This window comes from Salmo salar, chromosome ssa06 (genome assembly GCF_905237065.1).
Source record: "Salmo salar chromosome ssa06, Ssal_v3.1, whole genome shotgun sequence".
Taxonomy (NCBI): Eukaryota; Metazoa; Chordata; class Actinopteri; order Salmoniformes; family Salmonidae; genus Salmo; species Salmo salar.
The window spans coordinates 43,083,668-43,209,800 of record NC_059447.1 but is presented as its reverse complement, the minus strand read 5'-3'; the positions used below and the strand labels follow the sequence as shown (position 1 = coordinate 43,209,800).

At 42.0% G+C, this 126,133-nt stretch overlaps 6 protein-coding genes and 1 pseudogene across 11 annotated transcripts; 4 read left to right on the top strand and 3 right to left on the bottom strand.

Annotated features, from left to right (window-relative positions):
• Positions 1–11,209: 11,209 nt before the first annotated feature.
• LOC106607502 (zinc finger protein 646) lies at positions 11,210–31,591 on the bottom strand. 4 transcript variants are annotated; one of them, XM_014204506.2, is made up of 6 exons: positions 31,178–31,591; positions 21,221–24,001; positions 20,602–20,676; positions 19,295–20,413; positions 17,275–18,182; positions 11,210–12,640 (listed from the first exon to the last, which is right to left on the bottom strand). In XM_014204506.2, exons 2-6 carry the CDS (start codon positions 23,803–23,805, stop codon positions 12,228–12,230), a joined length of 5,100 nt encoding a protein of 1,699 aa, XP_014059981.1. In that variant the 5' UTR covers positions 23,806–24,001; positions 31,178–31,591; the 3' UTR covers positions 11,210–12,227. The 4 variants fall into 4 exon arrangements, with proteins under 4 accessions (XP_014059981.1, XP_014059982.1, XP_045576576.1 ...); XM_045720620.1 differs by lacking the exon at positions 11,210–12,640 and adding an exon at positions 13,615–16,726 and having other exon boundaries at positions 31,178–31,589; XM_014204508.2 differs by lacking the exon at positions 11,210–12,640 and adding an exon at positions 13,615–16,258 and having other exon boundaries at positions 31,178–31,589.
• An 8,338-nt stretch (positions 31,592–39,929) lies between these two features.
• Positions 39,930–51,705, top strand: LOC106607505 (MBT domain-containing protein 1). Of its 3 annotated transcripts, none has more exons than XM_014204511.2 (17): positions 39,930–40,119; positions 41,160–41,361; positions 41,605–41,738; positions 42,668–42,782; positions 43,007–43,089; positions 44,257–44,374; positions 44,670–44,804; positions 44,957–45,045; positions 45,290–45,524; positions 45,743–45,798; positions 45,902–46,006; positions 46,129–46,276; positions 46,452–46,534; positions 46,935–47,169; positions 47,421–47,492; positions 48,061–48,255; positions 48,499–51,705. In XM_014204511.2, exons 1-17 carry the CDS (start codon positions 40,099–40,101, stop codon positions 48,621–48,623), a joined length of 2,151 nt encoding a protein of 716 aa, XP_014059986.1. In that variant the 5' UTR covers positions 39,930–40,098; the 3' UTR covers positions 48,624–51,705. The 3 variants fall into 3 exon arrangements, with proteins under 3 accessions (XP_014059986.1, XP_014059988.1, XP_014059987.1); XM_014204512.2 differs by lacking the exon at positions 39,930–40,119 and adding an exon at positions 40,643–40,749; XM_014204513.2 differs by lacking the exon at positions 48,499–51,705 and having other exon boundaries at positions 47,602–48,255.
• A 1,297-nt stretch (positions 51,706–53,002) lies between these two features.
• Positions 53,003–55,586, bottom strand: ndka (Nucleoside diphosphate kinase A). Its single transcript, NM_001141244.1, has 5 exons — positions 55,529–55,586; positions 53,989–54,118; positions 53,781–53,882; positions 53,485–53,597; positions 53,003–53,254 (listed from the first exon to the last, which is right to left on the bottom strand). The coding sequence occupies exons 2-5, from the start codon at positions 54,112–54,114 to the stop codon at positions 53,137–53,139; spliced, it is 459 nt and encodes a 152-aa protein (NP_001134716.1). The 5' UTR covers positions 54,115–54,118; positions 55,529–55,586; the 3' UTR covers positions 53,003–53,136.
• A 3,396-nt stretch (positions 55,587–58,982) lies between these two features.
• Positions 58,983–63,966, top strand: LOC106607507 (uncharacterized). The gene is made up of 4 exons (XM_014204514.2): positions 58,983–61,465; positions 61,666–61,928; positions 62,052–62,139; positions 62,673–63,966. The coding sequence occupies exons 1-4, from the start codon at positions 59,476–59,478 to the stop codon at positions 62,834–62,836; spliced, it is 2,505 nt and encodes an 834-aa protein (XP_014059989.2). The 5' UTR covers positions 58,983–59,475; the 3' UTR covers positions 62,837–63,966.
• Positions 63,967–64,323: 357 nt separating this feature from the next.
• On the top strand, positions 64,324–80,075 carry utp18 (UTP18 small subunit processome component). The gene is given in 13 exon segments (NM_001139910.1): positions 64,324–64,670; positions 65,086–65,222; positions 67,577–67,672; positions 67,760–67,830; positions 68,379–68,473; positions 68,694–68,819; positions 69,096–69,270; positions 76,084–76,184; positions 76,322–76,412; positions 77,823–77,946; positions 79,107–79,281; positions 79,487–79,629; positions 79,736–80,075. Coding segments are annotated over 13 exon segments (1,566 nt in total). The 5' UTR covers positions 64,324–64,463; the 3' UTR covers positions 79,761–80,075.
• An 8,127-nt stretch (positions 80,076–88,202) lies between these two features.
• LOC106607417 (E3 ubiquitin/ISG15 ligase TRIM25-like) lies at positions 88,203–101,281 on the top strand (annotated as a pseudogene).
• A 312-nt stretch (positions 101,282–101,593) lies between these two features.
• Positions 101,594–113,008, bottom strand: ubc12 (NEDD8-conjugating enzyme Ubc12). The gene is given in 6 exon segments (NM_001173918.1): positions 101,594–103,280; positions 104,834–104,897; positions 105,024–105,127; positions 110,591–110,629; positions 110,933–111,027; positions 112,754–113,008. Coding segments are annotated over 6 exon segments (558 nt in total). The 5' UTR covers positions 112,869–113,008; the 3' UTR covers positions 101,594–103,139.
• Between the last annotated feature and the right edge of the window lie 13,125 nt (positions 113,009–126,133).

The window sequence follows — 126,133 nt, the reverse complement described above, 5'->3', positions numbered from 1 at the left end:
AAATCGTTCTGACTGTTTGGGGTCACCTTCATGGAATAGTGTCCCAGTGTAGTTCATATGACAAGGCCTTACCCCATGTGATCTAGATTGGACATGGACCTAATCAGAATGTCGAATATACTCTACGATCAATAGATATTGAAAAAGCAACAACTTTATTGATGGTGTATTGATTTGATTTGATTATAGCCAATTTAAAGAGTAACCCAATTATCCTTTGACGTTAGCTTCCTATATGTAGGAACTTCATAGGATATAAGTTGTAACCTAGTGGTTAAGAGCGTTGGGCCAGTAACTGAAAGGTTGCTGGTTCGAATACCTGAGCTGACTAGGTGAACAATCTGTTTATGTGCCCTTGAGTAAGGCACTTAACCCTAATTGCTCCTGTACTACCCTCTGGATAAGAGCGTCTGCTAAATGACTTAAATGTAAGTCAGAAGTTGTATTTTTCTTCATTTCAAGTGCCCAAACAGACTATGCTAGCCACCGCAAGATGAAACTGTGTTTTCTTGTAATTGATACTTTGACTGTATATGTAATAATTGTAAGGAAAAAACAATATGTTGTCAAATGTTTTCTTAAAATACTAATTTTGTGTTGAATATGTCCTTAATATTGTATATTCAAAGGGAGGAGCCAGCTCTCAGTATTCTGAACTTGGATTTTAAGAGTGCTATGGAAATGTAGCTAAATTCAACATTTCCAAATGCCAAAAGTGACTCTGTTCAGTGTAAAACCAAAGGCAGATGATTTTACTTCACGGGTGCCCCAACACAGAGAATCACGTTAGATTAGCCTTCTGACACAGAATAGTCGATTAATGCAAACCTCACAGGACATTGGATAGGATATTTCAGAGTTAGACCTAATTCATCTTACCTATTGGCTGCTACAAAATCAATACACACCCACTCACCCTTCACAGTCATTCCCCTGTCATTGTCATCAGCAAGGAACGTTATTTTCAAAGTCGTCGGTTTCTTGGTGAATTTCTAAGTCAAGTGGCCCTATGATGGTCATCCCTGACTGACTGTCATTGAACTGTCTCTGTTGTTGTCCAAACTTTAAACTATAGTAACTAAATTAAAGTTATGTTCCACTTTCAGCTCAGCGGCCAACCAAATCATGTCCCTTTCAAGTGATAAGTAGTAGTTAGCTGAGGCTTTTTGCTAAGGTCTGCCATATCATCATAAGGACAATACTTGCAATAAATAGGAAGCTGAAACCTTCGATGAAAGGTTCAGTCGTTTCACATATCCATGCAAAAGGCTCTTTGGTTCTGAGTGTGAAACAGTGGCCTTTGATAGTGGGCTGTCCTTACAGAATGGGAGTTTGCGTTGCTGACTTTTTCCATGAACAACCACATAACATTGGGAGTTTGGCACTCACTTTACACCTTGGAACACATTGAGCGAGAAACAACAAAAAATGGCCTCTATTTAAACAGTTAAACATGATTTAACTTCAGGACTAACCCATGTCACTGTTTTCTACGTGCCGGTAACCACTTTTGAGTTCTGTACAATCTCCATCACCACATGAGACGTGATATTTCAGTCCCACCATGACTTAAAGGCGCTTATATTACTTTGGTGAGCCTCTGAAGTCCAATTTGTATCTTTCCATGGCAAGAACGTCTTTCTGCAGCAAGAGCTATTGAGGGCATAGGAATGGCAAACGGGAAATGTAGGTTCATTCGACCAACATCTCCACCCACAGATCCAGGAGGGAATCTGACTGTAGTCCTCAAGTCATTCCAGCACTGGCCAGCATGTTATTTTTTAAAGCTTCTGTGTATTTAATGTGTCCAACCACTTACATGTACAGTTAAAATGGGGTTATATTGATGTCGTTGTTGTTTTTTAAAAGGAATATGGCTAGGGAGCCCTTATTCTTTAAGGCATGCAACTTTCGGCTTTGTGAGTTTGCATGGTGATTTCTGCTCTCGATCATGTGCGCACTTTACACTCTTTAAGAAAACACTGTCTATCACGTTCACGGTTTAATTTATCGATCGATTATTTATATTTACTCACAGGGGACGGGGTGAGGGGTTATAGTAATATCACTGCTGGTGTCTGTTTTATTGCAAGTCTACAGAGACACCATATTTACAGCGGTACGTCCAGAGAGGTGATCTACGTATGTACGAGTGTGTGTAAACCTCTGGGTACTGTTTGGTGCAAAATGTCGTCCCACCCTTCCTCCAGAGTACTGTACTGTGCGGTTTCCCCCCACCATGGCAGAACCCCTAGTAGTAATTCTGATACATTCCATTCTGTACCCCTCTTTCTCTCCCATGGCATCTATCCCACTTTGCTTCGTGTGCTTCTATGGTGGCGTATGCGTCCTTTGTGAGGAAACGTTAATCGTGAGTCTTTAAGCTGCGACTGCAACTTGTGAGCTCCTAGGCCTTGTGTGCATGCCCCTCGTCCCTGGCAACAAAAAAAGATGGTGCGTGTGTGTGTTTGTGTGTGAGCATGAACGTTTGTTTGTGTACAGTATGTGTGTGCACGTCTGTGATCGACGCAGACCAGTTGCATCACACTCTGAGCACGCGACTAGGCGTAAGGGCTGTTTGGGTTTAGCAGGTCCATGGGTTGTAGCTGTTGAGTTCCAGTTTTATGTTGAAAACAGAACAACAAAAATACACTATTTATATATGTTACCAAATTCAAACCAAAGCATTTTGCCCCACGTGTTCTCAGTCACCTGATCAAAGAGCACAAAGAAAGTCAAGTTTACAACAAAAAAAATGCTTATAATATAATAATAGGAATCTAGAGTTATCATCCCAATTATTTTCCCCCCTTCAAATCATTGTACATTGTTCTGTCAGCTAATTGATTCAAACGTTTGAAATGACTTGTTGAATGGACTTCACAAATTGTCCTTTAATCATTCGTAGTTTGTAGTCTTCATGGTTGCAATAGTGAGAAGAGATGCATAATCATATGATGTACATGCAGTCCTCTTACACTTGAGTCCAAAGGAGACAACAGTGACTATTATTATTTCTGTATAGTCTATACACCTATCTTTATGCACACAATATCTACATGTTTTTTGTTATGGCTTCTTTACCACCCATTTCAATGCTCACTTGCTTTGCTTTCTGTGTGCTGGCAACACACCTGAATGGAGTGTACCCAGATCATCTTTGGTGAATATAAGGGCACTGACCTGGATGAACCAAAGTATTCTATGTTTTTATTCCTGTATTGTTTTGAAATAAATAGATGTATCGGGTGTGCGGTACATCGGAATGACCTCCAAACGTAGTGAGCATAGAGAAAGCATTCTGTAAATGAGTGGAGAATGAATGACGGTAATGACCTTGCCATCTAGCTTCTGTCAGTACAAAGCCTTGTCAGTGCAGTCAATGGCAAGAAAAACCTCTTCTGGAAAGCATTTGAATATGGTCTTGAACTGCAAATATAACCAGTTAGATCTTTCAAAACTAAATATCTGTTTTATATTATCATGGTTCATTTTTGGAGTTTCGCTGGCTATATATGGGCACCCATACATATTTGCTTGTTGTAGCCACAAGAAATCCAAGGCCCTATGCAATGGCCACTGGCTTTATCCTCACCGTTATGTCAATATTCAAACTGTTTTCACAGAAGAGGTTGTTCTTGAAATTAAATCATTTCCTTTGTATCAGTGTTCTAATTGGGAGGGGGGTTGGCGGTGTAGGAACGGTGCCCCGAAATTGTGACTTCAGAAAGTTGATCATTATCTGAATGGCTAACAGTAGGTTAACAGAAAACTGAATAGATATGAATTATATTATTATAATGGAATGAAAATGCAGTAACATGTGCAAACTGAGGGAGAAAGAATGGCAAAATGATCAAATGCTAAACTAAAAAAGTGAGTGATTATATTATAGCAATGATTTAAAGAAATAAAGGAGTTATGTTAACAAAAATAATAGTAGTAATATTGAATGCTCGCAATTTTGTCAAACTGAACTGGATCTTTGTGTCTTGTAATTATTGTAAATACTTCAAAGAGATAAAAAAAATGACTTGCATGTCCATGTATAAAACTACTGAGAAACTTGTTCCTGTCAAAGTTGTGAAGTGGTTCGATCTCTGCCCTATACCCACTGTCCCCCCTCTTTGGACTGACTGTCCGTACATATATGTTCTTTCAGTTTTAATGCGTGTTTGGAGTGTTTGGACAAAAGAAAGAATAATTTGTGTGACCAACCATATCAGTCAAAAACCCATCAGTTTAATTTCGTTCAGAGGCATCCGTCTCTGATGAATAGTGCTTCCCTCCATCCGTAGTAAGAAGGGAGTGGCAACGTACATGTTGCCATGTTGTCTCGGTTTCCTGCTTCCAGGACAAATATGAACTCAAACACTCTCTTTGTCTCCAATTATTAGCCGGTAGTCAGCCAAAAACAGACCTGTCATTATGATTGGTATTGTCTTGTATAATGACAATGTCAACCTTGTCACTTGGCTTTGGACTTCTTCTCATAGGTCCAGGGTTTCTCATCGCTGTGGAAAGTATACTGTGGTGAAAAAAATAAGTCCTTCTCTTAATTGAACCCGTCATTACGTAGTGGTCATGACATTTAAAGTAGTTAAGCACTCATTTGTGTGATCTTTAATGTCTGGCAAGTGTTGCAACTCTCCTATGTTCATGGGAGAGAAATAGGAGAGAAAATTATTTCCACTGTCAAAATTGTAAGAAGAATTTCAATTTTTGAAATGAGTTAGGCTCTGCGTTGAGTTTTGTCCTCTTTTGTACCGATATCTTAGCGCGTCAACTGAATCACCTTCTTAGGAGTTTGAGAGGATTTTGTCCCAATTGTGAGAGCAACCCAAGGAGGTCTGATCATCCTCAAAGGGAAAGTTGTGGATCATTCTCAAAGATTGGCCTGTGACAATATAGAAATCCACTTTTATGTGCAATACAAAAAAAAGGGCTTTCTCTAACATGCAGAAGTGAGACAAAATTATTCCAGACCTCGATCGACCACACAGTTTTGGTTGCAGATCGAAAGCCACAGTTGGTGGAAGTGATTTGAAATGTGTAACAACACAGGTAGAAGAGAACAACTCCATCTTGTTCAGTGAAAGTCAGTTAGAGGGGGTTGTCAGGGTGGAAGAGATCGAGCGAAACAAGAAAATTATACTGAGAGAGACTGAAAAAAAGAGGACAGTTGGATCGTTTGCTGCAACTTTGACTGGAAATGCAACTTGTGTCCCGTTTTTTTTGTGTGTGTGTATGTGTGCGTACCGTAATGTAAAAAACTATCTGTCCCTCTCTCTCCCTCTCTTGTACTGCTGTTTGCTGTTCTGTTTAGTTAGTGTGATGTGCCAGTATTTCCCCTCCCCACCCTTCGCTATCTCCCCTCTTGCTCTCTCTCTCCCTTTTCTCCATGGATCTTTAAGATGACAACTCTATGCAGATGCTGTCTTTTATAAGTGTGTCAAATTTTAATTTAAAATAAAAATGATAAAAAAAACTTACCCGACAGACATATTGAAATGATAACAAAAAATGAATAAAGAAAAGGATTGTTCAGTGTACCCTCGCAGTGGTTGGTCTTCATTACTGTTGTCAGTCTCGTTCGCTATAGTACACATTGGCTCAAATTCAATTGTAATATTTGTAAATGATGTTCTTAGATCATAATCTACCAAACATATGGCAATGTAATGTTATTTCATGTTATTTTGATTCAGGAATATGGGATATTAGTTTGTGTTAAGCATCCTCATGTTATCCTATCAACACCTTGTCATGAAGCATCGAGTGTGTCTGAAGTCCCTGGGGCCAATTCATTGAGTTTTGGATGAAGTCACAGTGAGTATCTCTGTAGACCCTGATCGCCCTCCACTGGGTTAGCAACATCTCAGACAACTCTCCACTGTGATATGCGAGACTTGGCAAGCATTCTGACTCAATAATGGCTGCTGTGCGTCACTCAGGTAAGTCAAGTGTTACAAATTGGTAGTGGGTGAGGTGACAGAGTTCACTCCTTACAATTTAACATATTTTGACACCTCGTGAAACGAACAATATAAATGTAATCCATCATTATTGTATTATGTCAATGTTCTTCCTTGAAAGGACCCACTGCCATCCAGTGTGTTTTTAAAGATGGACTAGGCCATATTGAAGAAGCATCTCAGGGCAGCAGTGCGGATCTATGATCCGGCCCTGTCCATATATTATTCATTAATATCCAATAGACAAAACTGGTCCTATATCAGCACTCCTACTCAGACAGTTTGAACAAAGGGCTTTGAACAGCTGCTCAGCCATACTGTGTGGGTTAGCTCCTCCAGCACACTGCCCGTCAGGTTCCCAGCCTCCCAAAAGGACCATTATGAATCCATAACTCACGGTCCAGTCTGCACATTATGACCTCATCATTAAGGCATGCAAGACATCCCCACTTTGATAACTCACCCTGGTGCAAATTCTATCTCCATCCCCTCATTATGGCTACTTACCATTGAGGTTTTATGATTGTTTTGTACAGTACACTGCTGTTCATTTGTCCTCTACTATGTGCTGATTCTAATTAGTTAGTATGGGCATTTGTTAAATGACACAGCACATATTTTAACATTTGAATGTACAATACTTTACACAAGGTTTCGGTGAAAGACACACAAAACCACAATGAAATGACCTGAATGGGGAATCTGGAGAAGTAGGAAATTCAAGATGGAGATAAAAGGAAATGCAAATAAAAAGGCATGTTTTTGATTAACTGAACCATTCCCATGTGTCAGCCATACTAATCTAGCTCCACCAATCAACAAAGGAAAGCGCAAACAACCAATTTGAACATTTCGGAAAAAACACCGAAATAAATACAGTACTCCATTTTGCGCAGTGATTCAATAGTCTGTTACCTCCACATCCACATGCTGTACTCCCCCGCTACCCCCTCATGGCTGCACACCCAGACTCTGTCTATATCCCAAATGGCACCCTATTCCCTACACACTGGGCAAAATCTGGTTGAATCAATGTTGTTTCCACATCATTGAATTCACAACTCAACCAAATGTCAATCAAAACTGGATGTTGAACTGATGTCTGTGCCCAGTGGGATGGACCCTCATCGAAAGTAGTGCACTGTAGGGAGTAGAGTGCCATTTGGGAATACATAGTGCCCTAGTCACTGTCCCCTCATGGCATCAACAGAACACCAGGGTCACAAGGCCCCAGACAGTGATGAATGGCTTCCTCTTACTGGACTCTCAGGACAGTCACAGTCCTTGGCCCCAGGGGATTTGCCTTGATGCTAGACTCCTCTGCTCTCCCATGGTACATGGGGCTTAGGTCACATTCATCATTCCGAATGGACATGGACATTGGGAAACGGAAGTGGGATAACTGTAGACCGCTCAGGTAAACTGTCTGATTGAGCACAAATGAGCAAAGCCTTAGTGATCATGATGGTGAATATATTTGTTCTTTTTTCTATGACAGGCCTTCCTGACTGAAGGGAATGCACTGTCATAGAAAAGAGCCCCCAAAACAGGCCTACTTTAACCCTGCTTTAAACAGTTCATGACTATAGCAATGAAATACTATAGGAGTCCTGGAAATATTGAAGTAACCTTCAAATAAATTGTGACTGTTATAAAAAATGTAAATACATACAAAGTGTGAGGAGCTGAAGGACAATTGTGATTCACAACACATTTTTCCAGCTATTTATTTTCAGTACTCCACATTAGGGGTTATAATATGGACAAGTTTTGTTAAGAAATGTATAATCAAAACATAGTTTATAAAAGTGTATAGTAAGCATTACATATATACTACAAAAAGTAAGAACTTGAAATTAAAACTTGTTCAAAGCAATTATTTCTAAACTAGCTGTAATGAAGGTTCAAGTGTCCATTTTGTATACTTTTTTATGTTAAACTAAAATATACAGTTGTCCTCTGGTCTAGTTTTATCACAACACTCCTAAATCAATTCAGTGACTTTATATTTCACTTACTAGCAGTACTCCCAGTAAAATACGTTCATACAGAGCTTTGAATAGTTGAATATAACACAATTGTATATGGAAATTTTAACATTCGCAGAGTACGACCCTGCCTCACACAGGAAGCGGCGCAGGTCCTAATCCAGGCACTTGTCATCTCCCGTCTGGATTACTGCAACTCGCTGTTGGCTGGGCTCCCTGCCTGTGCCATTAAACCCCTACAACTCATCCAGAACGCCGCAGCCCGTCTGGTGTTCAACCTTCCCAAGTTCTCTTACGTCACCCCGCTCCTCCGCTCTCTCCACTGGCTTCCAGTTGAAGCTCGCATCCGCTACAAGACCATGGTGATTGCCTACGGAGCTGTGAAGGGAACGGCACCTCCATACCTTCAGGCTCTGATCAGGCCCTACACCCAAACAAGGGCACTGCGTTCATCCACCACTGGCCTGCTGGCCCCCCTACCTCTGAGGAAGCACAGTTCCCGCTCAGCCCAGTCAAAACTGTTCGCTGCTCTGGCACCCCAATGGTGGAACAAGCTCCCTCACGACGCCAGGACAGCGGAGTCAATCACCACCTTCCGGAGACACCTGAAACCCCACCTCTTTAAGGAATACCTAGGATAGGATAAAGTAATCCTTCTAACCCCCCCCCCTTAAAAGATTTAGATGCACTATTGTAAAGTGGTTGTTCCACTGGATATCATAAGGTGAATGCACCATTTTGTAAGTCGCTCTGGATAAGAGCGTCTGCTAAATGACTTAAATGTAATGTAATGTAATGTAATGGAAATACTAGCTAATGAATGAATATAAAGGTTACAATACAAAAGTAACAAACTTAACATAATAAAAGCACAAAACTTTAACAAAGTTATCCGTTTGTAAGTGTTTTGCTTTTGTGTGTGTGAAACAGAAGTGTCCAGTCTGAGTTGAGGGAAGACAGACACATCACTCAAATGGCAGCAATAATCCTTAATCTTCCTTAAACTTCATACTGCAATCAAAACACACATAGCAGCTCCCTGTTTATTGTACAAGGGAAACTTAAGGAAGTACAGTCAATTTAAAGTGTCAAAGACTCCTTCATCCTTGACTCCATATCAATTATACATACAGTTGAAGTCGGAAGTTTACATACACCTTAGCCAAATACATTTAAACTCAGTTTTTTACAATTCCTGACATTTCATCCTAGTAAAAATTCCCTGTTTTAGGTCAGTTAGGATCATCACTTTATTTTATGAATGTGAATTGTCAGAATAATAGTAGAGAGAATTATTTATTTCAGCTTTTATTTCTTTCATCACATTCCCAGTGGGTTAGAAGTTTACATACACTCAATTAGTATTTGGCAGCATTGTCTTTAAATTGTTTAACTTGGGTCAAACGTTTCAGGTATCCTTCCACAACCTTCCCACAATAAGTTGGGTGAATTTTGGCCCATTCCTCCTGACAGAGCTGGTGTAACTGAGTCAGGTTTGTAGGCATCCTTGCTCGCACACGCTTTTTCAGTTCTACCCACAAATATTCTATAGGATTGAGGTCAGGGCTTTGTTATGGCCACTCCAATACCTTGACTTTGTTGTCCTTAAGCCATTTTGCCACAACTTTGGAAGTATGCTTGGGGTCATTGTCCATTTGAAAGACCCATTCGCGACCAAGCTTTAACTTCCTGACTGATGTCTTGAGATGTTGCTTCAATATATCCACGTAATTTTCCTACCTCATGATGCTATCTATTTTGTGAAGTGCACCAGTCCCTCCTGCAACAAAGCACCCCCACAACATGATGCTACCACCCCCGTGCTTCACGGTTGGGATTGTGTTCTTTGGTTTGCAAGCCTCCCCCTTTTTCCTCCAAACATAATGATGGTCATTATGGCCAAACAGTTATATTTTTGTTTCATCAGACCAGAGGACATTTCTCCAATAAGTACGATCTTTGTCCCTATGTGCAGTTGCAAACCATAGTCTGGATTTTTTATGCCGGTTTTGGAGCAGTGGCTTCTTCCTTGCTGAGCAACCTTTCGATATAGGACTCGTTTTACAGTGGATATAGATACTTTTGTACCCGTTTCCTCCAGCATCTTCACAAGGTCCTTTGCTGTTGTTCTGGGATTGATTTGCACTTTTCGCACCAAAGTACGTTCATCTCTAGGAGACAGAACGTGTCTCCTTCCTGAGCAGTATGACAGCTGTGTGGTCCCATGGTGTTTATACGTGCATACTATTGTTTGTATAGATGAACGTGGTACCTTCAGGTGTTTGGAAATTGCTCCCAAAGATGAACCAGACTTGTGGAGGTCTCCAATTTGTTTTCTGAGGTCTTGGCTGATTTCTTTAGATTTTCCCATGATGTCAAGCAAACAGGCACTGAGTTTGGTAGGCCTTGAAATACATCCACAGGTACACCTCCAATTGACTCAAATGATTTCAACTATCAGAAGCTTCTAAAGCCATGGTATAATTTTCTGGAATTTTCCAAGCTGTCTAAAGGGAGAGTCAACTTAGTGTATGTAAACTTCTGACCCACTGGAATTGTGATACAGTGAATTATAAGTGAAATAATCTGTCTGTAAAAGATTGTTGGAAAAATGACTTGTGTCATGCACAAAGTAGATGTCCTAACCGACTTGCCAAAACTATAGTTTGTTAACAAGAAATTTGTGGAGTGGTTGAAAAATGAGTTTTAATGACTCCAACCTAAGTGTATGTAAACTTCCGACTTCAACTGTACATGATGAACGGTCTGCGGTAAGTGTAAGGACAAGGGGTGGTTACAACACAGCTCCTAAACTGAGAGATCCTAAAGCATACTATAATGATTTATAAAAGCCATACTGTTAGTAATACAGTCAGATGTATAATTATGATACATGTTAAAACCAAATGCAGGCACCGGCCTAACAATATACATTTCTTCATTTTTATCCATGTTTCTTTTCATCATCTATACATGCTTGCTGGCTAGGCGCAGTGCTAAAAATATTGGGGCCAAGAGCCATTTTGAAATAATGGGAGGAATACAAAAATGTTATCTCAGACAGTAGCAACCCATTAAGAGCATTGTCGTCATCTGCAGAATAATAAGGTTTGAAGCTCATCTTCGTGCTGCAAGAAACGCACAAGTTAGAAAACGATTAGAACCTCACAAGAGAGCAATACACCCTCAGGTCAGTTCTATATTACTACATTCACCGTTAAAACTCAATCTTTACAATGTAAAATGTCAAAGTACATCACAACTCTTTAATCCAACATATTGCGCATATGTTTAAAATCCATGAGTTACTCTTCAATATCTTTTATACTGTATGACACAACAAAAGCCGCAAGCAAAGGCTTCACTGAAGATTAACAGATGGGATGTTATGATGTGTAGCAGTCTAAATGGAACAATCCCAAAACCTTAATATTGACTTTTTTACCAGTAATCCTGGTGTACCATTGCAGGCGGAAGGGTTTTTGTACCCTAGCAAAGGCCATCGAGTGAATGCAGTAAGCACAGCTAACTGATTGGGTGAGATGAAGGCAGATGGGTGAAGATTTTGAAACCTGTATCCTAACCAGTATAGATAGTGTCCATGTCAAGTCCACTTTTTCCCCTTGTCTGGGGTCGCATGCAGGGCCTTGAGTGTCTAGACCACATAACCTGCTCTATGAAAATCACAGTCTATAACAAAGGGGGGATGGTGGTGAATGAGAAGGAGGGTGAAGAAGAGTTTTGGCACCTCCAGAACCTTGGCATTTCGATGCTTCCCCTTTCCTCACCCCCACCCATACTTTGTATAGATATGGGTCTGAGGCAGAGCCAAGAGGGTGGCACAGGTTGGACTTACTGGAGAAGCGCTTGTCGCACTGCTGGCAGGAGAAGGGTTTCTCCTTGGTGTGGATGCGCCGGTGGATTATGAGCTGGGTGGACACACGGAAGGACTTTCCGCACTCCGGGCACTCGTAGCGTTTGGTCTCCGTATGGAGGCGCCGGTGGTTCTTGAGGGCGTTCAGATTGTGAAACTCCTTTTGACAGGAGGTGCAGAAATAAACACCTGTCTTGTGGATGGTCTTGTGGTTGAGGAGGGAGCTAGCGTGACGGTAAGCACGGCCACACTGGTCACAGATGTGCGATTTGGCCCCCACACCAATTACCGGTTTACCTGAAAATGTAAACTTTGAACTTGTATTATACCAAACCTCCAGAAACCTTGGCTTTTCAATGTATATCACAGCAGCACTTTCCCTTTGCCCACCTATAGAAATGGGCCTGAGCGCATACCCAGGAAATTGGAAGGCGCTGAGCCGCTCCAGTGCAACTTCATGTGGTGGCGTAGGTTGGACTTGCTGGAGAAGCGTTTGGTGCATTGCTGGCAGGAGAAGGGCTTCTCCTGGGTGTGAATGCGCTGGTGGACGATGAGTTGGCTAGGTGCACGAAAGGCCTTTCCACAATCTGAGCACCGGTGGCGTTTGACCTCAGTGTGGATGCGCCGATGGGTCTTGAGAGCCATCAGGTTGGAGAACTCCTTCTGACAAGAGCTGCAGAAATAGGCACCTGTCTTGTGGACGTTCTTGTGGTTCTGGAGGGATCCGGCATGGCGGTAACCACGGCCGCACTGGTTGCAGACATGCGACTTGGGTGGTCTCCCTGCGCCAATTGGTGGATGACCTGAAAATGTAAAATGTAGGAATTGTGTCATGCCATAATTCTGATATTTCGTTTGTATACACATTAATGCTGGCTTCACATACTTGTGGAAAATGGGGAAACTGGAAAGTCATAAGCCCGACATGGTTGTGTTCAAGTGCTTTTGAAGTTGGAACAATTCTTAATGAAGTAAGCTAGCTTGCTTAACATCAACAATATGGTCAGACTAGCTACATTATACATACTGATAAGGGTGTAATTATCAAAAACAGATTTGTTGTCAAAGGTAAAAGGTCAGTGGTGAAACGTCACAATTTGGGTAACAAAAATGTCTCTGTACTTGTAATTTCGACTTGGACAGTTCTTCAAGTGAAATTTCCCACTGGGAACTAAAAGCTTCTGATAACTCCAATAGCATGTGAAAGCTGCATTAGAAACAGCTTCATCAATAATTCTTCAACAATTAAAGGTGCATTCTTTAACATTTCCACATGTCAGAGTGGCACATCATGGCTACCCTCAGTTTATACAAAATGCAGCATCTTCTTGATTCAATATTGGTTCTAGTTTTCAGAAGTTGAAAGCCCAACAATAGTGTCTACAAAATAATATTTTGGACTTATAAGATGTCATATTCTTCAAAATCAGAGAGGGAGTCAAAAATATTACTGAAATGTTAAAGATGGCACCTTCAACAATAAATAGTTTTTCGGGCAATTCACCTGAGCCTTTTCAATATGTCAATCAAACCATTGGGCAAATCAAATCGGCCTTCCCTACACTGATGGCGTACTGAGCCTTGAGTCAAACGGTAAGTCTACATGTGTTGTAAATGTCACTCTCCCACTGTACACTGCAGGTATATGGGTTTATTATGCATTTCCACTAGCTACCAGTATTTAATTTGGTCGTTTACATAGCTTTGTAACTGTACCTTGAATTTGGTAGAAGAATCTGATGTCTCAATTTGGGAACAAATGTATAGCTACAGTTAATTATATTCAACACGGATGGATCTTTATTAAGCACAAACTATCATGCATATATAAAAGACGAAATGTACATGAAAACAAAACAAATATGGAATAGGTCAGTTACATGTGAAAGATTAAGGGTTAGAGATTTGTATCTTCAATATCTGGGCTAGTTTCATATTCATGGTGACAAATACACAAAAATCGGGAGACAGCAATATTGCAATGTTGATTCTACAACCCTTAGGACAATTTACTCAAAAAACTATTTCCTTTGGTTTCTCCCAATACTTGAGCATTTCTTAATCAACCCAGACAAAAATATTTCATTTAGTTATTTTGAGCAGCCACTTGTTAGTTTACCATACTAATCTAAGAGCTTATAGGAAGCAATTGAACAAAAGTGGACATCCAAAAACAGACTTCACCACCACGCAGACACTCCATCCAACGTGTATAGTGACCACACTCTTGAACAACATATTATAATAGAAATGCCATTGTGGTTGCTAGACGTTGGCATCAGCTCAACAGATTCCATATGAACACTGGTGTTAGCGTGCTAAGCTAACTAGCGGCAAATATGCACTCTCAAACTTGACCGGGTTGATAAAAAAAAAAAAAAAAAAGCCTACGTGGAAAAATGAGGTTGGGCGAAATATCAGCGAAGTGGAAAAACTAAAGAAAGGAGTTTTGGGAGGATATTCTTCTTCTTCCAAGGATGAAAGAACTCCAAACCCATTTGGTTGGTTATAAAATGAAAAGGTATATTTTCAACAACCACATTGTAAACTCAATATTATTGGGAATTTTATGTGTTGCATTAAAACAAATAAATATTCTAGCATCAAGATAATGGAATGCATTCAAACATTGTACCTTAAAGATTACATATAGATGCATTAGTGTCCATTTTTTTTATTTTTTATTGTTTGCACTAAACTTGAGTAAAGGACTGAAAATGGCAGGTCAAATCATCTAGGGCTGTGTTTATACAGGGAGCCTTATGCCAATCTTTTTCTCCACTAATTGCCATTATAACTAATTCGATCAGCTCTGAATAAGATCTGATGTGATTGATCAAAATAACATTTAGTGAAAAAAATATCAGCAATGGGCTGTCTGTGTACACAGCCTAGGTGTATGATGAGGGCACCACTAGAGGCAACAAGGTAAATAACATTATCAAACTTCATCCTCAGTCTGCATCATTTGCTTAAAGATCTGCAATTGTATACCCCCCTTCCTTACATATCCTCAAACAGGTCAATTATTTGGCCCCTCAACTAGACGCATTTTAATTTGACCAATTCACTGAAGTGAAAATGTTCACGCCAAGTCTTTAACAAGGTTGAGTTAACCCAGGTTGATTTCACCTTCACAGGTTAAAAATTGCCTGTGTGAAAACATGTTGATTAAAACACTTTCAAAAGTGTGGCGTTAAAGGACAATTGATTCACCACAATGTTCTTCACTTGTTTTCCAGCTATTTATTTTCAGTACTCAGCATTAGGGGTTATAATATGGACAGGTTTTGTTAAGAAATGAATTATCAAAACAGTTTATAAAAAGTGTATAGTAGGCATTACATACATGTATGAAACAAAAAAGTTAGAACTGAAAATGATTCATTATAGTTGTTCAAACCAATCCTTTCTAATCTAACCGTAATGATGGTTGGAAGTGTCCACTTTTAACCAATTCTGGAGAAAACGCAAGAGTTCAATTAAAATATAGTTAGTTGTCCTGTGGTCTAGTCATCACAATACTCCTAAATCACTTCACTGTCACTTTATATTTCACGTACTAGCACCAGCGCTCCCAGTAAAAAGGTGTTCACACAGAGCTTTGAATAGTCAAAACGCAATTAAATAAAAGAAATACTAATAAATACAAGGGTTACGATAAGGTGTAACAAAAACTTAGAGAATGAGGACTGAACGCACAAACAATTCACAAAGTCATCCCTTTGAGTGTGAGCTTTTTGTGAAACAGAAGGAAGTCCAGTCTGACTTGAGGGGAGACAGTCACAACGTCACTTCAGAAATAATTCCTTAATCTTTGTACTGCAATCAAAAAACACACATTATACAAGTTCCCTGTTTATTGTACAAGGGACTTTTTTTTGTTTGTTTTTTAAACCATAACAAATTGAGACAACATGGAGGAGTACTGTAACAAGTGTTCTTTGGGAGTCCTTCATACTTGACTCCATGTCACTTATACATATAGTCAGGGGTAAGTGTAAGGAAAGGGGGTGGTTACAACACAGCTCCTAAACAGAGATCCTAAGACTAGCGTTTTCCATTACAAGTGTTAATATAAATAAATGCATTCTACAATGATTTGTTTTATAAAAGTCGAACTGTAAATAATACAGTCAGAAATACGATTACGATACAGGATAAAACCAAATGCCGGCATGGGCCTAACAATATACATTTTCTTTACTTTCTTTTTTTATTTATTTTTTATTTTTTAAACCACAACTTATTGTCTATACATGTTAACTAGTTAGGCGCAGTGTTTAAAATAAGGGTGCCCAGAAACATTTTTTTTTTTGAAATATTAGGAGGAACACACAAATGTGATGCCAGAAAGAAGCAACCGATAAAGAGCATTGCTGTCATCTGCAGAATAATAAGGTTTGAAGCTCATCTTCGTGCTGCAAGAAACACACAAGTTAGAAAACGATTAGAACCTCACAAGAGAGCAATACACCCTCAGGTCAGTTCTATATTACAGAAATGTGACATATCCAACCACTGCATTAATTGACCGTTAAAACTACATTTTTACAATGCCAAAGTACATCTCAACTCTTTGCTCCAACATATTGCTCACTTCAGAGATACTGTTTGAAATAAAAATGTTCTTACTGGTTAAGATGTTTTGTAGAACATGACAAAGGCCGCATGCAAAGGCTTTATCCAAAATCGACAGATATGGAATGGGATGTCATGATGTGCAATGCATTCAAACTGCAAAGATGCCACAAAAAAAACCCTTATCATTGGTCAAATTCATCAATGTGGTTGACTTGGTGAGCTTCACGCCACACTCTCGGCACGGCATAAGGATGTTCTTCCCATTGTGCCCCGTTTGCTGTAACTTCTTTGACACTGGGGCTTAACTGTCAATAAAACACCGAGAAATCTACAATCATCTACTGTGTAACATGCAACAGGGAGCTATGACAACAGTATATCATTAAGGTTTCTAAAGGGCCGAACAGAGAAGTCTAGCACACATCCTACACTGAGTGAGCAGTAATCCTTGCGTACCAATACAGGTGAATGGGTTCTCGTCCCCTAGCAAAGGCCATCGAGTGAATGCAAGCAAGAGTAGGCATGCTGGTTGGGATGAAGCGGATGGGGGAAGCTTTTGCAACCAGACTGTCTTAACCAGTGTAGATGTCGTCCATGCCAAGTCAGTCCTCTCCCCCTCCCCCCTCCCTTGTCTCAGGTTGCATGCAGGGCCTGTGTGTCTAAAACACATAATCTGCTCTGTGATCATCTACAGATATAAACCTCACACTCTACAACAAGAGGGAGATGGTGGTGAATGAGAAGGAAGGGGACTAAGAGTTTTGGCACCTCTAAAACCTTGGCATTTCAATGCATCTCACACTAGCACCCCCACCCCCCACCCATACTTATAGAAATGGGCCTGAGGGCATACCCAAGAAGCTGGCAGCGCCCATGGCCATTGTAGGGGGCGCTGAGCTGCTCCAGTGCACCTTCTGGTGGTGGCGCAGGTTGGACTTGCTGGAGAAGCGCTTGTCGCATTGCTGGCAGGAAAAGGGCTTTTCCTTGGTGTGGATGCGCCGGTGGCAGATGAGCTGGGTGGACACACGGAAGGACTTTCCGCAGTCGGGGCACTGGAAACGTTTGGGCTCAGTGTGAATGCGCCGGTGGTTCTTGAGGGACATCAGGTTGGGAAACTCCTTCTGACAGGAGTTACAGAAGTAGGCGCCTGTTTTGTGACTGTTTTTGTGGTTGAGGAGGGAGCTGGCGTGGAGGTAGCCACGGCCGCACTGGTTGCAGACGTGCGACTTGGTCCCCGTCGCCCCACGGCTCCTGCTGCCACTGGGGCCTTGGAAGGACAGGGAGTTCATTTTTGGTAGTCCATTGGGGACCAGTCCTTGGGCCTGCAACAGCGTGAGATCCAGGCCGGAGTCCCAGTTAAGGCCTGAGCTCCCGCCCCCGGATGTGCACCCAGAGGCTCCCCCAGCCCTGGCCTGTTTCTGCTGGGGGGGCCTGGGGGCTTGGCCGTGGGAGATCTCCTGATGGAGCCGGAAGCTGGCCTGGCTGGGGAAGCTGCGCTGGCAGGGGACACAAGTTAGCTCCCTCTCCTTTAGGTGGACGCGACGGTGGCTGTTAAGCTGGGAGGAGACACGGAAAGCCTTGCCGCATTCTGGGCAGCGGTGACGCCGTATCTCTGAATGGATGCGCCGGTGGTTCTTGAGGGCCAGGAGGTTGGAATAGGTCTTGAGGCACACAGCACAGTGGTAAATGCCGACGGTGTGGGTGTTTTTGTGGTTGAGGAGGGAGCTGGCATGGGCGTAGGAGCGGCCACACTGGTCACATCTGTGGAGAGACAAAAGAGAAGAAGAAATTAGTAACTGCTTGCGGTCCATTTTTTACTAATCTATCAAAACTAATTGGCTGGTTACCACTTTTCCATTAGATTAAATTTATATATCTCAAAATAATTTGTACAGGTATATGATCTGGAATCCGGCTTAAAGCTTTGGAGATGACTATAAGTGGTTTACCATGTCCTGCAAGAAGAAATAGTCAATTTATACACATAGTAAAAGAGGGGGACACATTTTTGGTGGAAACAAGGGGGGAAAATATGGATCGTCATTAAATTAGCTTTCAATTCTTTGATTGAGTCTTAGAAGGTATGTGTGGCTCCCTGCACTGCACATTTGGATACAACAATTCCATCACACTTTCAAAGTTATTGAAATGATTCTGACTTTCTAATTGGCCGCAACTGTGGTGAAATATGGTGGCTTAGTGCAGATTACCCCACCCCCATAAAATAACTAAATTACAACAAAGCATGTGCAGTGTAGCAAGCTCCAAATACTTACTGTGGATCTAAGGATAGGCTTATGCTCTTTATCAATGTATCAGCAACAACAAAAAAACATACAAGAACCTTTTCACTTGTATGGTCTTTTACCATTTTAACCAGCTTTTGTGCCTTGACTTTGTCAAACAAAGAAGCCCACTAAACTAGGTTTACACTACCAACAACCTAAAATGTACAATGTACCTATAAAAGAGACAGGGAAGCACAAACAAAGGAGCACTACAATTCATAACAAGTACAAGGAACACACAAATCATAAATCTTACTTATTATACTGTCAGCTAGTTTGAATTGATATCAATTAATGGCAGTATTCTTTGTAAAAGCAGAAAATAAAACATCCAACTGAACAATGAAATCAAGTCTGATTCATAGTAGCCTAGGAAACGGATGAATATCTAACTGAAAGCAAACAGGGTGACTTATCTGGTCTCCACTAATCAATCTGTCCAAACTTCAGAAATATCCGAATTCCGGTGCACGTATGGTCCCAAGGAAGCCGGATTGGAGATCATATACCTGTAATAGACATGTAGAAACCTATGATCTTCACTATTTTCACTTCAAGAATCACAAACAACAGACGAAAACTCACGTGTACCGGCACTCTTCTCCCCCTGTCGTGCTTGCAGTGGCCATCCTCCTGCCCTCCTTGCCTACCTGGTTCTCCCCGCAGCGGTGCCTCGCCAGGCCTGACCTCCCCTGGAAGCTCTTCCCGCAGCTGGTGCAGCCAAAGCGTGTGTGGCCCTCCTCATGGACCTTCTGGTGATTGCGGAGGAATCTGGCTAGCCGGAATGCTTTCCCACAGTGGTGGCAGATGTGCCTCTTCTTCTGCGTGTGGATGCGCATGTGGTTGCGCAGCGCCATGTAGTTGGAGTACGGCTTGTCGCAGTAGGTGCAAGTAAAGGTGCCCGTCTTGTGTGTGTGCTTGTGGTTCAGCAGGCTGCTGGCATGTTTGTAAGAGCAGTTGCAGATGTCACAGCTGTAGGGGCGTTCATCTGGCACAAGGTCAGCCCCATCGATGCTGAGGCTTGAGCTGTTGAGGGAGGCCGAGGACGAAGGGAGCTGCTGAGCAGGGCAGTCATGTGCAGCCAGCTGGTCTGCAGTAGCGAAACCCTCGCAGCACCCATCACACTCATAATCCATTTGAGCAACAGCTCCTGCAGCCCCCTTGCAGAGCTGTGCAGAGTGGTGGGTGGTCAGCTGCTTTTGGGTACGGAATCCTTTGCCACATTCCTGGCAAGTGTGCTTCTTGAGGGCAAAATGAAGACGCAGATGGTTTTTCATGGCCAGGCGGTTCGGGTAAGTGGAGTTGCAGACATTGCAGTGATACTCGCCAATTTTGTGAAGATTCTTGTGATTGGCCAAGCTTCCTGCATGACGATAGCTCCGTCCGCACTCATCACAGGCGAAGGGTCGTCGTCCCCCTTCTTGTAGATCAAAATTCTGAGCCCTCGAAGTGCCAGCCTCTGAGTAAGGTTGCTTGAAGCCTTGTTGTTGTTGTCCATACTTGACTTCCCCCATGCCAGGGTTCTGGGATTTGGACGATTCTCCTCTCATGGCCTGCATGCCAGAGGGTCCTCCTTGATACCTCCCATTGCCTAGTTTTGCAAGCTGGGCGTGAGCCTTTGCTCGGTGTTCTTCATGGAGCCGAAGGTGGTTTTCTAGCTGCTTCTGGATCTTGAAGGCCTTCCCACACTCCTCACACTTGTGCCTGCAAAAGAAAGTGAGGACCAAATTAAAGATGGGTTAGTTACTGGTAAACACTCCTTTTCCCTATTCCACGATCTGCCAGCCATTCAACTCGCTCCTAACATAATGAGTGGACAAGCCTACTCGCTGAATGGGCACTAGCTACGTTTAGTAATGATGATAAAAGCACATTTGGGGAAGGTTATTTACCATTCAAGTAAAGCCATCGTTTCGGAATCGGGTGCCACTTGGGGACCGCTTCTCCCTGTGCCAGCGGCAGCCTTGCTGTAGCAAGCCAATAAAGGGAAATCACCAGTCAGAAATACATTTTACGTTTAGAATGGATTCAAAAATGTCATGGCCTGGCCATTTCTTGGGTTCCTCAGGGTTGCTTAAGGGGTGTTTTGTTTTTAAATTAGCTTTACAGATTGGACTGTAGCACAGAGTAGACTCTTACATTAAAATGACAATGTTGTTAGTTTTTCAGCTGTGCCGCTGTACAGTGAGGGAAAAGCGGTGTGTTTTCTTCAACAAATCGAATGCCTATTTTTTTTTACATCAATGCGGAGGCCCTCGATAGGCAAATTGATTATTCTTACTCATATCTAGTATTATTACAATGAAAAATACCACATGTCATTATTTCAGAGAAAATAAAGACCAATCGATGGAAGAGATACTGTACAATCCAGACTTTAGTGTAAACTGTCCTATTGATGACAATTAGAAATTTGGACCAAATTCAGCTATGCAAACAGATCTTATGTTATTAATAGGCCCACAAAGACAAACAAGTCTCAATGGGGAAAAGCATCAAACAAAAGCTTACCTTTTTAAATCAAAGTGGGTCCTCTGGTGGTTCTTGAGGGCCAGCAGGTTGTAGTAGCGCTTCTGGCAGACAAGGCATCTGAAGACTCCGGTCTTGTGAGATTTCTTGTGGTTGAGCAGGGAGCAAGGGTGCCTGTAGCCCCTTCCACACTGGTCACATTTGTGGGGTCGATCCTCCGAATCTGGCATCTGTTGTCTACGGTCCTGTCCTCCCATATCACGACTGCCTCCAGGTCCTCCAACTCCGCCGCCACTAACTCCATCTCCGCCAGTCATCCCTTTAGCGCCATTCAATCCTTCTTTGCTCAGCACTCCTCCTCTTCCCTTTCCAGGACACAGGTGAGTGATCAGGTGATGGCGATCAGCGAAGAACATGCCACAGTCAACGCAAATGTGATTCCTCCCATCACCATCCATTTTGCCATTAGTATTGGTGGGATCGGCCCCCATGCTCTGCGCTGCTGCATCTGACCTTTGTGGCCCATGAATCAGTTGGTGGTTTAACAGGTCTTGCTTTCTGGAGAAGCTCTGGCCACAGGTGCTGCAGATAATCCTCCAGTCTGCCTCACCGTTAGGAGAAAGTGCCGAAGTCCCAGGCCCTGTGGGATTGTTAGCATGGCTGCGCAGATGGCTTCTCAGAGCTCTGAGGCTGGCATAATGGTTTCCACACACCGAGCACTGGTACACTTCACCATCATCGTCATCTTCTTTATTCATCCTTTTCCCCCCTACTTGGGCATGGGACTGAGAACCATACTGAGAGCGCTGTCCATTGCTCTCTTTCACATTTCCTCCACCTGAAGGGAGAGCAGCGCCTCCAGGACTGTTGTAGCCACTCATGTTTCCCATGAATCCATTTGACATCCCCTGGTTCTGTCGCCGTTGGGGGCACATGTGAGACTTGATGCCAGAGATGTCCCCATACATTTCTCCACAGTCAGTGCACATGTGTCTATCAGCCTGGCGGTGGTTCTGGGGAAGAGGGGAGTGCCCAGAGTTGCTCTGGGCAAGGGAGCCATCAAATCGATCATGGAACTCCAGTGAATCCAAACCACTGCTGTGGCCACCATCAGGTACAAAGTGAGCAGCGTCACCAAGATTTCCCGGTAGGGAGATGGGGGTGGTTGCGCCGCTCCCCTCCTGCACATAACTATTCTGAGAGTCAAGTGTCAGGGGTTCAGAGGAGAGCCAGTCGCCTTCAGTGTTGAGGGATGATTGGTTGGATGTTCTTCCCTTATGGCTGCGGAGGTGGCTATGCAACGCTGCCAAGTGCGGATACTGCTTGCAGCAGATGGTGCACTGGTAGAGGCCAGTCTGGTGGGAGCGCTTGTGGTTAACCAGGCTTCCAGCATGGCGGTAGCTTTTCCCACAATCCTGACACTTGAAACGACGTTCGCCATCATCAGAAGAATGCACTCTCTCTCCAGATGGTGATGGGTTAGAGTTAGAGCCAATCCCATCAGTGTTCAGGATACCATCCTGACCATGGGAGCCTGGGTGGGGGTCATGGGTCAGGTAATGAACTTTGAGGCTCTCCAGATCAGGATGCCCAGCCCCACAGTATGCACAAGTGTAAATGGGGTTATTGACAGGAGGTCCAAGCATTGGGTCAAAGGGGCCACGTTTATCATTTGGCAAAGGAGGAAGCGGCAGAGGGTCACCCAAGGCAGGTGTGTATGCTGGGGAGCGGACAGCGCTGAGATTGTGCGCCATTATCCCAGGGAAACTACGGGAAAGACCCAGTGAAGAAGAGGCTGCATTATGCAACAGGATGTGCTCCTGGAAGTCACTCTTGTTGGGCAAAGCTACCTGGCACAGGTGGCAGAAGCAGTTAGCCGCATCATCGGTTTGGGGCGCAGACGAACGCTGATCAGTCACAGAATCATGTATGTTGTTAACCATCGATGCTCCAGGAGTCTTAAACTTTGAGTGGGTTCGCTCATGACCATTGAGAGCAGCCAGGTTGTTGAACTGCTTGTAACAGACGGTGCACTTGAACGCCCCTTCCTGGTGACATTTCTTGTGATTAACCAGGCTCCCATGGTGGCGGTAGGTCCTATCACACTGATCGCATTTGAATGGACGATCCCAGGCATCATCGGTTACAGGTGACTTCTTATGATCATCTGGGTCATGTGACATCACACCATGACCCATTCCACTGTTGTTCAGGTGACTGCGGGCAAAGCCATCAGACAGGTCTTGTGCAAGACCATAGTTCCTCTCATCATGTCCGTCTTCAGCGCCTTCGTCACCGCCGTCTTCCTCTGCCTGGGCACTGCTTGGGGATAGGGTGTGGATACGGAGGTGGTTTTTCAGAGCCACAGCATTGGGCAGGGTTCTGGTGCAGACTGGGCACTGAAAGGAACCCACTTCATGGGATTTCTTATGGTTGGCCAGGCTGCCAGCATGCTTATAGATGCGGCCACATTGCTCACACTCAAACCTGCCATTTTCTTCTTGCTGGTAGTGAGCCTTCATGTGTTCTAATAGACTAGGTGTACTGGGGCAAACCATATCACACTCTTTACAGGGGAAACCCTTGACACGGCTCATATCATGCATTGCCATAGTAGGCGTATACATTTAAGGAAGGGGTATTCAAGTCTCAAGATAATAAACAAAGTAGACAAGGGTAAAATAGAGTCTTAGCTCTTGGATTCTGTGGTGTCAGCCATTTTATTCCCAGAGCTGAAGAAAGCCTTCTCTTTCAGCCATTCAATACCACCCCGTCAGGGCAGCACCGGAAGGATCTGGACACGGAGCAGGCACTGGAAGAGCACTGTTGAAATAGGAAAAACATAAAAGGAGGCATTAAATCATTTCGAAGAGAAGAGACTCAAACCAAAAACGATTATACAGACTGAACGTCTAGCCATTTGCACTGTCAATGTGGAAAGGTTATCTATTCTATACTGCAAGAAATATGACAAAGAACACCTTCATTGGAATAGTAATGGTCTGGCAAAAGCAAACCGGTTAAAAATCCACCACATCAGACATTCAGACCAATAAAATGTTTCCAACATTGAAACTCTACCTATCAAGGGTGCTGGGCAGGGTAAATCAAGCACACCTACATGTAAGAGCAGGAACACACACAGGATTGTTTACCATACGCCAGCCAAGAGTAATTTGCACTTCTGAACAGAGTGTCGGCAGTAAATCTCGTGTTCACACAGCAAAGACCTTGAAGTCATCAGTCACAAAGCCTTAAAATACTACAAACCAGAAGAAGGCAGTAGCGTAGTTAGGCAATGCATGTCTGTATGTTTTGCTTAGTTTATGGTCTAGATTCCAACGTTAGCTAGCTAGCTGCGCTGATGTTGCCATTTTGTAGAATGGCCAGTATCAACTAGATAACTACCTAACAAGATGATCAAGAAACAATTAAATTCACTCTACATAATCCCAGTGCTAGCACATAGCAAAATGTTTAGCACAACATAGCTAGCTAGCTAAGGACACTGCATTAGCTCGGCAGCTAACACAGGAAGCTGTTTCATGGAAACTAATCCATTGTGATTTAATTAGAACATCAATACTAGCTATAGTGGTTAGCTAGCTTGGAGGAAGTATTTAGTATTGCGTCTGTGCCCTTAGCTAGCTACCATCCCATAGCCTACATTTCATATGAAGTGTGACCGGCTCATCCGTGGATGTAGAGAAAATGCATTTTTTGTCACTCGTTGGTTCCCCTAATTGGGGGTTTGTGCTCTCCGATTGGCTCAAAGCCAAGACAAATTTTATTGGTCACATACACGTGTTTAGCAGATGTTATTGCAGGTGTAGCGAAACGCTTGTGCTTCTAGTTCCAACAGTGCACCAATATCTAACAAGTAATATCTAACAATTTCACAACAAATACACAATATACACAAATCTAAGTAAAGGAATGGAATTAAGACTATATAAATATATGGACGAACAATGTCAGAGTGGCATAGACAGATACAGTAGAATAGTATAGAATACTGTGTATACATGAGATGAGTAATGCAAGATATGTAAACATTATTAAAAGTGACTAGTGTTTCATTTATTAAAGTGGCCAATGATTTCAAGTAAGTGTATATAGGCAGCAGCCTCTCTATGTTAGTGATGGCTATTTAACAGTCTGATGACCTTGAGATTGAAGCTGTTTTCAGTCTCTCGGTCCCAGCTTTGATGCACCTGTACTGACCTCACCTTCTGGATGATAGCAGGGTGAACAGGCAGTGGCTCTGGTGGTTGTTGTCCTTGATGATCATTTTGGCCTTCCAGTGACATGCTGTAGGTGTCCTGGAGGACAGGTAGTCTGCCCACGGTGATGCGTTGTGCAGACCGCACCACCCTCTGGAGAGCCCAGAGGTTGTGCAGTTGCCATACCAGGCGGTGATACGCCCCGACAGGATGCTCTCAATTGTGCATCTGTAAAAGTTTGAAGGTTTAAGGTGACGAGACAAATTTCTTTAGCCTCCTGAGGTTGAAGAGGCGCTGTTGCGCCTTCACCACACTGTCTGTGTGGGTGGACCATTTCAGTTTGTCAGTGATGTGTACGCCGAGGAACTTAACGTCCCAACTTCTCCATTGCAGTCCCGTCGATGTGGATAGGGGGTGCTTCCTCTGCTGTTTCCTGAAGTCCACGATCATCTCCTTTGTTTTGTTGACGTTGAGTGAGAGGTCATCTTCCTGGCACCACTCCGAGCCCTCACCTCCTCCCTGTAGGCTGTCGCGTCGTTGTTGGTAATCAAGCCTACTACTATTGTTTGTCTGCAAACTTGATGATTGAATTGGAGACGTGCTTGGCCACGCAGTCATGGGTAGAGGGAGTAAAGGAGAGGGCTGAGCACACACCTTTGTGGGGCCCCAGTATTGAGGATCAGCGAAGTAGAGGTGTTGTTTCCTACCTTCACCACCTGGGGGCGGCCCGACAGGAAGTTCAGGACCCTATTGCACAGGGCTTATTGATGAGCATGGAGGGTACTATGGTGTTGAATGCTGAGCTATAGTCAATGACCAGCATTCTTAAATAGGTATTAATTCCTCTTGTCCATATGATAGGGAAGTGTGATGGCGATTGCATCGTCTGTGGACTTATTGGGGCGGTAAGCAAATTGAAGCAGGTAAGGTGGAGGTGATATGATCCTAGACTAGTCTCTCAAAGCACTTCATGATGACAGAAGTGAGTGCTACGGGGCGATAGTCATTTAGATCAGTTACCTTTGCATTCTTGGGCACAGGAACAATGGTGGCCATCTTGAAGCATGTGGGGCCAGCAGATTGTGACAGGGAGAGATTGAATATGTCTGTAAACAGACCAGTCAGCTGGTATCCGCATCCTCTGATGACGCAGCTAGAGATGCAGTCTGGGCAGGCAGCCTTGCAAGGGTTAACAAGTTTAAAATGTCTTACTCACGTCAGCCACAGAGAAGGAGAGCCCACAGTCCTTAGTAGCGGGCCGCGCCGGTGGCACTGCGTTATCCTCAAAGCAGGCAAAGAACGTGTTTAGCTTGTCTGGAAGCAAGACGTCGGTGACCGCAAAGTGGCTGGTTTTTCTTTTGTAGTCTGTGATTATCTGTAGACCCTGCCACATACAGTACGTCTGAGCCGTTGAATTACGACTCACTTTGTCTCTATACTGACGTTTTGCCTGTTTGATTGCCTTGCAGAGGGAATGACTATTCAGCTTTTATTCTGCCATATTCCCAGTCACCTTGCCATGGTTAAATGCAGTGGTTCGCGCTTTCAGTTTTGCGCGAATGTTGCCATCTATCCACGGTTTCTGGTTAGGGTAGGTTTTAAAGTTGTTGGCCACTGACGAGCATTACCATTCTACTAGTAGAAACGGCAGGTCCATCGCTACTGGGTCGGCACGCAGCAGGTACCGCTTTTGTTCTAGCAAGAGAAGGAACGGCCTCCCACTGTGATAAGTACCTATCAGCAGTCTGATTCTCAGTGTTTCATGCGTAATGGTCCTGAAATGTAGGCGCTGTCCAGAAACAAAGGCCCAATCCCAAATCGGCCCCTATACACTTATGGAGATCTGATAGGTGTACTTTAAGTAACATCGCAATAGCTCCACCTTGCCCTCTGATAGGCCAGGGAGAAGTTTCACCATATTGCTTATACCAATCAAATCCTCTCAGATCTCCAGAAGTGCATTGGGTGAAGGGTTTAAGGTTAAATTTGGGATTGGGCCAACCCCTAGCCCCATATCCCCTAGACCAGGGGTACTCAACTCTGACCATACGACAGGGTTTCCCAAACTCGGTCCTCTGGACCCCAAGGGGTGCACATTTTGGTTTTTGCCCTAGCACTAGAGCTGATTCGAATAATCAACTAATCATCAAGCGTTGATCATTTTAATCAGCTGTGTAGTGGTAGGGCAAAACCAAAACGTACTTCCCTTGGGTGCCCTAGGACAGAGTTTGGGAAATGCTGCCCTACAGGGTCTGGAGGCTGCTAGTACTTAATTTATTACACTCACCTGGTGTCCCAGGTCAAAAATCAGTCCCTGATTAGAGGGGAACAATGAAAAAATTATGTGGAACTGGCTTTGAAGGTCCAGAGCTTAGTTTGAGTGCCCTAGACCCAGTAGTGCTGCTTTTTAAAATTATTCCCCTCTAATCAGGGACTGATTTAGACCTGGTACACCATGTGGGTGCAATTAATTATCAGGTCGAATAGAAAACCAGCAGTAGTCCTGACCTCGTAGGGTAAAACTATTATATCTCTGCCCTAGACACTTGGAGATCTAAGAGGCAATATAGTAAAAGCTTTACCTTTATTTAAAATTATTATGATCCGGCCCCCCGACAATCAGCTCCGCCAAAAACCCTCCAGCTGAATCTAGTTGCCTACCCCTGGTAAGAAGAACAGGCGAAGCGAGGCTCCACTCCTGTCAGTTTGTCCACATGAGAATACAGTAATAAGCAGACCAAGTGGGCAGATCAAATAGAAGTTTCATAAAGTTTAGGTTGTTACGAATTTAGTGATAAGTGAATGAAATTGTATATAGTTGTTTGTTTTGAACACGTGTATCTGCCCTCTCGTTGGCTAGAATGTTCCCACCTGATCTTCCCCCTCCCGCCTGCCTTTCCGACAACTCCCACTGTTAGGGCAGACACAAATCGGAAGATTTTTACCTACACAGCCCTGAAAGGCTGGTCTAGAGCCCATCCACATCAGATGAACTGTCATTGGTCTATTATACTCAGATCACATTGTGACGTCATTTTGTGGGCCAAAAGTTCCATCCAACCTGAACAGGCTGAAATTCCAGCATTAAAAAAAAATAACAGCTCTTACACAAAAGGGGCGTTATCATAATTTTCACAATTTCAGTATGTTATTTTGACCTATGTGGAAATGTGAAGAAAAAAAATCTAATTTTGAACTGCACTGCCCTTTTAACATTCAACACTTGTGCTTTATTGTGGGGGGAAGAAACACGATATCAGTTCACAACCTCTTTGGACACCATAAAGGTTACTTTGGAGTCATTACAACAGTGAATATGCATCGACAAACTTAAAAAAATACACGTTGTCTTACATTTATAGAATTCATTGCTTTATGTTTTGCCAATGTTTGATGAATAGGACATTTGTTCAAATGAGTCTATATTTTATTCGTACATATGATTTATCATCTGACAGTTGTCAGTGTGGATTCAAAGTCTTACTGATTGTATTTAGGCACATGTGCTAACTAAAGACTTGTGTTGTGAGAACTTTTAGACATGGCTTTTGTTTTATTAGATGTGGCACATTTACAGCTTGTGTTCGCTTCCGCCAGGCTGACCAATGTGTCGTGTGCCAAGTTCTTCCTGAAGGATCTTGGGAACCACACCTATAGTTTGCACATTTAAAGCACAAAAGACAATACACAAAGGTTTGTGGAATGCCTAATTTCACGTTGTGAAAAATCGATGTAAATTCTGTGATAATTTGAGATGTTGGCCTAAAATATAAGCTAATGCAAGATTGATATTGTAGCTGTACACACAATTCTAATTTTAAAAAATGGGACAAATGCCACATTGGTCATTTTAGTAGTCTAATAGTCAAATATAGGCTCAATCCACTATTCTAGAGCTTTCCATAATTCCCCCCCCAACCTATATTTGAATAAGGCATCCTATTCCAGAATGGCTTATTGACATAGGCCTACCAGTATTTTTTCCTGCAGTCAACACCTCAACAGATTACACTTTATACCCTGCATGGGTTAGTCTTACAGCTCTCATGTGAAAGTGAAAGCCCCATAACCTCTGGGAAGGTACCCTGACCCAGGGCTCTGACACCAGGCCATCTGGATGTGCTAGGCTCATCAAGTCAATCAAGATCTGTATAGCGAAATACCAGATGGGTCTAACGTCACAAAAAGCACTTTGTCTTCAGTTTGGGTTGTCTGTCATTTGTTGTTTACACTTTGAAGCATATTCATTGCTGAGCTGAGCCCAGGTTGGAATAAAAGGCATATGTCTATTCAAATGATAACAAAATAATCCCAATGAGCCCATGGTGTAAAAAGTGAACTGATTTAAATCTCTGGCCTGCAGAAGCCAGGGTTTCTGTTCTCTTTGGGGAGGAAAATGTAATGTGAATGTTCCCACTTCAGCTCGATTGGCCATTATCAAACGTGGTGTGAATGATGCAAGTAGCAGAATTATTAAAACGTAAGAAATGGGGAGGTGAAGCATAAACAACTTTGGAATAATGACCACTGACTAATTCATATTTGCAACTAAATGCAAACAAAAAAATAGATATTTACAATGTCTAAGAACTGTCAAATACAAATGATGTAACTAGTTAGCCTAGAAAACAAGCTAAACTAATTTGATAGCAGAAGAAACTATTTTAAACAGTGAAATCACAACCATCTTTACCTTTAACGCGCAAATAGTTGTACATACACCGTTTACCTTTGCTAATATCTTTACATTTACTTTCGGAATGACTCGATGTTTACACTGGCATTGTTTTGGTTGAGAACTCGGACGACTTGGGTCTGGAGCTACATTTCAACAAATAAAATGTATTTCTTTCCTAATAAGGAGGCCCAAGAAACTGTAATTCGAAATAATTTTTTATAAAGTATAATCTGGATTTGTGGTGGGCAGCGATTCTAACGCGCTCCATGACCTTGGCTTGTCTTTTCTACTGAGTTCACCCAGCGTAAATTTCTCAGGACAAAAGCAGGACATCTTTACCGCCGATCCGCGAGACATTCCGTGCTCTTTTCCATCGGACGACTCCCCAAATTAGGCAACATCAAGGCCGGAGGACCGAGAAAACATAAATTATTACATTTTGCTCATAAATGCATAGTTAACTGAAACGAGTTATTAAATGTTGAAATATGTGATTTCGCTTTACACAAAAATCTAAAAAGAACGACTAAATTTCCATCAAATTGCTTTCTAAGAAGCTATTTGCAACTAGCTAGTACGCTAGCCGCATTTTAGCTAAGTTAGCTGTGCAAACATTAGCCTGTTAGCTAGGTCAAGTTGTGATAATACATTACTTCGGATCATATAAATGCATATTATGTTATTTTAATACAAGTGTAGCTAAATGTGAGCCATTACTTCACCTTAAAGAGCAATTAACCTGGCAAACTAATGTAATAATGTGCACCGACCCGACTAACTAGCTAGCGCGGCCGCCTAGCTAAGTACCCCCCACGATGCTAAATAAATACAAGGAAAACGGAAGTCGTTAACTCTACATTTTGCAAGCTCAAATAAATATAAGATGCACATTCTGCATAAATGTATGTATATTCCCTTGTTATCTGCACAGAACATATTATTTCCATTAATGCCTTAGCAAACCAAATAACCGTGGCACGCAAAAGTTAGCTTGCTGGCTAACGTGCGCTAGCCTAGAGCCAACAAAGATCTCGACAAATACACTCTGGCCCATTGATGGAATCATCTTTTTTTATACGTTTTACGCACTCGACTTACCCGTTTAATGACGTTCTTTGCACCAGAGCGAATGATGCCGAATCTGAAAAACGCAGCATTTGCGTTCTCATTTAGGAGACTTGTTATTTTTTCAGATCAACAACCGACTTTGGTTCTTCGGTCATTTTTTTCCTCCACGGATTCAACATACTTCCTGCTAGCTAGCCGTGTGAAGCGGAGACACACGTACTTTTGCGCGTCATCATGCGCAGAATAACATTTTAGTCTGCATCAAACACGTATATTTTTAATAACAGATTACATTTTTGCATGCTGTACTGTTATTTTTCTCTACAGAAACTGTAACGTGTCCATTTTGCTGATGCGCGCTCAATCATGTTGTTAATCCAAATCAGACAAACATCCACAGTTGCTGCAGGCGCTGCTCATAATAGATTCTCGTGAAAACAGCCTTTGCTTCGTGGATCATGAAGGAAATGACATTCTGAGGTCACTATGTCTGTTTATGGTATTGTAAATTACTGTCATTGTTTCTTTCATGGTTTGGGAGTGATAGTATAATACTCCAAAAGTATTTAGTTTATTAGATTGCAACACGAAATGACATTCTGAGGTCACTATGTCTGTCTATGGTATTGTAAATTACAGTCATTGTTTCTTTCATGGTTTGGGAGTGATAGTATAATACTCCAAAATGATTTAGTTTATTAGATTGCAACACTTGGTAACCTATAGTTGATTTTCTCAGGCTGTCCAATGTGCTTCACTGTGTTCTAATCTGTTTTGTATTAGCCTATTCCCAATTTAGTTTGAAGTGATCCACATGCAAAAATATTGCTTGTGAAATAGAAATCAAGTGTATCAGTTGACAATTCACAGCCATCAAATACATTTTATGCCATTGTGTTTGTTAATCTATTAGTATTTCTAAGGCATATATGTTTCTTGGCCCACAGATGTAGCCTTCCTAACCGTCATTCAAAGCTATTGCAATCATTTGATTGTTCAATAAGTGACATTTCCATTTGATCCATGAGATTTCTGTTTTTGCTTTGAAAATCTATAGTTACCTAGGAGCCTGGAGGTAGTCACCTAAGCCTGATTATAGGACACTGCATTTTAGTAAAATATTTATTATCATTTGTTTTCTTCTTATTGTATATCATTATCAGTATGAATATTGAATAATCTAATCCAGTTATTTTATATACAGTACCAGTAAAAAGTTTGGACACCCCTACTCATTCAATGGTTATTTTGTGGTTTTTTACTATTTTCTAAAATAATTGTTAATAGTGAAGACATCAAAACTATGAAATAACACATTTGGAATCGTGTAGTAACCAAAAAAGTATTAAACAAATCAAAATAGATTTTAGATTCTTCAAAGTAGCCACCCTTTGCCTTGATGACAGCTTTGGCATTCTCTCAATCAGCATCATGAGGTAGTCACCTGGAATGCATTTCAATTAACAGTGTGCCTTGTTAAAAGTGAATGCGTTTGAGCCAATCAGTTGTGTTGTGACAACGTTGGGGTGGTATACGGAAGATAGCCCTAATTGGTAAAATACCAAGTCCATATTATGGCAAGAACAGCTCAAATAATCAAAGGGAAACAACAGTCCATCATTACTTTAGGACATGAAGGTCAGTCAATCTGGAAAATGTGTGCAGTTGCAAAAACTATCAAGTGCTATGTTGAAACTGGTTCTCATGAGGACCACCACAGGAAAGGAAGACCCAGAGTCACCTCTGCTGCAGAGGATAAGTTCATTAGAGTTACCCGCCTCAGAAATTGCATCCCAAATAAATGCTTCACAGAGTTCAAGTAACAGACACATCTCAACATCAACTGTTCAGAGGAGAGTGAATCAGGCCTTCATGGTCAAATTGCTGTGAAGAAACCACTACTAAAGGACACCAATCAGAAGAAGAGACTTGCTTGGGCCAAGAAACACAAGCAATGGACATTAGACCGGTGGAAATCTGTCCTTTGGTCTGGAGTCCAAATTTGAGATTTTTGGTTCAACCGCCGTGTCTTTGTGAGACGCAGAGTAGGTGAATGGATGATATATTTAGAATTCAAGGCACACTTAACCAGCATGTCTTCCACAGCATTCTGCAGCAATACACTATCCCATCTGGTTTGTGCTTAGTGGGACTATCATTTGTTTTTCAACAGGACAATGACCCAACACACCTCTAGGCTGTGTAAGGGCTATTTGACCAAGGAGAGTGATGGAGCATTGCATAAAATAAATAATTGTAATATTGAAAAAATAGCGTATATATATATATATATATATATATATACAATTGTAATGATTACAAATGTGCTAGCAACAATGTGTATATACACAGTGCATTCAGAAAGAATACAATACCCCTTGACCTTTTCCACGTTTTGTTACCTTAGCCTTATTAAAAAAAAATGTTTAGGCCCTCAATCTGCACACAATACCCCATAATGACAAAGCAAAAACATGTTTAGAATTTTTTTTTGCTAATGTATACCCCCCCCAGAAACACCATATTTACATAAGTATTCACAGCCTTTCCTATGAGACTCAATTGACCTCAGGTGCGTCCTGTTTCCATTGATCATCCTTGAGATGTTTCTATGACTTGATACGAGTCCACCTGCAGTAAATTCAATTGAATGGACATGATTTGTAAAAGCACACACCTGTCTATATAATGTCCCATAGTTTACAGTGCATGTCAGAGCAAAAACCAAGCCATGATGCTGCAGACATTTTTTGGTACCCTCCCCCAGCTCTGTGCCTCGACACAATCCGGTCTTGGAGCTCTACGGACAATTCCTTCAACCTCATGGCTTGGGTTTTTTCTGACATGCATTGTCAACTGTGGGACTTTATATAGACAGATGTGTTCCTTTACAAATCATGTCCAATCAGTTTAATTTACCACAGGTGGACTCCAATCAAGTTGTAGAAACATCTCAAGGATGATCAATGGAAACAGGATGCACCTGAGCTCAATTTCGAGTCTCATAGCAAAGGGTCTAAATACTTATGAGTTATATGTTATTTCTGTATTTAAAAAAAAAAATACATTTTCTGCCTTTTCTAAAAACCTGTTTTCGCTTTGTCATTATGGGGTATTGTTTGTAGATTGATGAGGGAAAACATTTATTTAAACAATTTTAGAAAAAGACTAACGTAACACAATGGGAAAAGTCAAGGGGTCTGAATACTTTCCGAATGCACTGTAAGCTAATTTGCAGTTTGTGAGTAGCCTAATTTTATAATGGCCCGGGACATTGTTTATTTATCAATTGCTTCCTGCGAATTCGCGACAGAAAAACCCCACCCAATATAGCTCCAGTAAAATGGATAATATCCTTTGAACGGTTTGGGCTAGGGATACACGGTTTTCAGTAAAGTAATGGTGAAACCATGACAGTCACGAAGCTGTGCTCAGTTTTCCGTTATGGCATACTACTTAGTGTGTAAGTGATACACCGTTTTGGGAACTAATTTCAGACATACAGCCTGAAATTGTGCAATTCTTAGACCATCAGAAGGTTTCGGGGCTGGATCAAAAACATTTGGGGCTGTATCGCTGGAAGCCCAGGCCTAATGATGCCATTGTCCACGATAAAGCTCCACATCCATTTAAACACCCATTAGTTTCACTGTAAATGTAGAGGCTATCAGACAGACAATAATGGGTCAATTACTTAATGTATAGCTTTACATTTGAATAATTGGGAATGTTTTATTCTGAATTGCAACCTCATATGATGACCTATATGTTATGGCCAGATTTGGGCCACTTGGTATAACATACAAGGGGATATTTTCTGTGTGCAGAATAATGTGAATCGGGAGGAATACAGCTATATAGTCTTGCATTGCCAGGATGAGTACTGTGTAGTATCTTCCCACTGGTCACACACTGGTTGAATCAATGTTGTTTACAAGTCATTTCAATGAAATTACCTTGAACCAAAGTGGAATAGACATTGAATTGACATCTGTGTCAAGTGGGTTAATTCACATGGCTACTGGAACAATCAAACAATGTGAGAAAGACAGAAATCAATGTATCCCTTACCTGTGATCAGGTCATAATGAGGAGGCTATAGCAGGGTCTCGCTGTGCACAGTCTCGCAGCTGTGTAGGGTCTCGCAGCTGTACTCACATAGCCAGAGTGCCAGTCTTTTTCTGCTCTGTCGTTGTCATGATGAATAAGACAAAAACAGAATTACACCCAGGCTAGTACTCATGCATAGATCAGACATTTCCACTAGAACACACCCCTCCCTTAAGTAAATAGTGCCCAAATTACAAGTCAGGAAGCTGCAGACACTATTTTGGAATGACCAACAGAAACATGGGTCTTCAGATATTGATAGGTGACCCTGCCAAATGGGTTCAAATCAAATGTCATTTGTCACATGCTTCGTAAACAACAGGTATAGACTAACAGTGAAATGCTTACTTACATGCCCTTCCCAACAATGCAGAGAGAAAATAGAGAAATAATTTAAAAATAATAAATGGGGAATAAATACACAAGTAACGATAACTTGGCTATATACCAGTGGTGTAAAGTGCTTAAGTAAAAATACTTTAAAGTACTATTTAAGTAGTTTTTTGGGGTATCTGTACTTTAATATTTTGGACGACTTTTACTTTTACTTCACAACATTCCTGAAGAAAGTAATGTACTTTTTACTCCATACATTTTCCCTTACACCCAAAAGTACTCGTTACATTTTGAATGCTTAGCAGGACAGGAAAATGGTTGAATTAACGCACTTAAAGTGAAAATACCTGGTCATCCCTACTGCATCTGATCTGGCGGACTCACTAAACACAAATGCTTTGTTGTTTGTAAACCAGAATGCACAATTTTCTTGTTTTTTAACTTTACGGATAGCCAGGGCCACACTTCAACACTCAGACATAATTATTAAATATACTTTTACTTTTGGTACTTAAGTATATTTAAAACCAAAAACGTTTTAACTTTTACTCAAGTAGGATTTTACTGGGTGACTTTCACTTTTACTTTAGTCATTTTCTTTTAAGGTATCTGTATTCCTACTCAAGTATGACAATTGGGTACTTTTTCCACCACTGTAATTTACACAGGGTATCAGTACCGAGTCGATGTGCAGGGGTACAAGGTCATTGGGGTAGATATGTACATATAGGTAGGGATAACATGACTATGCAACAGGATAGATAATAAAAAGTAACAGCAGCGTATGTGATGAGTCAAAAGAGTTGCAAAAAGGATAAATGCAGATAGTCCTGATAGCTATTGGTTAACTATTTAGTAGTTTTATGGCTTGGGGGTAGAAGGTGTTCAGGGTCCTGTTGGTTCCAGACTTGGTGCATAGGTACCGCTTGCCGTGCGATAGTAGAGAGAACAGTCTATTCCCAAGATAAAAACTGTAATATATACTTTTTGACATTATTTTTGAAGTTCTAGCATTAGTGTGGCTTCGGGCATTTGCTTGTGTATTCATCCAGCAAGGTCAAAGGTAATCTTCTCTACAGTGGTAGGTTTTCCACTGTCTGGCTAAAGCTGGTTAGATAGGCCTATAGGTTTTCCAGTTCTTTGCTGCATCAAGCACTTCTTTATTACTTCACTACTCTGTTGCAAACTAAATGGAAGGTTTTGGCCACTGGGTGTTGAGCCATGCACCTCAGTGATGCTGGCCTGATCTACTGTGTCTAGGATGATAGACCATCCACTGCTTAATTCTTGACTGTTCTCAAAGGGATACTTAAAGTCTTCAACTTTTTCATACCCCTCTCCCAATCTCTGCCTTTTTTCTTTATGAATCGATTTATAGGATACACAGGGTAATCATTCAGAAATATATTGCATTTCATATAATTACCTAAATTTCCATACTAGTACAGACATACACTATATACAGTCGTGGCCAAAAGTTTTGAGAATGACACAAATATTAATTTTCACAAAGTTTGCTGCTTCAGTGTCTTTTGAGTATAATTACAAGCATTACATAAGTGTCAAAGGCTTTTATTGACAATTACATGAAGTTGATGCAAAAAGTCAATATTTGCAGTGTTGACCCTTCTTTTTCAAGACCTCTGCAATCCGCCCTGGCATGCTGTCAATTAACTTCTGGGCCATATCCTGACTGATGGCAGCCCATTCTTGCATAATCAATGCTTGGAGTTTGTCAGAATTTGTGGGTTTTTGTTTGTCCACCCACCTCTTGAGGATTGACCACAAGTTCTCAATGGAATTAAGGTCTGGGGAGTTTCCTGGCCATGGACCCAAAATATCGATGTTTTGTTCCCCGAGCCACTTAGTTATCACTTTTGCCTTATGGCAAGGAAAAGGCATTGAAAAGGCATTGTTCATCACCAAACTGTTCCTGGATGGTTGGGAGAAGTTGCTCTCGGAGGATGTGTTGGTACCATTCTTTTTTCATGGCTGTGTTCTTAGGCAAAATTGTGAGTGAGCCCACTCCCTTGGCTGAGAAGCAACCCCACACATGAATGGTCTCAGGATGCTTTACTGTTGGCATGACACAGGACTGATGGTAGCGCTCCCCTTGTCTTCTCCATACAACCTTTTTTCCGGATGCCCAAACAATCGGAAAAAGGATTCATCAGAGAAAATGACTTTACCCCAGTCCTCAGCAGTCCAATCCCTGTACCTTTTGCACAATATCAGTCTGTCCCTGATGTTTTTCCTGGAGAGAAGTGGAATCTTTGCTGCCCTTCTTGACACCAGGCCATCCTCCAAAAGTCTTCGCCGCACTGTGCGTGCAGATGCACTCACACCTGCCTGCTGCCATTCCTGAGCAAGCTCTGTACTGGTGGTGCCCCGATCCTGCAGCTGAATCAACTTTAGGAGACGGTCCTGGCACTTGCTGGACTTTCTTGGGTGCCCTGAAGCCTTCTTCACAAAAATTGAACCGCTCTCCTTGAAGTTCTTGATGATCCGATAAATTATTGATTTAGGTGCAATCTTACTGGCAGCAATATCCTTGCCTGTGAAGCCATTTTTGTGCAAAGCAATGATGACGGCACGTGTTTCCTTGCAGGTAACCATGGTTGACAGAGAAAGAACAATGATTCCAAGCAACACCCTCCTTTTGAAGCTTCCAGTCTGTTATTCAAACTCAATCAGCATGACAGAGTGATCTCCAGCCTTTTCCTTGTCAACATTCACACCTGTGTTAACGAGAGAATCACTGACATGATGTCAGCTGGTCCTTTTGTGGCAGGGCTGAAATGCAGTGGAAATGTTTTTTGGGGATTCAGTTCATTTGCATGGCAAAGAGGGACTTTGCAATTAATTGCAATTCATCTGATCACTTTTCATAACATTCTGGAGTATATGCAAATTGCCATCATACAAACTGAGGCAGCAGAAAGTGAAAATTAATATTTGTGTCATTCTCAAAACTTTTGGCCACGACTGTATACAAAAGTATGTGGACACCCCTTCAAATTAGTTGATTCGGCTATTTCAGCCACACTTGTTCCTGACAGGGGTATAAAATAGAGCACACCGCCATGCAATCTCCATAGACAAACATTGGCAGTAGAATGGCCCATACTGAAGAGTTCAGTGACTTTCAACATGGCCCTGTCATAAAATGGCACCTTTCCACCAAGTCAGTTTGTCAAATGTCTGCTTTGCTAGAGCTGCCCCGTTCAACTGTAAGTGCTGTTATTGTGAAGTGGAAACGTCTAGGAGCAACAACGGCTCAGCCAAAAAGTGGTAGGCTACACAAGCTCACAGATCGGGACCGCCGAGTGCTGAAGTGTGCAGCACATAAAAATCGTCTGTCCTTGGTTACAACACTCACTACCGAGTTCCAAACTGCCTCTGGAAGCAACGTCATCACAACTGTTCATTGGGAGCTTCATGAAATAGATTTCCATGGCCGAGCAGCCGCACACAAGCCCAAGATCACCATGCACAATGCCAAGCCTCGGCTGGAGTGGTGTAAAACTCGCCGCTATTGGACTCTGGAGCAGTGGAAACGCATTTTCTGGAGTGATGAATCACGCTTCAACATCTGTCAGTCCGACAGATTAATCTGTGTTTAGCGGATTCCAGGAGAACGCTACCTGCCAAATGCATAGTGCCGACTATAAAGTTTGGTGGAGGAGGAATAATGGTCTGGGGCTGTTTTTCAATGTTTGGGCTAGGCCCCTTAGTTCCACTGAAGGGAAATCTTAACGCTACAGCATACTATGACATTCTAGATGATTCTGTGCTTCCAATTTTGTGGCAACAATTTGGGGAAGGCCCTTTCCTGTTTCAGCATGGCAATGCCCCCATGCACAAAGTGAGGTCCATACAGAAATGGTTTGTCGGGATCGGTTTGGAAGAACTTGACTGGCCAGCACAGAGCCCTGACCTCAACCCCATAGAAAACTTTTGTGATGAATTGGAACGCAGGCTGCGAGCCAGGCCTAATCGCCCAAAATCAGTGCCCAACCTCACTAATGCGCTTGTGGCTAAGTGGAAGCAAGTCCCTGCAGCTGTGTTCCAACATCTAGTGGAAAGCCTTCCCAGAAGAGTGGTGGCTGTTATAGCAGCAAATGGGGGACCAACTCCATATTAATGCCCATAATTTTGGAATGAGATGTTCGACGAGCAGGTGTCGACATACTTTCAGCCATGTAGTGTATTTACTTTGATGCATTTTACTGTACGTATGTGCATACAGTACAGTAGATGGCGGTAAAGTAATTTCACTTGGCTAAACCTGCATGCTAAATAGATGAAGAAGAATTTCTTGCCCAATTGGCAAAAATCGTCTGTACTCCGCGCGTGCGTGTTTGAAATATGATAATGTTGTTGATATGCTATGCTAGCTAGCTAGTGGAGTTGTTTTTGCATATTAGGTTACCATTAACTTTACTCTCTTCACTGTCTCGCCACTGTATCAAGATAAACCAGAAAACGCTCCGCATGAAGGGCTGATGGAAAACGCAAGAGATTCGGTGAGCGCTATTATTGTGTTCTGTGTAAATTTCTGGTGTAATCTTATTTCCCCTTTCTTTGTTGTGGTTGTCAGACTGCAGCAGCTAGTTTAGCTAGCAAGGCTAGGCATTAGTAGTGCCAGATAGTTACTGTAGCTGCAGAAAATAAAACAGACAGCTTTATTCCAGCATTGCCTGCTTTTCAATTGTTTTATCAAGCTAGCCGTTGTTGTTGGCATGCTGTTGTGCTGCTTCTTCAACGATCCTCCAACATTCTAGGGCAGCTTCTCCGCTTGAATAACGGGCTAGATCCAGCAGCTACCATTAACGTTACGTTAGCTGGCTAGCAAATAATTGCAAGAAGGCAGGCCCGTCATATTAAATAGACCGCACTGCAGTGATTTTTGCGGCTGTATTGGGGTCTCTTGCAGACTTTAATTCCTGGGGATATCAGGTCATGGGCCAGTGCGTGCAGCTGTCATTTCAATGTTGTGCTTTGGCAACAGAGGTTCTGAATAGAAAGGGGGCGGTGCACCATCGATGACATTAGCTATCTGTTACTGCAGTGCAAAGTGTTTGTCATGTAGCTTGCTTGCTGTATGTTGTCGCTGTTTTGATCACTGAGAACAGACTTGTTTTAGTGTGAAAATGGTAAGTGAGCTACCACCAGATATGTGGTTGTGGGTGTCACGGTTATAATTGGTTAACATGTTGAGCTCTGAGCAATTTCCATGTTGGTTCAATGCAGTGCTATTCATAGATTAATTAATTGGTATGTTGCTATTGAATTGACATGTTGTACTTTCAAAGTCTCCTTCACTCTTCATTCTGTCCGTGTTGCATGGAAACATTGCACATAGGTTACATATTCTCTTGGGCCTCTATATGTAGGCTTATCTAACAAGGTTTATGGATGCAGTGATTGCTTTGCCTTTATCAGAAAAAATGATCAGCAGTAGGTTATCATGCAAAGCAACCACCTGTTGTGGCATGCGGGTAAGTGAGACTGCATTGACTGCGCTGTGCTAGCTCTAACTGACACAATCCTCTCTCTCCTACAGGCTGAACGGACTGTTCGTTCAGAAAGGAAGAGGCGGGACTCGTTTGGGATGTTCGATGGCTATGACAGCTGCAGTGAGGATTCCAGCAGTAGCTCGAGCTCAGAGGACAGTGATGAAGAGGTGCCCTCCCTCCCTGCCAGCCTGCCCATCATCAAGACCAACGGCCAGGTCTACACCTACCCCGATGGGAAGGCAGGAATGGGTTAGTAGTACTGTGGCTGCCTCTGCCTATTGAACATAGCCGCTGATGGTGTTATTACAGGGTTGAATTGAGATTTTAGCATTGTAGTATATGGCCATCTCTTCGACTGAACAGTACTCGCACCTTGGTATCCCTCCGTGTGTGTGTGTGTGTGTGTGTGTGTGTGTGTGTGTGTGTGTGTGTGTGTGTGTGTGTGTGTGTGTGTGTGTGTGTGTGTGTGTGTGTGTGTTTCACTCTCCTCAGCCACCTGTGAGATGTGTGGGATGGTTGGAGTGAGAGATGCTTTCTACTCCAAAACCAAGCGCTTCTGCAGTGTATCCTGTTCAAGGAGTTACTCATCCAACTCTAAAAAAGCCAGCATACTGGCCAGACTGCAGGTAACAGCAAACTGCACTAAGTCTACTTCTATTGTCCTTGTATGTTCCTCTATAACCACCATTTTAAGTTGAATTGACATTGAAAAGGTGTGAAAACAGGCTGTATTTATTTCATTAGAATTCCTTCCTCTGTGTATCATCCTCTGTGTATCTATAAGTAGCTATGTTTCCATTAACTGGTCCAGTGATTTTTGTTGGTGTTGTTGACATTTAGAAAGTATAGAACATTTTTCCGTATAGAAAATAGATGCAACAGTTGCCTGCTACAGTTTCCATTTAACTATCTTGTCGATTTAAAAATGTCTGGACGTACTGACGTTACACCAAAAAAAGAATACAAATGCAGTGGTTAAAGTGTTTACATGAACCTTTTAGGCAAATTGAGCATTAATAAATTGCTGACAGCTTGTATACCCTCCCAGCTATGCGTTTCATGTCTCAGGTAGCCCGCGAAAGCCAGCATGGATATACTGCAATAATTTACTAATATTTGTCATATTCTAATAATTATCATGTTCCAACGTATTGCAACGGTGAAAAAATAGAATTTGTCAGCAATGGGTATTTAGAATTAAATGTTGAGTGGATCGTTTTTGTTAGGGCTACGTGACGACATCATGTGCCCCACGAACATTCAAAATTATTTGGCAATCCTCTTTTCAAAAAACAGTTTCCATCATAATTTGTCGCAATAAAGAAAGTTAGACAGAAAAAAAATCCATCCCAGTCGAACTGATACAAATGGTGTTTGATTGATTTGATTGATTTGTTGATCTTTAGAAAATGTATTCTATAATCTGCCGTTTCCTTTACACACGTCGCAATGATTTATTTTGTCGAATAAACCTGGGACAAAGGAAACCTGCCTGGCTTGTATGCTTCTTCTTCTATCTCTCTCAATATTCATTCCTTTATTATTATTTTCAAAGGGTAAACCACCAACGAAAAAGGCTAAAGTATTACAGAAGCAGCCTCTCATGGCGAAGTTGGCTGCCTATGCCCAGTACCAAGCCAACCAACAGAATCAAGTCAAGTCAAAAACAGGTAAGTTCCATGTAAAAGTTCATGACATGTGAAATGCATTTATTACCAATTACAAATGACAACAATTACAATGACTACAGTATAGGTGCAACAGTCTTCAAGGATGATTCTACTAGGACTAGATTGAGATGATGTCTTTCTCACTGTAAATAAAGAAGGTGACGATAATAAGGTAGTCGACTTTTGTTATCTACCTCTCATGACGATACTTGTGGTGGTTGCAGTGATTCCTGTGAAAGGCTTTGATTGGGGACGCTACATAGGCACCGGCGACATTAACGGGGCACCCGTCGGCTGTTTCAAACATGTAAGCAACGCTCAGCTCAAACACTCCAAAGGGTTGCTGATGAAAAGGGACAGTGTATGGAAGTCAGAACATGTAGACACAGCCAATATGGTATATCTTAACTGACATTATACTTTTAAAGTAGAGATCACGCTCAGTGGATGAATGATGCAAGCATCTATGGTTGCCTCTCATGATGAGTGCTTATTAAGGGACTAATATTACAATAAATACGAAGTAATTGAATTTCAGCTTGCGCCTTTCTTGTTTTGTTATAAAGAAGTAGATTCTTCTAGATATTAGAATGTGTTGATTTGTAACCCTGTAAGACTTTTTATGCTCCAGTACAACGAAACTCAACAGAGCAAGTATGTTAGAATATACACTGCCATTCCAAAGTTTGGGGTCTCTTAGAAATGTCCTTGTTTTTGAAAGAAAAGCACATTTTTTTTGTCCATTAAAATAACATCAAATTCATCAGAAATACAGTGTAGACATTGTTTATGTTGTGAATGACTATTGTAGCTGGAAACGGCAGATAAAAAAAAAAAACATTTTAATGGAATATCTACATAGGCGTACAGAGGCCCATTATTAGCAACCATCACTCCTGTGTTCCAATGCCACGTTGTGTTAGCTAATCCAAGTTTATCATTTTAAAAGACTAATTGACGCTGCCTAATGATCAATTAGCCTTTTTAAAATGATAAACTTGGATTAGCTAACACAACGTGCCATTGGAACACAGGAGTGATGGTTGCTGATAAATGGGCCTCTGTACGCCTATGTAGATATTCCATTAAAAATCAGCAGTTTCCAGCTACAATAGTCATTTACAACATTAACAATGTCTACACTGTATTTCTGATCAATTTGATGTTATTTTAATGGACAAAAAAATTGCTTTTCTTTAAAAATCAAGGACATTTCTAAGTGACCCCAAACTTTTGAATGGTAGTGTACCTCATCTCCATTGACCCATCAAACAGTGTGATGAAAACATCGTTTTTGTTGTTTTTTACATTATTGAAGCTGCACTAATTGTGAGGATATGTGACAATGAAGAATATTAGCTTGCCATGATGAGTTTGGTTGTTTTAATTAACAGCTGTCCTTTTTGAGTGGACATATTTGTATTGTGATGATGTCATTCTCTGTGTTCAGCATGTGTTGTCTTCTCTGCCTTAGGTTCCCATGGGAACTTCTTGGGGTGACCTTGCAGAAGGGGTGAGGGTAGAGGTGCCCAATACAGACAGCGGCCTGCCAATGAAAGTGTACTGGATAGCAGGAGTTATCAAATTAGCAGGTAACAAAGCAGCCCCAGAGAATCCTCTTCACTCTAAAATGCACCTGGTTGGCCTCCTAGATGACGGTGTACTTTCTCTGCATTCATTGTTTTCATCAAACTCTGTTTACACATAGACATGTTACACTTAGATGTAGCCTACACACAATGCTTGGAAACATAGATACATCTCTCATCCACAATACTCCTATGATTAGATTTTTAATGGTATTTCAGGAAAAAAAGAATCTGAAAATCACAAATAAGGTTCAGTGGTTTTCCTAATTTTAAAACATTATTGTGTTTCTCTCCACAGGCTTTAAGGCACTGCTACGGTACGAGGGGTTTGATGGTGACTCTGGCAGGGATTTCTGGTGTAACATCTGTGTCCCTGACATCCACCCGGTGGGGTGGTGTGCAGCAGGAGGAAAGCCTCTGGTTCCTCCCAAGTGTAAGACTAACAGAGGGAATAGTACTGTACTTTGTTTTGCCAAGATAAGGATATAGGCTGTGCTACAAGTGTTCAGTCATTTATCATTTCTGACCGGTTTGAGAGAATCATTTCTAATCTTTGCCAAACGTTGTCTGACTGTTTCACCTTAGCCATTCAGCACAAGTGCACCAACTGGAAAGCGTTTCTTGTGAAATGCCTAACAGGAGCAAAGACTCTACCTATTGATTTCTCCACCAAGGTGAGCTACAACTCTACATCACAAGACACTCCAACACCTCACTCATAGTCCAAACATGCATCAAATATCAATGTGAGAAGATGAATATGCTTGTATTATTTCCACAAATGCAACACTAATAACCTTATGGCACTACCAGTACAAACATGCATTGCATGTATTATTGTAGAGTGACATATTCTATAATGCCTAACAGGATTGTCAAGTAACCTTGTAGAATCTTCACCTCCTCACCCTTCCACAGGTGCAGCAGAGCATGCAGTTCCCCTTTAAGAAACTGATGCGTGTGGAGGTGGTGGATAAGACTCATCTGTGCCGGACGCGGGTGGCCCTGGTAGAGCAGGTGATCGGAGGTCGGCTTCGGCTCGTCTACGAGGAGTGCGAGGACGGCTCGGACGACTTCTGGTGCCACATGTACAGCCCACTGATACACAGCATCGGCTGGTCCCGCGGCATTGGACACCGCTTCAAGAGATCTGGTCAGTGACATAGTGGGGAGGGCACGCGGGACTAGGCACGCGGGTCTTACACATAAGTGTAAAGATTTGCTTAAGGTTTAAGGATCCTGAAAAGTTCAACATGGATGAAACACTTACAGGCACTTTAAGATTCTAGTTGTTTCCGTATGATTTATATTTGATTCGAAGGCTCTTCCTTTATTTTGGTGTTTCAAATGTTCATGATATTATTGTTTCAGATGTTTCAAAGAAACTTGATGGCCAAGTAGATGCCCCAGGACAGCTTTTTGCGAAAGTGAGTTAAAATAAATGGTTCAATCTGCCACTTGACTCAGTTGATTCGAAGATTTTTCTGGTCTCTTGACATTTTGTTTGATACGTGGCACAATCTCTCTCAGGTGAAGGATGTTGACCAGAGTGGGGAGTGGTTTAAAGATGGCATGAAGCTGGAGGCTATTGACCCTCTGAATCTATCAGCTATTTGTGTTGCTACTGTCAGAAAGGTAAGCCTTATAATGGTGATGAGAAATATGACTGACAGAGAAATGAGGGAAATAAAGACAAATGAACTTGCACATGTAACAGATTTGTGCACATTCACACTCCCTGCCTTCTCTTCCTCCAGGTCTTGGCGGATGGATACCTCATGATCGGAATTGATGGTTCCGAGGCGGCTGATGGTTCTGACTGGTTCTGCTATCACTCCACCTCTCCCTCTATCTTTCCTGCTGGATTCTGTGAAATCAACACAATTGAACTCACCCCTCCACGTGGTACATACTGAATTGCATTACATTGTGTGGTAAAAGCATCATCACAATTGTCTATTTGAGTTTATTTGTAGTACCAAGAGAGTGCACACCACTGATTCTCACCTCACAGTGGCTATTTAAATTGGCCAGCCAGTTGCTGTTACTTGTAGCCTCAATAAGTAAGTCTTTTCTGCAGGGTACACAAAACTCCCATTCAGATGGTTTGACTACCTCAGGGAAACGGGTTCAGTGGCAGCTCCGGTGAAGCTCTTTAACAAGGTAACCTTGTTCAGCTTTTGGTCTGCTAGCTATTTTGCCTGTTAGCTCGTTTTGGCTCTTTACTTTTGTTCTCAGTCTGTTAGTTGGACTGAATTTGTTGTCAAAACCAACTACTTGCTTGTCTGAGTAACCCTTTTTACATTTTTCACCTGTTGGATTTCATCTATTTGAAGTTGGATTGTTTTTGCACTTTGGCTTTTTCAAATTGCTTGATTTCTCTCAGTAGTGTAGTCGTTACAGGATATTAGTCCAAATAAGGATGACCAAGCGCATCTGAGTGCAGTGAAGTTAAGACTAGTAGCCCACCAATGTACAACGTCGTATGCTTGTATTTGTAGTGTTATGACAAATTCCCTGAGTCCACCTGCTGAATGTCCCCTTCTCTTTCTTGACTCTGAAGGAAGTTCCAAACCATGGGTTCCGCCCTGGCATGAAGCTGGAGGCTGTGGACCTGATGGAGCCCCGGCTGGTGTGTGTTGCCACAGTGACACGTATTGTACATAGACTGCTGCGCATCCATTTTGACGGCTGGGAGGACGAGTATGATCAGTGGGTGGACTGTGAATCACCTGACCTCTACCCTGTGGGCTGGTGTCAGCTGACTGGCTACCAGCTACAGCCACCAGCTGTGCTCGGTGAGTTTTATTGGGATTTTTCAGCATTTATTCACAAACAAAAACAACCAAGAGAAACAGTCAAAACACAGAAACCTTCAGATAACCAAAACACTGCGACTTTAACACCAAACCTTTAATCTGAAACGAATCCTAGTAATGTAGGAAAAATGAGCTAAAGCATTGGCTTTTTTTTGAATGAGTTGAGACGAGCTGTGCTGCACGAATGTATGAATGAATGAGTTGTTCTCTGGTTTGTGCTTTTTTTCCAGCGTCTAGAGAGTTCCCTCCGAGTGTGACAAAGCAGAAGAAGAAATCCCAGCAGTACAAAGGCCAAAAGAAAAGTAGGTCATCCGCCCCCTCCCCCTGCACCCTCCCCCTCTCGTTACTGCCCCTGTGCCTCCACCTCCTCCAATGCACACTCCCCTTTCCCTCTTTCTTTCTCTATTTAAGGGCAAAGCTGCACTCGCCACGGCTCTTCACGATTCTTACTCTGCGGGCATCTCTATTCACACCAAAACAGAGCATTGAAACCAAGTCAAAACTCTCCTACACCGGATACATTTTTGTACCAGTGTGAAGCTGTTATTAGAGGATTAGACCTCAGGCTAAAGAAAATTCTCCAATGCCTGCAATAAAAGACCAATTATTTGATTATGTAGATATTTTTATAGTATGCTTGGTTTCTATATGTTCATTCGGTCTTTGTTAGTCATGCCGGACATTACGTCAAGCTTTTCCTGAATAACTTAGATTTCTAAGACATATTTACCTAGATAGATTTGAATTTGACCTTATTGATGATTAATAACACTTAAGTAGTCACACGTCAAAAGAGCAAAGGCATAAAAAAAACATGAGAAGGTAACAGAAGAGCTGATCAACCATTTTACCTTTTGTCTTGGTTTTTAGAGAGGAAGATCCCCATTGGTAAGAGACCAGTGAGTTTGTCGGGGGTGGTATTGAGTGGAGTGCCCCAGAGGAACCTTTCTGGAGACGAGAACATGACCCCGCCAGACTACTCATCTCCTCCCACGCCAGCATCTGCCCCTGGGACTGCACAGCCTTCCTCGGCAGCCCAGGAACTCAGCCCCAATGGAAAGCCAGGTAACCTAAACCAACCTGCTAACTGAACTCAAATTAGAAACCCATGTTAAGCCTGGTAGTTGGGTAGGGATGTCCTCTACTGAAAGAGAATGGTGTAGTAGGTCAAGTACTCTACCCCATCTCAACATCAACAATCTTGAACAAGGCAACTTATTTGCTCCATTATCTCCTGAGTTTTATAATTCATCCTCTCCTTCCTATTTATTTTCATACTTCTATACTGGCCCTCTTTCCTTTCCCAAGGGGTGACGCTGCAGCTGAAGGAGGAGGTTCAGGAGGCAGACGAGTTCACCTTCCCGCAGGGCACAGCCTCCGACCTGGAGAGCAACGGCTCCGGCGGAAGCTACTACATCAAGCAGGAGACCTGAGCCTCCATGGGGCACTGCTGCACCCACCAACGGAGGGCCAGCCTGGGGGCAAGAAGGAGCCAGTCCCCTCCCTCTCCCTCCACAGCACCAGAGACCATGGGCCCTGGGTGGCATCCCCACAACATTAACATGGAAGGTCACCAGGGGGCTCCAAGCTGTGCCCATAGAGACTTGGGACAGAGTGACTCAAAGACTAGTTCCAAACAGACAGCGCAAACGGGGAGAGGAGTGTAGAGAATAAAGGGAAAAAGAGAGGTGCGTGAACGACAATAACTTTACGTTTCAGTTCAGTTTTTTGTACTTCAACAAAAAAAAGAAGTTTTTATACGATTTTTTTCTAATCCGATATCTTTTTGTGCATCTCTCGTATTCGTTACTTTGAGGTAGGGTAATCTTTTGATGGATAAACTGTGATGTTTGTGAGTATACATAATCCAATTTTCCAAAAAACAGGGTGTATGTATGTAGGTATTGAATGGACTAAACCTTACTGGTATAAAACAATCACTCAGATATAAAGTAGCAACACCACCAATCAGCTTCATACCAGTTCTGCACATTCTACTAAGATTTGAGCAGCTTACCACATTCTCTGGATCTTGCGTTCCATTTGTGTGATAGCCAATAATGATTTACAGCTATCACTGGGACATTACCAAGGAGAATGTGGGAGAGCCCCAAATCTCTAGTTGACCCTTTTCTATCACTATATTTACCATGCCTTATTTAAAATATGTTTACAAATATTACTCCTTTTGGCCATCTGATTGCAGGCAACAACAAAAAATCTAATCTAAACAATTCTACTCTATGAAAAACAGGTGATCCACTGTGATAATATTTAGTTTTATCACGGTTTACTACACAATGATATGCAAACCTTGACTCTTGTGTCAAGTAATAGAGATCTATGTGAAATGTTTTATATCTAATGTATAGCATTATTCTACATGAATTATGTCATAACTCAGAGCGACACTATAAATATGAGTAGAGGAAATATTCAAGTCACTGTAATAGTCGGGCTGTGTTTCATCACTACCATCAACAACATGAGAACCGTTTTATCTAAATAGAGAATTTACTGTCTTTGTAAAAGATAAACTTAATAATAATGCCTTTTGCTCTACCTCTTTTAGAACTTTAATGTAATCTCCCGTTGCAAGGTTTTCAGATTCTGGTCAAACCACACGTAAAGGTGATTTTTCATTACAATTTAATTCACTTTGACAGCTATGTGTGCATATTTCCTAGTAAGTGATTGGTAGGCCTGGGCTAAATTGTCACACTCACTGACTCATGATCATACATTTTCTTCATAGGCCATCCTTTCATTGGGAGATATTAAATGAATGTCAATATTGATTTGTAAAAGAAAATATCACGTTAAATGTGTATTTATGAACAAAGCATGCAGTATATAACAGAGCCAATTTACAAACATGATATGGTGATTTATTTTGTGCCATATAAGAAATTAAAGAGGGATTATAATTTACATACTATATAAACTAACGACTGCACTCCGTTGTCTCACTTTATATACCAGTAAGGTTGACAATTTACTCTCAGGAAATCTTAGCGTATTGTATTATAGGCTTCTTCTTCCTTGTTAAGGTTATTGAGAAAGGTGTTGTCATTGGCTGTTGGCATGCTGAAATTAGACTTCAGAGATTGATGTGGTCAACAGTATTAACAAAATGTGTCAGTCCAAGATCGGTCTTAAAGTAAATGTGTCGCTTGGTAAACCATCTCACTAATGTAGAGACCTATCTGATTGTGATACACGGTCCCATTTTAAGTGGATTTGTCATATTCTGTCTCTAGAGGTAGGATTACCCTTCTGTATGTCACTGTTTGATAATGTGTCGGTGTTTGTTTTGAACTTTTCTTTTTTTGCAAAAATGTTCAGTTAAATGTTAGCTCTGTCGATTTTGTCTTACTGTATGTTTCAATGTCTGGTCCTGAGTGAAACTCAAACTAGTATTACAGTCTCAATGAAAATGTACATTTTACGCGCTGGCTGGTGTAAACCAGCTCAGGTGACCATGGTGATGCCAAAGGTCACTGTCAAGCAATAACGTCTTATCACAGTACTCTCCTAACGTTACATTTTACCCTAAATGTTATAATAATGAACAAGGTTTGACAGGCACACAGTAGCTAAATATATGGTAAAGAGGCATATATGTTGCAAATGCCCCTCAATTTCACCCTACATTAGGTTTGGGAGACAGTGAGATCATAAGCTTTTAGCTGTACTTTCACTCAAACTTCAGACTGTGCATCAAAGACCGAATGGTGGAAATATACATGACATTATGTTAATATATGGCATGACTGTTTTAAGGCGACAAACATTGTCTCCGTCGTCCTTGTAACACAAATGTTAGACACGAGAATCCATGGTATTTGAATGAAGAAAAAAATAAACGCACAAATGGACTCAATATAGGGCTACACTATTCTGATCATGACGTTTATTGATTTGAAATGCATTTCATCAATATTATAATCAATATAAAAGAACAAGACTATAGGGTGTGTTTGTTAAAACCAAAATATGTGCATGCAGCAGTGTGAACATCCTGTCCTCTTGTGCTTAACTAGTTGGTCTTGGTTTATGTGTAACTGTTGGTCTTTGCACTAACACAGGTCTGTGTGCTTGTTTCTATTGTTAAACCCCTTCATCATATTGTCTTTGTATTCTGGTGCTATATATATATATATATTTGATAAAGTCATAACCTTTTAAGAATGAAATGATTTTCAGAAACTGTTACCATAGTGGAGAAAGAGTTCTCTTCTTGTATTTTGGATACAACTATAATGAAAGATTTGTAATGAATTAACTGTCAAAACACAAAAAATCTGCATCCAAGTATATAGTTTTTGTTCCTTGGTTTCCATGGTAAATGTGCTGTGAACATGAAGTTTACTAAGCTATAGTGTATCAACTACAAAAGTTAAGATGTATTTGAAGATTTAGATGTTTACTTTCATTTAATATTTTTAATGAATCTTGCAGCATGTTTGTGGAAAAAGCATTAATGTAAAATAAATTATTCAAAACTTTTTTTTACACTGCATAAAAGTACAGTATTGAGAAGCTAGTGTCCATTGTTTCGTTAACCACACCATTAAATGGATACTTTGGGATTGATGTCCTTTATCTACTTCCCCAGAGTCAGGTGAACTCCTGGATACCATTTTTGTGTGTCCAGTAGGAAGGAAGTTACAGGTAGTTTCATGAGCCAGCACTGACTGGAAATCCATGGGATCTGCTAGCATGCCATGACTGGATGCTTTAATCAAGTCTAGGTCCAAGAGGCTTCTAATCAGCTTCTACCCTCAAGCCATAAGACTCCTGAACATCAAATGGCTACTCAGACTATTTGCATTGCCCACTTATTTTTAGGTATTTTCTTAACTGCACTGTTGGTTATGGGCTTGTAAGCATTTCACTACCTGTTGTATTTGGCGCATGTGACAAATTAAATTTGGATGTCTATGGGTATCTGCTAGCATGCTATGACTGGAAGTCTATGGTGTCTGCTAGCAGACCTATAGACTTCATTGCGCTAAAGTTTCCTGAGCCAATGCCAACTTACTCCATACTGGACAGAACACTTAATACGAGTTCATCCAACACTGGGGGAAGAAGTCAGAATGGCCTCCCAAAATGACTGTCAAGAAGCTGTTCACAATGAATCATGCAAGTAATCTGGATTTAAATGTTGGCGTGCCCTCAAACCCAACTTGTGCCTCTAATCAGGTTTACACCTGGGACTCCAGGTGGGTGCAATTAAGGTTGAACACAACCAGCAAGCTCCAAACCTCAGGGTAAGTGTTGAATACCCCTGCTGTAGAGAATGTTACCAAGTTCAGCCAATGTAGCATATAGGGCAACAGCCAGCTTTGACAACTGGTGTATTGTCAAGTAACATCCAGAATGTTGCAGTTAACTTCCCATTTCAAGGCAAATATTTACTGCACTGTTGACCAAATAGGCCCATGTTTATTGCTACCAAAAACTCCCATATTGACTGACGCTTTCCAAACTTCCTACACTATGGTGGAATTGGCTTGACACAAGCTAACCCACTGCCCACTTTTAGATGCCCCCAATCACAGGTGTACTCAGAAAAGCTATAGAGGGCAATGCCTTAAATGGCATGTACATAACATCTTGCAAATATTTATTGAAATAATTCAGTAGCATGCCTTGCCATTGGTTTTGAATATATTGAAGCCCCTTCACTAGAGGCCCACATGCACTGAACAGAAGCTACTACCAATTAATGCTTACAAACTTTCCCAGTCCCCTACTAACAAAGCCCCTGAACAGTTTCAAAGTAAACTAGGAAGCCTCATGTATTCTACTCCATGATTTTTATTGACATTATTTTTAAGTGCTCTGAAGTCACAAAGTACATAAACACGTTCCAGATCAACAGCATTCAGAATTGGTTTGATGGGGTGTGAGATGAAAACTATTCCAGTTCAATTTTATTTACTCATACAGGAATCCATTTTGGCAGCTCTTGTACTCGACCATCTCCTCTGGCTTGAACCACAAGGCGATCTCCTTGTTGGCACTGTCGAGGGAGTCGCTGCCATGGATGATGTTCCTTTAACAGCAAAAGGAAACAAAATCAGCAACTCTGCATCATGGGCTTGAGGTTTATTGGAACTACAGTCAGCAGGGTATATTATATATGCCAGTTTGATTGTAGGAAATGCATTACAGCTTGATTGCATCAGATTCCTGTGCAATGATTCCTACACTTTCAGGTTGCACCTCTTGGTTGAACACTTACCAAATCAGATTCTGTATAAACAGGCATCAGTGGACACATACCTGCCAAGCGTGATGCAGAAGTCTCCGCGGATGCTGCCGGGCTTGGAGTCAGCAGGGTTGGTCTCTCCCAGCATCAATCTACCGTTCTTCACAACGTTCAGGCCTTCCCAGATCTGAAAGCAAAGGAAGATAAAATGACGCATTGAGAGCAGAATGATTAATTTTGTCACAACCACTGATCAAGAATATCAGATGTATTACGTTTGTGGCTTTACCAGTGAAACACTATGCATCTAGCAATGAGCAAGCACTTTCAAAGGGGCTGTGCGTAGTGCACGTGTTGGAAGGATAGTTACCATGGCAACAACGGGACCGGAGTGCATAAAGGCGCAAAGGCCGCCATAGAAGGGCATGTCCTTCAGGTCAATGTAGTGCTGCTTGACGAGATCCTCAGATGCCTGCAATCCACCCCAAAAAATTATTCAATGTCTCAAAATCAAGATTAGCAGTTAAATGCTGTTGAAACCTACTAGAAGCACCGCTGAATAGACAATGTTCCCATACCTGGATCATCTTCATGGCCACAAGCCTGAAGCCCCTCTGCTCAAAGCGCTTAATGATATCTCCCACAAGCCCCCTCTGGACACCATCGGGCTTGATGGCAATGAAGGTACGTTCGGTGTTGGACATGGTGCTGCAACATGAGGATATTAGAAATTAAGTGACTAAAAATGGCAGTGGGCCATCAGTGAAACACGTTAACAAAGGACAAATTGCCTAGTTTGTCTTGGAGATTCAAACTGAAATTGCTGAATTAGCTGGAGTAAGCCAGGCCACTGCACAACCCCTCAACCTTTGATCAATGTACAGCGCTTCAATGTCAACTAGAATGCTATGGAGTGAAGAGATGTACTGTAGCTAGTGAATGTGGCCAAGGACAGTACAAATCTATTCTCATCACCCACCGGAAAGTATTCCCACATGCCCATTCCATGCCTATGGGGTATTTGGTATGAACAATTTGCTTTCGTTGCCAAAGTGTTACTCATGTTACATACATGGGCAAACGAGGAGTTTGTTTCACTGGCATTGTAGCGTAGTTCTTGTCGCACAAAGTGACCTCATGCTTTAGTTTTGTTAGGTTGAAATCTATTAAAAGTAGGGTTCACTAGCCAACTGCAAACAGATGCTGCAGCAGTGTGACAGTGCAGTGATGAACTGTCCGTTGCAAACGTGACTTCGAAGGCTAATTTAAAAAAAAATGGTAATTCATAAGCCTTAACCTGTATTAAACAGTCATCTAAGATCACAACCACACCCTGCGGAATCAGACGAATTGTGTAGTTAGTTTAATTACTACATCGCGATGGACTGAATGTTGAATAGGCCTAGGCAGCAAACGAAAAGTAGCAAGTTAATGTGCTACGTCCAGATTTAATACAGATCTGTGTGTTTGACGGCATTAATATAACTTTCAAAGCGAGCTAAGGACGTTAGCAGCGCCATGAACTTGAGCACATTTCATTGTTGAAAGCGGCCATATTTGGTACAGATGCCATGCCACATGGCCCGGCATTCCACTGTCGTTTAACGAAATACATTCCAAGTAGATTAAAGTCCGGCTTAATTGTAAAGTACTTCTCACCTAACACTGAGTTTATAGTAACAGATAATTGGATTATGGTAACCTGTAAGGCTAAGCTAATTAGCCATGTAAATAAGCAAATTTCACCCCGCAAATCAGTAACGTTGGGTGAAACTGAAATGCACAGCCCCGGTGGTGTTATCTAACGCGTTACATTTTCAATTAACTAGTTATAAACTACTGCAAGTCATTGGTTTACTATTAGGATGGGACTTAACTGTCACCCAATGCATGTCAATTATCTGGTTAACTTAGTTGGGTAGAAACGGGCGAAGAACCACGCCGTTGCGTGGCATGCTAGCTAGCTAGTCGATGCGAAAAGCAGAACACAAGCGACATCCACCAACTTCCTAAAAACATGAAAGGAATAGAACCGCAACGATAGAGAAACGTAAAACACAACGCTGTGAGTAAATGCAAAATGAAGGGCGTTGTGGCCCCACCAGTCAAGCAGCATACCTTTAAAGTTGATGTGTTGAGACTGACAGAAGACCCGTGAGACAACCGTTCTTGGAAGGGGAACAATCAGTGAGGACGAGAAGATGTTGAGAGCTAGTTTATAAAGGCTGCCGAGTGAATGGGTGGGGCTTGGATGAGGTCAAAAATTGATTGACATGTTGCGTGCCTTTTAATCATCCATGTTCTTCTGGGCGTTCTAGCGCAACACAACAGTTAATGGTTGCGTGATATCCACATGTGCTGTCACATATTCGAGTCTAGACAATGGTTGATATCAGCACACTAACCAAAACGGTATCTGTTGCAAGGGGTGGGTGGGTTTTGAAATGGGTGGACATGTTTTATTTTTTATCAAAGAAACAGGTGTAGGTGTAAATATATCAGAGCCTCACATTTTACAAACACACTATGAAACTATTTTCCTTTACATATTTTGGATGAGGTCTACTTGTGGTGGCCGAAACATGTTTTATGAGGCAGAATTGATTTGGCTGGAATAGTGTCTAGTCTGGTATCTGTTGATGTCATTTAAGCAATAATTCCTGAGAACCCGGGAATTATTGTGTGACAACTCACGACAAGGGCTGTTTTCATTCTTGATTTTGCCGCCACCTGCTGATTGTTGCAGTTACCGCACAATGACGTCTGTGATGTATATCTATTACGTCATACGGGATCATGTTTGAAACAGATCAGATGACATTTGACCATTCGTTCAGTCATCAGGTTGGTTTCGTTGGTGGTCGAAAATGTATTGTCCCGCATTTTATTGCAATGTATTTTTTTATTTTTTTATTTAATTGTATCATCATTTTTTTAAAGCATTCATTTGTGATACAACTGGAGAGAATATGGAGAAGAAATAAGTTGAGGTAGGCATTGTTTTTTTATAGAGATGTATTTTTTTTATATTAAACATTTTGAAAGGCAAGATAAGTCTTGCCATCTGCCAAAGTCAGAAATAGTGAGTAATTGGGTAGTGATCGCCAAGGTGACACTGTGCATAGAGGACTTTCTGATGACATTCCGGGGTCAGAGGTCAAAGGTTATATAACCTTTTGATAAATAATGTAGGCTAATTAATGAGTTTGGGAAAGGTGATATGTAAAATCTCAGTCCCAGGAGACTGAAGCAGAGACAGAGATGCAGGAGGCTGATCCAGAGTCAGCCGGCCCATCTCAGTCAGAGGAGACTGAAGCAGAGAGAGAGATGCAGGAGGCTGATCCAGAGTCAGTCGGCCCATCTCAGTCAGAAGAGACTGAAGCAGAGAGAGAGAAGCAGGAGGCTGATCCAGAGTCAGCCGGCCCGTCACAGTCACAGGAGACTGAAGCAGAGAGAGAGATGGAGGAGGCTGATCCAGAATCAGCCGGCCCATCTCAGTCACAAGAGACTGAAGCAGAGAGAGAGATGCAGGAGGCTGATCAGGACTTAGCCGGCCCATCTAACACATGGGAGCCACAGCAGACTTCTCATTACAACCTGTCCTTGGCCCGGAGAAGCTCCTCCTCAGAAATCGAAATCTTAGGGGAGGAGATGACTGAGAAGTAGGTTGCTCTTTGTCTTCCCCATACTTACCTCCTATTCTCTATGCTGTATGTTCTACAACTGACCAAAGAACAAATCAGAGGGTGTGTTTGTGGTACATGTATATAGGCTAGTCCTGTAGAGGTCAAGGGTTAGATAGTTTTAATAATTAACAGTACTCATCTATTTACCCCTTTTGCAGGCAATGGATTCTCTTGACTGATAATATGCATGAAAGGGTGAGTTAGTGTTAGCTCTGGAATTTCTAACATCAGGAAGACGGTAAAATACACTCTGGGTACATACCAAATGGTGGCATTTTCCATATATAGTGCCCTACTTTTGACCAGAACCCTATGGGCCCTGGTCAAAAACAGGGCGCTATTTAAGGAGTAGGGTGCCATTTGGGACACAATCTAGATCAGTAAATAATAAAAATAGGAACTCAGTTGGGGTCTCAACTTATTGTTGAGAGTTCGAATAGTAGAATACACAATGTGCAATTTTAAAAAAATGGTTTTGCATCAGCGGTTTTTCTCTTTCTATGTCAGTCACTGATAGTCACTCAATTAGCCCATGTCATTTAAAACTCTTTTGGTGGGGTAAGTTAGTCTAACGGGCAAGCTATCGAAACTTGAAGTAGTCATGGTCGAATTACCGACTGGGCGTGGGGGTCATTGATTTTGTTAGTCACGCTCACTCAGATATCATATTTTTCTCTCTGTCCGATGGCAAAATTAGTAGAATTTAATGAAAGTAGTTAGAAAATGAAAAGATGTTCTCTATGCCCCATGGCAAAATGCGTAGTATTGCAGCAAACTTGCTTTAAAATGGCAACATTTTCTCTACTCCCCATAGCAAAATGTGTAGAATTGCAGGAAGGAACTCGAAAACTTCTCTCCACTGTCAAAAGGGGTTCCGCTAAAATCATTTGCTCGCAAAGTGGGGGGCAGGCCCAAACAAAATTTTACTTAGGGCCCCCAAAACGCAAGGGCCAACTCTGACTGCATGTGTGGGTTTGGATGTGGGTATGCAGACCCCGCGAGCCACTGCAGCACCTCATGATGATTTCAGATTTTTTGTGGCCCCCACCCCCATAAAAGTTGCCAATCCCTGGCCTAGATATTCTATTACAATACTACAGTAAATGTACCAGGAGCTGGCGAATCAGCGCTTTGAGTCTAGAGAATGGGAACCTGGTGAGCAGGCTTTATATCTCAAAAACAAGGTGGGAGGAAGTTGAATAGAATAGAATAACTTTATTTAATAAATTCAGTTGTGGCATTCGGATTAGGTAATAAAGACATAGACCAGACACAATGAAGACAGACTTAAGTGTATGTTAGATCTTGTTAGATTTTAAAACAACCTTTCCCGGCTGTTCTTTTACATTACAGTTCACCGTAGTTGAGGCTTATGCTAAGTGCAAGAACATTGTGTCATGGGTGAAGGAGGCCTCTTCAACAGTGGTGGTCCCTGCCCTTGATCTCAGCATGGATTTGTGCTTGACACCATCATCATCAACTTCCTCCTCCTGGTCTTCCGTCGTAATCAATGTAGCAGATCTGAAAGCAGCCTCCACATGCCGCAGTGTCAGATTCAGCCTTGGGCCAAGTCATGGGCCAAGCGAGGTCACTAGCCATAGAACTGGTGCCAGCACACGGAACCCAACTCCCTTCCCCTCCCCACTTTCGTATGTACCCCCAGAAGCTTATATCTCCCCATAATGGTTGAAACAGTTATTTTCTTCACTGTGTATAAATAATGACTTCTCTAAAATGTTTTATTTACACTGAATACAGATGTAGGATCTTAAGTTTGCTAGAGCAGGAAAACAATCCTGCAGCAACAGGAAATGTAAATTATTATCTGGATTATAATTAATAGACAGTTTTGTAGGGGTTGATACTTTTTTCGTAAGGGAAAATCAAGTCAGAAATTTCAGTGGAAATTACAAACTTCAGAAGCCTTTTTAAACCGCAAATACACTACAAGTTTTACATGTCCTACATTGCAGGAAGGTTCTCATGCAACAGGGTGATGAAATTAAGATCCTACATCTGTATGACTTTAGTTGGATTTTTTATTAATTTATACAATTCCTTTGCTTCTTTTAAAAAACGTTTTAAAGCAGTGTTTGTGTCCATAAATGTTTGTTATTGTCGTTGTTACCATATCTCTGTTGTGGGGCCCTCTTCAGCTCAGAGGAGTCTTTGGGAAATGAGGAAGAGGATGACAACCCAAGAAGATATTGTTCCGCGTCTGAGGACGGAGATAGAGAGGATTGGGACAGACCCCGCTCAGACCCCCTGAGGTCTGTGTTCGGACTGTCTCACAGCTTCATCTTCAGTCAGGTTCACAGAGAATCCCACAGGTCCCTGAGTGAGGTCATACTGCCATCCATCCAGAGGAGACCGAAGAAGATGAGGCCTAATATTCTGTCTGCGGACACCAGGCTGATCATGGCCATTGTGGAGATCATTATCAAACAGATCAACGCCAGACTAGCCCAGCTCATGCTGAAAGGAGGTGCCAGTCAGGGAGCCGAAGCTCCTTCGACCAGCATCAGCTCACCGAGCAGTCAGTTTGCTGAACAGATGCTGCGGACAATCACAACCACAATGAATGGCCATACCATGGGACAGATGGCGCTCACTCGGCTGTCTGGAAAGTCCCCTCTGGAGATTGAGAGCAGGCTTGAGACAGAGTTAGGACCACTGGCAGGTCAGGTCATTGTTGCAACCATCAGCAGCATCCAGAGGGCGAAGAGCAACGCTCAGACAAGACATGAGGTTCAGGTGTCCTCCCCTTGCACCTACTTCCTGTCAGCGGTGTCGGCCGAGGTGCAGAGTCTGGTGGTCCAGAGATCAGGGATTAGGATGTCGGCCAGACAGTCAGGCAGCGACCACCTGCTGAACCTGTCTCGGGCGAAGATCACCAGGGCCGTCGAGCTGAAAATGGCTGAAATGTACGGCGGATCCCTGTGGGATTGGTCCCTGACAGAACAGAATATCCAGCCACGTCATGACAGAATCACTGCCATGTCCAGTGATTTGGTGGATTTGGTGGTCGATGATACCCTGGATGCCCTTGGATATCTAGAGAACCAGGCATTATCCGGGCCCCAGACCGCTGGATCCCTGACAGGGATTGAAGGCCTCGACATTGATGGTGTGGCAAGGGACATGGTCCGGAAAGCTGCACCCAAACTCAAAGCCTCCATGTCTGAGTTTGAGCTGGAGGGGGGATCCAGATCCTCACAGGGCAGCAGTGGTCCCTCAAACCACTCACCTCTGCCTCGCTCCCACTCCGACCTAAGGATGCTCTGTGTCCGGTCAGCAGTGGCAGTCAGAACTGCCCTGCAAGTGATAAAAACAGAGCTTGACAGCAACTCAGAGGAGTCCTTTGATCCGTGCCAGATGGCTAGAAACCTTCTAGCGCGTCTAGTGTCGAGTGTCGAGAGCATCGACGATCTGGAAATTGGTGAGATGCTCCAGGGCCCCTCAGCAATCATGGAGCCAGAGGCTATAAGAGAACACCCAGACATATCTTCCACTGCCATCTACCACTCCCTGCTCATTGATTGTCCATTCCCACCATCAGAGAGGGTTCAGGAAACAATTATCCTAAGCCATCCACTCACTGCACAGGATGTGACCACACGGGGAGAAAAGCAGCATCCTGCTGACCTTCAGACCGACAGCCTAATGGCAGAATACCTTGCCAAGGCACAACAGGTAGGGACTCAGGTCATAAGAGATGCTTCTTTGACCATGGACATCCTGTCAGCCCACATCTCTTCAAGGAACATTGCTGAGGCCTCAACTCGCATTCTTGAGTCCCTTCTAGTGGACTTAAACGAGGCAGTTGAGGTGAGTAGGGCAGGGGGGAGCAAGTTCTGGGAACAGGTCCAGTTATCCTCCCAGAAACTTTACAGCACAGCTGTGGACAAGCTGAAGAGTTTGTACACTGGTTGCCACCTCACCAACGAGCGAGACCACCAGGATACCCATGTAACCGCTGACAAAATTCAGGACATGGAAGTGTCTACCAACAATGACCTCAAAGACCCAACAGTTGCAGTCAGCCAGGAGTCAGTCAGACGCAGTGCCAAGAAGATCCTCACAAAGGTTCTGAATGTGATCAAGGCCGGAGTAGCTGGCTCAGAGCACTCATCTCTGGGCGAGCAGATGACCGAAAAGTGCCAACTGGCCACGGAGATGTTGGACTCCATTCTGAACAGACTAGAAGATGATGAGCCTGATGTGGGTGAAGAGGATCATCTTCATGTGATGTCTGTCCGTGATGTCTACCAGGATGTCTCATCTAAAACCTCTCAGGTTTGTATGATGGTGAGTAGCCAGGCGATGGACCCGCTGACCGATGATGTGTCTGCCGCGACCTCTGTGCATGGTAAGTGAAATGAACACTTTTCATTTATTTTATTTTGTAGTATGCACTAAATTGATTAACTCCTGTCATGTAGGATTCACTCATTTTGAGCTTAATCATTTTAATGCAATTTTGTTCATTGGATTTTCAAGATTGTGTATTATTGTAAAATATACACAACATAATCCTGAGCTTAATTATTTTATCTCTTCTGCCCCCAGATATTGTGCCCAGGTCAGAGAGATGTCTCTCTCAGGCCACAAGTACACACAGGTCCGGTACAAGCCAGGCCTCCAGTGACTTTGTTGTTGAGGACATGTCTGAGCTCCATTCCAACCGCACTGACACTGAATTGCCTGTGAGGTGCACTTCTACAGCTGTTGCCGATACAGAGACTCGTCACGTCCCCTCTGCCAGAGTGAAGAAGAAGAGCCAGGGCCAGAGGTTCAGTTGCTGCCCAAAGTTGCCAACGGTCAGGATCAAGGTATGGAGATCCATGTTTGGGGGTTTTGCCCTTCATTACGGCTGAAATAGAATCCAAAGCTAATGGGGTCAGAGTGAGACATTGTGGGGCGTCTAATGGAAGGATGAATTTACCCGGCAACAGGTGTTCAAGAGCAGAGTGGAACCAGAGAGCCACCTCACTCAAAAGGAGCTGCCTTCGCAGCGTTTCAGCACCTCTCGAGTTGCGCTGGGTAAGCGACACACAATGATGATCCTTTTCTTTTGATGCATTGCTAAGATGTAGCCAGTGGTCAGAGTGACTGCAGCTTTACTGAGTTTAATGCTGAGTTTTATTAACCTCTGGTCCCATAATGTTTTCTCTGATCAAGGCCACTGAGTTTGACGAGCTGTCAGGCAAACATTGTAGCAACTCTTACATTTCCCAAGGTCAAAATCATTGATGCTGTCATTTTGATGTATTACCGTTTGTCTGGTTGGTTTAGACTGTGGTCGGAGAGAATGAAAGTACATTTGCCATGTTCAATTTACATTTTAGTCATTTAGCAGACGCTCTTATCCAGAGCGACTTACAGTAGTGAATGCATGCATTTCATTTAATGCATTTTTATTTATTTATTTTTATATTTTCTGTACTGGCCCCCCGTGGGAATCAAACCCACAACCCTGGCGTTGCACACACCATGCTGGCGTTGCAAACACCATGCTCTACCAACTGAGCCACAGGGAAGGTCAATTCTAATCCTGCAATGTTCTCTTATCACAGATGATGATCATGTTGTCCCATTCATTCCCCAACTTGAGGACGACCTGCCACCAGCACCTGCACAGGAGTCCCATAAACGTCCCCTGTTGGTCAGGGTGTTCCGGGCCATTTCCAGAGCCATCTCAAAACCATTCAAGGGCTGTGCTTGTTGTAGGAAGAATTAGGAAAGGGTTAGCCATCAACATCTAATAAACATCATTGTGTCTGCAGTCAAATTGAATAGACTCTCTTGACATGGATATTTTAGTAGACACTTATCCAGAGCAACTAGGGTTAAGTGCCTTGCTCAAGTGCACATCAACAGATTTTTCATTTCGTCAGCTTGGAGATTCAAACTAGTGCCCTTTTGGTTATTGAGCCAGCACTCTTAACCACTAGGCTACCTACCATCGCATTGGTTCTACCATATTGCTTATTCTTTTTTGATTCCTTCCTATCTGCAAACACTGAAGTGATAAGGGGTTGGTCAAACTGAACATTTCACACCAGATTTGTTCCATTTACTGTGTTAAGAACATGATTTCAATATTTGTAATATACTTGCAAACTGAGAAGGCATTTCAAACTAGCTTTGTTTGTATTGACCTTGGTGAAAATGTGTTTAAATTACATTGAAACACAAAATTAATACAATGAGTGGCTTTTTCAACACATTTAGATGCATTTTTCCAGTGGGGGAAGGGGTATGGTTTGTGGCCCATCATATTCTATACAGCTCTTCGGGAGAGGTTGCCAAGGTCAAAGTGGAGCTATTATAATCCTGCTGATCATACAGTCTTTGTAATGAATAAGGGTCCATTAATAGGGGCTAGGGTCAGCCTGAGAGGTATCTGTTGGTTGGAGGCCAAGGGTGGGCTTGAAAATGGGTCATTGACAGTTGCTATTTAGAGCTTCTGCATTCCCTTGCTCCTTCTGTCAATGTATATAATCCCCCTGTCTCTCTTGCACCCCTTTGATAGTTTGATTTATGATCACCTCTCTAAACCTGTAGTATTTTTAAATAATAATTATCTTAACTATGGCCTATAGATGGAGGGGTACCAGGAGGGAAATGTAAGAGAATACAGATTTGTGTATGTGAAAATATAGGAAAGTTCCCATTCCCAATACTGTATATTAAGATGATCTTTTTCCATTATGCATGACTGTTATGCATTTTCTATGCATAGTCTTTTATCTTTATTTTGTATCATTGTATCTTGCCTGTTTTTCATATACTTTCACAAATACCCAATGATTACACTGATATGTACACTCTCAAAGAAGACATCAATAAATAAAGATTTATGAAATAGTTAGGAGCATTAAATTCAACATAGATTTCCCCAAAACGTTTCATCAATGACAAATGCAAAATCTGAAGATCATTTTACAACATGGCGCAAGTATCTTTGCCATAACGTTTGTGTGTAAAGAGAGAGAAAAAAAACAATTTATTCCGAGTTCAGGGGTCAAGAAAACGGAAACACGTGATAGGGAATTTTGCGCGGAACTAGCGCCCAACCGCTGATTAATAAAACATGTACACTGTTGGGGCGTTACGTGGGCCATGAGTTCTTCTCTGTGCACATATTTTGCAACTTTATGAAATAGTGCAGCCGCACGTTGACTTTGCTCAAAACTAGCACAGCGTTGCAGCCAACCCCATGTGGAAAACATTTGGTGCATGAGGTATGTTATTGTAAAAGACTAGCTAGCACATTTATGAGTCTACAGAATCTTGTTAAATTCTAGCGTATACCCTGAGACAACTTACAATTCGTTTCATATGCTAAGGTTTAAACGATAAACATGGACAAAGTCGGTATACACTCTAGAAAGGGGAGAGAGACGAAGAAGAGAGTCTCTGAGCCAGAGCCTGACTACGAGGAAGAAGTGTTAAAAAAACACAAAAACGCCCAGGCAGTGACTGTTTTGGGCGAAGAAGATGCATCTGTAAAACTTCTTGAAGAGCTTGTTTTTGGTGCTGAAGATGATCTTGTGGAAAGGCTCGTGGAGGTAGGAATTCATTAGTTACATATGTGGTGTATTCATTACGCCTATTCTGTAGCAAAACGTTTCGTCTGTTACAAAACGTTTTGCAACAACTCCAAACGCTCTTCAACGTGACGTAAAATCTGTTGTGTTCTTAAACGGAAGTTGTAGTTCATTTTTTGCGGTTGCCATTCCAATCTGAAAAATCGGCGTAATGAATACACCTCTGATTCCATACAGAATGATGCTGCCTGCCAGATGCTCAGTGGATTATGTTGCCACATTGTCAGCATGTCATAGATATAAATTCAATATTGATTGATAGTTAGTTACAACCAGGTAATAGACTAATAATCTCCAGTGTCATATCCCTCAGTCACATCATTTACTTTTAGTTTCATTGCAGTCAGTTTTTAGCAAATCAATTTCTTGTCAACAGGACAGAGAGGATGGAGGTGCCACACTTCTGGATGATGACGATTCCAGCGATTCCGATGTAGAGAATGAAGCACAGCTGAAGGTTCAGCCAACAAGGACAGCAGTATGGAAGGATGAGGATGATGATCTGGAGGAAGAGTTAGTACCTGGGACTGCAGCAATGTCTTATTGTGTCTTCTCAGCATTAATGTCATCATGTACAATGCTTCACACTTCATGTAACTACATTAGTTGTAGTCATGTAACCCTAATGTCAATTACATGGATATGTGAATCAAACATTGCTTGTATGGGCAGTTACTAGTGATGTGCATCTTTCCCTTTTGAAGACGAATCTATACGTATCTACCGTAATTTCCGGACCATTGAGCGCACCTGAATATAAGCCGCACCCACTGAATTAAAAAAAAATATATACATATATTTTGAACATAAATAAGCCGCACATAAGCCGCAGGTGCCTACCGGTACATTGAAACAAATGAACTTAACACAGGCTTTAACGAAACACGGCTTGTAACAAAAATAAATAGGCTTTAACGAAACACGGCTTGTAACAAAAATAAATAGGCTTTAACGAAACACGGCTTGTAACAAAAATAAATAGGCTTTAATTAACGAAGCACGGCTTGTAACAAAAAATAGAAAAATTGTAGTAAACAGTAGCCTACCAAGAAAGTCATTGGTCACTATCTTCCTCGTCCTGTGCACTGAAACCACTGAAGTCATCTCCTTCGGTGTCGGAGTTGAATAGCCTCAGAATTGCTTCATCCGATATTGGATCGTTTTCATTGTCGCTCTCGTCACTGTTTGACCTTAACCCGTTCGGCAATTTCATTGGTCTAATGAAAGCTTCATGTCTCAAAAAAACTGAGCACGACACAGAATGTGTTTTTTTGGAGAAAAAAAATTGAAAGCGGGAAAAATCCATATATTAGCCGCATCATTGTTTAAGCCGCGAGGTTCAAAGCGTGGGAAAAAAGTTGCGGCTCATAGTCCGGAATTTACGGTAGATACATGGGCTCCAGTATGATATAGAAACCAGTGCTTGACCTGGACTGAAATAGCTTCCGGTACTCATTTTGGGTTCCGGAACTGTTTATATTTAGGTGCAGGAGCTCCCACAATACTTTTGAGCTAATATTCTATAAGATGAAGAGGAGCTCAAGCAGTAGAACATTTGAGGTGCTGGTACTCGGCTCCGGTGAGCTCCTACCCAAGTCAAGCACTGACAGGAATGATACGTTTTAGTTTGCAACGATTTGGTTTGATGAGAGGAACAAATCGATACGATTTGGTTTGATGTGATAATATTCGATGCTACAACATTTGCTACATAAACACATTCATTTTCCATTCTAAATTCAAATCTGCTGATGATGGAGCTCATGGGCTGGGCCTCTGAGCTGGATCTGTTTGAGCTGATGTGTGTCTGTGTGTGAATGTCTATGGTGTATGTAGTCACCTGAGCTGAGCCATAAGGGAGACTAGTGGGCATCTATCACCCACTATTAGATTGGGGGGGTGCTTTTTGCGTAGACATCTTGACAGAAATGGTAGCAGAAGGTGAATGTTGAACTTTTGTAAAGCCTCGATCACACCTACAGAGTCATTGTGCAAAATGGTACGCAGCATCATCTGAATGTGTGCAACCAAAGTTCAACATTCACCTTCTGGTGTACCAAAATGCAATGACGCTATCGGTGTGATCGAGGCATTATTGGTCAGCGTGCGAAGCAGCGCTCAGTTTTAGTAGGCTACTGATATTCCCTGGGGTTGTCCAGCATGCAAAATTACTTGTAGATCCATTAAAAAAAATATATATATATTAAATGGATCTACAAGTAATTTTGCATGCTGGGTATGTTTGGCAGCATGAGTGAAGGAGGCTTTGTTGCGAAATAGGAGGCCGATTCTAGATTTCATTTTGGACTGGAGATGCTTAATGTGAGTCTGGAAGGAGAGTTTACAGTCTAACCAGACACCTAGAATATGTGAACAACTACAAAAAATTATTTCAGAACCGTCCAGAGTAGTGATGCTGGGCGGGTGGGTGCGGGCAGCAATCGGTTGAAGAGCATGCATTTAGTTTTACTAGCATTTAAGAGCAGTTGGAGGCCACGGAAGGAGTGTTGTATGGTATTGAAATGCGTTTGGAGGTTTGTTAACACAGTGTCCAAAATCAATGACTGTCAACACAGTTAAATGCTTAGTTTGACAATGAAGGAGAGGAAGCATCAGTTTTCACAACAGATCAGAGGTATTTTCGGAAGGTAGAAAGAAAGTAACATGAGCAAAACCTTTTTAGTGAACTGACGATTCATAACGTTTGAGTCGATTTTCTAACCGATGCATGGTACATTTAGATCGATTTGTTTCTTAAACATTTGAACCAGGGACTGATGCGTTTTCGGTGAACCATTACATCCTTAGCAGTTACGCAACTGTTTTTTTTATTCATTCATCCATGATCTTTCCCTCCTGTTTCCTAGAGTGGACATGACACACCGGTTCCGTAGAGACCTGGCCAAGAGTGATGCAGAGGCCAAGATGTCCAAACAGAAGTTACAGCAGAGGATGAAAGAACAGTAAGTGGATATTAGTAACACAGCCATGGAGTAAATACCGCTGGGATCTGGTGGTTCAAACTCACACTTCCAACTCATTTTTGCCAGGTTCCAAAAAGCAATGGGTGGAATGCCGTCCTGGGCAGAGACAAAAGTAAAGAAAAAGAATAAGAAAAAAGGTAAACTCCCACATTTTGGTTATAAACATCTTCATGATCCATGTAATATGTTATGAGAGATGCCCCTCACTGATGATTACCTACTAAATAATGGTGGTATAGTCTATACAGCAGGGTTCCCCCAACTGACCGCGGGCTGAATTTTGGTGATTTTTATTTGGCCCTCCCAAGTTTTCTGAAGTAATTTTTTTTATTTTTGGACATAAAACACTGTAAAAACACCAACAAATAATTTCTAAGTGATTTTAATTTTGGAAATCTGTTCCAAAGTATTCCCACACATAATAGAGAGATACACACTGAGTCTACAAAACATTATGAACACCTGCTCTTTTCATGATATAGACAGTTTGAAATTGTTTTAATGAAATTGTATATTTGTTTGGGCTTCTTGCAGACAATTTGCAGTTTACAAATTATTTGTAATTATGTTCTGACCGTCGGCTCAAGAAAAAAATTGGCATGCGGCTGAATCTAGTTTGAGCCCTGGTATATAGTATACATTTGTGTCATTTCAATAAAAGATGTCTATTTTCCAAAAACTAAAGATGACTCTGATGAAGACTCTGATGGAGACGACCTGATGAGGAAGACGGGCAACTTTGTGGGCTCATCCGACAGCCTTCCCAAAGGAATCATACGGGTGAGTTCTGTTCTCCCATCATCTCACCACTACTACATTTGAGGTTAAGTTAGAGTAAAACAACCAGGTCTCTCTCTGACAGCAAATGGGGACTCTAAACCAGAGTACTTTAAAGGTTTGGGAGTTACAAAACCATTACGTTTTCCAGTATTAGATCGTGTGGTTTTGTTTACATGTGATGCTAGTACATTTATTATGGATATATTTAACTCTCTTGCAGATGAAGAAGTGCCTACACGCCAACAACGATCGGCCGTCTGAGGACAGACTGACCACGGTGCAGTTCCACCCCTCTGCCCAGGTTGTCATGACAGCAGGGCTCGACCAGTCCATCTCTCTGTTCCAGGTATTCATTTTACTCATCAGCTGCAGTCTTTTCTCAGGTATTCTTGTGGCTGTCATCATGAGACATGGTATAGGGAACGTCATATACCCTTAATATCCTCCAGACCTTTTTTTGACCATATAAGCAAAAAAAAATACAAACTCTGAACGGACCACCAAACATCCTTACGGATGATTATTTTATGGTTATTTTGTGAATCTGTGACACTAACAGACAAGTTTGTACTTATATTAATTACCATCCACCTCACTCTAAATGTCCCTCCTTCCTCTCCAGGTTGATGGGAAGACCAACCCTAAGATCCAGAGTATTCACCTGGAGAAGTTCCCGGTGCACAAGGCCCAGTTCAGCGTGAATGGGGAGCAGGTGGTGGCCACCAGTTTCAGGAACAAGCTGTTCTACATCTACGACATGATGGAGGGCAAGGTCATCCCTGTCCACACTGTCAGAGGTGAGGAGGAGGAAGCCTAAGGCTGCTCGGTAGTAATCTAACCAGTTGGCTGTTAGGTAGTGATATAGCCTAGTAATAAAAGGCTTGGGCGGTATCGAGATTGTCAAACCTTCATACCGACCTTGTGTCCATCCCAGGATATCCGGTAATATGGAATGGAACACAAACCCCGCTGAGACTTTGTAAACCGAAGGTTAGCAATGCTAACAAGTACATGTAAAATCTCAGTGCGAACATTTTATACAGTCTCTGATCCAAATGATTTGCAGGACAGACATCCCAACTCAGTTATACAAATAACAAAAAATACTACAGTTTGCTGCACACACAAAACAAATATTAGACGGCAAGGCTCTTGATCCAGGAGGGGATTCTCTGCTGTTACTAAGAGAAGCTTGTTTTTTGCAAGAAGCTATATAACTACTGTAAGTTAGCAAACCAAATGCACAACTGCAGAGTATTTAGCACATTTTAGACAGTTAACTTAATAGTTATAAGATATCTTTGAATGGCATTTAACCTCTCTGGGATATGTGGGACGCTAGCGACCTCGACAACAGCCAGTGAAATTGCAGGGCGCCAAATTCAAAACAACAGAAATCTCATAATTAAAATTCCTCAAACATACAAGTATTATACACCATTTTTAAAGATAAACTTCTTGTTAATCCAGCCACAGTATCTGATTTCAAAAAGGCTTTACGGTGAAAGCATACCATACGATTATGTTAGGTCAGCGCCTAGTCACAAAAAAACATGCAGCCATTTTCCAGCCAAAGAGAGGAGTCACAAAAAGCAGAAATAGAGAGAAAATGAATCACTAACCTTTGATGATCTTCATCAGATGGCACTCATAGGACTTCATGTTACACAATACATGTATGTTTTGTTCGATAAAGTTCATATTTATATCCAAAAATCGCAGTTTACATTGGCACGTTATGTTCAGTAATGTTTTGCCTACAAAACATCCAGTCATTTTGCAGAGAGCCACATCAATTTACAGAAATACTCATCATAAACTTTGATGAAAGATAAGTGTTATGCATAGGATTATATATACACTTCTCCTTAATGCAACCGCTGTGTCAGATTTCAAAAAAGCTTTACGGTGACAGCACACCATGCAATAATCTGAGTATAGCGCTTAGCCACCAAAACAAGCCATACAGATACCCGCCATGTTGTGGAGTCAACAAAAGTCAGAAATAGTGTTATAAATATTCACTTACCTTTGATCTTCATCGGAATACAGTCCCAGGAATCCCAGTTCCACAATAAATGTTTGTTTTGTTTGATAAAGTTAATCTTTATGTCCAAATACCTCCTTTTTGTTTGCGCGTTTAGTTCACTATTCCAAATGCACAAGGCGCAGGCACTAAGTCTAGACTAAGACAAAGTTCCATTACAGTTTGTAGAAACGTCAAACGATGTATAGAATCAATCTTTAGGATGTTTTTATCATAAATCTTCAATAATATTCCAACCGGACAATTCCTTTGTCTTTAGAAATGAAAGGGAACGGAGCTCGTGCTAACGGCTGCGCACGTAACTTAACTAAAGGCTTTCAACCAGACCACTGGTTCCAACAACTCTTATTCGCTCCCCTTTTACAATAGAAGCCTGAAACAACGTTCTAAAGACTGCACTTCCAAAGGCTTCCACTAGATGTTAACAATCTGACCAAATTTACACTGTATATTGGATAGGCAATCACTTGAAAAACTACAAACCTCAGATTTTCCACTTCCTGGTTGGATTTTTCTCAGGTTTTTGCCTGCCATATGAGTTCTGTTATACTCAGACATTATTCAAACAGTTTTAGAAACTTCTATCCAAATCTACTAATATGCATATATTCGCTTCTGGGCCTGAGTAGCAGGCAGTTTACTCTGGGCACCTTATTCATCCAAGCTACTCAATACTGCCCCCCCGTTCCCAAAGAAGTTAATGGCGCCGGATATATATTTTATATTTGAGATAATTCGAAATAGCCACTGCCTTGATGACAGCTTTGCATACTCTTGGCATTCTCTCAACCAGGTAGTCACCTGAAATGCATTTCAATTAACAGGTGTGCCTTTTTAATTTGTGGAATTTCTTTCTTTAATGCATTTGAGCCAGTCAGTTGTGTTGTGACAAGGTAGGGGTTGTATACAGAAGATAGCCCTATTTGGTGAAAGACCAAGTCCATATTATGGCAAGGACAGCTAGAATAATCAAAGAAATGACAGTCCATCATTACTTTAAGACATGAAGGTCAGTCAATCCAGAAAATTTCAAGAACTTTCAAAGTTTCTTCAAGTGCAATCGCAAAAACCATCAAGCACTATGATGAAACTGGCTCTCATGAGGACCCCCACAGGAAAGGAAGACCCAGGGTTACCTCTGCTGCAGAGGATAAGTTCATTAGAGTAAACTGCACCTCAGAAATTGCAGCCCAAATAAATGCTTCACCGAGTTCAAGTAACAGACACATCTCAACATCAACTGTTCAGAGGAGACTGCGTGAATCAGGACTTCATGGTCGAATTGCTGCAAAGAAACCACTACTAAAGGACACAAATAAGAAGAGACTTGCTTGGGCCAAGAAACATGAGCAATGGACTTTAGACCAGTGTAAATCTGTCCTTTGGTCTGATGAGTCAAAATTTTAGATGATTGGTTCCAACTGCTGTGTCTTTGTGTCACAGAGTAGGTGAACGGATGATCTCCGCATGTGTGGTTCCCACTGTGAAGCATGGAGGAGGTGGTGTGGGGGTGCTTTGCTGGTGACACTGTCTGTGATTTATTTAGAATTCAAGGCATACTTAACCAGCATGGCTACCAAAGCATTCTGCAGCGACACACCATCCCATCTGTTTTGGGCTTAGTGGGACTATCATTTCTTTTGTAATAGGACAATGACCCAGGACAATGACTCAACACACCTTCAGGCTGTGTAAGTGTTATTTGACCAAGAAGGAGAGTGATGGAGTGCTGCATCAGATGACCTGTCCTCCACAATCACCCAACCTCAACCCAATTGAGATGGTTTGGGATGAGTTGAACTGCAGAGTGGAGGAAAAGCAGCCAACAAGTGCTCAGCATATGTGGGAACTCCTTCAAGACTGTTGGAAAAGCATTCCAGGTGAAGCTGGTTGATAGAATACAAAGTGTGTGCAAAGCTGTCAAGGCAAAGGGTGGCAACTTTGAAGAATCTAAAACATATTTTGATTTGTTTTAACATTTTTCTTTGGTTCCTACATGATTCCATATGTTATTTCATAGTTTTGATGTCTTCTCTATTATTCTACTATGGTACTGTAGGTTGGGGTGCCTTGTAAGAATCTGACCGCGAGTGGATAACCTGCCTCTACCATCAGTCCTATTTGCTAACGTGCAATCATTGGATAATAAACTGGATGAGCTCCGATCAAGACTATCCTACCAACGGGACATTAGAAACTGTAATAACTTATGTTTAACCGAGTCGTGGCTGAACGACGACATGGATAACATACAGCTGGCTGGGTTTTCCGTGCATCGGCAAGATGAAACAGCTGCCTCCAGTAAGACAAGGGGTTGCGGTCTGTGTCTATTTGTCAATAACAGCTGGTGCAAGAAATCTGATATTAATGAACTCTTAAGGTTTTGCTCGCCTGAGGTAGAGTATCTCATAAGCTGTAGACCACACTATTTACCAAGGGAGTTTATCTATATTTTTCGTAGCTGTCTATTTACCACTACAACCCGATGCTGGCACTATGACCGCACTCAACAAACTATATAAGGCCATAAGCAAACAAGAAAATGCACATCCAGAGGCAGCGCTCCTAGTGGCCAGGGACTTCAATGCAGGGAAACTTAAATCCTCTTACCTAATTTCTACCAGCATGTGCAACCAGAGGCAAAAAAAACTCTAGACCACCTTTACTCCACACACAGGTGTGTACAAAGGTCTCCCTCGCCCTCCATTTGGCAAATCTGACCATAACTCTATCCTCCTGATTCTTGCTTACAAGCAAAAACTAAAGCAGGAAGTACCAGTGACTAGCTCAATACGGAAGTGGTCAGATGATGCAGATTCTAAGCTACAGGACTGTTTTGCTAGCACAGACTGGAATATGTTCTGGGATTCTTCCGATGACATTGAGGAGTACGCCACATCCGTCACTGGCTTCATCAATAAGTGCCTTGATGCCATCCACACAGTAACCGTATGTACATACCCCAACCAGAAGCCATGGATTACAGGCAACATCCAGACTGAGCTAAAGGGTAGAGATGTCAATTTCAAGGAGCGGGACTCTACCCGGACACTTATAAGAAATCCAGCTATGCCCGCCGAATAACCATCAAACAGGCGACGCGTCAATACAGGACTAAGATTGAATCTTACTACACCGGCTCCGACGCTTATCGGATGTGGCAGGGCTTGCAAACTATTACAGACTACAAAGGGAAGCACAGCCACGAGGTTCCCAGTGACATGAGCAAACCAGATGAGCTAAATGACTTCTATGCACGCTTCGAGGCAAGAAACACTGAAACATGCATGAGAGCACCAGCTGTTCCGGACGACTGTGTGATCACGCTCTCCGTAGCCGGTGTGAGTAAGACCTTTTTAAGTCAACATTCACAAGGCCGCAGGGCCAGACGGATTACGAGGATGTGTACTGCGAGCGTGCACTGACCAACTGGCAAGTGTCTGCACTGACATTTTCAACCTGTGCCTGACCGAGTCTGTAATACCAACATGTTTCAAGCAGACCACCATAGCCCCTGTGTCCAAGAACACTAAAGTAACCTGCCTAAATGACTACGGTGAAAGGCTGGTTATCAACACCATTATCCCAGAAACCCTAGACCCGCTACAATTTGCATACTGCCCCAACAGATCTACAGATGATGCAATCTCTGCACTCCTCACTGCCCTTTCCCACCTGGACAAAAGGAACGTGAGAATGCTATTCATTGACTAGCGTTCAACACCATAGTGCCCTCAAAGCTCACCACTAAGCTAAGGACCCTGGGATTAAACATCTCCCTCTGCAACTGTATCCTGGACTTCCTGACGAGGCGCCCCCAGATGGTAAGGTTCGGTAACAACAGATCTGCCACACTGATCCTCAACACGGGGGCCCCTCAGGGGTGTGTGCTCAGTCCCCTTGTGTACTCCCTGTTCACCCATGACTGCATGGCCAAGCACGACTCCAACACCATACGTGTTTGCAGACGACACAACAGTGGTAGGCCTGATCCCCGACAACGATGAGACAGGCTATAGGGAGGAGGTCAGAGACCTGGCAGTGTGGTGCCAGGATAAAAACCTCTCCCTCAATGTGATCAAGACAAAGGAGATGATCGTGGACTACAAGAAAAGGAGGGCTGAGCTCGCCCCCATTCTCATCGACGGGGCTGTAGTGGAGCAGGTTGAGAGCTTCAAATTCCTTGGCGTCCACATCACCAACGAACTGTCATGGTCCAAACACACCAAGACAGTCGTGAAGAGGGCACGACAATGCCTATTCCCCCTCAGGAAACTAAAAAGATTTGGCATCGGTCCTCAGATCCTCAAAGTTCTACAGCCACATCATCGAGAACATCCTGACTGGTTGCATCACCGCCTGGTATAGCAACTGCTCGGCCTCCGATCGCAAGGCACTACAGAGGGTAGTGCGTAGTACGTTACTTGAGCCAAGCTTCCTGCCATCCAGGACCTCACCTAGGAGCATGAGCAGCAGTGTGCTGCATTTCCCTTTCTGTTTTCCATGACTCCAGCACCTGCAGAAAGTACTTGGATGTGCGTATGTTCTTCAGCTTTTGTACATATTATCTCAATTACCTCGACTTACCTATGCCCCCGCACATTGTATATAGCCTCGTTACTGTTATTTTATCGTTCCTCTTTGATTATTTTTTTATTTGTATTTTTACTTGTTTATTTTAGTAAATACTTTTGTTAACACTTAATTTTTCTTAACTGCATTGTTGGTTATGGGCTTGTAAGTAAGCATTTCACTGTAAGGTCTAGATCTGTTGTATTTGTTGCATGTGACAAATAAAATTTGATTTGATATCTAGCTGGCAAACATTTAGTTGTGTAACTAGGGGAAAGGGGGATACCTAGTCAGTTGTACAACTGAATGTATTCAACTGAAATGTGTCTAATGCATTTAACCCAACCACTTTGAGTCAGAGAGGTGCTGGGTGCTGCCTTAATCGTTATCCACGTCAACGGCGCCCAGGGAACAGTGGGTTAACTGCCTTGCTCAAGGGCAGAATGACAGATTTTTTTCGCCTTGTCAGCTCGGGAATTCAATCCAGCAATCTTTCGTTTACTGGCCTAACTCTCCTAACTGCCAGGCTACCTACCGCCCCTAGATCACCTGGCACGTGGTGCAAAACATTGAGTGATTCACAAGGCTCCAGTCTCTCTAGTTGTTGTGTGCTTGTAAACCAAACACCATGTGACTGGGAACTACCGGTAAGCTTTATAATGAAATATTATGTGACCGGTGAAATTAAGAATGGAAACGGCTTTATCTCCTAACGTATTGCACAAATTGACTGCAGGTATTTACTTAAAGTTGCTACAAATATTCAAATGTCTAGAAAAGAAAGTTTCATCTGTATTGACGGTGTTGAAAACCATCCCATGGCTATTTCCAAATACCCTGTTTTACGGTATACCACCCAAGCCTAGTTATTACTGCGCAAATTATTGTGTTCTGTGATTGGTTTGAAGATAAAATCGCTGTATATTTTATATAGTGGGTAAGTGACTGGTTGTGTGATTTGAGTGCAGTAACAATTATGATTGTCCCCCAGGTCTGAGGGAACAGAGGGTGAAAGAGTTTGAAGTCTCCCCTGATGGAGAATCCCTCCTTCTCACTGGCACCTCCGGATACCTCCATGTGTTAACAATGAAGGTAAGTGATTGTAGATGGCAAATACCTGGTATACCACACATCCAAAATGGATCAAAATGTAGACTCCATTTTGGATCAGGCGCATACATGCATTGCATAAATGTCTGTATTTTCTCACTGTTGTTTTTTTTTTTCAGACAAAGGAGGTAGTGAAAAGCATGAAGATCAACGGAAACATTGCGGGAGTGGCTTTTTCCCACGACGGCAGCAAAGTCTTCACCAATTCTGGTGGGTTTTACCCTGGTCTAAGACACACAGCCACAGCCTAACACCACAATCACATCCTAAAGCCTTTTTTAGACTTTAGTTAACGCTTCAAAATGTGACTTTTTGGGCGTCCTGACCAAATTCACATAGAAATATGAGTTATAGATCTGTCATTCTCTTTGAAAGCAATTCTAAGAAGCAGTAGATTTGTTCTGTGTGTGCTACTTCTATGCTTCACATTCTTAAGTTAGTTTTTGTGTCTTTTTACTTTTGGCTTTGTTCACCAGCTTCAAACAATATTTTTGTTTATGGAACATATATTTAACAGAGATGGTACAATGATTATCTACACCAGTGGTCCTAGTTGGTCACCAAACATTTGTGTAAAAAAAAACAACAACGATAAATCCTCGTGTTCCGATTTTTGTATTTGTTTCGTGCTGTTGGTGGTAGGTGCACTTGATTCAGCAGCCCTAGCACTGGGAAGGCAAAGTGTTCCCATTTTGAAAAATGTCATGTGTCTGAAGGTAGAACTCCACTTTACCTGGCAGGCCCAGAGAGCAAATCAAGTGCACCTTTAGACCTACCGCTGGCCAATCAGATAGCTCAGCTCAAGCCATAGACTGTAAAAAGAAGCCTCGAGCGCACAGCAAAGTTGAGACTGAGATTTAAAAACTTTTAAAACCATGACTAGAGACTCAGCGGAATATAGCTGAGTGTTTTTATGAATAAGTTCATGTTGAAATTCAGCACTGTCAATGCGCATTCTCCCTACATCCACTCACACTGCAAGCAGTATAGCAAAGTGTTATTAGCGGCGTTTTTTTAATATATAGTAATATTTCACTTTAACTGGCCATCATCCGATTTAACAACATGAATTGGTGCAGGAGGCAGAAATAATGCAGTGTGACTTGAGTTTCGCCATCGGCTGGAAGCCTCACCGCTGCTCTCTCCTTCAGACTGACCATCAGATGCAGGCTATCAGTCCAGTAAAATAAAAGCAAATGATTATGCTCACTCAGCTGTATACCTATACCTACAATTTTGAAATATAATTTCAAAATGATCTGAGAAGAACAACATTGGCAGGGCAATTCAAGCATAACCAATATGCAGTGATAATGTATTGGGTGTTTTTCCTACTACTAAACCTCATTGCTACAGAACAGTTTTTAAATGGGTTAATATTTCATTCTTTGTCATGTTTAAAAATAATAACATAAAAAAATCGGAGCGGTAGTTCTTGGTTTGTATTTTGACTCAGTGACCCCTGCCATGGTGACCACTGCTTGTTTTGTCACAAACTGAAATTAGGCGAACTATTAGCATTTTAGCAGAAAGAAAATGGCGGAGTGATTTCTGCATATTGCACCTTTTTAAAGCTGTACATGGGTACCTGTATGCACCAAACTTGTTTTGATGTTGCAGAGGAGGGTGAGGTGTACATATGGGACATGAGGAGCAGTAAATGCCTGAACAGGTTCACAGATGATGGCTGTGTGAGTGGGACCTCCATGGCTGCATCCAAGAACGGACAGTATCTGGCCTGCGGGTGAGTCAGCCATTTTGTTTTTAATATTTTCCATGTCGTTTTGGGATATAAGGTTGTTGGTGTGTAGCTTTATTCATTTATTTATTAATTCATCCGTTTCCTTGCTGATGTGATTCAGCAGGGATAGTCCCTGTCGGTTTGTGATCAAACCATTGCAATATTTGTATTGTCCTGTTTGTCTTGCTTCAGATGTCTTTTTTTTGTTTTTATGCATGATTCTGCCACAAAACCTTCAGGATAATTGGGTTGTTCCACCAATTAGGTGCCTTTTTTAAGAAGTGTAACAAATATTAACATTGTCATAAAGAGCACGTTCAACTTAATAAAAAAAACATGTTATCCCACTTTAAGCGATTTAAATAAAACATTTATAGTAAGTGCCTATTATGTGCCAAATAAAGTTAACAGGGTTGACGATTTCATCTTTAATCAGCCATACATTTCCTCGTGACAGGGGGAATGGAATCTTGTTTTGTGCAACAGGAAGTGTTAATTAAATGCAAGCTTCACAAAAAAATGTAGGCTAGAAATGTTTTAACTGTCTATCCATGGGTAACAGGGTTGGTTGACATGTTATGCTCGACCCGCTCAGTTTTCCACCAGCTCACCTGCTTTTACTCTATCATTTGACTATTTGATGTTCTATGTTTTTTAGGACAAAAACTATTTTAAAAGGAATAGTTTCACGATATTAAAACCAGAGTTCAGTTCAAGTAACATGGTTGATCTTAAAATGAAGGAAACATGTAAATTAATCACATTAAATAAATTATCTTCATACATGACTTTGTCAAAGCAACAAAATAACTAGGCCTGTACAATGATGGTGAAACTTGGAGAAATGTTGGGGTTAAGCGAGTTAAAATCTTCCTAGAGGTGGACACATTGTTGAAGGAGGGACATGTCAAAACGCTGAATTTTTGACACTTTATTCATATAAAAAAAAAACAGATTTATTGAATTCTCCATGTGGTCTACATTTAAAGGGCACTTAATTTAACATAAAAGGCTTTTCAATTGTAATATTTGTGCACATTTTCTACTTAAAATATCAACGGGATGCCAAAGGCACCCATTTCATGGAATAACCCAATTATATTTTTTCATATAGCTGTAGCACAGAAGTTCACATTATTTTTCTACCATTTCTATTATCTCAGGTCAGCGGCAGGTGTGGTGAACGTGTACTCCCAGGAGGAGTGTATGCGGCAGAACAACCCCAAGCCTCTGAAGACCATCATGAACCTGGTGACCTCTGCCACCTCTCTCCGCTTCAACCCCACCTCCGAGATCCTGGCCATTGCCTCCAGGGCTGACGACGAGGCTGCCCGATTGGTCAGTCTCTTTCTCACACACACACCTAATGTTGTCTTTGTCATCATAACAGATACAGCTGGTCTCTTGTAAATATTAGGTTTTATTGCAGCATGACTTGGATAGTAATAAAGTTTGAGTTGATTTAAAAGGAATTAAAACCATGTCTCTCTTTCACTGTCATCAAGTCTCTCCAAGTGCCATGTGTCTACCCTTCTCATTTCAGGTTCATATCCCCAGCTTCACAGTGTTCTCCAACTTCCCCATGTTCCAGAGGAAAACCATATACAGGGCCCACCGCCTGGACTTCTCCCCAAACAGCGGCTTCTTCTCTCTGGCCAACAACAAGGGCCATGCCCCTCTCTTCAGGTGAGTTTTGTTTTTTTCAGACAGCAGAAAATAAAAAAACATAAACACTATGGGTGACTTTTGATACAAATAAATATATTAGAATAATAATTTGGTTTATTTTCAGGTTGTTGCATTACAAAGACTTTTGATGAAGAGCATCACAAGCAGGCTCGTAATCAACATCAAGACACCATGCGCCCTCAATACAACTACCATTGTCTTCAAGAAGACATTTTACAATGAAAAGGACTTCAATTGTGAAATCGGTTATGGTAATTTCATCTATGAAAGTGTCACAGCAAGATACCATGTCTTTGTTATCCTGTTTTTTTCCCCTTCAAATTTGAGTGATAACATTTTTTAAGTGTTCTGTTTTCAAAATGCATGCCCTGTATATTTCTTTGTCTACTTTAGGGTTTGACAAATGTTTGTATAATGGATAAAATACAACTTCATTTCCTTGATACTTGGTTGTTATTATTATAGTTTCTTCTGTTTCTAGATATCTCCGGAGAACAATAACATTATAGATTGACTATAATGCTTAAACAAGTATAGAAAAGCTGTCAAACTTGTATGCACTATAGCCCCGTTAGTCTACTCCACGTTGACCTGAAAATCTGTTGCTACCAGCCACAATAATGGACTAGAACAATTCACTGTGAATTCCATTTTGACCAAAGTGCTCCTCCAAGACTGATAGTGTTTAAAGTTGATCATTTTCACACAACTTTGGATTTAATACTTAACGTACAGTGCCTTCAGAAAGTATTCATACCCCTTGACTTATTCCGCATTGTGTTGTTACACCCTATATTCTAAATTGATAAAATATTTTTTTGCAAATGTATTAAATTAAATGCAGCAATATCTCATTTACATAAGTATTCACACACCTTTGCTGTGACACTCCCAATTGCGCTCGGGTGCATCCAATTTAATTTGATCATCCTTGAGCCGTTGCCACAACTTTGGCTAATTCAATAGTTTTTACATGATTTTGAAATAAACACATGTCTATATAAGGTCCCACAGTTGACAGTGCATGTCAGAGCAGAGACTATACCAAGTCCATGGAACTGGCCATAGAGAGCTGAGGTAGAATTGTGACAAGGCATATCTGGGTATAAGGGTATAAAACCATTTCTAGAGTGTTGAACGTTTCCAAGAGCACAGTGGTCTCCATCATTGGGAAATTGAAAAAATATGGGAGTACCCAGACTCTCCCTAGAGCTGGACCTCTGACCAAACTGCAGAGAAAAAAAATCAAGTCAAGGGGTATGAATACTTTCTGAAGGCACAGCATATCTGACCCAGTTTATCAGCAGAACAAGACCCAGGCCAGAAGGGCACATCAGAAAGCGAAGCTAATATAAACCCTTACTTTGCATTCATGCTCCCATTATGGCTCATAGAACAGTTTGATGGTGCCATTCGCACTGTGAAATTGACTCCGCTTTATTTTTTTACTGCACGAAAGGGACCTCCCTGCTGAGCCACAGCTTTGAGAGAAACGCACACCTACAGACATCCAGATGAATGACGGTCACAGCACCATGTGTTACATACATTAGATCCTCCTTTAGGACGTCAGTCAGGATAGTTAGCATTCCAACACCTACATTTCTCCTCATTAGTGAAAGATGAAGCACTGTGTCCTCCCTAAGGCGTCGTAGTCGTTTGTATCTGCATTCAGACAAATAATTTCTCTTCCCCTCGTGTGTCAGTGCATCTTCATCACATTTATTGTTTTGGTCTGTCCTGAGGTGCTCCTGTAATATAATAGGCTGGAGAAATGTCTTTATGATAAATGAACCTTAACACCAAACAAACAAGAGTTTTCCCCTGTAGTCCCCCCTAATGCAGAAACCAACAAACTATTAACGGGTGGGAAGTACAGAAACAAATAATGAGCCTCATCAGCATTTTACTTGGTTTTTGTTCTCATGGTCTTGAGAGTCGGAAATTAATATATTTGCCTTGCAGATCAGACATGGAAAAATAGCTGCAGTTGTGAAATTAATGGTAATTTGTGTAAATATAGGTTTAGGATAAACACAGATTCTATCTATTCTCTGGTCTGACTAATTTACAGATTTGCGATTTCAGCAGCAGGTTGCAGCAGTGTAGTTGGTGAACCTCAAAATATTCACAAACTCCTTAATCTATCTCTTATGAATATATGTGTTAGTAACAAAATGATCTACACTAATTAGCAATATCTTTTTACACAGTATGTCTCTTTTTCACACACATGTTAAAGGAGAAATACAGTGCCTTTAAAAAAGTATTCACACACCTTTACTTTTTTCACGTTTTGTTGTGTTACAAAGTGGGATTAAAATGGATTTGTCATTTTTTGTCACTGATTACACAAAATACAATTTTTTTGTATTTAATGGAAAATAAAATACTAATATATTTTGATTAGATAAGTATTCAACCCCCTGAGTCAATGCATGTTAGAATCAACTTTGGCAGTCTTTCTGGGTAAGTCACTAAGCGCTTTGCAAACCAGGATTGTACAATATTTGCCCGTTAATCTTTAAAATAAAACTCAGTATTAGAAAAGGTGCTCTTAATGTGTTGGATTTGCCACAAATATAATGCTTTGTATTCAGGACAAAAAGTTATCTTTGCAGTATTACTTTAACGCTTTATTGCAAACAGAATGCATGTTTTGGAATATTTGTATTCTGTACAGGCTTCCTTCTTTTCACTTTGTCATTTAGGTTAGTATTGTGGAGTAACTACGATGTTTTCTCTAATCACAGCCATTAAACTCTAACTGTTTTAAAGTCACCATTGGCCTCATGGTGAAATCCCTGAACGGTTTCTTTCCTCTCCGGCAACTGAGTTAGGAAGGACGCCTTTGTAGTGACTGGGTGTATTGGTACACCATCCAAAGTGTAATTAATAACTTCACCATGCTCAAAGGGATATTTGATGTCTTATTTTTTTACCCATCTACCAATAGGTGCCTTTCTTTGCGAGGCATTGGAAAACCTCCCTGGTTTTTTTCGTTGAATTTGTGCTTGAAATTCACTGCTCGACTGAGATACCTTACAGATAAATTGTATGTGTGGGGTACAGAGATGGGGCTGTGATTAAAAAATCATGTTAAACACGATTATTCCACACAGGTAGTCCATGCAACTTATCCAACTTGTTAAGCAAATTTTTACTCCTGAAGTTATTTAGGCTTGCCATAACAAAGGGGTTGAATACTTATTGACTCATGACATTTCACCTTTACATTTTTAGTAGTTTGTAAACATTTCTAAAAACATAATTCCACTTTGACATTATGGAGTATTGCGTTCAGTGACACAATCGAAATGTAATGCATTTTAAATTCAGCCTGTAACAACAAAATGTGAAAAAAGTCAAGGGGTGTGAGTACTTTGAGGGCACTGCAGTTGTTTCACCAACTCACCTGACTACTGTGCAAGCTGCTGTCAACTCCCCATCACAACACATACCCACACACAATCAAACATATACCTGACTAGCTGGAAGAACCTTCTTTGGCAGTGATGACAGCAGCTTTGCAGGACAGTCACAGACTTATTTCATTATTTCAACTCCATTGCAGAAGAAAACACCCAGAAGAAAGATAGATATAAGGTAAGTTTGTGTGCCAACAATTTTTGTAACAGGATCAAGAGTAGCCTATAGCAATTTTTTATAAATATTATCTGTATGTGAAATATGCCTATGTATTGTATTATAATTACACCAATTGCTCATACAATGTTTTTTTGTGTAGCAATATTAACTGCTGTACAGTTAGTACTATAAGTACTCTATGAGAGCAACGATTCTTATGTTTTCATTCCAACCAATCTTCTGTCTGTTGATGTGGGTCAGGTACATTTCAAAATGAAACACAACTATATAGTGACATTATCATCTGAACCTATAACAGTGAGCATCCCAGTTTGGCAGATACCATTCTTCCTTGATTGACAATGGTATAATCACTGAGAAGTTTCCAGGTAGACCTCAGTACAGGACATTCATTGACTGTAATTTCTGTTCCATTCGTAAACAGCCATTAACATAAACTCAGCAAAAAAACAAACGTCCTCACTGTCAACTGCGTGTATTTTCAGCAAACTTAACGTGTAAATATTTTTATTAACATTAGATTCAACAACTGAGACATAAACTGAACAAGTTCCACAGACGTGACTAACAGAAATGGAATAATGTGTCCCTGAACAAATGGGGGGTCAAAATCAAAAGTAACAGTCAGTATCTGGTGTGGCCACCAGCTTCATTACGTACTGCAGTGCATCTCCTCCTCATGGACTGCACCAGATTTGCCAATTCTTGCTGTGAGATGTTACCCCACTCTTCCACCAAGGCACCTGCAAGTTCCCGGACATTTCTGGGGGGAATGGCCCTAGCTCTCACCCTCCATTCCAACAGGGCCCAGATGTGCTCAATGGGATTGAGATCCAGGCTCTTCGCTGGCCATGGCAGAACACTGGCATTCCTGTATTGCAGGAAATCACGCACAGAACGAGCAGTATGGCTGGTGGCATTGTCATGCTGGAGGGTCATGTCAGGATGAGCCTGCAGGAAGGGTACCACATGAGGGAGGAGGATGTCTTCCCTGTAACGCACAGCGTTGAGATTGCCTGCAATGACAACAAGCTCAGTCCGATGATGCTGTGACACACCGCCCCAGACCATGACGGACCCTTCACCTCCAAATCGATCCCGCTCCAGAGTACAGAACTCGGTGTAACGCTCATTCCTTAGACGATAAACGCGAATCCGACCATCACCCATGGTGAGACAAAACCGCGACTCGTCAGTGAAGAGCACTTTTTGCCAGTCCTGTCTGGTCCAGCGACGGTGGGTTTGTGCTCATAGGCAATGTTGTTGCCGGTGATGTCTGGTGAGGACCTGCCTTACAACAGGCCTACAAGCCCTCAGTCCAGCCTCTCTCAGCCTATTGCGGACAGTCTGAGAACTGATGGAGGGATTGTGCGTTCCTGGTGTAACTCGGGCAGTTGTTGTTGCCATCCTGTACCTGTCCCGCAAGTGGGATGTTCAGATGTACCGATCCTGTGCAGGTGTTGTTACACGTGGTCTGCCACTGCGAGGATGATCAGCTGTCCGTCGTGTCTCCCTGTAGCGCTGTCTTACGCATCTCACAGTATGGACATTTCATTTTATTGCCCTGGCCACATCTGCAGTCCTCATGCCTCCTTGCAGCTTGCCTAAGGCACGTTCACGCAGATGAGCGGGGACCCTGGGCATCTTTCTTTTGGTGTTTTTCAGAGTCAGTAAAAAGGCCTCTTTAGTGTCCTGAGTTTTCATAACTGTGACCTTAATTGCCTACCGTCTGTAAGCTGTTAGTGTCTTAACGACCGTTCCACAGGTGCATGTTCATTAATTGTTTATGGTTCATTGAACAAGCATGGGAAACAGTGTTTAAACCCTTTACAATGAAGATCTGTGAAGTTATTTTGATTTTTACGAATTTTCTTTGAAAGACAGGGTCCTGAAAAAGGAAAGTTTATTTTTTTGCTGAGTTTAGTCTTGGTTACATATGAACCTCACCGCAACTTGTTGGTGAACAGGTTTGACAAGCTAGCACCAATCATGTAAAGTATAAAATCTAGTAGCACAATGCATGTGTCATGTTATTTTGGATGGTGACATTGGTGCGACTGGATACAGTAAATTAAACCTGGGCTTTCGACAGCCGTTTAGCTTTGGGCCAAACTGAGAGAGGCCGCATGAATGGGAGTTGTCAGTAGTAGATTAGAGTAGACAAAACCTGGGATATTGTTTGCCTGACTGGCAGGGAAGCTTGAAAGTATGTCCCCATGTTTTTGAGGTTGTATAACTTATTTGTTGGATTCATGGATCACTTTCCAAATAATACATTTTTAAAGGTCTTAGGGTTGTGTAAGGTCACGTAAATTCAAATCTGGTATTAGAACAAATTATTTGGCAAAGAGTAACTCAAGTTTTCTTTGTTCTTTAATTATTGCAAACACGTGTATGGTAAATAAGTTGTTCGTATATATATACGGTCTCGCTGTGACACCACGCAGGGCAGACAGAGAAGAGAACATCACATCCTATTGTTCTCTCTTATATACTCTGACAGAGATAGTTCCCGCTCAATGCTGGCCTGTCAGAGGGAGGAGGAGCGTGGTTTAAACTTGCTCCTCCTATCGTCGGCGTGCAGGCTGGTCCCAGCCTCGTGACGCACTTCCTGTCGCCGGTTGTAGTTCTTGTCTTCAGCAGTTGACTTATCCGTAGTTTATATACTTAATAATGTAGCATAGCTTCCCCGGTATATTATATAGGTTATGCAAACAAATATCCAGTTTAACCCTAACAGTTGAAAGAGTCATTTACTGCATCACAAAGAGGCCATTGTTGTTTTTATTGAGGGAGATGGAGCATTGGAGTTCACATGCATTGACAGCATGTATGGTATGACATCCACATTCACTCATGTCTGAGACAATCTAAGCCACACACAACAAAACGGACTATAGTCTACAGAGCATACAGAGATGCACCTGTTATTTTCCATTGGTTCAGATGTGAAGCTCTGTGGCATCACAGTGTCCTAATCATTTCTCAGGTCACCAAGAGGAAAATCACTTGCACGCCACACAGGTAGATTAATGGTTGGACAAGGGAGTCTTCTTTTGGGACAAACTACAAAATAAGTCATGAGGAACCTGACAGATTGTATGTTAAATTGGGTTGGAAAGCATCGGAAGTATGGAGTCCTCCGCCTCGAAGCAGAGAATGATATTATGGCAATGTTGGAAATTCAATGTCAGCCTGTCTGTCTGAAAATGTACCTGTGGTCAGAGACCTGTGTTCAAATGATAATGGAAGTACTGAAATCAGAGACTATTCTTCAGTGACTATTCGATTCTTAAAACATGGTGGGATAAAAGCCATGAGCTCACACATCAGTCTAAATTGCATGGATGACGTTTGTCTGTCTGTCAGTATCATGGCAGAATAATGATTTCGACCTCTCTTGCATTTGTGTGCTCCCATTAGGCCTATGTGGGGTGGAATTGTCTATTGTTGTGCTTTCAGGAGGAATTATGAGAGCACACAAGGTGCACTGTAGGAATTCTGTTGAGAAATCACTCACACACACACACACACACACACACACACACACACACACACACACACACACACACACACACACACACACACACACACACACACACACCATAGGAGTGAGAGAGTCTTTAGAAAATGTCATGGAATGCTATAGGACCAGAAATATCAATGGACTAGAATAGAGAGTCTTCTGAAAAACCAGACACAGACTTCTGCATCATCATCGCATTTTCCACAGTTTATTTGTTTACCGTTGTTTGTTTTGGGAGTCAATAAAATTCCTTGCTGTGGTACGTGACTTGCATGAGTTCATGGTGTACATTTCCCTCTTTACACCCATGTAAAAAAAAAATTACACCCATGTAAAAAATGTAAGACTACCCCATTCATAGACAGTAATTGCGTTAGCGCCTATTGGCGATAGTATCTTCTGACTGTGGGATTTTTGTTAAGAGCCCCGATGCTTGCTCAAAAAAGGAACATGCATTGCTTGCGGTTCGGTTTTGCAAACATAAGGAACATTGGAGCATTGGAGTTCACATGCATTGACAGTATGTATGGTATGACATCCCCATTCACTCATGTCTGAAACAATCTAAGCCACACGAAACAAAACTGACTATAGTCCACATTCACTCATGTCTGAGACAATCTAAGCCACACACAACAAAACTTTCATATTAGCAAGAAATACTTAACTTTTTTTTTTTAAGTACATTTACTACACACCGGTATAGGCTTAATGTTCCCACACAGCCATATTTCCGTTGCAGCGATTGTTTACTGAAAACAGGCGGAAGACAGAGTGGATTACATGGGCTAATTAGCCCTCTGCATCTCTGAACACCCGTATGTAAATGGAAGATGGACGCCACAAACATGTTGTCACTGAAAAATACTGTCTGCTGCAACTGTGTAAAAACAGTGTTTATTTTGCAGTTGTGAAATCATTTTGATGTGATATGAAAGTAGAGGGATTTATGTTTCTAGAAACGTACGGCAAATGAGAATCAATTGACGTTTAAATTGAGTATTTGCCTGTTTTGGCTTCCAGAGACAATTTGCTTTTAAACAGAGCATGTAAGGAAGGTCCTTGGACTATAAGGAGTAACATTAGGCTGATCATGGGTAACAAGTATTATAAGATTCCCAAATTCTTTCTTTAACGCAAATGTGCCTCTGGGTTAATCTCAATAGTCTAAAGTGGCTTCCTTTCAATATCTCCTTTTCTGCAGCTGCACTGATCTGGAAGACCTGGATTGATGAGGGTCATTCCTTGGATCAGCGCAGATGAAAGAGAGGAAGAGAGGCGAGGTCGTCATTTTAGACTATTGTGATAAACCCTTGGCGTGAATCAGCACTAATCGTAAACAGGTGTTAGGCCAATCCCAGTGGAGGTGGCCCACAATGCACCTGTGCACATCAGTGATAGTTTGTCCACTGTCAGACACACCTCTTGTCCCTAATCTACAACAAGTCTGAAATCAGGTTAAAAATACTTCTCTGGGATCGGTTAAGGTGTGTTCAGCGAGTGCAAAAATATTCACCTAGACAGGGTCAAGTTTAGGTATGTTATAGAATGCTTAGTCAAAATGCTTGATAAAAACAGGAATTACTATTTGTGACGCAACCCTTACTGTAATAGACACATTTTGTACTAAGTTGTTTATCAGTACTTGTATTTTGTGACCATTTGTTTGCCTTTTAAGGGACAATAGGCCTTGGCCCATTCTAAAACTATCCAGTTGTGATTTTTCAAAGCGGTTCCTGTTGGTGAGATTCTTCCTAACCTCTTCTCTGCATAGGCCTAGTTCAATATTTGTGACCTATGGGCCTAGTTCAATGTTTTAGTGTGACTGAGTATGTTGTCTCACCCGTGGGGCTTCGGGTAGGAGAAAATGATGGTTGAGGCAGGCGTCCTGGAGATGTTTTCGGAGTAGGAGCTGACCTGCTCCATCTGCTTGGACCTGTTCAACGACCCAGTGTCGACACCCTTTGGACACAACTTCTGCCAGGGTTGCATCGGAGGCTACTTTGCCTCCAGCTGCACCTGCCCGCTCTGCAAGCATCAGTTCCCCGAGCGGCCTCAGATCAACATCAACCGAGTCTTCGCCCATATCGCTGAGAAATTCAAAGAAGCTCGCTACGGCACGGGAAAGCCGCATATGTTGGACATGAAGACACCGGGAGCCATGGCCAACAGCAACCCCTTTCTGGAGGAGATGATCAAATGTGACGTGTGGACAGGGAAAAAACAAGTGGCGATCAGCTCGTGTTTGACCTGCACGGCATCCTACTGCGAAGCCCATGTGCAGCCTCACCTGAACACGCCCTTCTACGTCAACCACCACCTCCTGGAGCCCCGGGAAGCGCTTCGCGGCCGCACCTGCCCACTGCACCACCGGCTTCTGGAGGTATACTGCCGCACGGACCAGATCTGTATCTGTGTGCTGGAGGAGCACCGCACACACCGCACCGTGTCCGTGCAGACAGAGAGAGTCAGCGAACAGGTGAGAAGGCAAAGCAGCTTTCACATCAGGCTCTTGGAGCACACACCCATTCAGAACGTCAGTGGCCCACGCAGCTCAAAGATGCTTTTTGTGCCAAGGCTACAGTCTGAAGGTTACTTAAGGGTGTGGTGTGTTTTTGGGGGGGTTGGACGTGTTCCTTATAGAAGTATAATTTCATTCTAGTTCTGTGGTTGGTGTTTTATTTAGATGACTGTTTTATATTACAACTTGCATTTTGATTGAACCTTTGAAAGACTGAGTATTGGCCACTAGTTTGTAAGTCATAGGGGACTCTCAGCTTCTTGCAATGCAGATGACATAGATAACACCTTTTGTAAACAAGCCATTAAAATCCCTTTTTCAATGCAGATTTTACTCTAAAGATTGTCTGAGATGGGAGTTGATTATGTTCTTGTCTAAGCTGCATCCACATTTCTAATGTAAACAACTTGCATAGAAACAGTGGCTGGGTATTTATCTGGTTCGCTTTCAGATAACTGTAAATTCCTGAACCAAGAGGGTGAAAAAGTGATTGGGAACTGTGGAACATTACAAATTTAGCAACCCATTTCCATTCAATGACTGTATCACAATTTGACAGCTCCCGGTTGCACTGTATTTTAATAGTCATTAAATATAACATATGATCCTCATTTCACACTGAGCATAAAACAAAGGAACAACTCATCGCATAAATGTATCTGAGAAAATGGGCAGCTCCATTGAGACCATCTCTATTTTGAAGTACTCAGTTCTCTACTATTTCTGAATTGACAAACGACGGGTGTGACCTGGAATGTGTTGTATAAAGCCAAGGTTTAATTTACTGCCACCTGCAGTTATGTAATGTTTGCTCATGAGTAGCAATCATTGGCTGATTCCTCTTGATGACACGGATGGAATATTAGAATTGTATTTAACCTTTATTTAACTTGGCAAGTCAGTTAAGAACAAACTCTTACTTACAATGATGGCCAAACCCAGACGACGCTGGGCAAATCGTGCGCCGCTCTATGGGGACTCCCAATCACGGCAGGTTGTGATACATTCTGGATTCGAACAAGGGTGTCTGTAATGAAGCCTCTAGCACTGAGATGCAGTGCCTTCTATCGCTGCGCCACTCAGGAGCCCAAAATTATGTGATCCTTCCTTAACCTATAGGCAGACACACAGGTATTATGACTCATACTGTGGTCAAAGTCCTCAATGGTGCTAAAATGAGCTTTTGGGCACCAGAGTCCTCAAAGGGTCAGGCATCTGACCAAACACATGAGCAATTTTACATGATTTAAGTCTAATCTTGTGGATGATGGGTTTGACTCAAGGCAAATTAATAAAATGTATGATTTTTTTTGTTTGTTGTTGAATGTACTTCATTATGTTATCGTGTGTGTGTTTCAATTGCAATCTTTCTATTTGCATCTAAAAATGTATATATTTTTTTGCACTTCACAAAGCACATTTTACTAAAGTGTTCCCTAAGAGCCTGTTTAAGCAGCAGCAGGCCAGCAGAATTGTCTAGTTAGGACAAGTAGTGAACAGGCATGATGCCAAATCTACTCTCAATGACACTGCATTCACATAATTGGTCTCTTTGTCTCTCATCCTCAATCTCTTTACTGTCCTTTGTCTGTCACACAGAAACTCATTGGGAAGACTGAACAGGAGATTCTGAACAGGATTGAGGGGAAGCGCCTCCGTCTGAATGACATCGAGCCGACTGGAGACCATCAGGGTAGGCAGGTGATTCACAGGCCCCAACGTTGTATCAACATTGTGTTAGATCTATTTGACCCCTTCACTAGACCCCTCAACATGTCGGGCTTCATATTCATCAGATCACGCTACCACTCCCTCTAGTGTTAGGAGAACGTACCAACAACCATTACTCCCACTGCAGTGGCTATTAGCAGGTCAAGACAGTCTGTTTAGTCAACCGAAAGGATGTTTGCCATACCCCTGTTATGATACATTACAGAAAATACTCAATTAAAATGTAAAAAAAAAAAACACATTTTAGGTTTGATGAATCACACATTTTTCAGTTGGCAGAATGTTTTTTCTTTGACCTGTGATCACAATGTCCACAACTGGAGAGAAAGAAACTGACCTTAAATCAGTGTCAAGGAGCAACTTAATCCTACAGGTTTTTCTAGAACTATGCACAGGGTGAGGTGGAGCAGTTGCTGGGGGAGCTGAGTCGCTCGGTGGACAGGATCCGTGAACAGCTGGTGGGCGGGATGGAAGAGAAGCAGGCGTCTGTGGAAACAAGGGGGAAGGGGCTAGTGACACGTTTGGAAGTGGAGCTTAGCCAGCTGTAGGTGACCACCTTTGAAGACCACATTTGCTTCCTCCAGGTATGGAGGGAATGTGTTTTAGCTGAGGCACCTTTTATCATTTGTGGGTGTCTGTTGTAACAATTGGGTGGGGTTCACACTTTGAGGGCAATGGGACCGGGTGTGCCACGTATACGTTCCAATGGCCTCTAAGTGCAAGCTATCAGAGATATTACCAGAGTCCATTCCACTCACGTTAAACTCTGAACTAAGTCTTTCAATTGAACATATCTGTCAATGCCTGCCTTCAAACCACTTTGAGTTTTGAGGCGAGTGCCCCCCCCCCTACAGGCAGACTCTGACACCCAGGAGTTGGATGCTGAGGCAGAGGTGTTGCTGCATTTCTCTCTGGGGGAGGTGAAGGTGGTTCTGGGGGAATTGAAGAAGAGTGTGGCTAAAATCCACATAGGGGAAGTGCACTCATCACTTTCATTGTTTAAAACAATCTCCTAATCTCCATAGTCATCATTATATATTATCCTTTTCAAATGAACATCAGTTACCAAATATTCATAATGGTAATTTCTTTTTGTTTTTTTCCTCCTTATGATCATCTCCAACATTTTTTTCTTTTGTAAAGTCATAAGTTGTTCCCCTACTGTGGTTTTCGGGTGAAGTTTCTCATAAATGACTGAGTTGATGATAAATATTGAGACGGGTATTCTGCTGACTCACTCTGAAAGTCAGCCTAGTCTGTAAGCAGTCAAAATACCATTCCAACTGTGGGGTTATTTTTCGGTTTTATGCTTCTGCAGATATTGAATGTGCAACTATAATTATGGTTTATAGTACATCAGAACTTAAACAGGACAGCAAAATGGGTAGACAAAGAGAACATTGTGTAACAAGGTGTAGGCAGCTGACTTAGTGATAGGAGGTTGTGAAATCAATCACAAGGGGAGTATGTGAGGAACAGAGAGTGGAGAAACAACTGTATGAGTGAATAACAGGCAACTGAGTGGTTGCTGACTCTTGAGTATACACTAAGAAGATAAGATCCAACGCCTGGCAACATGTGATGCGCCAGAAGGCTGGGACCAGCCTGTGCGCCTACGATAGGCTGAGTAAGTCTAAACCACACTCAGCCTCTACTCTGACAGGCCCGCTCTGAGCGGGAACTATCTCTGTCAGAGTATTAAAGAAGAATTTTGTGCTTAAACAGTTAGTTCTCTGTTTTGCCCTGCGAGGTGTTACAGTGAACCCGTATATACGAAAATTGCATTTACCATTTATTATGCTTGACTAAATTCTATTAATAAACAGCTGAAAATATATTCAGTAGCCTAGTGTTAAATTCTGTTCTGATACCAGATTCGATTGAAGCAACCGAACACAACTCATACCTCATGCCAATAGAACTCATTCCTTCTGTCATCCATTACTGTGTTGCAACATCGGTCTGGTAAAGAATGAGTCATTGACAAAAGGGGGTTGTAAAAATACCAGAAGGAACATGAACACATAAGAAAGGAAACACAACCTATCACATCTAGCCTGATAAAGTATAATGCACTGTATGTTGTGGACTGACCTATTTGTCTTTTAATATAACACAGTGTGTTAGTTACTTCCCTACGGGAGAGCGACAGTATGACCAGTGTACAGACACTATGGACCACTAAGAGTCAGTGGTCTCTACGAGGTGGGTCAATTTAAATTGCGTCATATATACACACACACAGTACCAGTCAAATGTTTGGACAAACCTACTCATTCAAGGGTTTTTATTTTTACTACTTTCTAGATTGTAGAATAACAGCTTTGCACACTCTTGGCATTCTCTCAATCAGCTTCATGAGGTATTCACCTGGAATGCATGTCAATTAACAGGTGTACCTTAAGTTAATTTGTGGAATTTCTTTCCTTAATGTGTTTGAGCCAATCAGTTATGTTGTGACAAGGAAGGGGCGGTATACAGAAGATGGCCCTATTTGGTAAAAGACCAAGTCCCTATTATGGCAAGAACAGCTCAAATAAGCGAAGAGAAACAACAGTCCATTACTTTAAGACGGTCAGTCAATCCAGAAAATTTCAAGAACTTTTAAAGTTTTTTCAAGTGCAGTATGAAAAACCAGCAAGAACTATGAAACTGGCTATCAGGAGGACCGCCACAGGAAAGGAAGACCCAGAGTTACCTCTGCTGCAGAGGATAAGTTCATTAGAGTTACCAGCCTCAGAAATTGCAGCCCAAATAAATGCTTCACAGAGTTCAAGTAACAGACACATCTCAACACCAACTGTTCAGAGGAGAGTGAATCAGGCCTTCATGGTCAAATTTCTGCAAAGAAACCACTACTAAAGGACACAAATAAGAAGACTTGCTTGGGCCAAGAAACACGAGCAATGGACATTAGACCTGTGGAAATCTGTCCTTTGCTCTGAGTCCAAATTGAGATTTTTGGTTCCAACCCCTGCGTCTTTGTGAGACGCAGAGTAGGTGAATGGATGATCACCGCATGTGTGGTTCCAACGTGAAGCATGGAGGAGGTGTGATGGTGGCTCTGTCTGATTTATTTAGAATTCAAGACACACTTAACCAGCATGGCTACCAAAGCATTCTGCAGCAGTACGCCATCTCATCTGGTTTGGGCTTAGTGGGGCTATCATTTGTTTTTCAACAGGACAATGACCCAAAACACACCTCTAGGCTGTGTAAGGGCTATTTGACCAAGAAGGAGAGTGATGGAGTGCTGCATCAGGTGACATGGCCTCCACAATCACCCAACCTCAACCAAATTGAGATGGTTTGGGTTGAGTCAGCGCACAGAGTGAAGGGAAAAGCAGCCAACAAGTGCTCAGCATTTGTGGGAACGCCTTCAAGACTGTTGGAAAAACATTCCTCATGAAGCTGGTTGAGAGAATGCCAAGAGTGTACAAAGCGGTCATCAATTGTGAAGATGGCTGCTGTTTTATGGGGTCTTAACTAACCGTGCTATTTAAAAAAAAATCACATTGTTTGCAACTTATTTTGTACATATTGTTGCTTCTACCCTCTCTTATGACCGAGAAGAGGTTCTAGACATCAGAACAGCGATTACTCACCTTGAACTGGACAAATAATTTTTCTTTAATGAGTTGGTTGAGAGGGATTTACTCCAGACACCCGAACATGCACTCATTCACAGGAGAAAGAGACGACGGTTTCGCGGAAGGAGATCGGGGTGCCTTGTGAGGATCCGCGAATGAGTGGCTAATCTGCCTTTGCCATCGGTACTATTGGCCAACGTACAATCGCTGGATAATAAAGTGGACGAACTACAAGCACGTATATCCTACCAAAGGGACATTAACTGTAATATCTTATGTTTCACGAGTTGTGGCTGAACGACGACATGAATAACATACAGCTGGCAGGTTATACTGTATCGGCAGGATATAAGAGCCTCTGGTAAGACAAGGGGTGGCGGTCTATGTATATTTGTAAACATCTGGTGCACGATATCTGAGGAAGTCTCGAGGTTTTGCTCTCCTGAGGTAGAGTATCTCATGATAAACTCTCAAGCTGTAGACCACTATCTACCTAATCGGTATTTTTCGTAGCTGTCTACATACCCCCACAGACCGACGCTGGCTCTAAAACCGCACTCAATGAGTTGTATACGGCCATAAGCGAACAGAAACTCGAATCCAGAGGTGGCGCTCCTAGCGGCCAGGGACTTTAATGCAGGGAAACTTAAATCAGTTTTACCAAATTTCTCTCATGTTAAATGTGCTACCAGAATGAGAAATTCTAGACCACCTTTACTCCACACACAGATGTGTACAAAGCTCCCCCTTGCCCTCCATTTGACAAATCTGACTAATTCTATCCTACTGATTCCTGCTTACAAGCAAAAATTAAAGCAGGAAGCACCAATGACTTGGTCAATAAAACATTTCAAAAAGTGCTCATACGAAGCAGATGCTAGGGTAAAGGACTGTTTTGCTAGCACAGACTGGAATAAGTTCCGGAATTCTTCCAATGGTTTTGAGGAGTACACCACATCAGTCACTGGCTTCATCAATGACGCTGTCCCCACAGTGACTGTACGTACATACCCCAACCATTCGCACTGAGCTAAAGGGTAGAGCTGCTGCTTTCAAGGAGCAGGACTCTAACCCGGACGCTTATAAGAAATCCCGCTATGCCCTCCAACGGACCGTCACAGGCAAAGTGTCAATACAGGACTAGGATCAACTTGTACTACACTGGCTCCGACGCTCGTCGGATGTGGCAGGGCTTGTAAACCATTAGACTACAAAGGGAAGCACAGCTAGCTACCCAGTGACACGAGCCTACCAGATGAGCTAAATTACTTCTATGCTCGCTTCGAGACAAGTAACACTGAAACATGCATGAGAGCATCAGCTGTTCCGGACGACTGTGATCACACTCTCCGCAGCCGATATGAGTAAGACCTTTAAACAGGTCAACATTCACAAGGACGCAGGGCCAGACTGATTACTAGGATGTGTACTCTGAGCATGCACTGACCAACTGGCAAGTGTCTTCACTGACATCTTCAACCTCTCCTTGTCTAAGTCTGTAATAGCAACATTGTCCATGTGCCCAAGAACACTAAGGTAACCTGCCTAAAATGACTACCGACCCATAGCACTCATGTCTGTAGGTATGAAGTGCTTTGAAAGGCTGGTCATGGTTCACATCAACACCATTATCCCAGAAACGCTAGACCCACTCCAATTTGCATACCGCCCCAACAGATCCACAGATGATGCAGTCTCTATTGCACTCCACACTGCCCTTTCCCACCTGGACAAAAGGAACACCTATGTGAGAATGCTATTCATCGACTACAGCTCAGCATTCAACACCATAGTGCCCTCAAAGCTCATCGCTAAGGACCCTGGGACTAAATACCTCCCTCTGCAGCTTGAACCTGGACCTCCTGACGGGCCGCCCGGGGTGGTAAGGGTAGGTAACAACACATCCGCCCTGCTGGTCCTCAACATGGGGGCCCCTCATGGGTGTGTGCTCAGTACTCCCTGTTCACTCCAACACCATTAAGTTTGCTGATGACAACAGTGGTAGGCCTGATCAATGACGAGACAGCCTATAGGGAGGAGGTCAGGCACCCTACTGTGTGGCGCAAGGACAACAACTTCTCCCTCACCGTGATCAAGACAAAGGAGATGATCGTGGACTACAAAAAAAGGAGGGCCGAGCTCGCCCCCATTCTCCTCAACGGGGCTGTAGTGGAGCAGGTTGAGAGCTTCAAGTTCCTTAGCTTCCACATCACCAACAAACTAACATGGTCCAAGCACACCGACAGTCGTGAAGAGGGCACGACAAAACCTATTCACCCTCAGGAGACTGAAAAGATTTGGTATGGGTCCTCAGATCCTCAATGTTCTACAGCTGCACCATTGAGAGCATCGTGACAGGTTGCATAACTGCCTGTTATGGCAACTGCTCGGCCTCCGACCGCAAGGCACTACAGAGGGTAGTGCGTATGGCCCAGTACACCGAGGCCAAGCTTCCTGTCATCCAGGACCTCTATACCAGGTGGTGTCAGGAAGGCCCTAAATATTGTCAATGACTCCAGCCACCCTAGTCATAGACTGTTCTCTCTGCTACTGCGGCAAGCGATACTGGAGCGCCAAGTCTAGGTCCAAGATAGTTTCTACCCCCAATCCTTAAGACTCTTCAACATCTAATCAAATGGCTACCCAGACTATTTGCATTGCCCCCCCCTCCCCCCTCACTTAACTCTACATGTACATATTACCTTGACTAACCGGTGCCCCCGCACATTGACGTTGACCGGTACCCGCTGTATACAGCCTCGCTATTGTTATTTTACTGCTGCTCTTTAAATATTTGCTACTTTTATATATTTGTAGGTATTTTTCTTACCTGCATTGTTGGTTAATTGTTACCCAGAAATGATTTCATATTGAGAAGTCCAATGCAGCCATTTTTTACTTTTATTATTTTTATTCTGTACTCACACACACTTCCATTTTAAACAACATGTCTTGTTTCTTCTCCCCTCAGATCTAAAAAAAAAAGATAAAATCAGGTATGTCTGTCTGCACTCTTGGAGCTCTTCACACCAAAGATTATTTTTGATTAAGGTCTCGAACCCATGTGAATTAACTATTGGGTAATGAGATGTTTTAGCTCAAAGGAAATGTTGGACAAAAGTAAAGTTTCTCTTAAAGAAAATAGCTTACAAACATATGAGTTCAACTTACTTCAAATATTTTTTATTATTCTTTTTTAAATTTAGAATGGTGATTCACGATGCCCCTTTTGAGGTGGTTTTAAAATAATTAATTTGATGTAGGCCTCATTGTCTTTTCACTTCATAGTTCGACAATGTATGCTCTTCTTAAACACCCCCCCCCCCCACCCACCTTCACAATGGTTCACTAATAGTTAAAGGCCCAGTGCAGTCTTTTTATCAATGTACAACAGCTGATGCATACGAACACTGTAAAAAATGTTGATCACTAGCCACGTTTAAATCCATAGTTTTATGCAAGTAAGGTCCTACAGTATGAAGGAACAAAAATCACGAAAGCTGTGATGGAAACAGGAAGTTTTGGTACAATTTGTAAAACGCTAACAGAATTTGTTCGTTAGACATGGTTGGTTATTTTTGTCAGTAAAATTAATTAGGCAAGAAATGGTGTCGGAAACGCCTTTTTATGCAGAAATATTGGTATAATAACCATCATTCAAGTTAATTTCGAGTAACGTGACGATATTGTGTGTGGGTGGTCCTCTTGCTATGACTCATTTAACATTTAACATTTAAGTCATTTAGCAGACGCTCTTATCCAGAGCGACTTACAAATTGGAATAAACTATGCAATTTATTACGCTACAGATAAATTATGAACTTCACAGGGTGGTGAAAGTGCACAGTGATCGTGATGCTCCTTTCCAATAAATATTGAGGGTCTTATTCTGGTGACATGATGATCGATGCTTGACTACCCTCTGACCAATATCCATAATAATCATGTAGCGTTGCCTACCCGCACAGTTTTAGGCACATTTGCTATTTAACGCAGCAGTTTTTGACCACTATCTGTAGAGTTGAAAATGGGATGGAAACACTTTGAACTTTAGATTTGTTCGGTACCTGAGAATTTAAGTGAAAGTAAATTGTGTGCACTGTCATCACGTAATGATTTGTATCCACAAGTCAGTTTGGTGGAAACACACCACTGGTGGGAAATGCATATTTTCATTATGCAGATTCTCGAATATTTGCATGGAAAATATGGTGCTAATTGGATGGAAACCTAGCTAGTGTTAATTCATGATAGTTACTGGTTGAAATTAATCTACACAGGACCTTCTAATCAACCTGTTTGCATGGGTGGGCGTTTTGCCTTGCCTGGTGACATCCCGAGGTGGTAAATTGGATTAATAAACCAATAAAAAAGAGTTAACTTCTCTGCCAATAACAGCTAGTTTTAAGTTTTCCCCTCCCCACTCAGACCACTCCCAGACAGTCCTAGCGAAATCCTTCCCTGAACAAGTTTTTTACTAAAAAGCAATTTTGTCAATTTTAATGGAACACTACAACAGTAAGGTACTTAATTGTTAGCCAGAAATGATTTCATATTGATAAATAGCTGCATTGTTTAACTTATCAAACCAATGGTAGTTTATATGTATTGGAAAAGAGACTCATCAAATAACTTTTTTTTTTGTACAGGGCTGAAGAAGGTCCAGTCTTATTTAGGTGAGTTGTTCTGATCTTAAGACCAGGATACGATGATTTTCAGAATTATCTCTACCAATGCTCTTACTGTACTACTAGATGTAGTGATGGACTGTTTTACAATAAAACACCCCAAATAATTGTCTGTTTTACACAAGATGCCATCTTACTGTCATCACTGTCTTTTTGGCCATGATTCCTAACATTATTCGACTGTGGCATTCACACCAGAGCCTTGACCTTTTTGTGTTCCTTCTCATTCACAGAGGATGTGACGCTAAACCCGGTGACGGCATACCCCTTCCTCATCGTCTCTGATGATTGGAAGCAGGTGAAGAGAGGAGAAATGTTGCAGTTCTACAGGAACAGTGCGCAACGCTTCGATGTCTGGTCTTGCGTGCTGGCCAAAGAGGGCTTCACCTCTTTAATCTATTTAAGCGTTTGTTAGAAAAGTGTAGGACATGCAATCTAGGAGAGTAAATCACTTAGGATTCACCCTTGCATGCGCGTCCCCACCGAAACTTTTGTCAGTATCACTTTATCTTTGTTTCTTTCTGTCTTTTCATCTCAGGTGAACGTGGGTGAGAATAAAGACTGGAAGATGGGTGTGGTGCAGGAGTCAGCCCAGAGGAAAGGGCTGTTTGACATGAGCCCTACTAGCGGTTACTATGCCCCGTGGTGGGGGGGCACCCACCTGCACGCCCTCACCACCCTGGCCCTCACCAAGGTTAAGGCATCGGTGTGCCTCCGCAGAGTGGGCGTCTTCCTGGACTGTGAGGATGGTCAGGTGACCTTCTACAACATCAAGACTGGCTTGGAGGTGTACCGCTTCAGCGTGGCTGAGTTCTCTGAGAGGATGTTTTCTCTGCTGGGCACTGGGGACAGGGAGCTGTCCCTGGCTCTCAAGATCACACAGTGTGCCTGAGTGAGAGGATAGGGTGAGGTGTGTGTGTGAGAGATTATGAAAGTAAAAATGTGTTTTAGGGTGAATTTGCTTGATTAAAGTGTGGTTAGCTTGGATGAGTCATAGTGAGGAAGTTTGATTAGGTGATGTATTAAATATTTTAAGGTGAATGTGGTTGAAGATGACAGTGATGCAATTTAATAGTGGGAGTGAAAGTGTGGGACTGTAAGAAGGTATGTGAGACTGATGAAGGGAGGGGACAAAGAGAAATGGAGGTGTATGGGGTGAAAATAAGTTGAAGAGAAGTCTTCTCTTCATTTTGCCTGCAACCTAAAATTAAACTGTTGGTATTATGTCCTGTACCTATTGCACACACTAGTTCACAATGCACTGAAAGGGAGGTGATGGGGCAAAACACGTGTGGAATCTTGGAATTACTTCATGGTCAGGAATCAGTAAGTCATGAAATCACAATGGTACACTTCTTTGTCACAATTTTCTAATATTTGTGTCAAAATGGTTTAGTCTGAAGTTCTTATTTATATTGGGGGATAGGTCCTGTTGAGGATATCTTGCATTGTTCAAGGTTGTTTCACACAACCTCAGGGGTGCAAGTTTAGTTTTTTCTTAGTATGCACTACACAGCTGATTCAAATCAACTAATCAAGCTTTGATCATGTGCTACAGCTGTGTGGTGGTAGGGGAAATGCTGCACAAACTACTTTTGTTCTATATCTGGAGTTGAATTTTGTCCTGTTTGCAGCATTGTGTAATGCATACGTGTTACCGTTGTCAGAGAATAATGGTAGATGATGATCATCGACATTTGATGAATACCAATCCTTACACAATTCAAGTAGAAGGCTGTGAAAGATGCCAATATCTTGTGTGGCTATTTACAGCCCTTGACAGTGGGTTGCTTATTTATTAAGTGGCAATATTGCTTGTTATTGTCTGTCATTCAGTCCCAATATGTATATTTTTAACAATAAAAATGTATTGGGGGGGGGTTGCCTCAGTTATTGATATAAATGCCTCATGTTTTACACTTGGTCATTGGAACCTTCCCATTATTGCAGAGGTCTCACAGTCCCTGGTTCGTATCCAGGCTGAATCACATCCGACTGTGATTGTGAGTCCCAGAGGGCGTTGCACAATTGGCCCAGTGTTGGCTGGGCTAGGCCCATCATTGTAAATAAGAATTTGTTCTTAACTGACTTGCCTAGTCAAATAAAAAACATCACTACAGCTGCAAAAGGTGCTGTTGATTCCAGCCACAAGAGGGTACTGGAGTACAAGAACAGCCTTTTCCTCATCCCTGCTCTTGGACAGCCATTATGTACAGGCACAAACTCAAACCCAGCATTTCATGAGTCGTATCATGCACCAAACTCCCAACATTGACAAATGCGAAAAGAGCAAGTATTTTTTTTAAACATTTATTTAACTAGGCAAGCCAGTTAAGAACAAATTCTTATTTTCAATGACAGCCTAGGAACAATGGGTTAACTGCCTTGTTCAGGGGCAGAACAACAGATTTGTATCTTGTCAGCTCGGGGATTTGAACTTGCAACCTTTCAGTTACTAGTCCAACGCTCTAACCACTAGGCTACGCTGCCACCCTGTATCACCATGGCTCAATTATAATGGCAAGCGTTATATAAACCTGCATTACATTGTCTCGGTCCATGGCAATGAACAATGCATCTTTGTTCAGCTGATCTCAGATTTTTCAAAGGATCCTGTCAGTTGGATCCTAGCAACTAAAGTGAGTACGCATAGTTCATTTGAAAGGGTTAATTAATTTCAATGAGCTTAATCACCACTGGCAGCCTGAGATGATTAAATTACAAAACCATAAACAGAGCCTTGACTGGTTAAATGGGCCTGTGAGTGAACTGTATCACTGTTTTATGGGAATAACCCATTATGGCCTCAACATTTCTGAACACAGCCAAACTGAATGCATCTTGATGAATTCATAAAGTACAATTAAATATTACATTGGCTGTATAACTCAGGGTAGAGTTCGGTTATAAAATAAACCTTAAATTCAATAAAGCCCCATTGACATAAGTTGTAGTTTGTATAGATGTTACAATAATTATCATTCAAGTTCATATTTTATTTAACATAATTCATATTGCAGTCATTGTGAACAGCTGGGATTTCAATATACACAATAGAATTGTAACATTGTAAGCCTCCACCCCCCCTCCCAATGAAATCTAACGCCCACCCCACCCAGAAAACCATAACAAAACTAAAAAGATCTCCCAATCCCACAACAGCCCTGCCTGCATTACTGATCCTGTCAATCTATGTCTGCGTCAGTCCTCTGCCAGTGTGTCTATGGCCTGTATTATGCATCTGGGTTGGTATGGGTACCTGTCTGAAACACGTGTGCGCATGTGATAGCATATGCCTTGCGTGTCAGTAGGCATGTTGTTGAGGCGTGTGTGTGTGTATATATATATATATATATATATATATATATATATATATATATATATATATATGATAAGTTTCGCCACCAAGCATGGGTGCGATCCGTCAGGTTCAGAGCTCTCGTAATCGAGAGGTCTCGCATAGTGTTCAAAACATACAACGCGATCCTTTAGTAAAAGGGAGGTGTCTAAGTGCGTATCTCGGTTGTGTGTTTTTGTCCTTGTCCGCGAGTGGGAGGATCAGTTGGCATGTCTATCTCCGCAAAATAACAACTGTGGGCATCAGCGTAGTGGCAATATACCGATTCTCTGAGCGACATTCACTGACCATCCAAACCTGTCATCTTTACCTTCGGACCCCCTCCCTTCCCCCGAGTGAACCCCACCCCCCAATACTTTCCCCTTCCGGCTCCATCGACCCCCTCCCTCCCCGACCGCTCAAGTTTGTGTATCAGTCAGTGTCTCAGCGTGTGTAAACGGTAATGCGTCTTGGGGGGGGGAAGAAAAGCGACACGGGCAAGGAGCTATTTGAGACAACGCTCAAAATACGTGGCGCCAACATAGCCCCCCCGCAGCGACCGCTGGACATTCTGCTCAAAGAGCCGTCGGTTCGTCTGCAGGACCTCCGCCGCCTCTTTGTTCAAGGGGTCCTCTGGATTTGGCTCCTGAGGAGGAGTAGAAGGGCGTGGTTATTTGCCTGCTCCAACCAGTCGATCAATCTTTCAGAATCTGAAAGTCATAGCCTTTATACAGTGCATTCGGAAAGTATTCAGACCCTTTGACTTTATCCACATTTTGCTACGTTACAGTCTTGTTTGAAAATTGTTAAATAGTTTTTTCCCCCCTTCATCAATCTATACACAATACCTCATAATGACAAAGCAAAAACAGGTTTCTGGAGGAGAAAAAAAATCAAATTTATATTAAAAGAAAAATATGGAAATATCACATTTACATAAGTATTCTGACCATTAACTCTGTACTTTGTTGACACCTTTGGCAGCGATTACAGCCTTGAGTCTAATTGGGTATGACCCTACAAGCTTGGCACACATGTATTTGGGGAGTTTCTCCCATTCCCCTCTGCAGATCCTCTCAAGATCTGTCAGGTTAGACGGGGGAACGTCGCTGCACAGCTATTTTCAGGTCTCTCCAGAGATGTTCGATCTGGATCAAGTCCGGGCTCTGGCTGGGCCACTCAAGGATATGCAGAGACTTGTCCCAAAGCCACTCCTGAGTTGTCTTGGCTGTGTGCATAGCGTTGTTGTCCTGTTGGAAGGTGAACCTTCGCCCCAGTCTCAGGTTCTGAATGCTCTGGAGCAGATTTTCATCAAGGATCTCACTGTACTTTACTTCGTTCATCTTTCCCTCGATCCTGACTAGTCTCCCAATCCCTATTGCTGAAAAACAACCCCACAGCATGATGCTGCCACCATGCTTCAACATAGGGATGGTGTCAGGTTTCCTCCAGACGTGACGCTTGACATTCAGGCCAAAGAGTTCAATCTTGTTTGTCATGGTCGGAGAGTCCTTTAGGTGCCTTTTGGAAAACTCCAAGCAGGCTTTCACGTGCCTTTTACTGAGTGGCTTCAGTCTGGGCACTCTACCATAAAGGCCTGATTGGTGGAGTGCTGCAGAGATGGTTGTCCTTCTGGAAGGTTCTCCCATCTCCACAGAGGAACTCTGGAGCTCTGTCAGAGTGACCATTAGGTTCTGACCAAGGTCCTTCTCCCCCGATTGCTCAGTTTGTGCCTTGACACAATCCTGTCTCAGAGCTTGACAGACAATTCCTTCGACCTCATGGCTTGGTTTTTGCTCCGACATCCACAGGTGTGTGCACCTTTCCAAATCATGTCCAATCAATCAAATTGTAGAAACATCAAGGATGATCAATGGAAACAGGATGCACCTGAACTCAATGTCTTGTCTCATACCAAAGGGTCTGAATACTTGTGTAAATAAGGTATTTGTATTTTCAATACATTTGCAAAAATGTCTAAAAACCTGTTTTCGCTTTGTCATTAAGGGGTATTGTGTGTAGATTGATGAGGAAAAAACTATTTAATACATTTTAGAATAAGGCTATGACATAACAATGTGGAAAAAGTCAAGGGGTCTCTGTACATCCTGCTACATTCCTGATTCTAAGCATGGTGAACAAGGAAGAGTAATCAAACTTGGCTAGGCAAAATTGGAAATAGAATATCCCTGTACTCACTAGAAATAGATACTGTAGTCCATATATGATGGAGTTTACGGTCAACACAGGCTTCCAGTCCTCTCTGTAAGAGAAACATAATGTTAAAAGACACTGCTCAGTATAATAGTAAAAATTTGGAATTCTGTAGTCATTCTGAATTATCAAATGAGACAACGAAAACAAAGTGACCACAGTGCAGGTGGTGTACCTCAAGATATTTAGGCAGACATTGCCCTCCAGGTCAATGTTTGGGTGGTACACCATTGTCTCACACTTGACCTTCGGGGGGTCATGAGGGTAGCCCTGTCCTACCTGGAAAACAGAGCAGTCACAAGAAGTCAAAGGAGGATAATCTCTGACCTTATATCCACTCACTTTCTTTCGACTTACAACCGTGTTATTAACAACATGCTTACCATCAAGATTGTTAAAGACATGGTCGGGAACTTTGGCGACTACTAAGTATTTTTTAAACCTCCCGCTTTGGCCTGAATGTGTAGTTCATACATGCATAATCTATGATCTGAATTACTGTCTTACCTCAATTAGCCACGAAATCCCTAGTTTGAAAGTGACTGTTTTTCTGGAAGCCGTATTCTATCATTTCCCCCCACGTGAGCCAGCCCCTAGCAATTTGAGATCAAGCCAATGAACTTCAGCCCTCGCCATTTAAGTGAGAGCTAGCAAGATACACACACAGCCGAGCCAGAGAGAGAGCAATGACGTGGTGCAAATATCTTCATTTACCCTGAGTGTACAAAACACTATGGACACCTGCTCTTTCCATGGCTTAGACGGACCAGGTGAATCCATGTAAAAGCTATGATCCCTTATTGATGTCACTTGTTAAATCCACTTCTATCAGTGTAGATGAAGGAGAGGAGACAGGGAAAATAATGGTTTTTAAGCCGAGAGACAATTGAGACATGGATTGTGTATGTGTGCCATTGGAGGTTGAATGGGCAAGAAAAGACTTACAGTTGCCTTCAGAAAGTATTCATACCCAACTTATTGCACATTTTGTTGTGTTACAGCCTGAATTCAGAAGAGTAAAAAAAAAAAAAATGTGCATAAGTATTCACACCCCTGAGTCAGTACATGTTAGAATCACCTGGAAGTGATTACAGTTGTGTCTAAGAGCTTTGCACACCTGATTTGCATAATATTTATCCATTATTATTTTCTAAATTCTTAAAGCGCTGTCAAAATTGGTCATTGCTAGACAACCATTTTCAAGTCTTGTCATAGATTTTCAAGCAGATTAAGTCAAAACTGTAATTCGGCCACTCAGGAACATTCACGGTCTTCATGGTAAAGCAACTCCAGTGTAGATTTGGACTTGTGTTTTAGGTTATTGTCCTGCTGTAAGGTGAATTCATCTCCCAGTGTCTGGTGGAAAGAAGACTGAACCAGACTTTCCTCTAGGATTTTGCCTGTGCTTAGCTCCATTCCTTTATTTTTTATCCTGAAAAACTCCTTAGTCCTTAATGATTACAAGCATACCCAAAACATGATGCCGCCACCACTATGCTTGAGAATATTTTAGAGTGGTACTCAGTAATGTCTTGTATTGAATTGGCCCCAAACATAACACTTCGTATTCCGGACAAAAAGTTATTTGCTATGCCACATTTTTTTATTTTTAAGTATTACTTTAGTGCCTTGTTGCAAACAGGATGCATGTTTGTTATTATGTACGGACTTCCTTCTTTACACTGTCAATTACATTAGTATTGTGGAGTAACTACAATATTGTTGATCCATCCACAATTTTCTATCACAGCTTTTAAACTCAGCAACTGTTTTAAAGTCACCATTGGCCTCATCGTGAAATCCCTGAGTGGCTTCCTTCCTCTCCGGCAACTGAGTTAGCAAGGACAGCTGTATCAGTGTAATGACTGGGTGTATTGAAACACCGTCCGAAGTGTAATAAATAACTTCACCATGCTCAAAGGGATATTCAATGTCTGCAAATATTATTTTTTTAACCCATTTACCAATAGGTGCACTTTTTTGTGAGGCACTGGAAAACTTCCCTGGTCTTTGAGGTTGAATCTGTGTTTGAAATGCACTGCTCGACTGAGTGACCTTACAGATAATTGTATGTGTGGGGTACAGAGATGAGGTAGTCATTCAAAAAGCATATTAAAACACTATTATTGCACACTGTCAGTCCATACAACTTGTGGCTTGTTAAGCACATTTTTTACACCTGAACTCGCTTGCCATAAGAAAGGGGTTGAATACTTGACTCTAGCCATTGCAAATTCATAAAAAATGAAAAGCTGAAATCATTTCAAAAAACATAATTCCATTTTGACATTACGGGGTATTGTGTGTAGGCCAGTGACAAATAAAATCTCACTGTAATCCATTTAAAATTCTGTAACATAACTAAATGTGGAAAAAGTCAAGGGATGTGAATACTTTTCTAAACGGGGTGCCAGGTGCACCGGTTTGTGCCAAGAACTGCAACACTGCTGGGTTTTTCACGCTCAGTCAGTTTCCTGTGTGTATCAAGAATGGTCCACCACCCAAAGAACATCCAGCCAACTTCACACAATTGTGGGAAGCATTGGTGTAAACATGGGCCAGCATCCTTGTGAAACGCATTCGACACCTTGTAGAGTCCATGCCCCGACAAATTGAGGGGGGTAGGTGCAACTAAATATTAGAAAGGTGCTCTTAATGTTTTGTAACAGCGTATTTGATTTAGTGCACAATTTTCAGAGGTCACTTTTTCCTGTGAGCTCTACTTTTCAGAACTACTGGCTAAAAAGTATACACAAGTACTGGAGAATCTCTTTAAGGCATTTAGAATCAGAAAAACCAAAAAGAGAACAGCTTTATTCTAAAAACATGCAGCAGCACAACTTTTGTTAATGGTCCAGTGCAGCCATTTTTATCTCAATATAAAATAATTTCTGGGTAACAAATAAGTACCTTACTGAGATTGTTTTCAATTAAAATGGTAAACAAGAAGCCAAAACAGCTTCCCTAGCAAAGAACAGTTTCTCAAGCAAGAATTATTCTAGGACTCTTCTGATTGGAGAGGGGAAAATGAAAAACTAGCCGTTATTGGAATTAAGGTTTGGAAATCCCTTTCTCAATAGTCTATTAACCAATGTCCACCTAGTGATATCACCAGGCAGGCCAAAACTCAGGCTGTCTTTTCAAATCAGCTCTTACATTAAAAAGGGCATTATAGCTTTCACAGTATTATTCCATCACCATAGTGTTGCCTATTTATTAGGCACACCACCCCGTTCATGAAAATGGTTTGCTCCTACAGACAGTGAGTCACGTGGCCTGCTATATAAAGCAGGCAGACAGGCATCGGGGCATTCTGTTACTGTTTGATTGAGCGTAAGAATGGGCTAAGAGTGACCTAATTGACTGAGCGTGGTATGATCGTAAGTGCTAGGAGCGCCGGTTCCAGTATCTCAGAAATGGCTGGCCTTTCACGCACGATAGTGTCTAAGGTTTACCGAGAATGGTGCAGACAAACAAAAAACATCCAGTCAGCGGCAGCCATGTGGGTGAAAAGTGCTCGTTGAAGGGAGGTCAAAGGAGAATGGCAAGAATCGTGCAAACTAACAGGCGGGCCACCAACGGCGCAGTACAACAGTGGTGTGCAGAACGTCTTCTCGGAACTCACAACTCGTCGGACCTTGTCACGGATGGGCTACTGCAGCAGACGACCACACCGGGTTCCACTCCTATCAGCTATAAAAAAACAAGAAGCGCCTCCAGTGGGCACGTGATCACCACTGGACAATTGAGGAGTGGAAAAACATCACCTGGTCCGACAAATCCAGGTTCCTGTTGTGTCATACTGATGGCAGAGTCAGGATTTGGCGTAAGCTGCATGAGTCCAAGGCCTCATCCTGCCTGGTGTCAACGGTACAGGCTGGTGGCGGTGGTGCAATGGTGTGGGAACTGTTTTCCTGGCACACATTAGGTCCCTTGATACCAACTGAGCAACGTTTGAACACCACACCTTGTAGAATCCATACCACAAAGAATTCAGGCTGTTCTGCAGGCAAATGGGGGTACGACCCAGTAGTAGATGGGTGTACCTAATAAAACCTGGCCACCAAGTATAAACTCAGCAAAAAAAGAAACGTCCTCTCACTGTCAACTGTGTTTATTTTCAGCAAACTTAACATGTGTAAATATTTGTATGAAAATAACAAGATTCAAAAACTTACACATAAATCAAACAAGTTCCACAGACATGTGACTAACAGAAATGGAATAACGTGTCCCTGAACAAAGGCAGGGTCAAAATCAAAAGTAACAGTCAGTATCTGGTCTGGCCACCAGCTGCATTAAGTACTGCAGTGCATCTCCTCCTCATGGACTGCACCAGATTTGCCAGTTCTTGCTGAGATGTTACCCCACTCTTCCACCAAGGCACCTGCAAGTTCCTGGACATTTCTGGGGGTAATGGCCCTAGCCCTCACCCTCCATTCCAACAGGGCCCAGACGTGCTCAATGGGATTGAGATCCGGGCTCTTCGCTGGCCATGGCAGAACACTGACATTCCTGTCTTGCAGGAAATCACGCACAGAACGAGCAGTATGGCTGGTGGATTTGTCATGCTGGAGGATCATGGCAGGATGAGCCTGCAAGAAGTGTACCACATGAGGGAGGAGGATGTCTTCCCTGTAATGCAAAGCGTTGAGATTGCCTGCAATGACAACAAGCTCAGTCCGATGATGCTGTGACACACCGCCCCAGACCATGACGGACCTTCCAACTCGATCCCGCTCCAGAGTACAGGCCTCTGTGTAACGCTCATTCCTTCGACGATAAATGCAAATCCGACCATCATCCCTGGTGAGACAGAACCGCGACTCGTCAGTGAAGAGAACTTTTTGCCAGTCCTGTCTGGTCCAGCGACGGTGGGTTTGTGCCGGTGATGTCTGGAGAGGACCTGCCTTACAACAGGCCTACAAGCCCTCAGTCCAGTCTATTGCGGACAGTCTGAGCACTGATGGAGGGATTGTGCGTTCCTGTTGTAATTCAGGTATTTGTTGTTGCCATCCTGTACCTGTCCCGCAGGTGTGATGTTCAGCTGTACCGATCCTGTGCAGGTGTTGTTACATGTGGTCTGCCACTGCGAGGACGATCAGCTGTGCGTCCTGTCTCCCTGTAGCTCCGTCTTAGGCGTCTCACAGTACGGACATTGCAATTTATTGCCCTAGCCACATCTGCAGTCGTCATGCCTCCTTGCAGCATGCCTAAGGCACGTTCACACAGATGATCAGGGACCCTGGGCATCTTTCTTTCGGTGTTTTTCAGTCAGTAGAAAAGCCTCTTTGGTGTCCTAAGTTTTCATAACTGTGACCTTAATTGCCTACCGTTTAAACTGTTAGGGTCTTAACGACCGTTCCACAGGTGCATGTTCATTAATTGATCATGGTTCATTGAACAAGCATGGGAAACAGTGTTAAAACCATTTACAATGAAGATCTGTGAAGTTATTTGGATTTTTATGAATTTTCTTTGAAAGACAAAGGAAAGTTTCTTTTTTTGCTGAGTTTATATATAAAACACAAGGAAATCACGTTTCTGACTGCACTGGGCCTTTAACCATTCAAAACTGACATTAAAAACGTTGGATACCAAATTGTGACCCTAAAAACATCACAAAACAATAGCTATCAAGCAGGTGTAATGCCATTAACAACAGTTGTGTGTGACAGTAAAGCAAGGGTGTAGTGACTCATGTCATCCCGATATCTGTCCACCCACATTAAGCCCCCTTACCTTAAAGCTGAAGACAAACTTTCCCCCTTTGTAAAAGCCCTAAAAAGAGAGAAAATAACCTGAGAATGTGTTTACATAAGGGTTTCTATGAATGCTGCTCATAGCCTGTTTGGTGGGTTGGCATAACATGATGTGAATGTACAGTGCTAAATAATACATTGTGTACAAAGTATTTATCTTTGGATATTAGTTGATAAGCCACCACATTAGCATTAGAACCCATTCATTAGTTGCAACTGTACAAGTTTGAGTACAATAGTTAAATGTTTAATAAACACATATGACATATGGAGGATTCTCTCTGACAAGTAGCTACAGATTGTTTCAGGAAAGAGTGAAGACCTCGTCTGGTGAGATGATGAGTTTGAAGTTGAGCAGATCATCTTGGTCGGGGAAGACGATCTCGCACGTCTTTGGGAGGTTCAGCTCATTGATGTCTGCGAGGGGAAAATGTATATGTCTCAATGAACAGCAGTCGTTTGCATCGATTTCCCTTCAGTTGCATGCATGAAACCTGCCTGGCAGAAATATGAAAACTAAAGTCTTGTTATCCGCTTTTTTGTTGTTGTTGTTTTAAAGGACAAAAAGTGGCGTGTAAATGGTATTGAAGAAGGCACCTAAGCAGCGCAGTCCAATGAACACAGTCCAATGATTCCTTCTGAAGTGCTGGGGTGATCCCACACCTGTGGTGGTATTTTCCCTCTCACTCTGAGGTCTTTCAAACTGTAATTGTTGCCCCGCAGTATTTTCTATATTCTGCTTTGAATAACAACTCTGATCTTTTTCTACAAGTTTAATATGCGAACAGAGTCAGTTCACTTCAAATGGAGGAAAACCAATTTGTGACTATGTTGTGGTCCTCTAGCCTAAAAGCTAAACAACATTCTTTAGGCATATAGGTTCCGTTGGTTTTAGGCGGCCTTCATCCACTATGAAATGGAGATTAGCTTAGTCTTTCAAAATCATGGCTTGAGTCAAAAGCCAACTGGATATCTTATATGGGGTCCGTGGTGTTACAAGGTTCATGAACCAAACAACTGAGCCATTGGAACAAAACCACCACACTCATCACAGGGGTGGTTTGAATTTCTTTATCCAAGTATCTGGGGAAAACATTTGTTTACATGGTTGTGGGGGGCTTTTCAAAACATGGTGCATTTGTTTTTTCACAGCATTTCCTCATTTTGGATAGCTGGAAATGTCACATACACTTTGAATCAATGTTATTAGCTAAAGACCTGGCTTAACAATTCTGTAACTACTTTATAAGGCTGAGATTCTAAAACAATATTCATATTTCTTGCCCAGTCAGTCTTGTCACGTGTTCTGTCAAGAAAAGTATGACATGTTTAAAATGTCTCACATGTATTGATAACATTAAATAGCCTATCTACATGTCGTACACAGTTACTTTGTGACAAACAGTGAAATCCAGCACACTGGCCAGAAACTGTCTGTAACCTAGGTAAGCGTGGCAAACATCCTGGCTAGTGATAGCTACTTCAAGTCAGTACAGCTAACTAGCAATGTATAAGTTGCTGACTAATGAAAATCAACGGTTACTTTTACGTTACTCAATAACATCAATAGTGATATCCACAACAGTGGATACACATTTGTGATACTTTGTTGAATAATGAACAACTACATCCACGTTTTTGAGCTAGTTAGCATCAGACAGAAGTAGCAAGCTAACTAACTTCATCTGTTTAATAGGCATAGCTACTGGTAGCTTGTGTTTTCTCTTTTGCACAAACTGCTTAGTGGCACATCTAAATTGAAACATTGATAACTTGGCTAACTACTGAACAAATAACGTTATACAGTAAGTTAGCTAGCTATCTAAGTCACTTAACTAACAGGGCAAATTAACTAACTAATAAGGGTGCTAACTAACAAGAAGCGCTGTAAATATGAGTTGACTCCCTGGCTTCACCATCTTCTGGCTGCGACGTTTGAGTTTTGTTTTCATAATAGCTAGCTGACGTTAGCCAGATGGCTAGCTAACTAGTTAGCCAACTAGCTAGCTCAGCCTCCTATGGCAAAACACCCTCGTTTTAGTTGTCTTTCTTTATTAACCATGTGGACAGACACGTTAATTAAAGAAACATCTCCATGGTTTAAAAATAAACCATCTGATTTGAAAGAAGCCAGTTAGCCTACCTTTCTGTATTCGAAGCTGGGCCGCGCTTGCTTTTTTACCCCCGGCTCCTGTTCTGTTTCCTCCAGCAGATTCCTCGTCTTTCTTCTGCTGCTTCAGAGAAAAGAGCTTAATCATCTTCAATTAGTTTATTGAAGATCTATATTTCAGGTCCTTCAATTAGAAACAGCTCCTTGTCTTAAATTTATGGTGAGAGTTATGACTCAGTACAGCACCGTAATATTGTTGGAGCCGGTGCGTCTCAGCTACAATATCGGAAGACAAGCTGATAGCCTAGCTCAGTAGCACTGCTGCGTGAGACAGTAACGTTACGATGCCAAGGTAGCGAGTGAAGGAAGGGGGGAGTTCAGAAAGAACAGTGGAGGTACACAAACTGGACCAGTTTGTTTTTGTTGATATGAAATCATAGGATATTGCCTAGTTGGGCTATTCATATTCATAAGCTTTATTTAACTTACACTCATATTGGAGGGTTAGAGACTGCACATGTTCATGCACATGTTCATATTTTCTGGTTGCGGAACAGCACCCTGAAGTATACAAGGACAAAGCAAAACAGAAACTATTTGATTCAGATGTACAATGTTAAATCAGTGTTGTACATAGCTTACACAAAATAATAATGCACATATGTATTTGCAGCACCACACCAGACAGTATTTTGTCTCTCAGGCAAGAACAAAATGCTTGGAAAATTATTTTTATAAATCCCACATTTAATTATTACTAGCTCAGTATAGAGTACCATAGTATGAGTCATAATAACTTTTCCACCATTCATTTTTCCCATAGGGGAAACAAGGGCTGTGTTTCGTGTAGGCTTACCCTGGAGTGACATTTTGATAACTGTAATTCACTTTAGGACAAGGAGACTTATAAATATATTTGCCTGTATTTACCAGCCAAAAAATGAAATGCTAATTAGCTGATATTGTAACTATTAAAGAACTACAAATGCCATGATGATCTGGACGAGGCTGCCAACTCAATGCAAATGTAAGAATCTCTGGATTAACTATCTAATGTTAGCTAAATTTAGCAATGAATAAATTGGCTACATTTCTTTAAATTGACAATTCTGTTAACTGTCTTGTGCACGTTTTAAGCTGACACAATACCTGTTACCAAAGGTGTCAGCAAGCGATGACATGCAGGAGCATGCAGGGATTTGTAGTCTTGCATGATGTCTACTTTGATATTAATTAGCATTTTTTTATCTGAGTAATAGAGACAAAAATATTGTTAAGTCACCTTGTCCGACAGAGATTTACATGCTAATCAAAATATCATGCCAGGGTAAGCTTACACGAAACACAGCCCTTATTAAGTGTTTATAAAATTCCCTGTGGAAAAAAGAAATGGTGGAAAATCAATTGGAACCATTTCCCTGTTACCGCTAGGTTTTATGGGTATTATGACACCTCGACTGTGGGGCTCTATAACTGATGTGTGTGTGTGTGTGTGTGTGTGTGTGTGTGTGTGTGTGTGTGTGTGTGTGTGTGTGTGTGTGTGTGTGTGTGTGTGTGTGTGTGTGTGTGTGTGTGTGTGTGTGTGTGTGTGTGTGTGTGTGTGTGTGTGTGTGTTCCCACTTCTCCCGAGTGGCGCAGCGGTCTAAGGTACTGTATCCCAGTGCTTGAAGCATCACTACAGACACTGGTTTGATTCCAGGCTGTATCACAACCGGCCGTGATTGGGAGTCCCATAGGGCGGCGCACAATTGGCCCAGCGTCGTCCGGGTTAGGCCATCATTTTAAATAAGAATTTGTTCTTAACTGACTTGCCTAGTTAAATAAAGGTTAAATAAATCAAAAATAATAAAGAGAAGGAACCCAGACTTCATCAAAGAAATTGGAAACACAGACATTTACATTTACATTTAAGTCATTTAGCAGACGCTCTTATCCAGAGCGACTTACAAATTGGTGCATTCACCTTATAATATCCAGTGGAACAACCACTTTACAATAGTGCATCTAAATCTTTTAAGGGGGGGTTAGAAGGATTACTTTATCCTATCCCAGGTATTCCTTAAAGCGGTGGGGTTTCAGGTGTCTCCGGAAGGTGGTGATTGACTCCGCTGTCCAGGCGTCGTGAGGGAGCTTGTTCCACCATTGGGGTGCCAGAGCAGCGAACAGTTTTGACTGGGCTGAGCGGGAACTGTGCTTCCTCAGAGGTAGGGAGGCGAGCAGGCCAGAGGTGGATGAACGCAGTGCCCAGACATTGTCATCCTACAAGAAACATGGTATAGAGGAGACAGACTCACTGGTTGCCCTCTAAGTTACAGAGAGCTGGTAGTCCCATCCACCGAACTACCAGGTGTGAAACAGAGAAGAGACTCAGGGTGTTATGCTCATTTGTTATAGAGCAGACCTAACCCACTCTTAAATTAGTCAAAACAGGAACATTTTACATCTGGCTAGAAATGTAATAAGGAAATGATCTCAACAGAGAAATGTCCTCATGTGTGCTACCTATATCCCACCAATAGAATCCCCATACATTAACGATGACAGCTTCTCCATCCTAGAGGGAGAGATCAACCATTTCCAGGCCCAGGGACATGTACTAGTCTGTGGCGACCTAAATGCCAGAACTGGACAAGAACCTGACACTCTCAGCCCACAGGGGGACAAACACCTACCTAGAGGTGACAGTATTCCCTCCCAAATATGCCCCCCTAGACACAACTATGACAAAACAACCAACAAAATGGGTCCCAACTCCTGCAGCTTGGTCGTATGCTGGGTCTGTACATAGTCAATGTTAGGCTTCGAGGAGACTCCTATGGTAGGTACACCTACAGCACATCCCTTGGCAGTAGTGCTGTAGATTACTTTATCACTTAACTCTCTGAATCTCTCAGAGCGTTCAGTCAGCCGACTAACACCCCTATCAAATCACAGCAAAATCACAGTCTACCTGAACAGAGCAATACTCAATCATGATGAGCCAAAGGAACTGCACAATATTAAGAAATAACTAAGGAAAGTAGTGTAGAAACCTACCAAAAAAACATTAGGCAACAACAAATTCAATCCCCTTTAGATACCTTCCTGGACAAAAGGTTAGAAGGCAAGAAGACTGGGAATATGGAAGAATACAAACAGTGTAGTTATTCCGCCCGCAAAGCAGTCAAGCAGGCTAAACGTCGGTGTAGTTGAGTCCCAGTTCAACGACTCAGACACGATACGTATATGGCAGGGTCTACAGACAATCATGGATTATAAAAGGAAAACCAGTCACGCCGCAGACACCGACGTCTTGCTTCCAGACAGGCTGAACACCTTCGCTCGCATTGAGGATAATACAGTGACACCGACGCGGCCCGCTATCAAAACTGTGGGCTCTCCTTCTCCGTGGCCAACGTGAGTAAGACATTTAAGTGTGTTAACCCTCACAAGGCTGCCGGCCCAGATATCCCTAGCCGTGTCCTCAGAGCATGTGCAGACCAGCTGGCCGGTGTGTTTACAGATATATTCAATCTCTCCCTATCCCAGTCTGTTGTCCCCACATGCTTCAAGATGGCCATCATTGTCCCTGTACCTAAGAATGCAAAGGTTATTTAACTAAATGACTATCGCCCCGTAGCACTCACCTCTGTCATCATGAAGTGCTTTGAGAGACTAGTCAAGGATCATATCACCTCCACCTTACCTGCCACCCTAGACACACTTCAATTTGCTTACCGCCCCAATAGATCCACAGACGATGCAATCGCCACCACACTGCCCTGTCCCATCTGGACAAGAGGCATACCTATGTAAGAATGCTGGTCATTGACAAGCTCAGCATTCAACACCATAGTACTCTCCAAGCTCATCATCAAGCTCGAGGCCCTGGGTCTGAACCCCGCCCAGGGCAACTGGGTCCTGGACTTCCTAACGGGTCGCCCCCAGGTGGTGAAGGTAGGAAACAACACCTCTTTGCTGATCCTCAACACTGGGGGCCCCACAAGGGTGCGTGCTCAGCCCCCTCCTGTACTCCCTGTTCACCCATGACTGCGTGACCATGCAGAAGGTGGAAAGCTTCAAGTTCCTCGGTGTACACATCATTGGCAATCTGAAATGGTCCACCCACACAGACAGTGTGGTGAAGAAGGCGCAACAGCGCCTCTTCAACCTCAGGAGGCTAAAGAAATTTGGCTTAACACCTAAAACCCTCACAAACTTTTACAGATGCTCAATTGAGAGCATCCTGTCGGGCTGTATCACCGCCTGGTACGGCAACTGCACCACCCTTCCGCAAAGCTCTTCAGAGGGTGGTGCGGTCTGCCCAACGCATTACCGGGGGCAAACTTCTCGCCCTCATGAACACCTACAGCACCCGATGCCATAGGAAGGCCAAAAATATAATCAACAACATCAACCACCGGAGCCACTGCCTGTTCACCCCACTATCATCCAGAAGGCGAGGACAGTACAGGTGCATCAAAGCTGGGACCGAGAGATAAAAACTGTTTTTCAATCTCAAGGCGATCAGACTGCTAAACAGCCATCACTAGCACATCAGAGGTGGCTGCCTACAGACATAGATTAGGAATCACTGGCCACTTTTAGAAATGGATCTCTAGCCACTTTAATAATGTCTCCGTCTCTAGCATAATCTCATATGTATAAACTGCAATCCACACTATTCTACAGTATCTTAGTCACTTTTAAATTGTGTTTACATATTGCATCAGCCATTTCATATGCATATACTGTATTGCATTCTATAATAAACCACTGACTGTTAAACAGCCATCTCCAGCACATCAGAGGCTCCTGCCTATAGACAGATTAGGAATCACTGGCCACTTTAAGGAAATGAAACACTAGCCACTTTAATAATGTCTCCGTATCTTGCATTACTCATCTCATATGTATAAACTGTTCTCTATACTATTCTATGGTATCTTAGTCACTTTAATTGTGTGTAAATATTGCATCACCCATCTCGTATGTATATACTGTATTTTATACTATGCCACTGTGCTTAGTCCAATGCCGCTCTGACATATACAGTTGAAGTCGTTTTTCAACCATTTAAACTCGTTTTAATGGTCATTAAAACTCGTTTTTCAACCACTCCACAAATTTCTTGTTAACAAACTATAGTTTTGGCAAGTCGGTTAGGGCATCTACTTTGTGCATGACACAAGTAATTTTTCCAACAATTGTTTACAGACAGATTATTTCACTTATAATTCACTGTATCACAATTCCAGTGGGTCAGAAGTTTACATACACTAAGTTGACTGTGTCTTTAAACAGCTTGGAAAATTCCAGAACATGATGTCATGGCTTTAGAAGCTTCTGATGGGATAATTTACATAATTTGAGTCAATTGGAGGTGTACCTGTGGATGTATTTCAAGGCCTACCTTCAAACGCAGTGCCTGTTTGCTTGACATCATGGGAAAATTTAAAAAAATCAACCAAGGCATCAGGAAAAAAATTGTAAACCTCCACAAGTCTGGTTCATCCTTGGGAGCAATTTCCAAACGCCTGAAGGTACCACGTTCATCTGTACAACAATAGTACACAAGTATAAACACCATGTGACCACGTAGACGTCATACCGCTCAGGAAGGAGACACGTTCTGTTTCCTAGAGATGAACGTACTTTGGTGTGAAAAGTGCAAATCAATCCCAGAACAACAGCAAAGGACCTTGTGAAGATGCTGGAGGAAACAGGTACAAAAGTATCTATATCCACAGTAAAACGAGTCCTATATTGACATAACCTGAAAGGTCGCTCAGCAAGGAAGAAGCCACTGCTCCAAAACCACTATAGAAAAGTCAGACTACGGTTTGCAACTGCACACAGGGACAAAGATCGTACTTTTTGGAGAAATGTCCTCTGGTCTGATGAAACAATAATAGAACTGTTCAGCCATAATGACCATCGTTATGTTGGAGGAAAAAGGGGGAGGCTTGCAAGCCGAAGAACACCATCCCAACCGTGAAGCACGGGGTGGCAGCATCATGTTGTGGGGGTGCTTTGCTGCAGGAGGGACTGGTGCACTTCACAAAATAGATGGCATCATGAGGGAGGAAAATGATGTGGATATATTGAAGCAACATCTCAAGACATCAGTCAGGAAGTTAAAGCTTGGTCGCAAATGGGTCTTCCAAATGGACAATGACCCCAAGCATACTTCCAAAGTTGTGGCAAAATGGCTTAAGGACAACAGAGTCAAGGTATTGGAGTGGCCATCACAAAGCCCTGACCTCAATCCTATAGAAAATGCGTGTGCAGAACTGAAAAAGCATGTGCGAGCAAGGATGCCTACAAACCTGACTCAGTTACACCAGCTCTGTCAGGAGGAATGGGCCAAAATTCACCCAACTTATTGTGGGAAGCTTGTGGAAGGCTACCAGAAATGTTTGACCCAAGTTAAACAATTTAAAGACAATGCTACCAAATACTAATTGAGTGTATGTAAACTTCTGACCTACTGGGAATGTGATGAAAGAAATAAAACTGAAATAAACCATTCTGTCTACTATTATTCTGACATTTCACATTCTTAAAATAAAGTGGTGATCCTAACTGACCCAAGACATGGAATTTTTACTAGGATTAATTGTCAGGAATTGTAAAAAACTGAGTTTAAATGTATTTGGCTAAGGTGTATGTAAACTTCCGACACCCATGGCATAATTGTGTTAGTGTTTGCAACAATATATAGGATAATGGGCAACATACTGTATCTAAGAAATATTAAAAAACTTGAATAAATTTTGTCGGACTATTGCGCTTCATCAATGTCATTCAGTATAAAACCATTTTAAAGCATATCACATGATGGTAATCATGTGACAGTGTGTGACATCACAAAGAAGACCCATTGAAGACCCTCTATCAATGTGATGAGGTGAGCAAATATCTCTGAAATATTTGATTTCACCTTTTCACCTTCTAGTAACCTTTGTAACAAAAATGCATGTCCTTCAGTACAACACAGAAAACATAATTTGAATGTTATTATTTTATAAAAAGCCATATTAAATATGAAAAGTAAGGATAATCGTTATAGGTCAAGGTCATTACTTTATATAGGTGGCCAAGGAACTGCCTGTTAAATATGTTTATGTATGAAATCCGTCCTTCAGTATCACGCTTTTGTCTTTCATCACGACAAAGGTTTCATGTTATACCACAATGTCACCCATCATGCTGAATGACAGTAGCTTAGTTATCCCATGTTTTCACTAGTTTACAACATTTAATCATGGAATTCATATTTACTTGTATGAATACTGAATATTATAATTTTCAACTATTTTGTGACATTTTAAGGTATTTCAAGGCACATTATCTTTATACTGTAGATGTCGTTGTCCAATAAGGAGAGGGCTGCATGGCACAGACAAAAGATTAACGCAGATCCAGTTGCTAGGGAAGAAAGACTAGCCAGAAGAAAATCAAGGTATTGTTTTCATGGTTTCATGCTACTGTCAGCAACAGAATAAGATATAATATAATATAAAGCTGAGTGGATAACACTTAACATTAAGTTGCACTATTACACTGTAGTTAATGTTTTATTGCACTGCAGTTAAGGTATAACTGATGGATTATATTAATTCATATAATATTACACACGCACACACACACACACACACACAATTATGGATTAAAAATGGATTATGAATTAGTTAATAGCTGCTTCACATTTGGGGCTCTTTATGAAAAATCGAGACTGTACAAGTTTGAATTTAAGTAGTTTTATGGGGATTTTATGTAGCTATTTTGTGTAGGTATCTTGAAATTGCATTTGTGTACCTGCATTGAATAGAAAGTGTAACAATGCATAATTACAACATTAACTATCATGTAATAATTGTATAATAATGCAACGTAAAGTGTTGCCTCTGGCTCAAATTATAGTAAAATGAAATAGTAAGAAAACATGTTTGAGAGAGAAAGGGAGAGGGAGTTGATTTAACTTTTAAACTTTGATTAAGTGTTATCATTGTATAGCCTACTATTAATAGACTACTAATAACATTTAATGGATGTGAATCCTATTCTGTGCCAGTGTCATAACTATTACATTTTCATTTTTTAGCTATCAAAGAAGAAAGGATGTAAATCCTGATCATCCACCGATCCATACAATGACACAATCTGATGCTGAAAAAAAGAGGAAAAATGTTGATTAAATCAGAGGAGGCGCCGTGAAAAATTCAACCGAATGTGGTGATGAACTTACCTCCAGTATCCACTGAAGTAAACTCTTTTGAGCAGCCCCCTGAACAACTTGTACAAGTACAACATGAACCTGCACCTCCAGAGCTGGTGCAACCATCTAAGTCCTTGACTCCAGAAGTAGAGCAATCCCTTGAGCCTCAATCTCAAACACTGGAGCAAACACTTGCTTCCTCCACAAAAAGGTATCAAAGTGTTGCAAGCGGCTGCAAAAGGAAAAACTATGTAATGCCATGATATTACTTTGAGAAAGATATCCACTATTTCGTGATGATTTTAAGCAAAACGACAGTTTTTGCACAATGTTTATGGAATGTTTTTTTAATTAATGCTTTGTTTGAAATGTTCAATGCTGATTTAATCCTATGTGAATTAAATTGTACCTTGTGTCAGTTAAACTATGTTGCATAGTAAAACCAATGTTCTTTATGTGTGTGGCGTATGGGTCATTTCTCTCTCTCTCTCTAGTATGGAAGTGATCTACGTTCAGCTAGCCTGCACATTTTAAACATTTTATCCTGTTTTTTACACAGTTTTATAACTTTAAAAATTGCTAAAAGAAAAATACTATTGCTGCTACTAATAATAGTTCATAGGATCATTATTGTTATTGCAGTTATTTAATAGGATCATTATATCATTATTGGAATCACATTTAATCAATATTTGTGGGCCGTAGTGATATGTGTCATTCAGGGTAACAAAATATTGTCATACAGTAGAACACCAGTTGTCAAGGATATCCTTGGTAGCAGGAAAGGAGCAGAGTCAAGTGCAGGAGACAGGTCCGTTAACACAGATGTTTATTAAACACCGTATAAATAAGGTAGCCACAAGGCAGGGTGCGCAAAACACACGACAGGAGAACAGCTCCAAAATTCAAAACGCACGGAGTGCAGCCCGGCAATCCCAATGTCTGATCCAAAAGTACGCTGCGTAGTAAAAGCAGCGCAAAATACCAACTGCCACTCATACATGACATGAAATAATCCCGCACGAATTCCCAAACAAAAAAGACAAACTAAATACCCCCCACTAATGACTAACAAGGAACAGGTGCAGACCTAGACAGACAAAACCAAAAGACACAGAAACATAGATCGGTGGCAGCTAGTAGGCCGGCGACGACGACCGCCGAGTACCGCCCGACCGGGGAGGGGTGCCACCTTCTGTGGACACTGTGACACCAGTATTTTATATTAAAATACAATAACTTTGTTTTGTTGACTCAGAGAGACAAAAACAAATCTTAAAGGATGAAGTGAAAGATATTTTCATAGATATTTGCATTTTTTTCAGTGTAGGAGTTGTACCCGTGACACATCAAATATGTGGTATTCAAAATAAAATGTCATTTTTTCTGGGTAGTTATATTTATGCCAGTCTATGCATGGATATATAACCTTGTGATTATGAAAAATGGGCATAAAAAAATTACAAATAATAATAATTACACTGAATGACATTTTACGAAGGTACATTCATATGAATCACAATAAAAATGAATTATTGACTTTTTTCCTGAATATAACATAAGGGCATAGGTGACACTCCAATGAACATAAAAAAGCCTTTTAGGGAATTGCAGTTTTATTTTTTTGCTACTTTGAAAACCTTATACGTCTTTGACCCACAGACTCCAATTTCTTTACTCTATTTCTTGAACTGCACCCCCACGGGACGGTTAAGCTAACGTAGGCTAATGTGATTAGCATGAGGTTGTAAGTAACATGAACATTTCCCAGGACATAGACATATCTGATATGGGCAGAAAGCTTAAATTCTTGTTAATTTAACTGCACTATCCAATTTACAGTAGCTATTACAGTGAAAGAATACCATGTTTGGTAGTGTTTGAAGAGAGTGCACAATTATGAACTTGAAAATGTATTAATAAACCAATTAGGCACATTTGGGCAGTCTTGATACAACATTTTGAACAGATATGCAATGTTTCATTGGTCAGTCTAAAATGTTGCACATACACTGCTGCCATCTAGTGGCCAACATCTAAATACGGCCTGGGCTAGAATAATACATTATGGCCTTTCTCTTGCATTTCAAAGATGGTACAAAAAAATACAAAAAACTGCATGTTTTTTCTTTGTATTATCTTTTACCAGATCTAATGTGCTATATTCTCCTACATTAATTTCACATTTCCACAAATTTCAAAGTGTTTTCTTTCAAATGGTATCAAGAATACACATATACTTGCTTCAGGTCCTGAGCTTCAGGCAGTTAGATTTGGGTATGTCATTTTAGGCGGAAATTGAAAAAAAGGGTCAGATCATTAAGAGGTTAAGGGCTTAAGAGCTTGTAAGTAAGCATTTCACGGTAAGGGTACACATGTTATATTCGGTACATATGACAAATAACATTTGATTTGACTCAGTGAGCATTGCTATTCAGAAAGGTCGCCCTAGGCAGACCTGGCTCTCAAGAGAAGACAGGCTATGTGCACACTGCCCACAAAATGAGGAGGAAACTGAGCTGCACTTTCTAACCTCCTGCCAAATGTATGACCGTATTAGAGACACATATTTCCCTCAGATTACACAGACACACAAAGAATTCAAAAACAAATCCATTTTGATAATCTCCCTTATCTATTGGGTGAAATACCACAGTGTGCAATCACAGCAGCAAGATGTGTGACCTGTTGTCACAAGAAAAGTGCAACCAGTGAAGAACAAACACAAAGTGCAACCAGTGAAGAACAAACACCATTGTAAATACAACCTATATTTATTTATTTTCCCTTTTGTACTTTAACTATTTGCACATCGCTACAACACTGTACATTTGGAATGTCTTTATTCTTTTGGAACTTGTGTGAGTGTAATATTTACTGTTCACTTTTTATTGTTTATCCATTTCACTTGCTTTGGCAATGTAAACATATTTCCCATGCTAATAAAGCCCCTTGAATAGAGAGAGAGAGAGAGAGAGAAAGAAGAGTCATATCAAAAGTCTTACTTCAGACAGCATTTTGAAGTTCAGGGACCTCATTCAGAAACACATTCTGTGTTGTCCCATACCTAATGTCATCTCCAGGCTCAATTGCTACCGCAATTGACAGGTTGACAGAGAGCCGAGTGGTGGATGACATTATCCCATACCTATATATTGTCCCAAGGACATCATACCTATTTGTCCAAGGAACATTTTTATTTGTATTTTATTTCATCTTTATTTAACCAGGTAGGCCAGTTGAGAACAAGTTCTCATTTACAACTGCGACCTGGCCAAGATAAAGCAAAGCAGTGCGACAAAAACAACAACACAAAGTTACACATGGGATAAACAAACGTACAGTCAATAACACAATAGAAACATCTATGTACAGTGTGTACAAATGTAGAAGAGTAGGAAGGTAAAGCAATAAATAGGCCATAGAGGTGAAATAATTACAATTTAGCATTAACACGAGTGATAGATGTGCAGATGATGATGTGCAAGTAGAGATACTGGGGTGCAAAAGAGCAAGAGGAACAAGAGGAACAATATGGGGATGAGGTAGTTGGGTGTGCTATTTACACATTGGCTGTGTACAGGTACAGTGATCGGTAAGCTGCTCTGACAGCTGATGCTTAAAGTTAGAGAGGGAGATCTAAGACTCCAGCTTCAGCGATTTTTGCAATTTGTTCCAGTCATTGGCAGCAGAGAACTGGAAGGAAAGGCGGCCAAAGGAGGTGTTGGCTTTGGGGATGACCAGTTAGATATACCTGCTGGAGCACGTGCTACGGGTGAGTGTTGTTATCGTGACCAGTGAGCTGACATAAGGCAGAGCTTTACCTAGCAAAGACTTATAGATGAGCTGGAGCCAGTGGGTTTTGCGACAAATATGTAGCGAGGGCCAGCCGACGAGAGCATACAGGTCGCAGTGGTGGGTGGTATATGGGGCTTTGGTGACAAACGGATGGCACTGTGATAGACTGCATCCAGTTTGCTGAGTAGAGTGTTGGAGGCTGTTTTGTAAATAACATCGCCGAAGTCGAGGATCGGTAGGATATTCCGTTTTATGAGGGTATGTTTGGCAGCGAGAGTGAAGGAGGCTTTGTTGCGAAACAGGAAGCCGATTCTAGATTTAATTTTGGATTGGAGAAGTTTAATGTGAGTCTGGAAGGAGAGTTTACAGTCTAGCCAGACACCTAGGTACTTTGTAGTTGTCCACATATTCTAAGTCAGAACCGTCCAGAGTAGTGATGCTAGTCGGGCGGGCGGTTATGCTATTGTTTAATACCTTGAGCGTGGCTGAGATGCACCCGTGACCAGCTCGGAAACCGGATTGCACAGCGGAGAAGGTACGGTGGGATTCGAAATGGTCAGTGATCTGTTTATTAACTTGGCTTTCGAAGACTTTAGAAAGGCAGGGCAGGATGGATATACGTCTGTAACAGCTTGGGTCTAGAGTGTCACCCCCTTTGAAGAGGGGGATGACCGCGGCAGCTTTCCAATCTTTAGGGATCTCGGATACGATACAAAAGAGGGGTTGAACAGACTGGTAATAGGGGTTGCAACAATGGCGGCGGATAATTTTAGAAAGAGAGGGTCCAGATTGTCTAGCCCAGCTAATTTGTACGGGTCCAGGTTTTGCAGCTCTTTCAGAACATCTGCTATCTGAATTTGGGTGAAGGAGAAGCTGGGGAGGCTTGGGCAAGTCGCTGCGGGGGGTGCGGAGTTGTTGGCCGGGGTTGGGGTAGCTGGGAGGAAAGCATGGCCAGCTGTAGAGAAATGCTTATTGAAATTCTCGATTATCGTGGATTTATCGGTGGTGACGACAGTGTTTCCTAGCCTCAGTGCAGTGGGCAGCTGGGAGGAGGTGCTCTTATTCTCCATGGACTTTACAGTGTCCCAAAACTTTTTGGAGTTAGAGCTACAGGATGCAAATTTCTATTTGAAAAAGCTAGCTTTTGCTTTCCTGACTGACTGCGTGTATTGGTTACTGACTTCCCTGAAAAGTTGCATATCGCAGGGACTATTCTGCTAGTGCAGTCCGCCACAGGATGCTTTTGTGCTGGTCGAGGTCAGTCAGGTCTAGAGTGAACCAAGGGCTTTATCTGTTCTTAATTCTACATTTTTTGAATGGGGCATGCTTATTTAAGATGGTGAGGAAATTACTCCTCTACCGACGGGATGAGGTCAATATCCTTCCAGGATACCCGGGCCAGGTCGATTAGAAAG

Coding starts and splice junctions, on each gene's coding strand:
- LOC106607502 (XM_014204506.2), bottom strand. CDS start 23,805: ATGTATACGCCTACTATGGCAATGCATGATATGAGCCGTGTCAAGGGT. Junction 20,414..20,601: donor ACGATGGCTTTACTTGAATG/GTAAATAACCTT, acceptor TTTCTTTTGCAG/GCACAAGTGTGAGGAGTGTG. Junction 12,641..17,274: donor GGGCGCTGCCAGCTTCTTGG/GTATGCCCTCAG, acceptor TTACATTTTCAG/GTCATCCACCAATTGGCGCA.
- LOC106607505 (XM_014204511.2), top strand. CDS start 40,099: ATGGAAAACGCAAGAGATTCG. Junction 44,375..44,669: donor AGGAGTTATCAAATTAGCAG/GTAACAAAGCAG, acceptor TTCTCTCCACAG/GCTTTAAGGCACTGCTACGG. Junction 46,535..46,934: donor CGGTGAAGCTCTTTAACAAG/GTAACCTTGTTC, acceptor TTGACTCTGAAG/GAAGTTCCAAACCATGGGTT.
- ndka (NM_001141244.1), bottom strand. CDS start 54,114: ATGTCCAACACCGAACGTACCTTCATTGCCATCAAGCCCGATGGTGTC. Junction 53,883..53,988: donor TGGCCATGAAGATGATCCAG/GTATGGGAACAT, acceptor GGTGGATTGCAG/GCATCTGAGGATCTCGTCAA. Junction 53,598..53,780: donor CCGGTCCCGTTGTTGCCATG/GTAACTATCCTT, acceptor CTTTGCTTTCAG/ATCTGGGAAGGCCTGAACGT.
- LOC106607507 (XM_014204514.2), top strand. CDS start 59,476: ATGAGGCCTAATATTCTGTCTGCGGACACCAGGCTGATCATGGCCATT. Junction 61,929..62,051: donor TGCCAACGGTCAGGATCAAG/GTATGGAGATCC, acceptor ACCCGGCAACAG/GTGTTCAAGAGCAGAGTGGA. Junction 62,140..62,672: donor CACCTCTCGAGTTGCGCTGG/GTAAGCGACACA, acceptor CTCTTATCACAG/ATGATGATCATGTTGTCCCA.